Genomic DNA, 138,674 nt, shown 5'->3' on the forward strand with positions numbered 1-138,674 from the left:
TTTTCTGTAAGGTCCCTCAGTTGAGCAGTGAATTTCAAACACCAATTCAACCACAAAGACCAGGGAGGTTTTCCAATGCCTTGCGAAGGACAGCTATTGGTATACATTTTTTTTTAAATACATTGAATATCCCTTTGAGCATGGTGAACCTGAGCATGGTGAACCTGAGCATGGTGAACCTGAGCATGGTAAAATTCTAATTACACTTTAATTACACGAGGCCAATGGTGACTTTAAAACAGTTACAGAGTTGAATGTCTGATAGGAGAACACTGAGCATGAATCAACAACAGTAGTTACTTCACAATACTAACCTAAATGACAGTGTGAGAAGTAAGAAGTCTGTACATCACTGAGTACCATTCTTCATATTTTCAAGCATGGTGGTGGCTGCATCATGTTATGGGTATGCTTGTCATTGGCAATAACTAAACACAATGGAGCTATGCACAGGCAAAATCCTAGAGGAAAAACAGGTTCAGTCTGCTTTCCAACAGACACTAGGAGACAAATTCACCTTTCAGCAGGACAATAACCTGAAACAAGGATCGCTCACATAAGAAGACAAAACTGAAAAAATGTCAGATGAAACTGCAGTTCCTCACAATAAAATGACAAATCTTAATAAATATTGTTATAATTTAAAACTATACGACATTAAAACAAATCATTTTGGGCAGTGGTAGGAACTCCAGGTCCAATTCATTAAGCCGTTAAAGTCCCGAGTTGTGGATCTGCCCTTGTGACAGATTGTACGGCCCAGTACGTCACTGGGGCCAAGCTTCCTGACATCCAGGACCTAATATACTAGGCAGTGTCAGAGGAAGGCCCAAAAAATGGTCTGACTCCAGTCATCCAAGTCACAGACGGTTCTCTCTGCTACCGCACGGCAAGCGGTACCGGAGCGCCAAGTCTAGGACTAAAAGGCTTCTTAACAGCTTCTACCCCCAAGCCATAAGGCTGCTGAACAACTAATCAAATGGTCACCTGGGCTATTTACATTGACCCCTCCCCCCCTATTTACACTGTTGCTACTCACTGTTTATCTATGCATAGTCACTTTACAAATTACCTCTACTAACCTGTACCCCCTGCACATTGACTCGGAACCCCCTGTATATAGTTTCGTTATTGTTATGTACTTTTCTTGTTAAGTTTTGATTTGTTTTACTTTAGTTAGTAAATATCTTATTAACTCTCTATTTCTTGAACTACATTGTTGGTTAAGAGCTTGTAAGTAAGCATTTCACGCTATACCTGCTGTATTCGGCGCAAGTGACAAATAATATTTGATTTGATTGCAACAATGAAGCCCTACCTCCATTAGAGGGCCATATTAACAAATGGATTGTGTCTAATAAGCCAATTGTATGCTAACAATGTAAAGTCAAATTTGTTGTCTATTCAATCAATTGCCATTGCACATGATTTTATGGCTAAGAATAAAGTGCATTTTTAGCTCACCCACAACCAGAGACTCATGAACCCCTTGAATTATTCTCTCTCCTCAGAGATGCTCCAGTTCGTCAGCAATCAGGTGGGGGACTTCCCCGACCTCTTTGAGGACCAGATGTCCTCTGCAGGCTCCCTACAGAACGGTGCTGGGGCCACCCCACGCCCACCCCCTCAAGCCCCACAGACACCCCAGACCACTACCACAGTTTACCAGCACAGCAACGTGACCCTCACCCCCACCCAAACACTGGCCCAACAGTCCCTGCCCCTCACCCCACCACAGACCCCAGTCCAGACGTTCTCTTCAGGGCAGCATCAGATCCGCGCCCCTCCCCTGCTCCAGCCCCGGCCCCAGATGCAGGCCATCCAGCCCCAGCCCCAGATGCAGGCCATCCAGCCCCAGATGCAGGCCATCCAGCCCCAGATGCAGGCCATCCAGCCCCAGATGCAGGCCATCCAGCCCCAGATGCAGGCCATCCAGCCCCAGATGCAGGCCATCCAGCCCCAGATGCAGGCCATCCAGCCCCAGATGCAGGCCATCCAGCCCCAAATGCAGGCCATCCAACCCCAGATGCAGGCCATCCAGCCCCAGCAGCAACCCACCATCCAGGTCCACAGCCAGAGCATCCCCATGCAGACGCATAGCTTCCCTGTGCACACCCTGGTCCAGACCCACAACCAGGCTCTGCCCATCCAGTCCCAGGCCCAGACAGTGATGATCACATCTAGCGGTGGCCAGTCCCGCTTCATCCAGAACCCTGTCATCTGCCACCAGAGTCCCACTACAAGCTTCCAAGGTTAGAGCAATTGTTTTTTTTTTTATTATTGTTTTTTTTTACACTGAAAATATTTGTTCACTGGGAATCGGTGGTTATTCATTAGAAATGCACTTAAAGATGGTTATCATGTGAAATTATTCAGAGTCCTACATGCTTTTCTCTATGAATGGTGCCCTTTGACAATGTATCCATACTACGTACCTCTCTTTTTTTCCCACAGTCCTCCAACCGCAGATGCAGAGCATAATGACATCACCACAGGTTCAACCCATGACCATCCAGCACCAGAGACTACTGCAGACTGGCCAGACCATCCAGACTCTCTCCACCGCGCCTACAGTCCACACCATGCAACAGCAGGTTCAACAGCTACCCGTGAGTGTCAAGCTTCATACTTTACAATGTTTGAGTCCCTAATCAAAACTAGCTGCGTCCAATCTTTATAAAGTCTCTCTAAATACGTGCAGATCCTAGCATGGTGTAACGATAGACCTTGTTGTGTATGGCATCACTGGTTGTAACTGTTCCAGTGTCCCTGGTCTCTCTCAGCTTCTGGTCCACCAGCCTCAGATTCTGAAGACAGAGAATCTGGTTCTGACCACCCTGAAGCCTGATGGGACACAGGTTCTGTCCACCATGCAGAACCCTGGGATCACCACCTTGACCCATCCTATCCAGACACAGACTCTACAGGTACCGGTAGGTCTCTATACTATCTGTCTGCTTCACCCTCTCCCGTTCTTTTCTCTCTGTTCAGGGTCTAATGGGGATGGTCACATAGACCCAGATTAAACCAGAACTTGGACTGAAAAGGACTTTAGATAAAGATGACAAGAGAATTCAATTGAATATGCTTCTCTGCTCTGTCCCCCTTGGTATCTTATCTGTGTCATATGTCACCACTGACTTTTACCTTAACTCGTCCCTCAGACTCTGATGGGCAGTAACATCCTGACCACTGTGCCTGTCATGATGGGGGGCGGAGACAAGCTGCCAATCAAACAGCTGTCGTCAGGCACCTCCCACTGTGTAGGTGGGAACAGGCAGGTGATGGACCACGGGATGGGAATGGTGATGGGTCCAGGGGGGGTGATGAAGGAGGGAGAGAGGAGAACCACCCACAACATCATCGAGAAGAGGTACCGCTCCTCCATCAATGACAAGATCCTGGAGCTGAGGGACCTGGTCATGGGCGGCGACGCCAAGGTCAGGAAAACCAAGTGATACAATAATCCAATATTGACTATCTTTGACCTTACAGGAACAGTGGGTTTAGTTTTATTTTGTGGTCCAAGTCCGATAGAAACTTAGAGGAGCATGCTAGAATAATTTGAATGTTTCACAGGTGTCAAACTTAATTAGGCTATAAAACCACAGATTCTTGGTATTTCCTAGAGTACATGGAAGTCAGAGGAATGGAGTTGTACGTATAGGGCACTCTCACCAAATGTACACTGACACATTGCTAATGTGTTTGTACGCAGATGCACAAGTCAGGAGTGCTGAGGAAAGCCATCGACTACATCAAATACCTGCAGCAGGTCAACCACAAACTACGGCAGGAGAACCTGGCCCACAAGATGAACAGTAAGTCCCCCATTTATTACTAGTTAATCCATCACAACTTCAGTTCATGAACGGGCCATAATGCATTGGGCTCTCTCCCACTTCCGCTCTGTCAGAGTCGGTGGTGCTGTCTGACGATGTGGAGATGAAACCAGAGATGCTGATGATGTCACCTCCAGCCTCAGAGTCTGGTTCAGGATCTCCTCGTGAGTTCTCTCCATACTGCATCGACTCAGAGCCTGGCAGTCCCTTACTGGACCATGAGCAGGTACTGTGATGATGATAGCCAAGGAACTGTGATGTTTTTGTTGTTGTGTGGAAATGGTTTGAATTGAATGTTGCAAAGGTTGAACACTTACATAGTAGTTGAACTATTCTCTCTCTCTCCCCTTCACTCAGGTGAAGAGTGAGCCTGGCTCACCCTCTTCCGTGGGTGTGATGGATCGCTCTCGTCTCCTCCTCTGTGCCCTCACCTTCTTCTGCCTCTCCCTCAACCCCCTGCCCTCTCTCCTGGGATCTGAGGCCCAGAGCAGCTCTGGCTTGACCTCTGCACACAGAGCCTCCAGGACACTGTTCTCATTACCCAGCCAGACCCACAACTTTGGTCAGCCCCTTAGTTGACCCTTACACTGACCATACAAGTCCTATTGCATTCACGTTAGGTTATTATAGTCAAAGTCATTATTATTCTTAACAGTAAGAGTTCCCGGTTGGGAGTTGTTTTGAGGATGTATTGGACTTTATGTATCTTACACTGACTCCCTCTCTTTCCCACAGCGACCTGGCTTTGGTGCCTGTTGCCATGGTTGACGGTGTGGATGTTGAGCGGTGTTGGGGCAGTGTGGGGCTGTGTTAGGGTCCTCTACCTCTGGGAGCCTGTCACCCCCCTCCACTCGCCCAAATCTGTCTCCTTCTGGAGGCAGCGTAAACAAGCAGACCTACATCTCAACAGAGTGAGTTCACATCCCTTTATGTCTGAAGGATTTTCCCCTACTTATTGTTTTTCTCTGTACCTGTGTTTGAGTATCTCCTTTTAAATGGTGCCCTGATTGGGTAAAACCATCTTTCTGTGTCTATAGGTACATGAATGCCAAGTTCCATAAGTATTCTTATAGATTTTCCCACCTCTCCACTCCTACAGGGTGACTATACAGCAGCTATGGCCAGTTTGAAAACCTGCCTGTCAGTCTTGACCAGAGCCCTGCCCACCACCAGTTGGGACCTCCTCTTCTCACTCTCCTGGAACCTGATTCGCTACTGTCTGCATCACCCCACCCCTCTGGGCTGGCTGGTTCGCCAGGTTGGTGGGAAGCAAAAGGGGGAGGAGTCCAAGACCAGCTCCCGGGACGCAGCTCTGGTCTACCATAGGCTGAGCCAGCTGCAGCTCACAGGTGACTACACTGAATTGTCTAGAACGTTGAGCCTAGGTCCGTATCATTAGTCATTGTAAACACGATAACATAACACAGTAGTACCCCATCCTCTGTCTGGAACTTCTCTCTTTCTCTCTCTGTGTGTAGGGAAGCTTCCCCAGCGCAGTGGCCTGTGGGCTCTGTCTCTGTCTATGAGTGCCGTCAACCTCAGTGAGAGCGCCCAAAGCAAGATGGCCCCTGCCCAGCAGGCCCAGATCTATGTCACCGCGGCAACAGCTCTGCGCACTGTACTGGGCCACCACCTCTCCTGCCTGCCTGTGAGTGTCTCAGGGCATCCCTCCATCCTCCATTACTAACCCGCCACATCCCTCCATTACTGCTATGGTAATGATAACTCTGATACTATGCACTCACTGTCATCTTTCCCCACATGTCTGTGTCCCAGGGTTACCTGTTGAGCTGTGCTGAGGGTGTGGCCAGCCAATCAGACTCCAAGCCCATCCCTGACTGTCTGCACTGGCTCTTCACCCCATTGGGCAGGCAGTTCTTCCTTAGCTGTGATTGGTCTGTGAAGTCTGAGAGCAGAGAGGGTGTGTACACTTCCCAGAGAGACCCAGGTATGAACAATAAAGTCGATGGAAGAGCTAATAGTGTATACAGAAATGCCCTCATGCAACAATTAGGCCTTTTAATTATCTTTCTTTCTCTCTTTTCCTTTAGCTGACCCCATCGCCCAGCTGCATCGTTGTTTCTGTGAGAAGCTGCTGGAGAGAGCTGTGCACTCCCTCATCCAGCCCCACACTGACAGGGAGGCAGGCAAGCCCAAGAACGACTCGGGGTAAGGCCAGGATCCTCGGTGCCCAGTCACTTTCCTGTTTACCTATGCAAATTGTTTACTTTACTTAGTTTACTTTTCTTCACTCTCACTCTCTGTCTCTTAGGGAGTTCTCCAGTGCCTTGGAGTTTCTCCACCTATTGAACAGCTGCACAGAGGAGTCCTCTTCTCCTCCCTTCCCAGCCCCACCTAATCACACCACCATGCCAGGTACTGGAATGCACACGTTAGTGTGAACCACACCATGTTCTGTGTGGGACAGATTTCTTTACAGATTTCTCCCATCTTTGTTTCCTACGAGATGATCTGATGCTGTGAATGTGTATAGAATTTTATTCTTCTCATATGTATCTTGAACACTGAAGATAGACTCTTTATGATTAACATAATTGACTTATTCAATATAACATGTGAACCATTTTTGCTAGACCCCTTGATGCCACAGTTGAAGTCTAATGTTGTCATGTAATCTCTTCTCTGCTTAGTGGCAGACCCAGTGAGTCGCTGGTGGGCATTGGTCCTAAAGGCTGCTGCCCATTGGCTGCAAGGAGATGATGTCGCTGTGAGGTCACTGCTGGCAGAGGCAGAGCGCATGCCCAGAGCTCTCCATACCCTCGAGTCAGTATACTCTTGTTTATGTTGTGTGTTTTTTTTATTAGTCGTATGTACAGGATATACCTGGTATACACAGTCCAAAGAAATTGTTACCTGCAGGTTCCTTCTGGACAATACAACAATTACAAATAAGAAAATATAAGAACAGGAACATAAAGTAAATGGCTCAGTAGAATAGAATAAACATTTTAGTATAATACAGGAAGGTACAATTTCGTCCAATATTTATACATGTTTCGGGGAAGGGAGGATTGGGGGGCAAGTGTTTAGTTTGTGGAGTATTTAGTAATCTTAGTAAGAGTCTGGTAACATCGGTTGTGTGCTAAGGTGTGGAGTAGAGCTCGTGGCTGGAGTATGTGGGGTCCTTGATGATGTTGCGGGTCTTCTTCATGCACCGTTTTCAGTAGATGTCTTGGAAGTGTGGGAGCAGGGTCCCAGTGATGTGTATGTAAAGGACATTAGAAGCATTGCCATAATCCTATGTTTACCCTGTCATCCTGCAGTCATCCGTTGCCCAAGGCTGTGCTGCTGCTGTGTAAGGCGGTGCAGATGAGCCTTTCTCCTCTGAAGGGAGAGGGGGCGGTGGCCTGTCTGTCTCACTGCGACAGGGCCAGCAGCTACCTGCGCACCAGCATCTCTGTTCCCCTGTCCGCCCAGTCTGGAAATGGCCTCAACAAGGTACTCTCCCTAAATGCGGGTGTTTAGGATGCAAGTGAATATATATACACTCTCTGTGATTTTCTAGTTGAACCAACTCTAACCTTTGTGTATATACATGCAGTAAAGGTTGTAATGGAGCTTGGTTGATTCACAGTGTCCATTGGTCATATTACACACACACACCATGAACAAACATATACTGCACACGTTGCATGGGTGCTCGTTTGACTCACAAATGCATCGGTACAAGCTGACTCTAGCTAGGTATAGTAGTAGTGCGTGGGTGGTAGGGGGTGGCTGTGGTGCATTGTAGTTGCATTGCATGATCCTGCAGCCCAGTGCAATGTGTCTGCAGTGCAGTACAGGGGCCTCCCAAATCTGCAGGTACCTGCAACACACCATATCCAGGTCGAGACGATGCTTACAGTGCATGTACTGTCCCACATGACTCTCTTAGTTTCCATAACTCATTGTGTAGTCATTTATTACGTACTTCAACACTCCCCCCACCTTCCTCTGCCTTCCTGTTGTCTTTCCTACACCAAGGGGGTGGAGCTCCTGGTCTGTGACCTCTTGCTGACCCTCAGGACCAGCCTATGGCAAAGAGGAAGCAGCAGCAATGGGGAGCCAGGCCCCGCCCCTGGCTCCCAATTGGCTGGATTCCAGCGGGACCTGAGTTCATTGCGAAGACTGGGCCAATGCTACAGACAGGCACAACACAAGGTAACTAGGGCTTCAGACCTGCTAAATTATTCATGAGTAATTCATGGCTATCTGTGGTGTAATTACGTATGTTCCCTCTCTTGTCCTCCCCCAGGTCTTCCTGCATGAGACCACAGTGAGGCTGATTGCTGGAGCCAGTCCCACCCGCACACACCAGCTACTGGAGCACAGCCTCCGACGCAGGACCAACAACCCTGGGTACACCACGGGTAAGGACACACACACTTCAATTATTATCATGAATAATACCATTTGAAGTTGATATCAAATGTGTTTTTGATGTCAAATTAACACAAATGTAGTGCTTTCCTCACAAATGTACTGACCTTTCTTTACTTTTTTCTCCTCCCCTCTTCTCCTCCGCCCTGCAGCAGAGGGTGACTGTGTTCTGGGTGAGCGTGAAAGGGCTCATGCCATCCTGCTGGCGTGCCGCCACCTACCCTTACCCCTGCTGACCCCACCAGGGCACCGCGCCCGCCTACTGGCCGAGGCCAAGCGCACCCTTGAGCGTGTGGGTGACCGCCGCTCCCTACAGGACTGCCAGCAGATCCTGCTCCGCCTCAGTGGGGGCACCACCATCGCGGCCTCCTGATGATTCCCCCTGTAGACAGATCTCAGATCAGTTAGACCCACACACGTTAACGCTGACTTGTGATCTACTCACTCAGAGTACTGATCAGTGATAAGTTATTCTCCACCACATATTAGAAATTAGCCCACTTATACAGATCCCAGAACAGTCACATAGCCCTACAGACATATCACTGATAAATTACTAGTCAGTCATTTCCACACAGCATCTAATTGTCACGCAAACAGTCGTATCTCATGGACATATCACAGTACAGGAGAGACACCAAAAGGGACCTTCAATCTTCACACTGCCAGCCTGAACATTGACTACTGTTAACGTTCTGGCAGTGTCATATTTACTCTCACACACGCCTAACGCACCCCCATATCCTCACAGAAGGAGATTGTATATAATGCAGTCCATACACTGGACATGGTTTCTCACATGCTCACTGGTATAATGCTAACACTGTAACGTTGCTAACACTGCTTAGCGTAGAGAGAATCTGCTTATAGGCCCCAAAGGGAAAAAGGACCAAAATGGCTGCCATTGGGTCTCATCCACATACAATTCAGTCTCTCTCTTTGCTTGGCTAATTAGCCAACAGTTATTTTGAGTTGTGCCCTGCGATGAATGGACCTTCATCTACAAGAGGTTGTGCTCGTCGTGTCTGAAGCTTTATGACAAGAGCTGTAATGTCACAGGTAGATGACGGGCTGCACATGCACTGGCATTCCACAAGTTCTACATGCTAAAATGTCATGTGCGTTCAAGCTTCGCAATGATACATTTAAAATGTATGTATTTTTGACAGCCCAATACAATAGCTCAACGCAAGGAGACCGACTGTGGCTTCGGTGCATTCTAGCTTTGATAGTCACCCTCTAGCCTCTACTGTACAATGCAAAATAACTTGCTTCTCACAGTACAGTGCAGAGTAGTATCTATTTATATCTACCTCATTGACTGTACAATGCCAGTGTACTCAAGCGCAATATACTGTAGTACCACACCAGTTGGCATGGTGACAGTTGACAGTAGTCGTACCGTACACAGAGCAGCTTTATTTAGACTCAGCAGTGCAGTGCAATATTAATGGGCCAGCACTGTGAAAGTGCCATTCGTTTTACAATAAGAAAACAGCTTCATGGATTGGAGAGTCAACGTAAATGGAAAATCAAAGCCCAATTCTTTATACAAGTTTTATATATACATGCATACACAGTATCACAGTCATGATTGTATATAGATTGTACATTCTGTAGCCATGTAGAGACAGCAGTCTTAAATAGAATGAAGCAGGATGTTCTTATGTATGTGAGAGGGGAGAATAATGGGTAGAAAGAAGGAATCATCAACTCTGTAGGAAGGTTTGTGTGTTGGCCACCAGCCAGGGGCCGGAGTGAGTTGACTATGTTATTGACCAAACAGTTCGGTCACTGTCACGAAGGTTGATTCTGACCAATCTGATTGGGAAGCTCTCAAGCATAATGGCCTTGATTTAGTTAACAATTATTTTATGTTTTCAGTGTCAGAGCTATCCTTGTGGAATCTGTCCAATTGCTTGTAATTTTGTCTGTTGGCTAGACTTTGACAAAAGTGACATTCTCATCTTTTGTGTTCTGATTTTCTTATTTAATGGCTGTAATATTATACATGCTCAGTTTTTTTTGAGCAATCTTGTTTTATATTGTCAAGGCAACCTAGGGATATAAACTGTTGGAGTGTGAAGGAATGACTTTTTTTTATTTTTAAATTAGGATAATGGAGTTATCCTAATATTTTATGCAGGAAGTACTGTTGTCTAAGACATTAATTAGTATGGCAGTTTTTATAGGGCATCATTATTTGGCACATTGTAGTGTTTTTGACATGAACTCCAATGCACAGAAATGTGTTAATACACTTTACCCTAATATGAGAAAGACCGACTGTATGTCTTCCAGTTCAACCCAGCTATATTCACCGCTGTATGGTGTCAATTTACCCAACCATGTCCCTTGTATCTGCACCGTTATTTCAGATTGAATTCATCAGACTGGTTAGTGTGGTCTAGTAAGTGCTGCACAACCAACCATCTGCAGTGAATGGACATACTACGATTTATAATGTTACAAAATATCTCAAATGTTTTCCCTTCTATGTATTGTTTTTTGGATTTGTTTTAATAAAAGATGAATGTGGACAGCATGTGTGTTTGTCTTATTTTTAAGTTGCTATAAATGTGAAGCAGTAGGGATGCTATAGTAAAAATGTTTCCACAAGATTATTTTTTAGACAGAACACTCTTAAAGCAATGTTAGTGGTCTGCATTACGCTCCCACACTCATCTTGATCCTTATTAGGTGTTTCACTGGAGCTAGTGACTGGGCTGGTCAACAAAACTACACTGGTACTGTTTATCCACCTGAAGGCGGGGGAAGAAGACCACCCACACTTTACTATACTAGTCTCTATTCCTGCTTTCTTGGCTAGTTGCTGGTTCTTTCTCTCTGCCCCTCGGCTCTCTTCCTCAGTCCCTGGCCTTATTATTGAACTCAATGTACAGTGGGGCAAAAAAGTATTTAGTCAGCCACCAATTGTGCAAGTTCTCCCACTTAAGATGAGAGGCCTGTAATTTTCATCATAGGTACACGTCAACTATGACAGACAAAATGAGAGAAAAAAAATCCAGAAAATGACGTAGGATTTTTAATGAATTTATTTGCAAATTATGGTGGAAAATAAGTATTTGGTCAATAACAAAAGTTTCTCAATACTTTGTTATATACCCTTTGTTGGCAATGACAGAGGTCAAACGTTTTCTGTAAGTCTTCACAAGGTTTTCACACACTGTTGCTGGTATTTTGGCCCATTCCTCCATGCAGATCTCCTCTAGAGCAGTGATGTTTTGGGGCTGTTGCTGAGCAACACGGACTTTCAACTCCCTCCAAAGATTTTCTATGGGGTTGAGATCTGGAGACTGGCTAGGCCACTCCAGGACCTTGAAATGGTTCTTACGAAGCCACTCCTTCGTTGCCCAGGCGGTGTGTTTGGGATCATTGTCATGCTGAAAGACCCAGCCACGTTTCATCTTCAATGCCCTTGCTGATGGAAGGAGGTTTTCTCTCAAAATCTCACGATACCTGGCCCTTTGCAGAAAAACAGCCCCAAAGCATGATGTTTCCACCCCCATGCTTCACAGTAGGTATGGTGTTCTTTGGATGCAACTGAGCATTCTTTGTCCTCGAGTTGAGTTTTTACCAAAAAGTTATATTTTGGTTTCATCTGACCATATGACATTCTCCCAATCTTCTTCTGGATCATCCAAATGCTCTCTAGCAAATTTCAGATGGGCCTGAACATGTACTGGCTTAAGCAGGGGGACACGTCTGGCACTGCACGATTTGAGTCTCTGGCGGCGTGGTGTGTTACTGATGGTAGGCTTTGTTACTTTGGTCCCAGCAGCTCATTCACTCGGTCCCCCCGTGTGGTTCTGGGATTTTTGCTCACTGTTCGTGTGATCATTTTGACCCCACGGGGTGAGATCTTGCGTGGAGCCCCAGATCGAGGGAGATTATCAGTGGTCTTGTATGTCTTCTCTTTCCTAATAATTGCTCCCACAGTTGATTTCTTCAAACCAAGCTGCTTCCCTATTGCAGATTCAGTCTTCCCAGCCTGGTGCAGGTCTACAATTTTGTTTCTGGTGTCCTTTGACAGCTCTTTGGTCTTGGCCATAGTGGAGTTTGGAGTGTGACTGTTTGAGGTTGTGGACAGGTGTCTTTTATACTGATACAAGTTCAAACAGGTGCCATTAATACAGGTAACGAGTGGAGGACAGAGGAGCCTCTTAAAGAAGAAGTTACAGGTCTGTGAGAGCCAGAAATCTTGCTTGTTTGTAGGTGACCAAATACTTATTTTCCACCATAATTTGCAAAGAAATTAATAAAAAATCCTACAATGTGATTTTCTGGATTTTTTTCTCATTTTGTCTGTCATAGTTGAAGTGTACGTATGATGAAAATTACAGCCCTCTCATCTTTTTAAGTGGGAGAACATGCACAATTGGTGGCTGACTAAATACTTTTTTCCGCACTGTATGTCCCTCCTTTTCTGTCTCCATCTCCCTTTGCTGAAATCTTTTATTTGACTTGGGATGAATAGTGGTGTCTTACAGCCACTCCCCACAGTAGAAATAACTATTGTCTCTCCAGACTCGCTCTCTTTATTAATCCGTAGGAATGTCCTAGCAGACTGTGGCTCCCAGTATTTGACTACCCAGTGTCATGTTCAGAGTGGAATGTGGTCTCTATTTGAAACTCGCACAGCTAATACATTATCAAATTTGGCTTGGTCACACTGCTCTGGGGTAGGCAGTGTCCACCAAACATTATTCCATCCTCGTAGGCTTTGGTTTCAATAGAGCGACATTTTTGATAATGGCCAATTGCTTTGTGCATTTTCAACAGATTGTTCATAAATGTGTTGGTAATATTAAAGTCGTACACTTATCAATGTTTAATGTAGGCATGGTAATGTTATTTTACTTGCATCAGAATTCTGAATAACATTTAATTTCAATGTACTTTTTAAAATTACTCTTCTAGAACTGGACATTGGAGAGAATGGCCACAATTTCAAAGAACCAAAGTGCTTGGGAGGTTGTCCCAGTCGGACCACATTGTATGATGCACACAAATAAGGGACTTTTGAAGCAAATCGCCAGCTGAAAAACAAGCTCACGTGTTATCAAAATGAAAAACATGAAGAACTGGAACAAAAAGGAAAAGGGGAAGCATGAGAAATTTAAGAAAAGAGAGAAATGTGTGGTCATGTTCAACGATAACGAGCGACAGTGAGTTTGGCACATTATAAACAGCACAGGAGTCCCTCAACGCATAGCAAGCTAACGTTAGCTAACTATAGAGCTCTCATTAATCCTATCAGAAGTTAAGTATTGGTGAATGCAATAAATTGACCACAAGTGACTTGTACTCATCTGTTTGACTTATCGTATCTCCTGCAGGGATTATCTGACAGGATTCCACAAGAGAAAGGTGGAGAGGAGGAAAGCAGCAGTGGTGGAAATCCAGACCAAGATAAAGGAGGAGCAGAAGAGAGTCAGAGAAGAGGTAAACACCGGCTAAGAGAAAAAGCACAAGATTAAAACCCAAGTGTTAATTAAATAGACATGGTGTGTAAAACTTGTCACTTTAGTAGAGTTTTTGATGAAGGGAATACTAACAATGTGGACAGAAGGGGGCACAAATCATATTTACTCTTTAATTCCAGAGACACAAGGAGTATTTGAAGTTGCTGCAGGAAAGAAAAGAGGCTCTCGGTGAGTTTGAGCGAAATAATTAAATATGTCAGCTAGGCTTGACAGAATATTGTTGGCTGCCTTCACTTGCCCTTATCTGTGTTTTCAGGTTTACCCAGAAGTTAACATGTAGGTGTGAATCCATTTCACTTACTCTTATTGTTATGGTTAACTCTCCACAGATGAGGATGTTGATGATGAAGAAGATGAATTGGAGGATGTAATAACGGGCACAACCGAGTCTGTACAGTATGATCACCCCAACCATACTGTTACCGTAACAACCATCAGTGACCTTGACCTCACGGGGGCCAGCCTCTTTGCGCCAGAAACCAATCAGGTAAAGCATTTGTTGCTGATTTCCACGTCCCATGTTCTTATGTTTTGAAATTGTTTTTCTGAAAGGTATTCAAACTGTACATTATCTTTTGAAGGTTACTGAGGAGGAGGAGGTGGAGGAGCAGGAGAAAATGAGTGCTATGCCAAAGAAATCTGGGAATCCGATCCTCAATAAAAAGTAAGTTGTGTTTATCCTCACTCACATTTAATGAAAATCACTTGTATTCTTTCCTTGTGTTATTGATAATGGTCAAATTCACTGGAGGATTTAAAAAATGGGTAATAATTTATGCAAATTTCATTATTCCTCAACAACTGTGTTATACACCCTGGTAAGGAATAGTAATGAGCCCCCAATTCCTGTTCTATTGTCATTCTGTATTCAGTTCTGACAGCTAATTTAGTCTAATATGATGCCTATATAACAATATGAGCAGTGTGGTGGCAAGTTATTCTCACACGTTATTATCCCCCCTCCTCCCTCTCTGCAGAATCTGCTCACTGAACGCCTCGCTCCACGCTCACCAGACGCAGCGGAAGGGAAGCAGGAAGGGGAAACAGGAAGGCAAAGGACGAGGCCGGCCAACAGACAAGAAGCCAGGTGCCACAGACAAGAAGGGCAGAATTGAAAAGAACAGAGTTGGGAGGACCAGCAAGAAGCAAAGACGCAGACTGACTGGGAAGAGGGTACATCACAAGGACTGAGAGTTATGAAAAAATAGATTTGCAGTGTAAGGGTCTGTCTGGCCTCTTTGTTTGATCAGGATCATAAGCAGCCATGATAGACATTTAGAGTTTCTATGGTACCAGTTGGGAAAGTCTACAGAGCAAACAAATACACAAACTGCACATATTCATTCTCATTGAAAGCCAATGTCTGCTCGATCCAGAATGGCCGTTTCAAACACTGTTTTGTTTTAACCAATTGGACACGACCTGTCTGTTTCCTTTGTTAGGCTCTCTCCTTTCTACATGTTTGTTTATATGCTAACTGCTTTGGTATGTTGTATTCATCCAATGTGTATATGCTCAAAGTTTGATTAAAAGAAAAGGATATATACGAATCACTTGGAAACCTGACTCCTCAGTCAACATCCTTTTCCGAGCATCAGAGAAGAGATCTTTACGTGTGTATTTCTAGACATTATAGTACCCCATGCCCTCATTTGTTTAGATTTCAAGAAATGTGGTCTAGTCAATGATCTTAGTGTATGCTAATCTCATACCTTAGCAGTGTTTATTTATTTACACTAACCTGAGCTAACGCGTGCCATCTGTCACAAGCAGTTCATTTTGCTTTCTAAAGCTCATGATATCTAATACAACCTTCAATAGAGTAACTGTCATGCAATTGACTCCATATTGGTTCTAGATCTGGCAGACTGATAGGTTCTCGGTAATGTTAAGCAGAGCCAACATGGCAGTCAGAAGTGCATCAGTTTCATCCATTGTCGGAACAGCCAATCGGATCCATGTAAGAGTAAGAGCCTCAGGGGGATTGTCAGCAGGGGAAGAGGCTTGTGCCGGGGGTCTGATGGACAGTATATTACCTTTCTCTAAATGGCATATTCTCAGTTTAACTGACGGCTGAGAACTCTTCTGTCAGGTATCGTTGAAAACCTCTTCCTCTCAAATTTAAAAGAGAAAAATTAAATGAAAAATAATACACATTAAGAAATCTAGAAATTAATTATTCAATACTTTGACTTGTATTTAGATTTTTATTGCTGAAATGTTTTTAAATTGGGATGTTACCAAGTGCTCTCGGTGACGTTTAGTAATGATATTAATGATATGCTGGAAATAGTTCTATCATCTTCCTTTCTGTATTGTGTTTCACTATATCCTCTTGTGTAATTAGTTTTCACTTAGCTTAACTGTTCCGTTTTATCGCACTAACCATGAAATAATGACCCTTGTGGATTAAATATGCTACAGCATTGCTTCCAGCTCTGCTACATCGTCCTATAACAACTACGCTGTAATAATATCCCATCAATGTCTTACACTGTGTACATATAAATGTTGAAAGGATTTTAGCTGTTTTTTTCTCCTCATGGACTACTGTATATTTTTTTGAAATCCACAATTTTCCCTGAAGTACTACTGGTACTACTGTTTTACCACAACCACTTTTTCTACTTTGTGGTGTTTTAGGCTCATTAAATACTGTATTTGGTTTTATCTGCCTTTACAGCCTGTGTTGTTCCTCAGTATTCTCCGAGGTGTGCGATGAGTGAGCGCCTGCCACCTCTGGACTCGCCATGCCCCTCTCTGGCGATGACCTTATCTGTCCCAAGTTCCAGCCCAACATCTTCGACTCCTCCCGCTGCCACGACTGCCTGCGCCAGAAACACTTGCACTCGGGCACGAGTACAGGCACGGGTACAGCCGAAACACCACAGCTGAGCCTCACAGTGGAGAAGGAGCCAGGGCAAGCCACTGTACCTCTACCAGCACCACAGCTGAGCCTCACAGTGGAGAAGGAGCCAGGGCAAGCCACTGTACCTCCACCAGCACCACAGGCAGTGGAGAGGGATACCAGTGCCAAGTCAGAGGGAGAGGGGATTAGAAGAGTGGTGAGTGATTATCTGGGCCTATACAGACAGGTGGAAAGTAAGATATGGGGTCAGGGAAAGGGTCAGATAGACATTGAGGTCAGACAGTCAAGGATCAATACACAAGAGGAAGTAAGGGAGATGGCTGAGTGGTAATGTTGACTTTGAGTCTACTTAAACTTTGGCAAGCAGACTTTTTCGTTTCGGAAGGGGAAGCTACTCCATTTAACCAGTAACACCCAGTGCTGAATTCACTACAAAGTGCTCAGTAACAGACGTTGGTGAGGTATGACCCTGTGTTGTGTGTAGTGAATAAGGAGGAACGTATGAGGGAAAAGATAGGGCGGTGAAGAGAATGCTCCCATTACAAATTAATGACGGGAGATCATTTACTGCCCTTTTGGGAATCACTGGTAACATTATACATGAAGGCAGGTTACAGAAAGCACCGGTCGGCCCACATCTACACATAGTATGTCATTGCAAAGGCACATTCATTTATGAGGACACAACTGTTTATTGGTAGCATAGCACTCTCCTTGTTTTGCCTTTGATTGCCACAAAATAGGCAAATATACATTTTGTGGAAGTCAGATCTTATCTCATTGTTTTTCATTTCTGTATTACATTGCAATACCTTTTGTATACCTACCTAGGACTATGATATTATAAAGTTGTTGTTTATATTGCCATTAATTCAAGTCAAACTGAAGATGAGAATATGTATTTTAAGACAACCCAGAGGAGGGTTGTATATGTCAAGAAAAAAACTGCTATGAAATAATAATGAGGAGAACTACAATCTAGGTAAAGTTACAACAGTGTAACTAATGGAGCGACAGACAGAACGTGTGAGTATGAGAGGAACGTCTTGAGGAACAGAGGAGTGAGACAGAGGGGAGACACTATTCATGAACTTCCCAATTTGGGCATGGAGCTATAAAGAGAGACTTGGAAGTGTTGCGTTCGATAACGATGACTGTGTTAAACCTGTGTTCATTGTTAATATGTATCTGTAAATGAATGAGGCTTTGTAGGCCAAGTGAGATAAATTGTGCTAGTTCCAACAAAACGTTTAGTTTCTATGGCTGCTCACTGTCTTATCTTGTCATTGTTTGCTTTTCTCTCATAGTACAAACAGTATTTGTCAGTGTCTGCTATTTGTTTTTTTGTGAAAATGGACATTGAATTTCATTTCGTTTAACCAGAAATATTGACAATTGCAGAAAGTGCTAGTTAACATGGTATTACACTTCAATACATTAAGTCATCTGTAGCCCCATTGGCTGATGTTCTGTTTTTGTTTGCCGTATGTTGTGATTGGTCTGTGTGTTCTTGATGACCTATCAGGAGAACTCTTATGGCCTGTCAGTGGTGAGCAGCGTCTGTGATGTCAGCAGAGATCAGCTGGGTTACGAGGAGAGCTCCTTGTGCATCCTGAGCCCTGACTGTGACCTCTACATCTGTGACAGAGACGACGACAGCACTGACAGGTTCTCTTCAGAATCTATTGGCTCTAGTGTGAGTCTGAGATAGAAGCTCCACTAAGGAGAAATGTTTAATACAAAATAATGTTTGTTTACTCTATGCACTTGTGTTGAGATATCTTTGGAGACTTGGCATTTCATTGGGCTTTATATTTAGGTATTTTGCAGGGGGGGGGGGGTTCATTTACGAACTAGGTAGGCTTGCAAGCCTCCCCTTTTTTCCTCCAAACATAACAATGGTCATTATGGCCAAACAGTTCTATTTTTGTTTCATCAGACCAGAGGACATTTCTCCAAAACTACGATCTTTGTCCCCATGTGCAGTTACAAACTATCGTCTGACTTTTTTTTATGGCGGTTTTGAAGCAGTGTTTTCTTCCTTGCTGAGTGGCCTTTCAGGTTATGTCGATATTTTAAACTCATTTTTACTGTGGATATAGATACTTTTGTACCCATTTCCTCCAGCATCTTCACAAGGTCCTTTGCTGTTGTTCTGGGATTGATTTGCATTTTTCGCACCAAAGTACATTCATCTCTAGGAGACAGAACGCGTGTCACGGATGTCGTTGGAAGTACAGTTCCCGCTCAGCCCAGTCAAAACTGTTCGCTGCTCTGGCCCCCCAATGGTGGAACAAACTCCCTCACGACGCCAGGACAGCGGAGTCAATCACCACCTTCCGGAGACACCTGAAACCCCACCTCTTTAAGGAATACCTAGGATAGGATAAGTAATCCTTCTCACCCCCCTAAAAGATTTAGATGCACTATTGTAAAGTGGCTGTTCCACTGGATGTCATAAGGTGAATGCACCAATTTGTAAGTCGCTCTGGATAAGAGCGTCTGCTAAATGACTTAAATGTAAATGTAAATGTAAGTAGACCAAAGCGCAGCGTGTGGAGCGTACATTTTTCCTTTATTTAAAATGATGCCAACAAAACAATAAACCATACAAAACAACCGTGAAGCTTAAGGGCTATAGTGCCACAAACAAAGACAACTTCCCACACAGAAAGGAGGGAAAAGGGCTACCTAAGTATGGTTCCCAATCAGAGACAACGATAGACAGCTGTCCCTGATTGAGAACCATACCCGGCCAAAACAAAGAAATACAAAAACATAGAAAATAGAACACAGAATACCCACCCAAATCACACCCTGACAAAACCCCAAATAGAGACATAAAAAGCTCTCAAGGTCAGGGCGTGACAGTACCCCCAAGGTGCGGACTCTGGCCGCAAAACCTGAACCTATAGGGGAGGGTCTGGGTGGGCATCTATCCGCGGTGGCGGCTCTGGTGCGGGACGTAGACCCCGCTCCACCTCTGGCTCACCCCACTTTGGTGGCGCCTCTGGTGCGGGGACCCCCTTAGCCGACCCCGGACTAGGGACCCTCGTAGCGGGCCCCGGACTGGGCACCCTCGTTGCGGGCCCCGGACTGGGCACCCTCGTTGCGGGCCCCGGACTGGGCACCCTCGTTGCGGGTCCCAGACTGGGGACCGTCGCTGGAGGCTCCGAACTGGAGAACGTCGCTGGAGGCTCCGGACTGGAGACCGTCGCTGGAGGCTCCGGACTGGAGACCCTCACTGATGCGAGGAGACGTATAGACAGCCTGGTGCGTGGGGCTGCCACAGAGCCCACCAGGCTGGGGAGACATACAGGAGACCTGGTCCTTAGAGGAGGCACAGGATGAACCGGGCTGTGGGGGGGCACTGGAGATCTGGTGCGTTGCCTTGGCACCACTCCTCCAGTCTGAATGCCCACTTTAGCCCGGCACCTCCCGAGCGCAGGCACAGGTCGAACTGGGCTGTGTGGGAGCACTGGAGATCTGGTGCTTACCACGTGCACCTCTCCTTTTGGCTGCATGCTCCCACCTTAGCCCGGCGGGAAGCTGGAACAGGCCGCACTGGGTTCTAGTGGCGAACTGGGGATACCGTGCGTAGAGCTGTCGCAGGATAACCCTGACCGAAGAGACACACCGGAGACCAAGAGCGCTGTGCCTGCACAATCCCTCCTGGCTGAATGCCAACTCTAGCACGGCAACTGCGGGGAGCTTGCAGAGAGCGCACCGGGCTATGAGAGCGCACTGGAGACACACGCCGCAGAACCGCATAACCTGGTGCCTGACTAGACACTCTCTCCCCACGGTAAGCATGGGGAGTTGGCTCAGGTCTATAACCTGACTCCGCCAATCCCCCCGTGTGCACCCCCCCCAAAAAAATTTTGGGGGGGCTGCCTCTCGTGCCTGCTTCCCTGACTTGCCTCCTCATATCACTTCCACTCTGCTTTAGCTGCCTCCAGTTCCTCCCTTGGACAGCGATACTCCCCAGCCTGCCTCCAGGGTCCTTTACCGTCCAGGATCTCCTCCCATGTCCAGGAGTCCCTTTCACCATGCTGCTTGGTCCTTTGGTGGTGGGAGGTTCTGTCACGGATATCGTTGGAAGTAGACCAAAGCGCACCGTGGTGAGCATACATTTTTCCTTTATTTAAACCATGCCCAAAGGAGAGGTGACCTCCCTAATTAACCCTGACCCTAATGGTTGACTATCTAAGGCGTGAACAGGGAAGGGTACATCCACAGGAACAATGGGGGTCCCTAAACTCTGAGCTAACGCTCTATCAATGAAATTCCCAGCCACGCCTGAATCTATGAGCGCCTTACGGATCCCACTACTGGGTTCATGCGGGAAAGGGGCGCTCAGGATAGACTCTGGTTGTGCTGGTGGAGGCACTGGAAGAACTCCCTGTCTCTCCCAGCGGTCCATTGTCTGGACAACGCGATCCATGGTGGCGCCCAGATGGTAAAGCATTACCGCATGCTCCTGGACGTGCTCCTCCACCTTCATGGCCGGGGTACCTTCTGCTGACTCCATAGATGGTCGGAGATTCTGTAAGGGGTGCGTGTTGGTGGCAGGGAAGTCAGGCACAGGAGAACGAACTTGGTATTAACGGAGTTGTTTAATAAATTCTGACCAAACTCCAAAACAACCTAAATGTACAAAATAACAATGTGGGTACAAAACCCGTCGCACACCAACACTAAAATGCACATCACATACAAACAAAACAATCTCCGACAAGGACATGAGGGGAAACAGAGGGTTAAATACACAACATGTAATTGATGGGATTGGAACCAGGTGTGAAGGAAGACAAGACAAAACCAACGGAAAATGGAACATTTTATCAGTGATGGCTAGAAGGTCGGTGATGTCGACCGCTGAACACCGCCCGAACAAGGAGAGGGACCGACTTCGGCGGAAGTTGTGACAGTCGTGCACAAAGTAGATGTCCTAAACTGACTTGCCAAAACTATAGTTTGTTAACAAGACATTTGTGGAGTGGTTGAAAAATGAGTTTTAATGACTCCAACCTAAGTGCATGTAAACTTCCGACTTCAACTGTATACTTTCTCACTCCCTCATTCTCTCCCTCTCTCCACCATTATTTCACCATCTCCTCTTCCAGCTGTCGGGACCAGAGTGTCTACGCTGATCTCAGTGGCTCCATCAGTGCAGAGGACGACTACCTGCCTCTCCGGCACCGCTCAACCCACCTCACCATGACCCACCTGGACCCACCACCCCACCGAACCAACCCCAAAGCATGGATGGAGGAGGACAACAGCAGGGGCAGGATTGGCAGACACTCAGGTGAGGACTGCACTTAACCACATGTATACTATTACAGCCATAGGTGTTATTTACATGATGATGTTGTCAGGTACCTGTGTTCAGGTTGAGGTGGGACTTATAGATAGTAGTGTGGAAGTATCTTGTAGAACTGTGTTGTCGACGTCCTTAGAACTCCTTGGAATGTAACAATAATTACAGCGTTAGGTATACCATGTGATGGAGTGTTTTTCTTTTTTAGGGTTAAAAGAAGAAAGGAATCGTGAAAGTGGCTACTTCTCTCTGGGGAGGGCGGGAGGAGCCCGTTCTCTCAGGGATCAGAGCCCCCCTCCCGTTTACCGCCATTCAGAGAGGGGACACCCCCTCTACAGCAACCGAAGCCCTGAACCCAAAGTTACCATCCCCTTCAGGAACCCTAACCTGGGGCTGGCCTCGGAGAGGTTAAATCCAGAGATACTAAACCCAGACCTGCCCCTGGAAATCCCTGAACCTCCTGACGCATTTGATCTCACCATCGAAGTTGAGGCTCAGGTGGGCCCTCGCTCCCCAAGCCCAACCCCTTTTAAGATAGCAGAATCCCTGGCCTCCACTAACCGGAGGGGTTTCAACAGCTCATACAGTAGCAGAAACTCCCCTTCCTATCAGGAGTCTGGGAAGTTCAATTCATCGAGACAAAGCTCCTCTCTGTCCCGCTCCTCTTCACCCTTACCAAACACCTTCCCATTCAAACGAAGTGAATGTACCATCTCCCTCAACAGGCGGGGCTTAGACTCTGAGGGCTTGTCTCAGGGGTGGGACCAGACTTCTAGAGGTCCCCCCCAGAGGTCTTATGGACCAGGTGTTGATATTAGAGGCTTGAATAAAAACGTAATATCGATGGCCAGTTCAGTTGGTTCCATATCACAGGTGAATTCTGTTGCATATTTTAAAAGTGCATTGCGCAAGAATGAGACAGACAGCTCCTTAAATGGTCGTGGACGTGACACTCAAAGCTCCGGCCCTTCAAGGAGGGGTTACGAAAGCCCCAGACAATCTCGGGTGCGCAAATCTGAAACAAGTAACTCCTTAAATGGCCGTGACAGCAGAAGCTCATCTCCTTCGAGGAGGGCTAATGACACCTCCAACCAAACCCTGCTTCGCAAATCTGATGGGAACAACTTGATAAATGGTCATGGTCATGAAAGTCACAATTCTTCTCCTTCGAGGAGGAGTTATGATGCCACCAGCCAGTCCCTCCTTTGCAAATCTGAAACAAACAGTTCTCTCAATAGTCATAGTCCACACGGCGGCCGGTGTGGCTCTCCCATTAGGGAGGGTTATGATGCCGAAAGACAATCTCTGCGGAAATCAGCTTCTAGGAATGACTTAAATGTTCATGCATATGAAAGTGGTAGCTCTTCCCCTTCTAGACATGGCTTTGACACTCCTTGTCAATTCCTGCTATGCAAAAGTGAGACAAGTGGCTATGGAAATGGTCGAGGTCGTGACAGTGGAAGCTCCTCTCCCTCTAGGAAAGGCTTTGATGCCCCGAGCCAGTCACCTCTGCGCAAAAATGAATCCAACAGCTACCTGAATGGTCAAAGTCGAGACAGTCGAAGCTCCTCCCCTTCGAGAAAGGGATATGAACCCCCTAGCCAATCACTGCTTCGTAAATCTGAGACGAACAGCTCTGTCAGAAGTCAAAGTCGTGATCGTCCTACCTCCTCTCCCTCTAGGAGAGGCTATGATACACCGAGCCAGTCATCACTGCGCAAAAGTGAATCCAAAAACTACCTGAATAATCAAAGTCGAGACATTCGGAGCTCCTCCCCTTCGAGAAAGGACTATGATGCCCCTGGCCAATCATTGCTTTGTAAATCAGAGACGAACAGCTCTGTCAGATGTCAAAGTTGTGGTAGTCGTAGCTCCTCCCCTTCAAGGAGGGGCCATGACACCCCCGGCCAATCACTACTGCACAAATCTGAGAAGAGTGGGGCCCTCAATGGTCGGAGCCATGACAGTCGCAACTCCACTCCATCCAAAAGAGGCAATGACCCACCAGGTCAGTCACTCCTCAGGAAAACCACCAGTGGGGGTGACTCCAGCCTCTCTTACCAGAGAAAAAACACTTACGGTGATGCTCGGCCGGACTCTAACCCCTCCCCTGGCACCTGGCGAGGCTCCACCCACTTACAACATAGCACCTCCCCATCCAGAGAAGGCAGAGAGAACAAAACATCTGCCCCCTCTCAGAGGGCCTCTGCTGTCACCTGGGAAACCACTAGGAGTAACAGTAGTAAGCAGGGTCTGGAGACTCGTAGCTCCTCCCCAAACACAAAAGGTTTGACCAACCGCAACCTAAGTCCCTCCCCTCAGATGCAAAGGCACACCTCGTCCCAGAGTTCCATGGAGTCCTCCGAGTCTGGCCAGTTGTCAGGGGAGTCAACAGAGAGGAATAGGGAAGAGTACGCCATGATGGCCGATCTACCAAAGGTCAAGCCTGTCCTCCAAAGGGAGCGGCTTCGTCATGTGGGACAGACTCCAAATCTACCCTCAGGGAGACAGGAGCTCTTCAAACCAGCAAGGTTAGGGTTTTCCATTGTTGACCGCAAGGTAATGCTGTAAGAGGGAGTTAAGTGGTTTCTCCCTCTGTATTTCAGATGTGACATCAGCATTGTGTCACTGACAGTTTTTTAAGTATTAATATGTTGTATCTAAAGTCACGTGTGTGATGTTTCAGCCACTCCCTCTCCAGGCATCCCTCCAGAGAGTGGCTAGATGACTCAGGAGACCTAGAGAGAAACCACATAGAATGGCATAATGGCAGCAGTGGTAGACTGTCTCGAACACACTCGTCCACCTCTTTGCACATGCAGGTGAGTCGTTCCGCCAATTCAGTGCCTTTTGAGAAGTGTACGTTTTATTTAACCTAATTTTAACCTTCTGTCATAAAGCGCACATGTTCAACTTCATGAAAAACTAGTTTTCCCATCTCAAGAAGTTAAATAAACTATAGTAAGTGCCAAATAAAGTAGCAGGGTTGACGATATCATCTTAAATCAGCCATAAATCCCCTTGTGACAGGGGGAATGGAAGCTTGTTGTGTGCAACACGGAGTGACAATTGAATGCAAACTTCACAAAAATGACAAATGTTAAAAATGTGTAGCCTGTCTCTCTATGGGTAACAGGGTTGATGTGTTATGCTCAACACACTCAGTTTTACATCACAAAACTTTTACACTAATAATTACAATCTCCTCCTTCACAGAGGCCCCACAGCCCCACTATAGAGGAGGAGGCCAGTCCATGGAGGGCACAACATAGCTCTTCCTTGGAACAAATGCAGGTACAGGTCTACTTGTGTGTGCTTTCTGTAGCCTATATCAAATTGTACATTGTTTTATGGAGGTTGTCTCATTTAATGCAGAAGGTGTCCCATGTACACAGGTCATCAGACTAATTTTCCTTCAGTTTACATAAACTAAGCTTCCTCTACTAAGGGGAATGGCATTTATATGCCTTTTCTCATTTGGGTAAAAGTCTGTCCTCCATCCTCTCTCCTCCGTGATCTGTAAACCGTTGTGATTGAGGAGATGTCAATTCCTTAGTAGGCGAACGGAAGAGTGTCCTTCTCGATAGCCACCTTTCATCGAGGATAGTCATGTGTATCCTACCAGAGTCTTTTGCAGAGATGATTAGAAATCTGCCACATCCCCTTTGAACCAGCTTTCGTTTTGTCAGAGGAGAAAAGCATGCACATGCTTAAAAACTATATACTACATATTGTTTTATCTATACATTCTACACGTTCCCTCTCTACACTGCCTCTCCTCGATGACCTTTTGCCTTTTTCAAAAGGAGGTGAGAGGATGGAGGAGAGAGGATGCAGAAGTTAAGCAAATCCAATTTAGAAAAGGCCAGAGTGCACATTCACCTGCCCACATCCAAACTTCCTTCTCCGATCCTATTATAGAAGGGCTTTTTGGCTTTAATATTTATTGCCCCGTTGCTGCTTTGAATAATGGCCAACATTTAGTATTTATTTACTCACACGCTTATTAGTGTACAGTATATCTAATCTGAATGTTTCGTTTTACAATGTTTTCCTCCTGCATGCAGTCTATTTTATTTACAATGTTACAAACACATATCGGTCTATTTATTCAGGTTCTGAATTCAAGAAGTTGTGATAAACTGGTATATCCCTGCTCTATCAATTCAAATGCAGTGTGACTTCAATGCTTTCTTTTAACATTCCTAAATTTAATTCAGACTTTGAAGAATGCTGGTGGGTTGTAGGTCTGTTTCTTTCACCTGAACCCTACTGGGATTTCATAGAATGAGCTTTGTCTACAGTGGCTGCTGGGGCATGTGTTTCAAATTCTTGGCCTGGGGTGTAATCGTTAGTCCAAACCGTTGGGAACGTTTTGCAACTTAAACGATAGTTTATATTGGACAAATGCAGGTAAGTCCCTCCCGTGTGATACCTTTTGCTACCGTTTAATAAACGTTTTGCATGAGAATCGGCGTAAAATAACCTCCCAAGATTTGACCTAGTCAGCATAAAGAATCTAGCTACTCAACTAAGGAATGTCATAAATGCTTTGATGTGTATTTTAGTAGAAGCTATGTGGTCTGGAAGTAGGTGTCATTGGTTGCTTTTTTGGCAGTGTACAGTCTATATTTCAATATTCAAGTATTCTGAGAAGCCTACTGATCACTTGATTGGTTAGCTTGTTTGCTCAAACGATTCTTACAGATCTGCCCAGGAAGTGGTAAACAGGGCGAGAGTGTAGAACGAAAAACATCGTAACAAACGGCAGGAAAGTTGTGAAATTGTGTCTTTCAAGAGTTGTATGTGTCAACGACGTCTATGATCTTCAGTTTCTGTTGAAATAGTCCATGGGAAATACATTTGATCGATAAGATACGTTTCACCGACCAAGATGGGTAGAAATGGCGGGGTTTGTTTTATTTTTTAGCCTTCCTGCTAGGCAGACAAGTTTTTAAGCGAACGGGTCAGCAGGTAGAAAACTGAAGAAATAACTAACTATTCAACCCCGATCACATTGGTACAAAATAAAGTTGTTGGACGAGTAGGCTATTGCAACAATATTTTTTATTTAAGTGTTTACTTGTTTTTCTCTCAACTGCCTCCTGGGTTCTACGAACATGACGGTACGTTTGCACTTGTGCCTTGATGCCACGACTTGAATTACATTTCCATTTTTGAGCCTATAACTGAACCGTGTTCCAAGACATTGTTGCAAGAATGTTTAATTGTTCGCGGCAACATGGAACATTGGGGTTAAAATGGTTACATTTTTAATTCGGGGAGTGGGTGTGTCTGTATTCTTGTGTTTCGTGGCCTTTAATTCTTCGTTTTAAAGTTTGTTTTCTATACATCACGTTGTGGCTGTAATTTATGCCATTGCCAAGGGCTGCCAGGGCTAATCAAAAATGTATTTATGTCAGCGCATTAGGGTTATCCAATTGTTTACAGTTCTTAAGTGTCAATTGAATTGGAGCAACATTGAGCTCCATATGTTGACTGTTTGCATGTGCAAACGAACACCTCACCCCAATCGTTTGTTTTGTTAGATCCCTTATAATTTAGAATCTTTTTAATTGGCCTTTGAAGAATCTATAAATGCATGATTATTCAAACAACATATAGTTTATCCCTTCAAATTAATAAGCAAGTGTTTTTAAGGGTATACTTATGTGTGCAGGTGGGTCATCCTCATCCTGGCACTTCGAAAAACGTCTATTTGCTGAAATAACGTTAACAGCTTGTCAACAATGTTTCCTGTTGTTGCCAACTATTAGTTTATTGCATCTCATTTCAAAACTATATCAAAGCATTTGTAGGGTAAATGTTTTGAGACACACATACACACACCAGTATGCTCATAGTTACCACGATGACACATTTTATTATCATTAGTCAACTCATGGGAAGGTCGTTCTAAGTCTACCTCATGCTGTAACCATACATCTGCCTGTTAATGCTCCTCAGACCTTGTCATGGTTTTGCTGGAACAAAGCACAGTGGTGGTTACAACGTGACAACTTATGAGTTACAGTGAGAACAGGCAGTGATGGAGGGTTGAAGGAGATCAAGACCCACACTGAGGAATGTAGATGGAATAAGTTTCCTAATCTTGATCTAGGATCACCTCTGTAAACTACCTCACAGGTTTTCCCCTGCTCCCCCCACCCTCAAACTGAAAGGATTCCTAGAAATAGTTGAGGCTGCAGTGGTTAAATATCAGTAACACATGAGTCTGATTTTTAAATCTATAATCCATGTCTGAACCCTAGAAGCTGTTACACTATTAGTGATGTAGATGGTGAAACCTCTGGTCTCATTCTGACTGTAGATTTAATGACCTTGCAAATCTCTCTACATGGTGTTCTGCTCTAGTTCCCCATGTCTACGTTGATTATATTACTGTTACCGTAGCAATCTTTTTTTTCTGTCTTCTCTCATCACCCAAAGGTGTGCTTTGTTGTTGCTGTTGCCTTTAACACTTCTAAAAACCCTCAACTTCCATGTCCTCACACATTTGAATGTACACGTTTGCCTTGGTGCATTAACTGCATGAGACGCCTGTTGGTCTTTGTATTGTGAACATCCTACACTGGCATCCTTTGTTCTACTTTTGTGTTTGTCTCACTTCTTCAAAACGGTTCCGTTAACCTGACACTTTGTCTTCTTTCCTTGTAGCCTGACCTCCTTAACTTCAAGAAGGGATGGATGTCAAAACTGGATGAGAATGGAGAGGTGAAGTCAAATTTTTCTTCATTTCTTATCACTTTCTTATCTAGTCAGGAGTCATGTATCACTTGTTTATCTGTTTTCTTCTTTCTTTCTAGCTCTCTTCCCTTCTGCTTTCTTGTAGGATTCCTCTCCTCCTTTCTCTCGCCCTCTTTCCCTCTCTCCTAATGAGAAAGCTTGTGTGTAAGGCGATAGCTGCAGACTATCCATGTGTTATCCCAGTAATAGCTTGGTGTGCCCAGGCAGGCACAACCGGTATGCTCTAGCAGGATAAGACTGAGTATGAAACGTCCTCATATGAGCTTGTGGCTCATTGTACCATCTGTGTGCTAGGTTTGTATGTTATGTGTTTGAACTCTTTAAGCACTCTTATTATACTTGTCATAATGTCTTAAACACTGTGTACTCCATAGGTTTCATTGGTCCATGTGAACTTGATTTGAATGATGTCTTGCTGTGAACTGTCACTGAGCTGCTTGTGTGCATTAATGTGTCGGATTGGTCGAATAGTGCTGGTTTAACTGGTGGCTTGTCTGTCTGCAGTGGAAGAAGCACTGGTTTGTGTTGACCGATGCTGGTCTGAGGTACTACAGAGACTCTGGGGCGGAGGAGGTATGTTTTCAATGGCTTCAAAGTTATTTTGACTATTGCAATAATTGTCTTAGGGGATACATTGTGAGTTATTGATATGTGTCTGTAGTCTTACTTGTTTGTTTCTAACTGTGTCTTACAGAAGGATGATCTGGACGGGGAGGTTGACCTGAAGTCTTGTGTAAAAGTGTCTGAGTTTGATGTAGAGAAGAACTATGGATTTCAAATACAGGTGAGTGTGTTTTTCACTGTTCCAATTACACTGCTCAAAAAAATAAAGGGAACACTAAAATAACACATCCTAGATCTGAATAAATGACATATTCTTATTAAATACTTTTTTCTTCACATAGTTGAATGTGCTGACAACAAAATCACACAAAAATGATCAATGGAAATCAAATGTATCAACCCATGGAGGTCTGGATTTGGAGTCACACTCAAAATTAAAGTGGAAAACCACACTACAGGCTGATCCAACTTTGATGTAATGTCCTTAAAACAAGTCAAAATGAGGCTCAGTAGTGTTTGTGGCCTCAACGTGCCTGTATGACGTCCCTACAACGCCTGGGCATGCTCCTGATGACGTGGCGGATGGTCTCCTGAGGGATCTCCTCCCAGACCTGGACTAAAGTATCCGCCAACTCCTGGACAGTCTGTGGTGCAACGTGGCGTTGGTGGATGGAGCGAGACATGATGTCCCAGATGTGCTCAATTGGATTCAGGTCTGGGGAACAGGCGGGCCAGTCCATAGCATCAATGCCTTCCTCTTTCAGGAACTGCTGACACACTCCAGCCACATGAGGTCTAGCATTGTCTTTCATTAGGAGGAACCCAGGGCCAACCGCACCAGCATATGGTCTCACAAGGGGTCTGAGGATCTCATCTCGGTACCTAATGGCAGTCAGGCTACCTCTGGCGAGCACATGGAGGGCTGTGCGGCCCCCCCAAAGAAATGCCACCCCACACCATGACTGACCCACCACCAAACCGGTCATACTGGAGGATGTTGCTGTAGAGAACGTTCTGCTGCCTGCGTCTCCAGACTGTCACGTCTGTCACATGTGCTCAGTGTGAACCTGCTTTCATCTGTGAAGAGCACAGGGCGCCAGTGGCGAATTTGCCAATCTTGGTGTTCTCTGGCAATTGCCAAACGTCCTGCACGGTGTTGGGCTGTAAGCACAACCCCCACCTGTGGACGTCGGGCCCTCATACCACCTTCCTGGAGTCTGTTTCTGACCATTTGAGCAGACACATGCACATTTGTGGCCTGCTGGAGGTCATTTTGCAGGGCTCTGGCAGTGCCCCTCCTGCTCTTCCTTGCACAAAGGCGGAGGTAGCGGTCCTGCTGCTGGTTTGTTGCCCTCCTACGGCCTCCTCCACGTCTCCTGATGTACTGGCCTGTCTCCTGGTAGCGCCTCCATGCTCTGGACACTACGCTGACAGACACAGCAAACCTTCTTGCCACAGCTCGCATTGATGTTCCATCCTGGATGAGCTGCACTACCTGAGCCACTTGTGTGGGTTGTAGACTCCGCCTCATGCTACCACCAGTGAAAGCACCGCCAGCATTCAAAAGTGACCAAAACATCAGCCAGGAAGCATAGGAACTGAGAAGTGGTCTGTGGTCCCCATCTGCAGAACCACTCCTTTATTGGGGGTGTCTTGCTAATTGCCTATAATTTCCACCTGTTGTCTATTCCATTTGCACAACAGCATGTGAAATTTATTGTCAATCAGTGTTGCTTCCTAAGTGGACAGTTTGATTTCATAGAAGTGTGATTGACTTGGAGTTACATTGTGTTGTTTAAGTGTTCACTTTATTTTTTTGAGCAGTGTATTTTCTATGTTCTGTGAGGATGAGTGACAGGTATTTGAATGATCTCTTTCTCCTTCTCTTCCCCTCACCACACCCTTTCCATTTCTTAAACTACTCTTCTCTCCTCCCTGTCGGTCAGACAAGGGAGGCAGTTGTCACACTGTCAGCTATGACTGCAGGGATCAGGAGGAACTGGATTGAGGTTCTGAGGAAGAGTGTTCGGCCCAGCAGCTCTCCAGACCTTACACAGTGAGTTCCTCCTCCCTCTGTGTCCCAGCTGGCAAATACACAAGTCACATAAAGAGGCCTATTGTTTTCTTATACTGGTGTACAGGTGGGCTACTAAGTCCTTGGGCAGTTGTGGATTACTTTGTCTCATGAATCATTTGTAATGTTAAGTTGCTTACATAGTGAATCACCAGGGATTTCTTTTATGTAGTGATATTGTGTGATAGGGCTGTTGCGGTGACCATATTACCGCCACACCGGCAGTCATTAGTCATGACCGCAGAAAAATTACACATGACAGTTGAGTCATGGTAATCTCCTCTTATGTACTTGGGACGTGCTTTGGTAGTACCCAAGTTGCTAACAACCTTCAGGTCCTAATGACCTGGTACTCGGGGCTCTATTGTCCCTCTAACCACTCTGACAGCAATGCAAACGCAATCAAAAATGACATCAAACACTAATCATCAAAACAGTCTCATGCTTTTAAAATTCACCTTACTGTGATGATGAATTTGAAGAAAGAAGTTCAACAGCAGGTTGAAACTGAGAGTAAAACATGGTTGTTGTGGATGTTGGTTCAAAGCCTAAGACAAGGAAATGGACAGCGCTTTCTAAGATTCATTCACAACACCCATACTCATATTTGAGCTTATGCGTAGGCCTATATGAGCCCAAGCCGGAACAAAAACCCTGAAATAAAATTGATTGAGCTGTTATACAATACATAGCCTACTGTATGTTACACATGGCAGAAAAACATTTAAAAACTGATTTAAGATGTATTTGATACCTAATTGGTCTAGCCTATAGAATACTCACTTGATGAAACAATGGTTGTGCAGCCTGAGGCAAGGAGCAGACTGCAAACCTTTTTTATGGCTACTTTCTCAAATCCTCAATAGCCTGTAGTCACATCATGCAGCCCATATACGTTTTGATTTCTAATGTGTGTATCATTCACAACTAAATTTGCCAATTAACTATAAATCTAGTGTATAGGACCTGTTTCAAATGATCGCTTTTAAGCTCATATGCGCACTTGTTCCGAGTGGGGAAAAATATACTTTCTATTTTATTCAGCTAAGTTAGAAGAATATAATTTAAGTATAAAATCATATAATATAAAATGATGGCACAGGACTTATAAGCATATCTTGTCAGCCTAATGAACAAGTCTATGGCATGGAGCATAGCCAGGCATAACATGCAGTAGGCCAACTCCTATTCTGTTCTCCTGAAATACATGTTGTTATCTTGTTTCTTTAGACCGGACTAAAATAAATAATGGATTATTGTGATGGTGTATGTTGATTTATTACATAATTTTTATCTAGATTTTCCAAAGGTCTGCATCAGTGGCTTGTATGTGTGGAGGCCTGGAGATGCTAAATGTGTTTGTTAATTAACTGTCAATTACCGTGAGACAGGCAGTCTTTTGCATGACAATAACTGGCTGACAAAATGTAATGACGGCCACAGCCCTATTATACTGTCACTTTATCAATCTGCGCGCTGTCTCTGTCTGACTTGGTCTCTCCCTGTCCTTCCTCTCCTCCAGACTGCCCGAGGGCAGTAGTGACAAGGAGAACTCTCGCTCCCTGGCCTCCACTCATCGACCACCTTCTCGCCACGGTGATGCTGGATCAGAAATCACCGCCTCCTCTGTACGCCGATTTGACTGTGTTGAGCTGTCACCAGTGCCCGTCCCCTCCAGCCCTCTGCCAGCCACTCAGAGAGAGGCAGGAGAGGGGCAGGGCAGGGAGCACGCCCAATGGCAGGAGGAGAGGAGCAGAGATGTGACCAGTAGCACATGGGAGCAGGTGCTGTCGAGGAAAGGGCCGGGTGTAGGCTCAGACCCCAGGATAAGAGCAGAGGAGGAAATTGAGAAAAAGTGGGCAGAGTTTGAGCGGCTGCCACTAAAGGAGATGAGGTCACTACTGCCAATGGGCTCACGGTCCAGCCATCCAGCCAATGAGGCGCTGCAGAGGGAGGTAGTGCGTGGAAATGTTTTTCAATTTGCAAACACAATAAATAAATGCAAATTTACTCTTCATCTAGATGATTCACCTACAGATGAAGTTTAACTCTTTAACACTAGGCTTGTTCTATTATGCATGCGGGATGGTAATCAGGCCCTCTGCAGTAACACTGACTCTGTCAGCCTTCAAAATACCAAGGAGGAGGGTGTAATAGGGGCTTAGTTAGTAATACCGGTTTGCCCGGAAAAATAAAGTAAGACATTTCTCTGGTTCTAGAACTGTGAGTTTATCAGATGTCGATAGTGGAAACACTGCTGGAGGCTCATTCCATCTTTGAGTGATGTGTCATGTGATAACATTGTATAGTGTGCTGTTGACTACTGTGTCTTCACAGGGGTAGTTTTAGGACTCGTGCAGATCATACAATCATATCATGGGGTTGCTGGAATCAGATCCAGATGAATGTACTCCTTGCACTGTCCCTTTGTCTATGATCCATACAGTCCCTAACATTCCCTTTGAGACACATGACCTGATGTGTGGGATATATGACTGCATGGAATATGGCATTCGCATCCCCCTTCACTACTCGCATGTCAATTCGGTTCAACCCCAAAATTACATACCACCCCGCCGCCTCTCTCTTTCTTTCAGTGAGCTTTACCGCCTCTCTACCTTTGTGACACTCAGGTGGCGTCTCTGAGGCAGCAGCTAGAGCGTTTGCAGGGAGGAGGGTGTGGTGGTGGGGGGAGGGTGGGCGGAGGTAGCTGTGGTCGGGAGGCAACGTGCGGCCGCAGCCTTCAGGCCATGGAGCGGGCCCACAAACAGGTCCTGGAGGAGCTGCAGAAGCAGCATACCCGCGAGACCCGAGAGCTGGAGAGGGACAGGGACCGGGTGCTGAGGGAGGAGACCCAGGACACAGCACAAGGTCAGGTGTCACAGGATCATGGGGTCAAGCGTCTCAAATGTACATCGATGTCATTAGCACCCCAATTCAAGGACTTTTGTTTGAGGCGTGTGACGTCAGAATGGAACAGTCAACACCACAGCATTTCATCACATCCTCCCCTTTCTCTCTGTGGTTTAGTTATGGAGACACTGAAGAAGGCCCACAAGGAGGAGCTGGAGAGAGAGGTGGAGAAGGCAAAGAGGCTTGGTGGAGGGAGTGCCAACACACAGACCCTACGCACACAGCAGCAGTGAGTGCTCAAAACACAACCCATTCCTTACACACACCTTCACATACATAGTACACCCTTTGTACCATCATTTAGTCACAATCACTTTCTTTCCATTCACTTTGCAATCTGCATGGTCAGATGGATGCAAGAAAATGTTGGTGACGATGTTGCTTTCCCCCCCAAAAAAGGTATTTGCATAATCGCTCAAGGAACTACACTGGACCTTGCGCAAACTGGAAAACGCATATCCCAAGTCCGCATGTATTATAGCTGGGACTTTAATAAAGAAAATCTGAGGAAAATGCCACGAAGTTCTATCAACACACCTGCAGTACTCGCACTTTAAAAACTTGACCGTTGTTTCTCTCCCTTTCGGTAGGGGCTACAAGCCCTCCCCCGACCTCCCTTTGGTAAATTGGATCACGACTCCATTTTGCTACTCCCTATAGGCAGAAACTCAAACAGGAAGTACCCGTGCTAAGGTCTATTCACTGCTGATCTGACCAATCGGAATCCTTGGTTAAAGACTATGACCACACGATCTGGGACATGTTGCCATTGACAAGAACATTGACAAAAGGCACCTAGAGGACTCAGTCCATGAGAAACAAGATTCTCTGGTCAGATCAAACCAAGATTCAACTGTTTCCACTGAAGGCCAAGCGTCACGTCTGGAGGAAACCTGGAACCATCCCAAAAATATCTAAAAACCTGTTTTTGCTTTGTCGTTATGGGCTAATGTGTGTAGTTTGAGGGATTTTTTTAATTTTTAAAATCCATTTTAGAATAAGGTAATGTAACAAAATGTGATGAAAGTAAAGGTGTCTGAATACTTTCCGAATGCACGGTATACACTCCGGACTTCAACATCGCTCATCCTAATATTTCTTACTTTTTAGATTTGTGTGTATTGTTAGATATTACTGCACTGTTGGAAATACGAACACAAACATTTTACAGGTTACTGAATTTAGCTCTGCCTTAAGTATCCCCTCCTGTGCATTTTACCACTAAGCCTATGGTCCGGGATGGGCAAAATACAATTACAAAATGCCATGACGGTCAATATATTTATTTTTTAAATGTATGTCATTAAAATAGATGTATTTTAAAATACAAAAATGTATTTGCAGTTAGCCGACCCGAACAGCAACAACGTTCTCAGTAAGGGTTACAAAAACATTTCACTTGCCATGACTATGATATGCTAGTTGAGCAAGTCACTCTGGATAATAGTGTCTGCTAAATGACCAAAATGTATAAGTGAAAATGAACATACCAAAATAAACTGCAAAGCACACTGGGTATTATTATTGGCCTTGTTTTGGGGTGGAGCTCAATAGAATAATACTCAGCATGCTTTGCAATTGTTAATTTGTATATACATTTCTATTTAGTTCATTTAGCAGATGCTCTGATCATGCTGTAGTCAAATAACATTTTGTCACTTGCGCTGAATACAACCTGTGTAGACCTTACTGTGAAGTCCTTAACCAACAATGCAGTTCAATGCAGAACATATTTACTAAATAAATTGAAGTAAATAATAAAATAAAAGGTAACACAATAAAATAAGTATAGCAAGGCTATATACATGGGGTACCGGTACCTTGTCAAGGTGCGTGGGTACAGGTTAGTCGAGGTAATTTGTACATGTACAGTGCCTTTTTCCACATTTTGTTACGTTGGCTGGGGGCAGTATTGAGTAGCTTGGATGAATAAGGTTCCCAGAGTAAACTGCCTGTTACTCAGGCCCAGTTGCTAATATATGCATATTAATATTACTATTGGATCGAAAACACTCTGAAGTTTCTAAAACTGTTTGAATGATGTCTGTGAGTATAACAGAACTCATATGGCAGGCAGAAACCTGAGAAAAATCCAACCAGGAAGTGGGAAATCTGAGGTTTGTAGTTTAACTCTTTGCCTATAGAATATACAGTGTCTATGGGGTCAAATTGCACTTCCTAAGGCTTCTACTAGATGTCAAGTCTTTAGAACCTTGTTTGATGCTTCTACTGTGAAGGAGGGGGGAATGGGAGCTAAATGGGTCAGTGGTCTGGCAGAGTGGCATGAGCTGGTCACTCGGGTTCATGTGAGAGTTAGCTTGAGTTCCATTGCATTTCTGAAGACAAAGGAATTGTCCGGTTGGAACATTATTTAAGATTTATGATAAACATCCTAAAGATTGATTCTATACTTTGTTTGACATGTTTCTACGGACTGTAATGTGACCTTTTGACTTCGTTTGCTCGCGCGTCATGAATTTGGATTACTGGGTTAAACGCGCAAACAAAAAGGAGTTATTTCGACATAAATGATGGACTTTATTGAACAAATAAAACATTTATTGTGGAACTGGGATTCCTGGGAGTGCATTCTGATGATCATCATCAAAGGTAAGCAAATATTTGTTATTTCTGACTTCTGTTGACTCCAACATGGCGGATATCTGTATGGCTTGATTTGTTGTCTGAGCGCTGTACTCAGATTATTGCATGGTGTGCTTTTTCAGTAAAGCTTTTTTGAAATCTGACACAGCGTTTGCATTAAGGAGAAGTGTATCTATAATTTCATGCATAATGGTTTTATCTTTTATCAATGTTTATTATGAGTATTTCTGTAAATTGATGTGGCTCTCTGCAAAATCACCGGATGTTTTGGAACTACTAAACACAACGCGCCAATGTAAACTCAGATTTTTGTATATAAATATGAACTTTATCGAACAATACATGCATGAAGTCCTATGAGTGTCATCTGATGAAGATCATCAAAGGTTAGTGATTCATTTTATCTCTATTTCTGCTTTTTGTGACTTCTCTATGGCTGGAAAAATGGCTGTGTTTTTCTGTGACTAGGTGCAGACCTAACATAATCGTTTGTGCTTTCGTCGTAAAGACTTTTTGAAATCGGACACTGTGGTGGGATTAACAAGTTTATCTTTAAAATGGTATAAAATACTTCTGTTTGAGGAATTTTAATTATGAGATTTCTGTTTTGAATTTGGCGCCCTGCACTTTCACTGGCTGTTGTCATATCGATCCCGTTAGCAGGGTTCAAGCCATAAGTTTTAAAGCCTTCTAAAATGGAAGGGGAAAAAAATGTTTCTCAGCACTCTTCACAAACTACCCCATAGTGACTAAGCGAAAACCGGTTTTAAGACATTTTTGCATTTTTTAAACAAAAATATTCAGACCCTTTGCTATGAGACTTGAAATTAAGCTCTGGTGCGTCCTGTTTCCATTGATCACCCTTGAGATGTACAGGCTTCCTTTTCATTCTGTCATTTAGGTTAGTATTGTGGAGTAACTACAATGTTGATTCATCCTCAGTTTTCTCCCATCACAGCCATTAAACTCTGTTTTAAAGTCACCATTGGTCTCATGGTGAAATTCCTGAGAGGTGTCCTTCCTCTCCGGCAACTGAGTTAGGAAGGATGCCTGTATCGTTTGTAGTGACTGGGTGTATTGATACACCATCCAAATTGTAATTAATAACTTCACCATGCTCAAAGGGATATTCAATGTTTTTTATTTTACCCATCTACCGATAGGTGCTCTTTACAAGGCATTGGAAAACCTCCCTGGTCTTTGTTGTTGAATCTGTTTGAAATTCACTGCTCGACTGAAGGACCTTACAGATAATAGAATTTGATGAGGTAGTCATTCAAAAACCATATTAAACACTGAGTCCATGCAACTTATTATGTGACTTGTTAAGCCCATTTTTACACCTGAATGTATTTAGGCATGCCAATACAAATGGGTTGAATACTTACTGACTTAAGACATTTCAGCTTTTCATATTTGATTTATTTGTTAAATTCTAAAAACATAATTCTACTTTGACATTGTGGTATTGTGTGTAAGCCAGTGACAGAATTTAATCTATTTCAAATTCCGGCTGTAACGATGTGCAAAAAGTCAAGGGATCTGTTGCGCATACAATGTTAATGAACATGACATTACGTGTGTGTGTGTCAATTATGATTTTGTTTTTGCATTTGTGGTTAATAGGTGTGGGCAGAGGTTTCCATCTAAACCACTGTTGTACCAAAATGTTTGTACCAAACCACTGTTGTACCAAAATTAAAACAGAATTACTCAGAACAAAGCACACCCACCCTCACCACCATTTTCACGGTTAGATTTTTTGAAAGACTGTTATTCATGTAATGGTCTGCCATGTAAACGCAACATGGCTGCTACTGTTTTGACTGTGTCAAGTTTTCTACAGAATACCAATATTGTCTCCAGTTTTGCTTTTAATCTCTGGCATAATATAGTATTTACTGTAATATACAGTTTATATAAATGAAATGTTTTTATCCTCTCTCATCCCCTCAGGTTAGAGACCCAGGCCCTGCAGAGGGAGCTGTCTGGCCTGTCTGAGAGGTACTCCCAGAAGTGTCTGGAGCTGAACAGGGCTGAGCAGAGCAACGGGGAGAGGGAGAAAGACATTACTCACAAGGAGAGCGAGCTGGAGCAGCTGAGGAAAGAGAACCAGGTGAGCCAGGAGTCTGGAGGTCAGCTGGTCCTGTGCATTTAGCCTAGTCTACCCTAACACTTTTCTGTTATAGACAAGCAATGCCTATACATATGACACATTCAGCGGTTTGTCAGTATGCTCAAATACTGTTAATGTTTTCACCTTTCAGGACCTACAGGCCCATTTGACAGAGGAGATCAGCCGCATGCGCTCCATCGTCACGGGCCAGGGGTCGGAGGGTGTTTCCCATAACAACCAGGACAGGCCGTCCTGTGAGCTGGAGGTGGGTCAGGAAGAGGGGAGGAGATAAGATGTAGAGAGCCCCTCAACCATAAGCCTCTCTACCCACAACAGTGACATAGGGGCCACTTCTCATGTTTGAATAGAAAGGGAAGGGATTATGAAAGGCAGCTGGTTACTATGTAGGGCAATGCTTTGAACGTGTGTGGTGTGAATTTTTACATAAATGCATCATTGACTGTAAACAAACACACTGCCCCCTGTTGGACGCTGTGCCCCATGGAGACACCAAAGGGGTTTGTAACACACACGTTAATTGGTTAAAGGGTGACTGCACTTCCTGATTTGGCCTAGTTTTTAGATTTGGTTCATTTAAGAAATGCTAGTGGCCTTGACTAAATTCAACCGAGAGTTGTTTTGGGTTGTGGTTTGATGTGTGTGTGTGTGTTCGCAGGTGGGAAGAGTGAGTTATTTTGCCACTTAGCTTCAGTCGGCTATTGTGCGCCCGTGGCAAAATTGGTTTGACTTTGGATAGCCTACCTCTGGGGCTAGTTGAATTAATACAATTTATATTTGGAGGGTTAAGTCACTGAAATTTGGAGCTATTGGACTTTTAACATATTTTTCCATGTACATTGTGTAATTTACCGATGGTCCCCAACTAGTGAACCCAAAGTTGCCACAGGCATTACGATCGGGTTGCGTGCTTCTGTACTCCGAATTGGTGATTACCAGATGTGGGCAGGATTGAAACAAACCCAACCTTCATTTACGCTGAGTTGCGGTTACGACGACAAGTCTCACAAAACTCTATTTTGGAAGAGACTGACTTTATGACCAAAATCATCCTATTTACACTTTGTAGTCAATTTTGACAGAGTAAATGTTTCTTCTAAATAGTGTTTTTATGGACAGTTACTATTTGTTTGCTCAGTGTCTTAGATGTTGGGTTTATCACTCTTGTTAGCTTGTAATAATATGATGTTTTGTCACAGGTTCTTCTCAGGGTGAAGGAGAATGAGGTGCAGTACTTGCACAAGGAGATCACCTGTCTGAGGAATGAACTTCAGTTCCTGACCACGGTACTGATTCACTGTGTATTTGTGTGCAGGCATAAAGGTCTAATGTTTTAATCTGTAGACGGGTTGGCTGACAACGTCACAAATGATGCGTGTGTATCGATGTGGCCGGAAGACATGCATTATAATTCTGACCGGTCAGATGACTCGGGGCAGGTCCATGTAAAAGGAACATTAAGCACCAAGGTGAAGTTCATAGGCACATGTCAAATGAAAGATAAGAATCTATATTTTTGGGAAATTAATGCATAAACCAGATTTCCAGCCAATGTGAGTAAAAAATATTTTGAAAACATTCACGACAGGCCTGATGGAAAACAACATTTTTTGGTAAACTTTCCGAATGTCGACACAACAAAATACACTAGACAAGGTGGCATCTTTTTGTGTCGGTAAAATGACGCAAGAAACGTCAGTGGAAAAGCTTTTATGCGCGAATATTGCTATGATATGTAAGTAAACCTGGAGTCGGGATGACGTTGTGTGATCTTCCTACTACGACTCATCGGGAAAGCATGCTGGTTATTAGGAAAGCATGCTGTTTATTAGGAAAGCATGCTGTTTATTAGGAAAGCATGCTGTTTATTAGGAAAGCATGCTGTTTATTAGGAAAGCATGCTGTTTATTAGGAAAGCATGCTGTTTATTAGGAAAGCATGCTGTTTATTAGGAAAGCATGCTGTTTATTAGGAAAGCATGCTGTTTATTAGGAAAGCATGCTGGTTATTAGGAAAGCATGCTGGTTATTAGGAAAGCATGCTGGTTATTAGGAAAGCATGCTGGTTATTAGGAAAGCATGCTGGTTATTAGGAAAGCATGCTGGTTATTAGGAAAGCATGCTGGTTATTAGGAAAGCATGCTGGTTAGTAGGAAAGCGTGCTGGTTAGTAGGAAAGCGTGCTGGTTAGTAGGAAAGCGTGCTGTTTAGTAGGAAAGCGTGCTGTTTAGTAGGAAAGCGTGCTGTTTAGTAGGAAAGCGTGCTGTTTAGTAGGAAAGCGTGCTGTTTAGTAGGAAAGCGTGCTGTTTAGTAGGAAAGCGTGCTGTTTAGTAGGAAAGCGTGCTGTTTAGTAGGAAAGCGTGCTGTTTAGTAGGAAAGCGTGCTGTTTAGTAGGAAAGCGTGCTGTTTAGTAGGAAAGCATGCTGTTTAGTAGGAAAGCATGCTGTTTAGTAGGAAAACATGCTGTTTAGTAGGAAAACATGCTGTTTAGTAGGAAAGCATGCTGTTTAGTAGGAAAGCATGCTGTTTAGTAGATTACAGATTAAATAAATGATGTACTTCAAAGGGTGGTGAAAATGCAAGGTGTTGAGCTTTATGCTTGTTTCCAATATTGAGGGTCTTGTTCTGGTGACATGATCGATACTTGGCTGTTTGACAAGTAGAAATTCTCACTTTTTTATCCATAATAATCTCATCATTTAGGGTCATCTGCGAGCTATTGGCTTGAGTGCATTTGTCAATACCAGAGTGGGTACACTCGCTATATAACGCAAAAACTTTTAGTGAGAACCATCAGAGTTGAAAATGTGGTGGAAACTTGTATTTTTTATTTGGTACCACAAAATATATGTTTATGTGCATTACATCATCACACACACACGGCCTTTTATCCACAAGTCAATTTGATGGAAACACCTCTGATGGGAAAATGTGCATACTCTTGTTTTTATGCATATTTTTTAATATTCACATGACAATCCATCGCCAATTTGATGGAAACCTAGCTATTGATACATTTTCAACCATTTTCCAATTAAAAAATGTGGCATAAGTGAAGGCTTTGATTTGTGGATAAACAGATGGAAAATGAGTCTTAGAAAACATCTACCAGAAAAAGTATTAAAAGGTATTAGAAATGCATCAAAACACAGAATGTTGAAGTAAAGACCCCTGCCAACTAATATCAGCACTTTGTTTCATTTTGGAGAAATTGTTTACCTTTTGTTAATCTAGGAAATATTGCTTTGTAGTTCCATCTTTTAATTATATGAGCTTCACCATAACCCTGTTTGACTCTCAGATCAATTCAGTGTCTATAAATGAATTCTCTGAGAGTGCTTACAAAACAATTATTAGTATAATTTATAGCCAAGACACACCCATCTCAACTCGCATGACAAAACACAGATCTTAGGAACATTACAAAGGAAGACTTTACTTGAGAGAGGAGTATCCCATAGCCAGACAGCATTAGCTAAAAATTATCGTTTAGTTTGGTCTCCTAAACGAAGTTCTTATCTCGTTCTTGGTACAACATATTACCAAACCATTACCTCATCCAATGGCATATATCAATTGTCAATTGTAAATACTCCCATCTCAAATACACCCCCCCCTGGACAAGATCAGAAAAAACAGTGAGCCTCTTAGGTCATATACCAAATCAAGATAAGGGCAACCTCAGAGGGGACATACAGTAGTTACAGACACATTCCCCATAAGAAGACAAGACTCCATTCTGTCCTCCTCCCCTTCTGATATTCTTCATAGCATCACATGGTTTAACAGATACATTAACATATGGGTAGCTGCAGGAACAGGGTTGGGGAGCCCATGGCATACAGAGTACTGGGTAGCTGCAGGAACAGGGTTGGGGAGCCCATGGCATACAGAGTACTGGGTAGCTGCAGGAACAGGGTTGGGGAGCCCATGGCATACAGAGTACTGGGTAGCTGCAGGAACAGGGTTGGGGAGCCCATGGCATACAGAGTACTGGGTAGCTGCAGGAAGAGGGTTGGGGAGCCCATGGCATACAGTTTGGGCAGAATATCACCTGTTGCTCAGCGAGAGCATGCCCCTCAAACCGTGTGAAGCATGGAGTGAAATAAGTGTTGTGATATTTATTTCTCAGCTGTTCATATTAAGCACATGCTCTGCTATAAAACCGAAGTAGCCTATCCGTCATCACTGGTGGGAAAGCGCGCAGCCTCCATTCACTATTCAAGTGCATACAGATGACTTGTCTTTTCCCCCTGTTCTTTCCCATTTGATAATGTGCCGTTCTAAATTAAACTAATTATGCATATTAGTAAAGACGAGCTTCAATTTAGAATACTCTGTAGGGTGAAAATATGATCACTTGAGAGAACAGCTGTGCAGACTGAGGCAAGCAACAGAGCACAAGCTTTTATTGCTACTTTCTCAAATCCTCAATAGCCTATAGTCACAACATGCAGCCCATATGTTTTGATTTCTAAGACATTCTAAGGTTTGTATCATTCACAACTAACATTGCCAAATAAGTCTAAATCTAGTGTAATAGCCAGATAACATGCAGTAGATCAACTCGTATTCTGTTCTTCTGAAATACATTTTCTTCACATCATGTTTCTTTCAACCTGACTAAAATAAATAATGGATTTATTGTGATAGTGTATAATCAATGTATTTATTAGATGTAGATTTTGCAAAGGTGTGCATCAGGTGTAGGCAGCTTGGAGGCCTGGGGATACTAAGTGTGCGTGACAATAACCTGCTGACAAACTGTCAGACTGCCACAGCTCTAGTCACAAACAAGTTGGGTCACCTGCTACTGTTTCCCTTCCACTGGAATTCTGTTATGTTCAGCTCATAACTGTTTTACTTTGTCTTGTGGTCAAACCAAGCGTGTTAAAAATGTCTGTCTGGACAAGCCCTCTCACGTGCGCTCTCTCTCGTTAATGTCACCTCTCCCAGCTCTTACTTAAACCTACCCATGAGCCCCCTCTCTTTCCATTAACTGTAACTAGCATCCTCACCCACTGAGCACCGACCGACAAGGGATGTCGAAATTTGGTCAGTCCACCCTAGCCTTGATGTTAATGTCCGCTGATAGGTTCAGATTTGGTCAGTCCACCCTAGCCTTGATGTCCGCTGATAGGTTCAGATTTGGTCAGTCCACCCTAGCCTTGATGTCCGCAGATGGGTTCAGATTTGGTCAGTCCACCCTAGCCTTGATGTTAATGTCCGCAGATGGGTTCAGATTTGGTCAGTCCACCCTAGCCTTGATGTCCGCTGATAGGTTCAGATTTGGTCAGTCCACCCTAGCCTTGATGTCCGCAGATGGGTTCAAATTTGGTCAGTCCACCCTAGCCTTGATGTTAATGTCCGCAGATGGGTTCAGATTTGGTCAGTCCACCCTAGCCTTGATGTCCGCTGATAGGTTCAGATTTGGTCAGTCCACCCTAGCCTGGATGTCCGCAGATGGGTTCAGATTTGGTCAGTCCACCCTAGCCCGGATGTCCTCAGATAGGTTCAGATTTGGTCAGTCCACCCTAGCCTTGATGTCCGCAGATGGGTTCAGATTTGGTCAGTCCACCCTAGCCCGGATGTCCGCAGATAGGTTCAGATTTGGTCAGTCCACCCTAGCCTTGATGTCCGCAGATGGGTTCAGATTTGGTCAGTCCACCCTAGCCTGGATGTCCTCAGATGGGTTCAGATTTGGTCAGTCCACCCTAGCCTGGATGTCCGCAGATGGGTTCAGATTTGGTCAGTCCACCCTAGCCCGGATGTCCTCAGATAGGTTCAGATTTGGTCAGTCCACCCTAGCCTTGATGTCCGCAGATGGGTTCAGATTTGGTCAGTCCACCCTAGCCTTGATGTCCGCAAATGGGTTCAGATTTGGTCAGTCCACCCTAGCCTTGATGTTAATGTCCGCAGATAGGTTCAGATTTGGTCAGTCCACCCTAGCCTTGATGTTAATGTCCGCAGATGGGTTCAGATTTGGTCAGTCCACCCTAGCCTTGATGTTAATGTCCGCAGATAGGTTCAGATTTGGTCCGGCCACCCTAGCCTTGATGTCCGCTGATAGGTTCAGATTTGGTCAGTCCACCCTAGCCTTGATGTTAATGTCCGCAGATAGGTTCAGATTTGGTCCGGCCACCCTAGCCTTGATGTCCGCTGATAGGTTCAGATTTGGTCAGTCCACCCTAGCCTTGATGTTAATGTCCGCAGATGGGTTCAGATTTGGTCCGGCCACCCTAGCCTTGATGTCCGCTGATAGGTTCAGATTTGGTCAGTCCACCCTAGCCTTGATGTTATTGTCCGCAGATGGGTTCAGATTTGGTCCGGCCCATCATAGACGTATTTCACAAGTTTGGATAGTACAGTGAGTAGAACACAGCGTACAGTCAAATACAATACATTTATTTACATTTTTTTATTTAACTAGGCAAGTCAGTTAAGAACAAATTCTTATTTACAATGACGGCCAACACCGGCCAAACCTGGACAACGCTGGGCCAGGGACCATGATGTAATTTCGTTATCGTAATTCAGTTACCAGGTGTAAATCCACTTCACTTACTGTACTTCAATAATCGAAATAAACTCACGGTGCCCTGTCATAGCTGACACCGCATTCTTTCTGCAGACATGTTTTGAATCTTAATTCGGAGAAGATATTTAAGAGTTTTGAAAGAGTGAAAAAAAAAACGGAATAATTCCATTACCGTGTAATTAGCCACAACAAGCTGCCATGTGGGGAATCACAGGTGGCTCGTTATATCTTATTGATACCATGTTTTGTTTTGACTGATGTCATGTTTATGCTAATATGGCTAGAATTCGAATTTAGAATTTTTCCCCATAGCTACACACGTGTCGGTTTTGTTTTTAAACAATGTGTAGCTGGAGACTACTTTAAATCTACACACAAACTGGAATGTTAATCTACAAGTTAGCAAAGCTATCTTGTGTGGTTGCTGGCTCCAAGTTAATCACAAGAGCAAAGAAACAAGTCCTCAGGCTCTTCTGTCCATCCCAACATTGTATGTCTGCCCAGAGTGGAAGAGGTATACATACTTTGTCCATCTGGTAAACCTCTGTCTGTGTGCCCTTACCCCTATAGGACAAGCAGTCGGCCTGTGAGCGGTATAAAGAGGTGCACGGGGAGCTGAGTGGTATGAAGCGCAGGAGCGAGCGGGAGATCCAGAGCCTTAGGGAGCACCTGAGATTGGCCATGGTTGCCCTGCAGGAGGGCCAGAAACTAGGCAACAGCCTGGAACACTGAGACACCGCCTCAAGGGCTCTGCTCAGAGACACAGAGAGGTATAGACGTAGCTCATTATTAAGAGATACATAGTCATGCTCACACAATTTTGAAATAGTTGATTACATTGATCTTCTATGATGAAACTGTAATTGCCTAATATATATATATTTTTTTCTAGTTGTGTGGGCACAATGGTGACTGAAATAGGAGAGGAGCAGAAGTCTTCGCACCAGAAGATGCCGGCACGGGGGACCACGAAAGTGCCTTAGCTTTCGATCGTTCAGCCGATGAGCGGCATAGACTAGTATCAGCTGATCGGTCATATTACACTGGGTTGAACAAATTTTTAATCTGCACTTTTTAAACTTTTTTCTGTTGTTGATGTGCGAGAGTGAGTGAATGAAAATATTGGTCTGAGAAACTGGATTATTTGTGTAAAGACTGTTGCTGTGATGTATTTGTGACCTGAAACAGCACTGGATTACCCTTCTCTGCATACCTACCTACATGTAGACCTACTATTTACATGTTGACAGTAGCCAACATATGAACAGTTGGTCTACATGTTGGCTACTGTCAAAAGCTGAATAAGGAAGCAGGAAATAATTCTCGCCAAAATCAAAACTATTTTCATTTGAGCGTGGATTTGTACAGACTGAGTCATTCCATGCCATTTCAGCAAGCCATGAAACTCACCATCTCAAGATTGTTCCAAAATAGTTTCTGTAGTTGGCAACGGGAAAGATTGACATTCCTGAAACATTATTTTGTTGAAACTTAATTTGATCTCTGAGAAAGGTAAGTGATTGCACCCAAATTGGCATTTTTTTATTTATTTTTTATAGGATTCAAAGATTCACATAATATTCAATAAATATAGTTCCCATCATCCGATTTGGACCAAACTTCTTCCTACTAATGAGTAAGACATGAGGAATCTAATAACATTGTCAAAAGCCACCCACAAACTCACCACACAACACATCACATGCCAATCCAACCCCAACAACCAGTAGACAGTATCAGTTCTCTATGTTTTAACAAGTAGTATGAAGTTGCTGCTTGGAGTACTGCTTCTCCATACTATGTAATGTATTCCCTATGAATCTGGTGATGTTTTTTTATTTTCTTATCCCCCCCCTGTTCAGAGAAATTAGTAATTGAAGTTACTTGCATTATTTACCATAAAGTAGTGTGAAAGTACTAGGTTTTGACCACTAGATGCCGTGGTCCTGCTATACTGAGGCACTCATCAATTTTTCTGGTCTCTTGTGTTTATTGAATAGATCACAACATTTCCTTTGTAAACACAACCAATAGATTTGGCTCATTATGAAAATACATTGTGTGATCATCCTCGATTTCAAGCCAGTCCTCTATGAAAGCAATTGAGTTTGTCATTTTATGCTTAATATGTGTCCAGGAAACTGCCCCCTTGTGTGAGGTTTATTCCCTTCAAAAAAGGTCTGGATTAGTTCCTGTTAGACCATTCCTTGTGAACAAGAACCATTTAAGCTATAGCAGTTCTAATGGTTTCAATAGTATGGTCTTCAATGGTATAAGTCTCAAACATACAGTGTACAGTGTTTTGTAATGGTATTGGGTTGGATTTAATGCTAAATTTCACTAATCGCAATGCTGTTTCCTAATAATTTTATTGAAAAACATGACTGCAATGTATTTTTTTTAGGGTTGTCACATTTTAGTCCCTAGCCCATTTCTCCATCAAAGTTTTGGACTTGTGGAAAAAGTATTCATATGAGAATTGCACCATAGGGATAGCTCTCTCAGAAAGCTGCCACTTATTGGAATATTCAAGGAACTTGTTGAACATAACTGAAACTATACTAGATGTTGGAATGGTATTGGCATTTTTTGGGGCCTTACTCATTGGTAGGAAGAAGTTTAGTCCAATTTGGGCACAATCAATTAGTTTAATTTATGAGATCAAATTATATATAAACAAAATCATGTTTCAGGAATGCTAATCGTATCTCTTACAAATAACTACATAAACAATTTTAGGGCCGTTTGAGACGGTGGGTTTCAAGCCTTTTTCTTGTGCTTTTTGAGGTGGAACGACCTTAATGTTGTATATCTACAATGGTTGCTCGGTGATTGTCATTGTACACATTTTACTTCGCAAACCTATTTGTATCTTTATTCAGTGTAATATATAATCTTACAATGTGGGTCTCCATTGATTGTGAAGTTAAACTTTATAACAATTTACCATTGGGATTTATACATAGAAAGTGGTTTGGTACTGTAAATTCCTGGGAAGCCAACTTGGAAATCACTCATTCCTCTGTGTAGATACAAGTCATTTGAATGTGTGCTTTCTGTTTCATATAGTGCCTTCTGTGACTGGAGAATTGCATGTAGAAGTTCGATGAAATGTCGTCTTGCAAAGATTTTTGATGAGGCTAAGAAGATGCATGTTGCGATCCTTTCCCAACCTCCGAACATTGTGTAGGCATGATTGTTTGTGCCACAAAATGTCTAGTGTTGCGTCAATGAGCCAATGTTTTTTTTGTTGTATCGTGTATTTTGTGAGGAGATGATAAAGTAGACAATTGTCTTTTGACAAGTGTTTTTAATATTTAATGTAGGGTATGTGATATCTTTGTAAAGTACCCTCATTTTACAAGCAATAAATGCATGTTTATACAGCCGTGTGAATCCTCCGTATTCAGCTGATTTACACTAGTCTCAGAACTCTGTACTAGGCCTAACTCGTAATGGTTTATAGGCTAGTCTAATGGCATGAGTGAGGTCGGGCACTGATGTTGGGTTATTAGTCCTGGTGTAACGGATGTGAAACGGCTAGCTTAGTTAGCGGTGGTACGCGCATAATAGCGTTTCGATCGGTGACGTCACTTGCTCTGAGATCTTGAAGTAGTGGTTCCCCTTATACGCTAGGTGGCACTAATACGTTTCAAATCCGATTTATTAACTCATGTTAACCAGAGAAGAAGATAAAAGAAACAAACATGGCGTCCAGTGCGGCGACCCGGACAGCCGCTGGTGCTGCTAAAGTTGTCAAACCGATTTTCAGCAGGGATCTGGATGAAGCCAAGCGCCGAGTTCGGGAACTGTATCGTGCCTGGTACAGAGAGGTTCCAAACACAGGTAAAACCAGCTCTCCCTTTGTATTAGATCCACACGAGCTAGATCCCAGCGTCAAGGTCGTGCAAATACAGCTAGCTAACGTTAACTATCTGTAAGGAACTCTTAACTACATATTTATTTAGCTCATTGGCTACATATCTTGTCGCTAACATACTTTCAATCTAGGGCCAGACTTAGCTCACGCGATGCAACCACACCGAACAAAAATATAAATTGTAACATGTAAAGTGTTGGTCCCATGTTTCATAAACAGAAATAAAATATCCCAGAAATGTTCTACAAATTTGTTCACATCCCTGTTAGTGAGCATTTCTCCTTTGCCAAGATAATCTATCCACCCGACAGGTCAAGAAGGTGATTAAACAGCATAATCATTACACAGGTTCACCTTGTGCTGGGGACAGTAAAAGGCCACTCCTAAATGTGCAGTTTTGTCACGGTACACAATGCCACAGATGTCTCAAATTTTGAGGGAGTGTACAATTGGCATGCTAACTACAGAGCTGTTGTCAGAGAGTTTGTTTGTTTCTCTACCATAAGCCGCCTCCAATATTCTTTTAGAGAATTTGGCTGTACGTTCAACTGGCCGCACAAATGCAGTCCACGTGTAACCGTACCAGCCCAGCACCTCCACATCCGGCTTCTTCAACTGCAGGATCTGAGACTAGCCACCTGGACAGCTGAGGAAACTGGGTTTGCACAACCAAAATTTGTGCCGAAATTCTACCAGAAACCGTCCCGGGGAAGCTCATCTGTGTGCTTGTCGTCCTCACCAGGGTCTTGAGTTCGGTGTTGTAACTGACTTCAGTGGGTAAATGCTTACCATTGATGGGCCACTGGCACGTTGGAGAAGTGTGCTCTTCACAGATGAATCCCAGTTTCAACTGTACTGGGCATATGGCAGACAGCGTGTGTGTATGGTGTTGTGTGGGAGAGCAGTTTGCTGATGTCACCAATGTGAACAAGAGTGCATCTTGGTGTGGGCAGGCATAAGCTTCGGACACTGAACACAAATGAATTTTATCAATGGCAATTTGAATGGACCGTGATGAGATCCTGTGGCCCACTGTCGTGCCATTCATCCACTGCCATCAACTCATGTTTCCGCATGATAAGGAACTGTACAAAATTCCTGGACGCTGAATATGTCCCATTTCTTCCATGGTCTACATGCTCACCAGTCATATCACCCATTGAGCATGTTTGGGATGCGCTGGTGCACGACAGCGTGTTCCAGTTCTCACCAATATCCAGCAACTTCGCAAAGCCATTGAAGAGGAGTGGGACAACATTCCAAAAGCCACAATCAACAACCTGCTCAACTCTGTGAAGATGGCATGCTGAATGAGGCAAATGGTAGTCACTCCAGATACTCACTGGTTTTCTGATCCACGTCCCAACTTAATTTTTTTATTTTAAAGGTGTCTGTGACCAACAGATGCATGTCTGTATTCCCAGTCATGTGAAATCCATAGATTACAGCCTAATTAATTTATAACAATTGACTGATTTCCTTTTTATATGATTTTTTTTATTTTTACTGTGGCATGTTGCAGTTTATACTTTTGTTCAGCGTACTAGCTAAAGCTACATAGTCGATGAGCTAGCTAGCTAGTTTATCGTCATTAACCACTTTTTTTTAAATTAATGGACAGTACAATACACTTCCTACATTTGCAGATAGGCCACATGATTAGCAATTTGATATGTAGGGAGTGTGATAAGTAAATGTATTAATATGTGTATTTCTTTGAGCTTGTTGTGGGACGTTTTATAGGACGACATCTTGTCTTATGTTTTGTCCCACAGTGACTACCTTCCAGCTGGACATCACAGCTCGCCAGGGAACAGACAAAGTGAGGGAGATGTTTGACAGGAACAAGCACGTCAATGACCCCCGTGTGATTGACATGCTTGTCATTAAGGTTAGTCTACTCTGCTCCCCAATCAGTCAATGTTCTCTCATGCAGTTCACCTAGTTTGTTAGTGGCACGGTGGGTTAGTGTTATACTGCTAGACCGAGATAAGTCATTCTCTACATCATTTTACATGTGACGCATCCAAATCGTTCAAAGAAAACAACTTTGACGGGAATATTTACAAAGCTCAATGGTCACGTATCAAGTGTAGTGAGTGTTTTCTTTGCATACTTTTGGTTACAATAGGGTAAGATGGAGCTGCAGGAGACCATCAATGTCTGGAAGCAGAAGACCCACATTATGCGCTATTTCCATGAGACGGAGGTACCACGCCCTGCAGACTTTCTGTCCAGATTTTATGTTGGACATGACAATTGAACTGCTCCCTGTACTTTCCACCCTGTTTTGTCCAGTGTAACAGAGGCTTCCCCTTATTGAACTGTAAATATACACATGATACCCAATCTTGTCAAGTCCTCATTGTATAAATGTTTTGATTTTGTGAAAACAGTCATGGGACAGTTACTCCCCACTTGAAGTCGGAAGGCTCTCCTTGTGCACTGCATAGCTATTCCTCTGCATTGCCACAGTAGAGATGCTTTAATGTGATACAGAAGTGTTTGTGCAAACTAGCCCTTATGATCACTAAGTTCAGAAGATGGATGCTGAGACCAAGGAATATCAGTATGGTACCCTGTGTTTACCCTGTACCCACTCCAATGCAATAAGCCAGTTATTAGTTGATAAGCCTCTGAATAGTTTGAATTGTCGTGAATGACATGCCACTGACGGACATTACAAAAAGGTCGACTTTATTAGATCAGTTCATCAAAAACAAATGTAACTGGTTGGAATAAAAAGCACCAAGTGTTCTTGATAACCTATATCAGAAACCAAATAAATAGAGACACCTATGCAGGCCTGTCACCTGATTAAGGCCTTCCCAAATAATTCAATATACCCAGAATGATTGAAAACAGAACAAATATTTCCAGAAATGTAGTAGATATCACTGGCTAAATCAAAAGCAACTTCAACTGATCCAAGGGTTTCCTCTTGCACATCGATTTATTTTATTTAGTAAGACTTATCTGTACATGTAAACGTTATCACTAGGGAGCAATTAGTCCTATCACTTCTCTAAAACAGCTCTGTATCCAGGCAGGTACACATCACAATGGATGGGGAGAGAAGCACCAGAAAGGCTTTGTTGAGTTTGAGATCCTCAAGTCTTTTCAGCTGTCACAAAGTCTTCCCATTGTCTGAGAGGCAACACATTACGCTCTGTTGAAGGGAGAACACAGTAATAGGCCTCACCTTCCCTGAAGTCAAATGTCATCTTTATTGCTTATGTTAAGAGATCCATTTTCTAAAGTTGATTTTATTGATCATTCTACATACATACCCAGGTCATATATGTTGGAGAATACAGACCATTCAGTCATCATCGTCATCATCCTCAGGGACGAAGATGTCATGCTCTTCCAGCAGCGCAGCAAAGTTCTTGCTGATCAGAGTTCCCACGTACAGGAATGGGATCACAACCACAGCAATCCGGAAAAGGCCAAATGAGGTCTGGATAATTGTCAACAATTCCATCACAAAAACATATGTTAGCCTGCAATGCTGTGTGATTTTATACACAATGACAGTCTAAAATAAAAAATGAATGTCATAAATAATTTACATGATGCATGCTTTACACATTTAAACATGCATGTATTTATAACACTTCCAGTGAAATGGAGAGGTATAGGCTTACAGAGATCCTACCTGAGATTGAACATTCCTATATAAATTAAGTTATAAGGTATAATTACAAATCTTGCCTGGCCATTTTTTCATACACAAATACCTTCCAGGCACCTTCACAAAATCACCCCATTTCATAAATTACCTGCGCATATTTTGACAAGAGAGCGCTCACCTTCTTGGGTTTTGGCAAAATACCACCTGATGCTGAGTACACAACTGTTCGGTACTGAGATAGTGCCTCTCCGAAGCCATTAGCATAAAACCCAGAAAATGTTGGTACACTGTTTTTCAACACCGAGAGTCCGGCCTGACGAACCAAGAACGACGCCATCTTCCAAGCCTTTGACGCTCGTAGCAATGCGGAGAGATCATTTTGGATGCACCCAAGCACCGCCCCTGAGCCTGCGCCCTCCTTTTACTCGAATATTTCTCATGATTAATTAACAAACAGTGTTTTTATGATAATTTATTGCGAACGGAGCTGAATCCGTAGTACAGTTGTATTACAAAACACTACATTTGTAGCAGCAAGAAATGCAGCAGTACATTTATATATTCATGTGATCTGTAAATGTTTTCTAGTATTTCAGCAATATTAATATTTACAAGTACCAATAGCAATAAGATGCACAGTTACCACACATGGCACTCGGTAATAATGTATCATCACTACAATAGTTATTGATTAAAGAAATGTAAACCTTTCAGTAAGTAGCTTATCAATGAATACTGTAGGGGAGAGTGGGGTATATTGAGCCACAAAGTTAGATTATCCACCCCTTGTTTCTAAGAAACCATACAACAACATTAATCATGTGACCAAGTAGCAGAGGCACACAAGGTCTTATCTGATGTCAGTCTGAGCTTGCAAAACATATCAAGAATCTCGCAGACCAGTTTCGTGGGCTTAGTACACAATTATTTATATATTTTTTGCATTTATGGGCTATGTAGCCTCATGCAGAGAACTTGCCTATGAATTGGCACATCGAAACGACATCCCTGTCCCTGACAACTGGTCATGAAATGGAAGTGTTAATGATATTGAATAGACTGATCTATATCTGAATGTAGACATACACAAAATACCACACCCCCATTCCATGAATGAAACTTTGACCTACCAGCACCAGCACCCACTTACCAAGGCAGCTCAACCTACCCTGTCCCTATGCATACCCAGGGTAAATTGTGCCAAGAAGCCATTTTATTCTTTATGAGCTGTTTTCAAAACTTAAATGTTTACATGAATTCTGATTATTTTCAGGGATACACAACATCCTGAAATATATGTAGATATCAATGTTGGAACGAATACAGTATTTCTCTTGATGTAGTGATGCTGAATGTAAAACAATGGCTCAACATACCCCACAGCCAAAATATGTACAGGCCCCCTTTACATAACTGGGTAATTCTGCTTGAACACAGACCTCAATTACCTAATTCAAAAAAGTGCATATGAGAGGGGAATGAATGTATTTGGAGGAATGAACTGGGTAATTGCCTCTCATTCTGTAGATTAAAAATATACTAAATGAGTGAGGTGCCAATGGACACCTTACACCTACACCCCTACCTTTCAAATCATTGTGCTTGATCTCCACAAGTTTCTTCTATGTACTTACTTACATATTTTGATTTCCATTCACCCCAAACAAGGTAAATAGTCAATGATATATTAAATTCAATATTAAATCAAAAGGACTGGTCATAAATAAATAAGTCAACTCATAATATATACACATATAATACAAATACAGCAAAATAAATATTTGTCAGCCAAGTGAGATGAGTAATAATAGAAATTAAAATCGTACTTTGGACAAAAGTGGAAATGTAAACAGCTTGAGATAAATCTCCTTCACTTGGTGTTTCCACAGGTTTGGTCCCGCCAGTGGTTTCCCTCGGATCATGTAGAACCAGCAAATGATAACTCCTCTCTACACAGGAAAACAAAATGGTGTGTTTCGTCATCCGAAACTACACAGACACCACAAACATCATGTCATATAAAGCATATTCTGGCCATACTTACTGTTCCCTCAACTTTTTACCTAATGGTTTTTGAAGGTGAGACGCCTGAAGAACTTGTTTATCTCAAATACTCCAGGTCTGACTGGTACCCCTGCGGTGCTGCTCTCTCCCAGCCTCACAATCTGTCCAGCAGTGATTGCTGCCCTGAGGCTCGTGCTCTTCACCACCCGAGACCCAGGCCCCAGGCCAGAGGTAGGCCGGGAGGACACAGTAATGTAGGAGGCATCCTTCTGCGGCTCCTGGTAACTTACTAAGACAGAGAAAAGGGGAGAAACAGTTGATCAGCAGTGCTATTAACAGCCATAATCATATGCACAATTATAAAATAATAAATACAGCACAGCACGTATTACCTGCAGCAGTAAGAATGGTGTCTGTGGTGCTGGCGAGCTCCAGGAGGATTGTGGGATATGCAGGATGTAACATGTAGAGCTTGCGGATGACTGGCATGGCTTGAACCGCCCCTGGTGCCACCTGTTAACAGAGCAAGACTTAAAATAGATTTCAACTACTGATCTCCATAGTACAATAGGTAAAGGATTACATATTTGTGCCTGTCGGGTTGGGGTTAATTCCACAAATTACAGGAGAGACACCAAAAGGGACTTTCTATCTTCCAACTGCCAACCTGAACATTGGCTATTGTTAACATTCTGGCAGCAGGGTTTTGGTCAATTCCACTAATTCAATTCTAATTCAATTCTCTCTTCCTGTAAATTCAATTTAATTTAATAAAAATTCAATGTTAGTCAATTATCCAAAGCGTCTGCTAAATGACTACAGTCAGTCTTTGAATTCAGAAATAATTCAATTCCTCTCAATTCCAATGCTAGGTAAATTCCAAGAATTTAATTCCCAATTTAATATTATCCCAAACAATTCCACAAATTAAATTTAGAAATTAAATTCCCTCAGGCTTTCAGGCTCATCACATCCATGTTCACACAGCCTAGTTATACTGGAAATATAGAAATACAAGTTTAAATTATTTTAAACAAATCCTGCAGTACATTTTTCAATAATAACTGCATTAATTCCATTAACTGGAAAATGTACAAATATTAAATTCCCAAAATGTTTTACAATTCCAATTCAAACAGTTCAAGCAGTCTAATTCCAATTCAAACAGTTCAAACAGTCTAATTCCAATTCAAACAGTTCAAACAGTCTAATTCCAATTCAAACAGTCTAATTCCAATTCAAACAGTTCAAACAGTCTAATTCCAATTCAAACAGTCTAATTCCAATTCAAACAGTTCAAACAGTCTAATTCCAATTCAAACAGTTCAAACAGTCTAATTCCAATTCAAACAGTTCAAACATTCTAATTCCAATTCAAACAGTCTAATTCCAATTCAAACAGTTCAAACATTCTAATTCCAATTCAAACAGTTCAAACAGTCTAATTCCAATTCAAACAGTTCAAACAGTCTAATTCCTATTCAAACATTCTAATTCCAATTCAAACAGTTCAAACAGTCTAATTCCAATTCAAACAGTTCAAACAGTCTAATTCCAATTCAAACAGTTCAAACAGTCTAATTCCAATTCAAACAGTTCAAACAGTCTAATTCCAATTCAAACAGTTCAAACAGTCTAATTCCAATTCAAACAGTCTAATTCCAATTCAAACAGTTCAAACATTCTAATTCCAATTCAAACAGTCTAATTCCAATTCAAACAGTCTAATTCCAATTCAAACAGTTCAAACAGTCTAATTCCAATTCAAACAGTTCAAACAGTCTAATTCCATAACTTGATGATTGTTGAAATTAGAATTGAATTCAACATAAATTATCCACTTCACGAGTGAATTCAAATATTTCATTGGAATTTCAAATGAAATTGGAATTGACCCCAGCCCTTGTGCCTATACCTATGAAGGATGAACCAACATAACACGTTCTCCAATAGAAAATGTATTCCTGCTCCTTATAAGTATTTAACAAGGGACTCACAGTTGTCTTGGTGAGGTTCTTTGGTGGTCTGACAGGGTCACCGGCCCAGAAAAGGAAAGCTGATTGACCAGATGTCATGATTGAGGTACCTTCCAGGTCAAGGCGTGGACAAATAAACTCTGTCTCCCACAAACTAAGCCCACTGGCTCCATCAACCACCTGAACCTGAGATTACAGAGAGATGGATGGTCATCTTTGTAAATATGTACAACTGTCTGAGAAGTATAATAGCTATAGGTGTAAGTGTTTGTAGAAGAGATTATACTTTTCTCATTCTAGGGGCGCCAGACTTCTGTATGAGGAGATCTGGGATTCCATCATCGTTGAATTGGCCTGGTGCTGGACGACTGAGACAATGATAAATGATTCAGGTTATTTTAGTTCTATAACTTTATAGGGCAGAGGTTTTCAAACCTCTCCTTTGGGGATCCCCAGTCGTTCCATATATTTGAACTAATCTAGAGCTAGCACACCCCATTCAACTTGTCAGCTAATTACCAAGCCCTTGAGTAGTTGAGCTAGTTCAGGTTTGAAAACCACTGTTATAGGGTATTACTTTATAGTTTTATATATTGATTTCTGTATTTTTGGGGAAAGTGTTGCAAGAAAGGCACTGCACTTGTGCACGTGACAATAAAACTTGAAGCTATCCCTTTTAATGCTTAGTCATATACACCCTAATGATAAACTTCTCCATATATCATGGTGACCATATTTCCTACCTGTGTATGGCTGAGGAGGTAAGAGTCCACTCGGTGTGTGCGTCCTTCTCTCTCAGCACAGAGAGCTTGCTGGAGAGCTTGCCACACACCAGCACCCAGCCACTGCGGCTAGAGTTGAGGTTGGAGATAGGGTCCAGGCTGTTGTGGTTGTTACACAAGCCAGCCACTAGGGGGACCAAGAACTCCACCTGCTCAGTTCCACTGGACAGAGAAAGTCAAACAGTCGTTCAAACACGCACTCTATTGTAATTGTCTAACCGAGCACTTTTTTAGCCTTACCTGGAGATGTGTATGAGGGAGGAGTTGGTTTTCCTAAGCTTCTCCCAGCCGGGGTCCTTCAGTCTCAGACCAGGGGATATGGGTGTTTTTCCAGTTGCCCGAGTGTAAATATCTCCCAGGGATACAGCCTCTACAGTGCCTGAGTTAGCATAGCAGCTACATTATCAGACATTTAGTCATTTCAGATGAGAAACAGATTGTTCAAAGTCACTGTGCTTGATATAAAGTGTATCCCTTACCTAGTCCAAATATAATGTAATATGCCCCCAGCTGTGTCTCATGAAACAGGGGACCAATCAGCTTTCCAGAGACATTAAAGGTTGTGAGGTTAAAGGTCACGGGATGTCCAAGCAGAGCTCCAGTCAGCCCAGACAGCAGGAGCAGTGAGAGGTCAGACACCTGAAAATAAGTTTGAGACAGTTTGGTGGGAGTATTCTAGACTGACTGGAAAATGGGTGTTGTTAACACAGTGACTCTGAAGATTTGGGATTATGGTCTATATTGTAATAATAATAATATGATTTATATAGTAACAATTGTCTTATTACAGCAATAAATATGTATAGGTGCCAAGCCAGAGATTGTCATACCTGGTCAGCAGGTAAAGTGGCAATCAGTAAGTCAGGAACAGAGTCACCTTGGAGATCTGGCAGAGAAACTGCCTGGGACTGGATCTCCCCTGGGGCTACCGACCACAGCTTCTTCCCTGAGGAGGAAAATACAATAGGTTACTCCTTACTGAACATTATTAACTTCAACACATTATTAATACATCTACACAACTTCTAAAATGTTCATGCTTGTAGCTGTGAAACTGAACCATTAAAAGCCATGCATTTCTGTGGTTGTTGTCTGACCTGTGGTGCCGTTGACAGCAGTGAGGTGTGCAGACTCGATGAGCAGACACACGGGACCGCTAGCTCTGTCTCTCTGGGCAGATAGGGGAATGGCGCTGTTGGGGAGGGCTCTGAGGGCAGCGCCCCCTGCTGGCAGTGGTGATGGGTGGGCTTCGTACTGCAGCCCACACTGGATGGACTCCACAGGATCCCTGAGGACCCTCCTCCAAAGCACCTCACCACTGAATGCAGATAGGGCCACCACACTGTACTCTGGGAGAGACAGAGAGGGAGAAAGAGAAGGGGGTAAAGGTGGGTGGGGTTTATTACGTGTGGCAAATTGTGTGTTCTCAGCAGTTTACTGGGGCGAGCAGGATTAGATATAGAGATTAATATTACATAATCACTGGTAGATTTTTACGGTGTACAGTGAGGAGATGGGCTTGAGAGAGAATAACGCCTGAAAATTAGGGTTGAAAATATCCTCTTCGTTACTACGACAATGTCCCTTGCTGTTTCCATAGATACCTTTGTTGTTCCCCACAGAACGGGAGAGATGGGTATTGTTGCTCTTTTGAGTAACTCCTATTAGCACATCCTCAACTGAGTCATTGTCAACATCCCACAGTGCAAGAGGAGGTGGGGTAACACCTGAAGAAGAAGAAAACCACTGTTACAGACAGGAACGGTTTGTAACTACTATTTACTAAACTAGACCTGCGGTTGCTTTGCTAACATGCTATTATAATAATCATGGTAATGTGTAATCATAGTAATCCAGACTGTGTAATATCCACCCCCTGACAAAGACAGTCAGCTAAATCTGAGTTTTGTGTTCTCAACTGCTTTCTCATACAGTTGACTTTATTGTAATGTTGACTGTGTGCTTATCTTAATCTAAAGCACTAGTGTACTCAGAGTCTGACCAGTCGGACCTGACCTGTATTTTTCTCTTTCTCTCCTGTGAGAGAGAGGTGTATTGGTATCAGCAACCAGCAACATACGGGTAAACTGTAGTCTGTTTCATGTGTATTGTTTATACATTAGACTCCTCACTCACCTCCCACATGATCACCCAGCTCTTTCTCCCACTGTGGCTGTTTGTCCAGTTCCCCATGCTGACAAGGCACCAGAAAGGCACACAGCAGCACCACCAGCATGGCACAGACCAGAGGCACCAGGAAAAACGCTGCCCGGATGGCTCCCCTCACCTTAGCCTTCTTCCCGTCCGGGTCAGCACTGGCACTGACACCCAATCCAGGGCCACTAGAGGCCCCAAGCCCCCCTCCATCCTCTACTCCCTCATTCCTGTTTGTCTCCCTCTGGCTCCAGTACTGCATGCCCTTCTCCTCTCTCTCCTGCCTCTTTTTTCCAGGGAGCCGTTCTCTCCACTCATCGTCATCCTCCTCTTCCTCCTCTGCCTCCTCTTCATCCCCTACGAGCCTCCCTGTTCTGCTCCCTCTCAGCTCTGAGGTACCTGTACCCATGCAGTTGCCCCTCCCCAGGCCATTGCGGGGATAGTTGAGGACCAGGTCGTCCTCCTCGCTCTCGTCCTCACTGTCGGCCTGAGTGAGGGGGTCATACTCTCCAAGCTCCGAGCCCTTCTTCCCTGTGAGGGACATACACACAAAGACACACACGGTTAACCTTTTACTGCAGTGGGCTAAATCAGGGTCACACAGAGTGTTTCTTGGTAGTCTTAACTTGTTAGGAACTAGCTCCCGCTGTGGGGATCAAATCAGCGGAAATGTCAAGTGCGCCACGTATAGTTTTTGATAAAACTCAAACTTTCATTAAAATACACATACAAGGTACTGAATTAAAGCTACACTCGTTGTGAATCTAGCTACCGAGTCAGATTTGTAAAATGCTTTTCGGCGAAAGCATGAGAAGCTATTATCTGATAGCATGCACCCCAAAGTATGGAGAAGGGCAAACATTAACGGCGCCGACAGAGATGGCCGCCTCGCTTCGCATTCCTAGGAAACTATGCAGTTTTTTGTTTTTTTACGTGTTATTTCTTACATTAGTACCCCAGGTCATCTTAGGTTTCATTACATACAGTCGAGAAGAACTACTGAATATAAGATCAGCGTCAACTCACCATCAGTACGACCAAGAATATGTTTTTCGCGACGCGGATCCTGTGTTCTGCCTTTCAAACAGGACAGCGGAATGGATTCCATGCTGCGACCCCAAAAAACGACTCCGAAAAAGAGGGAAACGAGGCGGTCTCCTGGTCAGACTCCGGAGACGGGCACACCGTGCACCACTCCCTAGCATTCTTCTTGCCAATGTCCAGTCTCTTGACAAAAAGGTTGATGAAATCCGAGCAAGGGTAGCATTCCAGAGGGACATCAGAGACTGTAACGTTCTTTACTTCACGGAAACATGGCTCACTGGAGAGACGCTATCCGATGCGGTGCAGCCAACGGGTTTCTCCGCGCATCGCGCCGACAGAAACAGACATCTTTCTGGTAAGAAGAGGGGCGGGGGCATATGCCTTATGGCTAACGAGACATGGTGTGATGTAAGAAACATACAGGAACTCAAATCCTTCTGTTCACCTGATTTAGAATTCCTCACAATCAAATGTAGACCGCATTACCTACCAAGAGAATTCTCTTCGATTATAATCACAGCCGTATATATCCCCCCCCAAGCAGACACATCGATAGCTCTGAACGAACTTTATTTAACTCTTTGCAAACTGTAAACCATTTATCCGGAGGCTGCATTCATTGTTGCTGGGGATTTTAACAAGGCTAATCTGAAAACAAGACTCCCTAAATTGTATCAGCATATCGATTGCGCAACCAGGGGTGGAAAAACCTTGGATCATTGTTACTCTAACTTCCGCGACGCATATATAACTTCCGCGACGCCCTGCCCCGCCCCCCTTTTGGAAAAGCTGACCACGACTCCATTTTGTTGATCCCTGCCTACAGACGAAACTAAAACAAGAGGCTCCCACGCTGAGGTCTGTCCAACGCTGGTCCGACCAAGCTGACTCCACACTCCAAGACTGCTTCCATCACGTGGACCGGGATATGTTTCGTATTGCGTCAGTTAACAATATTGACGAATACGCTGATTCGGTGTGCGAGTTCATTATAACGTGCGTTGAAGAGGTCGTTCCCAAAGCAACGATTAAAACATTCCCTAACCAGAAACCGTGGATTGATGGCAGCATTCGTGTGAAACTGAAAGCGCGAACCACTGCTTTTAATCAGGACAAGGTGTCTGGTAACATGACCGAATACAAACAGTGCAGCTATTCCTTCCGCAAGGCTTTTCAAACAAGCTAAGCGTCAGTACAGAGACAAAGTAGAATCTCAATTCAACGGCTCAGACACAAGAGGCATGTGGCATGGTCTACAGTCAATCACGGACTACAGGAAGAAATCCAGCCCCGTCACGGACCAGGATTTCTTGCTCCCAGGCAGACGAAATAACTTTTTTGCCCGCTTCGAGGACAATACAGTGCTACTGACACGGCCTGCAACGGAAACGTGCGGTCTCTCCTTCACTGCTGCCGAGGTGAGTAAGACATTTAAACGCGTTAACCCTCGCAAGGCTGCAGGCCCAGACGGCATCCCCAGCCGCGCCCTCAGAGCATGCGCAGACCAGCTGGCCGGTGTGTTTACGGACATATTCAATCAATCCCTATACCAGTCTGCTGTTCCCACATGCTTCAAGAGGGCCACCATTGTTCCTGTTCCCAAGAAAGCTAAGGTAACTGAGCTAAACGACTACCGCCCCGTAGCACTCACTTCCGTCATCATGAAGTGCTTTGAGAGACTAGTCAAGGACCATATCACCTCCACCCTACCTGACACCCTAGACAAACTCCAATTTGCTTACCGCCCAAATAGGTCCACAGACGATGCAATCTCAACCACACTGCACACTGCCCTAACCCATCTGGACAAGAGGAATACCTATGTGAGAATGCTGTTCATCGACTACAGCTCGGCATTCAACACCATAGTACCCTCCAAGCTCGTCATCAAGCTCGAGACCCTGGGTCTCGACCCCGCCCTGTGTAACTGGGTACTGGACTTCCTGACGGGCCGCCCCCAGGTGGTGAGGGTAGGCAACAACATCTCCTCCCCGCTGATCCTCAACACTGGGGCCCCACAAGGGTGCGTTCTGAGCCCTCTCCTGTACTCCCTGTTCAACCACGACTGCGTGGCCACGCACGCCTCCAACTCAATCATCAAGTTTGCGGACGACACAACAGTGGTAGGCTTGATTACCAACAACGACGAGACGGCCTACAGGGAGGAGGTGAGGGCCCTCGGAGTGTGGTGTCAGGAAAATAACCTCACACTCAATGTCAACAAAACTAAGGAGATGATTGTGGACTTCAGGAAACAGCAGAGGGAACACCTCCCTATCCACATCGATGGAACAGTAGTGGAGGGGGTAGCAAGTTTTAAGTTCCTCGGCATACACATCACAGACAAACTGAATTGGTCCACTCAAACAGACAGCATCGTGAAGAAGGCGCAGCAGCGCCTCTTCAACCTCAGGAGGCTGAAGAAATTCGGCTTGTCACCAAAAGCACTCACAAACTTCTACAGATGTACAATCGAGAGCATCCTGGCGGGCTGTATCACCGCCTGGTACGGCAACTGCTCCACCCTCGACCGTAAGGCTCTCCAGAGGGTAGTGAGGTCTGCACAACGCATCACCGGGGGCAAACTACCTGCCCTCCAGGACACCTACACCACCCGATGTTACAGGAAGGCCATAAAGATCATCAAGGACAACAACCACCCGAGCCACTGCCTGTTCACCCCGCTATCATCCAGAAGGCGAGGTCAGTACAGGTGCATCAAAGCTGGGACCGAGAGACTGAAAAACAGCTTCTATCTCAAGGCCATCAGACTGTTAAACAGCCACCACTAACATTGAGTGGCTGCTGCCAACACACTGACACTGACTCAACTCCAGCCATTTTAATAATGGGAATTGATGGGAAATGATGTAAATATATCACTAGCCACTTTAAACAATGCTACCTTATATAATGTTACTTACCCTACATTCATCTCATATGCATACGTATATACTGTACTCTATATCATCGACTGCATCCTTATGTAATACATGTATCACTAGCCACTTTAACTATGCCACTTTGTTTACATACCCATCTCATATGTATATACTGTACTCGACACCATCTACTGTATCTTGCCTATGCTGCTGTGTACCATCACTCATTCATATATCCTTATGTACATATTCTTTATCCTCTTACACTGTGTATAAGACAGTAGTTTTGGAATTGTTAGTTAGATTACTTGTTGGTTATTACTGCATTGTCGGAACTAGAAGCACAAGCATTTCGCTACACTCGCATTAAACGTGAACCACATTAAATGGGGCCGAGGTTGCAATTACCTACAGCTTCCACACGATGTCAACAGTCTTGTCATTTGTCTCGGATTTGTTTCTTGGTCAAACCGACACAAGGCAGGGCTTTTCTTCCGGTCTCAGACCGGATGTTTTGGTTGAGGAATATTTGGACACGATATCAGGACATGGAGCTATTGAATATACATCGCCCCGTGATCATTTTGATAGATTATTAACGTTTACTAATACCTAAAGTTGCATTACAAAAGTATTTCGAAGTGTTTTGTGAAAGTTTATCGTCAACTTTTTTAATTTTAAAAAATGACGTTGCGTTATCAAACTCAGTTTTTTCCTTGATTACACAGTCTTCATAGATCGATATCTAGGCTATATATGGACCTCACATGGTTATGGGCTTAAAAATAAATGTCAGATATAGAGTTGAAATGTATTACATTTCGAGTTTGCATCCCCATATTACACTTAATATATATCACAGCAGACTGAAACATAACAAAAACTTGTGACATAGAAACACCGGATAATGTTTATTAATTATGACATTCTGAAAAATATTAATAACATTCCACCCTTGAGGCCACTAGCGCTCGATTTGGTCATTTGACTGCAGGTCAGAGGTCTACGGATCTGTTCAGGAAACAAGGCCCAGGTGAAAACTAGAATGATCAGATAGAGCATGGTGGTGCCTGATAGAACGACAAGCATCCCAAAAGGACAGGGAAGTTACTCAAACATTGTTTATTTTAACACCAAATTAATTATGTTCTACCCTGGTCCCAGATCTGTTTGTACTCTTGCCGACTCTATTGTTCATTGTTTGGCATGACAATGATTGCCAAGTTAAATGAATGACCCCCATAACATGGCCGTATTTGTAGTTATTTGTTGAACACGAGATTTAAGCAAGTAGCTAAATTCGTTATAACATTATTATGACAGTGAGCACTGAGCAATCAAGCGACTTCGATGATGCACCTTACTGTACTGTACAGTAGCTAGCTACTGCGCCACATAGGATTGTGAATGATGCAATGTTTTTCTATTAAAGCTTGAAAACGAACGAAATATCAAACATTGAAAATAAGTATCGTATTTCATGTCTCAATTCTGGACTGTCATTAAACAAATAAAAACATTATTTTGTGTTATTGCAATCAACATTACTGTAACGTTAGCCACAGCTGGCTGTTCTAACTAGCTCACATGAGCTAACAGAATGACACCAAAACAACATTGAAACACGACTGGTACAAAGACTACACAACATCCTTTTCACCCAATCAACCCTTATACCTATTTCGCAAATAATTGCAACGCGTCTCTTACCAGGCAATTTGAGAGCACGGGACAAAGCTGCAGCCATTGCAAATTGTAACGGCGCTGTGCTGCAGAATTGATCCTCTCATCCGACCGAGGCGCTGAAGAACTGCTATGTGTGTGTGTGGACGTTTCGGGACTGTAGCGAGTGCATTCTGGGAGACGTGTTTTCTTACCAAACATAGTCGCAGAGAGGAAGAGGCTAAGTCAGCAGATGCTATTTAGCAGTGGGGTGTATTCATGAATGCCAAGGGAAGCCAGAAAATCCCCCAAAAATGTACCAATAACAAATGTATTTTTCGTCTCTGCGTTTTCAGAATTTCTTTCAATGCGCAAGAGGTTGAATGTATCTCACCAGAGAAAGTATCCAAGAGAGCAAAACAGCGCCCCTCTTTCTCTGTATGCGTAGGCCATCTATATCTCATGCGGTCTGGTCATAAAGGGTATGACATTTCTGCCGCCCGTAGTATTGAATGCAAGGAGGTATGCAAGGGAAGCCAGCGAGCGAGCATTTGGTCCCCCTTCATATAAAAAAAAGATAAATAAAATAGCCAATCAGCGCTGAGATAAACTCCAAAAAAGTGTCAAGGGAAGCCAGTTTGTATTTGGTTTCACCCCTGTCACAGAGAAATATGTCATTGATCATAGCAACTTGAATTGTTGCATCTCATTGTGTTGTACTCCAGTGTCTAGCTTGCTAAAATTGTCCCTTTCCTAAATTACCCATGGATGGGGATAGAGATTTGGACTTGTGGTTTTACTTAATTTTCCGTACTCGCCAATGACGGCGATTCTGATCCAATCATAAAATACATTGTGCCCCTGGACTAAGAGGATGGAAGGGCAATATGTAGGTTGTAACTAGATATAGAAGGCTAATGTTAACTAGCTAACATTGCCCATGAAAGGAAGTTAGGCTAGCGAGCAAGCATTTTAGCCAGGTAGCTTAGGGCAACAAAAAATACAAGTGTCAACAGGAAAGAGAGCAGGATGACATTGCCGTTTCTCTACAAGTAGGGTGCGTCAACATGTTTTTTCTACTTACATGAACGCACATACAGACACAAATCATAACCATTGACAGCCACATCCTATTTATCTTACATTGGACTAAATTGTTTTTGGTATATTTTAGTTGTCCCTGTATTTGACTAAGCATGGGAGATTTGATGGTGTTGAAATGTCGAAGATGAAATGGTGCTGAAATAGTGGAGGCAGCTCCTGTTTTCATTGCGACTTGCAGTAACTCTCAATGTTTCTAAATCAATAGTTGTTTAGTAGTCCGTAAAATGTCGGAAACATCAACTTTCTTCACCATGCTGTAGGTCATGAAATGGTTTGTTACTGTAAAGGCTTCTAGGAGTAGTGGGTGGAGGAGTCAGGCGCAGAGAGCAGGGTAGTTCAAAACGTGGATCTTTATTCCAAGAACAGAGTAACGGTCAAGCCACACATAAGGGCACATAAATACCCAGTCCAACAAACAGGACGAAACTGTCCGGAAAAAATGGAATCCACAATAATCCACACACCATGAACAGAAAAACAAGCCCACACAAAATCCAGCGGGCCTACCGGGTTTAAATAGCCCAAAACCCAAACAAGAAACAGGTGAAACTAATCAGACAACTAACTGAAACAGACAAGGGGATCGGTGGCAGCTAGTAGGCCGGCGACGACGACCGCAGAGCGCCGTCCGAACAGGAAGAGGCACCATCTTCGGTGGGATTCGTGACTGTATCCCCCACCGGTACCCAGCACCTCTCCTCCGGACCGTACCCCTCCCAGTCCATGAGGTACTGCAGGCCCCTCACCCGGCGTCTCGAGTCCAGAATAGCTCGTACCGTGTACGCCGGGGACCCCTCGATGTCCAGAGGGGGCGAAGGGACCTCCGGCACCTCACCTTCTTGTAGGGGACCAGCTACCACCGGCCTGAGGAGAGACACATGAAACGATGGGTTAATGCGATAGTAAGAGGGGAGTTGTAATCTATAACACAACTTGTTTATCCTCCTCAGGACTTTAAATGGCCCCACACACTGCGGCCCCAGCTTCAGGCAGGGCAGGCGGAGGGGCAGGTTTCGGGTCGAGAGCCAGACCCTGTCCCATGGTGCGAACACAGGGGCCTCACTGCGGTGGCGGTCAGCGCTCTTCTTCTGCCGTCCACCGGCCTGCTTGAGAGCGTCCTGGACTGCCCTCCAGGTCTCCCTAGAGCGCTGCACTCACTCCTCCACCACAGGAGCTTCGATCTGACACTGATGCCATGGAGCCAGGACCGGCTGGTAGCCCAGCACGCATTGGAATGGCGACATGTTCATGGAGGAGTGACGGAGTGAGTTCTGGGCCAACTCCGCCCATGGGACGTACCTCGCCCATTCTCCTGGCTGGTCCTGGCAATATGACCTCAGAAACCTACCCACTTCCTGGTTCACCCTCTCCACCTGCCCATTACGCTCGGGGTGATAACCAGAGGTCAGGCTGACCGAGACCCCCAGACGTTCCATAAATGCCCTCCAAACTCGGAACGTAAACTGGGGACCTCGATCAGATACGATGTCCTCCGGCACCCCGTAGTGCCGGAAGATGTGGGTAAACAGAGCCTCCGCAGTCTGTAGAGCCGTAGGAAGACCAGACAATGGGAGGAGACGGCAGGACTTAGAGAACCGACCAGAATGGTAGTGTTCCCCAGAGACGGGGGAAGATCAGTAAGAAAGTCCACCGACAGATGAGACCAGGGCCATTGTGGAACCGGGAGGGGCTGTAGTTTCCTTCTAGGCAGGATGCGCCCAGAGCCTTACTCTGGGCACACACTGAACAGGAGGAGACATGGAGCCTCATGTCCTTGGCTAAGGTGGGCCACCAGTATTTCCCCCTAAGACCCCGCACACCGAATCAATTGATCACAGACGGGGCGGCAGGGTAGCCTACTGGTTAGAGCGTTGGACTAGTAACCGAAAGGTTGCAAGTTCATATCCCAGAGCTGACAAGGTACAAATCTGTTGTTCTGCCCCTGAGACCGGTAGGACACTGTGAAGGCGCAACCGTAACGCCCGCTCGATGTCCGCGTCCACCTCCCATACCACCGGAGCCACCAGCCTAGAAGATGGGAGTAGGATCGATGGACCAGTCCTCAGTGTCATAGAGACGGGACAGCGCGTCCCGTTAGTGTTGAGGGAACCTGGTCTATAAGAGATTGTGAATCTGAATCGGGTAAAGAACATGGCCCACCTAGCTTGATGAGGATTCAGTCTCCTCGCCGCCCGGATATACTCCAGATTGCGGTGGTCAGTCCAGATGAGGAAAGGGTGCTTAGCCCCCTCAAGCCCCTCCGTGTCTCCACACCTTCAGGGCTTTAACCATAGCTAACAATTCCCGGTCCCCCACATCATAGTTCTGCTCCGCCAGACCTAGCTTCTTTGAAAAGAAAGCGCAGGGGCGGAGCTTCGGTGGTGTGCCCGAGCACTGTAATAGCACGGCTCCAACCCCAACCTCGGACGCATCCACCTCCACTATGAACGCTAATGAGCACGTCAGTAAACAGCGCCTCAGCCGACCCCCTTCAGCAGTGAGGTAATAGGAGCTGCCACTTGGCCACTTGGCCATAAACCTCCAGTAGTAATTGGCAAACCCTAAAAACCTCTGCACCTCCTTTACCGTGGTCGGAGTCGAGACAGCGTTAACGCGGTCACACTCCATCACCACCCCCCGAGGTGGAAATGCCATAACCCAGGAAGGAAATTGCTCATTTGGAGAACACACATTTCTCAGCCTTGACATATAGGTCATGCTCCAGCAGTCGCCCAAGTACCTTGCGCACCAGGGAGACATGCGCGGCGCGTGAGGCGGAATAGATCAAGATGACACCACCACACCCTGCCCGTGCAGGTCCCTGAGAATCTCATCTACAAAGGATTGAAAGATGGCTGGAGCATTCTTTAACCCATACGGCATGACGAGGTACTTATAGTGGCCTGATGTGGTACTAAACGCGTCTCCATCCCGAATACGCGGATAACTAAACCCCACTGTGATGGAATTGAGACCTCGATAATCAATGCACGGATGCAGTCCTCCCTCCTTTTCTTTCACAAATAAAGAAACTCGAGGAGCGCCACTATTAGCAAAGGGGGGACCAACTCCATATTAATGCCCATGATTTTGGAATGATATGTTCGACGAGCAGGTGTCCACATACTTTTTGTCATTGGTGTAAGTTGACGTTTTTTCTGGCATGGCTTTCCCAGTGATTTTACCCACGCACCGCTACTGCTCTTTAGTGGTTATTACTAACAGAGATGGTGGTTAGAATCTATATCGCCTCTGGTTATTACCCCTCCACGAAATGACTGAGAAACATAATTAACAGTTTTTTACTGACTTTTATGGTGAATTAATGGAACCTTGTTTCATTACGGACTGGAAAGGAGGCTACAAAATAAAAAACATTTGTGGTTGAAATTTCACCACATGAGAGACCTTTCACATTGATTCATCTGATTTTTCCTGTGTCCAGCTCTGCATGGGAAGGTGTTTTACCACTTGGCTGTGGTAGGTCTGGTAATGACAGTAGGATGGATGAGGGAGGCATGCATTGAGAAAATACAGATATGGGACACTAATACAAGGCATCATACTTAGTCATGCTCACACATGGTCAGGAAGGAAATGATATGTCAAACAATGATCAGTTAAAAATCATCTACTATATCATGCCCTTAACACACGCACGCACGCACGCACGCACGCACACACACACACACACACACACACACACACACACACACACACACACACACACACACACACACACACACACACACACACACACAACCTGATTCATTTGGTTCTATATGCTTCTATAACTTTATAGTGACATTTTCTTTGCTTTATCTTGGCCAGGTCGCAATTGTAAAATAAAGGTGAAATAAATACTTGCCTACCTGGTTTCACAGTGTTCCTACCTTTTTGTTTGGCCTATCATGTTTGTAAATATATATACAATACTGCCACCTTCTGGCACAAAGTTAAATGCACTCGGGTTTTGGTGGAAATTCCGGAAACAATTTATGGTTAATAACTAGGTTTCCATCGACAACAGATTTTCATGTGAATATTTAAAAATCCGTAAAAAGAAAATATGCGCATTTTCTCACCAGTGGTGTTTCCAGGAAACGGACTTGTTGCGGATAAAAATCTGTGCGTGATGACGTGTTTGAATATTTATTGGAAAGAAGCATCAACATCACCGTGCACTTTCACCACCCTGTGAAATGAATCATAAATGATTTAATCTGTAGCCTAATAAACTGCATGGTTTTCCGAGTCGTAGTGGGAGGATCAGCCACCATGTTGACTTTGTGTGACTCCCAAGTTTAGTTTGATATGATGGTTATTAGATCAATATTTGCGCATAAAGGCGTTTCCACCGACATTTCACCCATACTTAATAATACCATGTAGAAAGGAACAAATTACCTGTCTGCAATTATACAAATTGGAACGAAACTTCCTGTTTCCATCACAGCTTTCGGATTTTTTTCATAGGGTATGACTTTACTCATAAAAACTGTGGATGGAAACGTAGTTATTATCTAGGTATTGGCAACAGATGTATATATTCCCTAATCAGCATAAGTGGGTATGTTTCCACCAAACTGACTTGTTGAACATTAAAATCAGAGCGTGATGACGTAGTGCACACAACATTAACTTTTGATGTACCAAATAAAAATCTAAAGTATAATGTGTTTTCATCGCATATTCAACTACAACTAATTTTGTCACAACAACTGTTTGTTAAATAGCTAATGTGCCTACTCTGTCTTCATTTTTTTTATATACAGTATGACATTACCCGCATAAAAACTGCTGATGGAACGTGGTTAGAGAAATAGAAGGCAGAGATGTTCTTTATGTTGAAAAAGGTTTTGTGTAACCTTGTGTCAGTAATCCGAAAGAGGGTTATATTATACATGAGAGGTCGGGGCAGATCCATGTCCCGCAAGGCATCTCACAAAGTAGGTGAGTCACCTAAACAGGCGGACCTGTACCCGTTCAAAAATTGATCTCGCAAATCTAGGCGAGGACACGGGCGTCACCCCGCGTCGTTATTTTCCTTACTCATCAGTTTAAGGCATAACCAATCGATGGTCGAGGGCATTACTTACCTCTGTATGCAGACTATTACACTCGTGGTGTTTAACATTGGCGTTCACTTCAAAAAGTATAAACCTACAGTTGCATTTTATTTTCTGAGCTCATTATGTGATACATAATTGTACGTTTTCATTCCTCAATTTAATCAGGTAAAATATAGCTTTTCTAACGGGATTTTACTCATTTACACTGGTTTCAAGCTATTTGGAGCGCAAAGGTTGATGGGAAAGTTAAAACGTTTATTTTACCCCCGGCATTTTTTTTTTACTTCGTGAAGAGCAATCGATACCAGAGGTCTCTGAGGCCTATGCAATTTATTTACATTTGTTTATGTTTTATGTTAAAATTATCATGTTTTGTTAATTGATAATGACCAATGAATGGCATTGATGTGATCATTGACACTTCACATAACCTAATAGGCCTTTAAAACCGTATAAAATATGAATTTCTCTTAAAATAATACACTCTGGTATTTAGATATTGCTAAACAAATGTAAGCGTAAAATAGATCTGTATTGGTATTTCAAACAACATAGATATATTTAATTTGTATACGTAATTCTATTATGGTGTCAACAATGTAGTTTTTCAAGGAGCTATTATTTTATGAGTTCGCCATTTTTGATCCAACTTGCCTTCCATAGTCTCTTCTCGTTTTTCTCTGTCCAGTTACGATCACTCATGCGTTTGAGTCAAAGAAGATGGAAGATATTTCTTTGGACGAAGTGATACGTCGACGCGGTTTCAACAACAAAGAAACAATTAAAAGGTATTAATTTAGCAATTTATGAGTTTGAATGCAATTTATGAACGTTATGCATTGAGTTGTATCATTCAACGTAATGAAGAAATTCATTTTCCAGAAAGCCTCGGCTATTTCAGTTCCTCAGCGGTCCTTTTTCAAGGCCTGTACTCGCCGTTGGATTTGCTACAATCATGTAGCTAACGTTACTATCTATCGCTACACCTGATATCAATGAGCAAAATACGCGCAGCTAGCTATTTATCAGTGCTCCGTTTAATTTGTTAGCTAACTAGGTAAAACTGATGTTTTATCAACCACTGATGACGGTAAGTTAGCTATCGACCAAAATGACCGAATAAGGTAAACAGTTCGCTGGATTGTACGTTCGGTAGTTAGCTATAAACTAACAATGGTTACAAACGCAGAAACGTTTAGCGTAACTATTTAGTATACCTATAGATATGGTACAGAGCGCCTGGCAGTCTTGTAGATTCTCTACCTATATGTAGTCAACTAGTTGTAGCCTAGTCCTCCATTATCTAATATTCACATTTTGGAAAACACAAGGAGCGCATATCAGAACATTTAACGTTACACTATTTGATTTTGTATATCGCTTTGAGTATACCTAGAGAGCCATACTGAATGTAGGACACAATGAAATACTATAGCTGGTGTTAAACGAGCTCCATGTGTGTTTTGCTAAATGTGGATATTAGATCATGGAGGATTGGGCTACCACTAGTTGACACCAATGTCGACCACTTCCTCTTGTCTTTCAGGCCTATGTTCGGCAGGGGTGCTGGAGGGGTCGGGAGGACCTTTGATGCCCGACAGAAAATTGGGATGACAGATGTCAGACAGAGACTTGGTGGAGGAGGAGGAACTGGTAACCAAAAACAAGACCTGGCCTGCAGGGCAAATAGCCTTTCAATAGTATCAAATATTCAACAGAATGACTTTGTTGGAACTCAAACAATTATTTAATTCTGAACAGCTTTTAGAGCAATGCTCAGGGTAATGGGTAAAATAATACATGCCCCAGCCTTTGCCAGAGTTAAAGCAGGTATTTTGTGTGAGGCCCTGCCTATTGCCCTATTGAGAAGTAGAGGGATGTATTCCATTTGACGGATTGATTGTGTCAAGTGGACATGAAAAATGCTTATTGAGACTTCAAGAGATCTGATCTGGATGTCTCTCTTACCTTAGCCCCATTTACAAAATAATATTTTGTTTCAAACTACACATTTTACTGTTGGACTACATTACGTTCTGTTATGCATTCTTACAAGTCAGATCAGGCATTGGAATGGTTTCTTGCCTTCTGCTCACTCTTGTCCTGCTTTCGCTTCCTCCAGCTTTTCAAGTGAAGGATGCAAGAGAGAAACTTGGCCAGAAAGATGCCCGCTTCCGAATCCGTGGCGGAGGAGGAGCAGGTGGGGTCCAGGATGCCCGACAGATGATCAACTCACGGAAAGGAGGTCCGAATACATTTAATGTTACCCCACAGAGTTTACAGCAGATACCAGCAGCACAGCTACAGACACATGTGCAGCAGATACAGATACACACTTCCAACGAAATTGCCAGTGCAAATGCCAGGCAGTTTACCCCCAACCTACAAGGAATGAACATTAGAGCTGGGGTTACGCCACAGCTGGGGGGTGCACCTAAGAGGATGATGGACGCTCGTGATAGGCTGAGCCTCAAGAGGACCATTGGAGCTCCACCAAGCCAAGGAATGGTGGCACCCATGAAGATCACCAAAACCATCCAGGTAAGTGATCAGGCTGACAGTTGGCTCCAAAGTGACAGTAACCACAGGTCCAGGATCTGCTCTAATATTATCCATGCTTAGCTACTAGACAGAATTTACCCACTTGTCGCTCAAGATGTGCACAGATAAGAGAGAATGCAAATTATTGCATTGTTTATAGTGGTAAAGCATAGCTTCACTCCAAACATAGTTGCTAGCTGAAGTTAATTGGAAATTAGTTGAAAGTTCAACTAGGCTTATTTGCTATTTAGTTATTTGTAGCATGCTTTTAGAGTCAAGTATATTAATTCACCTTCTTCTGAATAATGATATTATTTCACTTTATTTTAGCAGCAAAGGCCGGTAGGGATGTCAAGTGGGATCCGTATGAAAATGCCAAGCAGGGGTTCCCAGGTAAGGGACATTTTTTGAAAAGATAAGAATCAGAAGTTAGATGGCAGAATTGATTAAAATGATCTTAGATAATAAAGTTTTCTTTAGAGTATATCAACTGAATTTGGTTGATTTCTGCTGGTCATGCGTCACTGCAATGCATATGTGAGTAACGTACCATCTCTCACTCAGTCTTTCTCAGGTGATGATGATATCCCTAGCAAACAGATGAAGACCACCACTGGCAACCATATGCTGCAGTCACGGGTGTGAAGACTATGCTATGTTTTCTTAACTTTTCTCTCTTTCTGTTGCTTTTTCCTAAATGATCTGTATCTGTAATTATTTATTATTCAATATAACTCAAATATCCCTTTAATACTGCCACACTGGCTGCATTGGTGTCTCACGCTCAACGTTCCATTCATTCACTGAAAAGTTTCAATGCTTCCTCTCTTTCTCCAACAGCCTGGCACCCTGGGCTGCCCTTTCAGTATGTCAGCCCCCATCACTAAAGTAGTCAAAAACGATGCGTACACCGCTCCTCGTCCCCCAGTGCCTGTGACACCCACAAGACCCAACCCTAGTGTAGGGGCCTCCCGCTCTTCTGCTCTCGCCTTACAGCCCATCTCCAGGACCCTCCGGCAGGCAGGGCCCACAGCGGAGCCCAACTCCCAGCCTCCTCCACCCCCACAGGTCAGTCTTCACATGTCCCTTCACTCAGCTACTGGAGCACTGGATTACATAAGGTCATCTCTATAGGAATGTGTTGGTAGGGATGCTAGCAGATACCTATAGACTTCCAGTCATTGTGCTAATGCTAGTTATCATTGGCTTGCAAAACTACTTCTAAATTAATACTGGACAGAGACATACAAATGGTATCCACAAGTTTATCTGACTCTGGGGAAGTAGATAAATGGCCTCCTTGTCAAATCTCAAAGTATATATATCTCTAACCCAGCGGTGGGCAATTCCAGTCCTCGGGGTCCTGATTGGTGTCACAGTTTTGCCCCAGCCCCAGCTAACACGTCTGACTCCAATAACCACCTAATCATGATCTTCAGTTTAGAATGCAGTTTGATTAACCAGCTGTGTTTGCTAGGGATGGAGAAAAAGTGTGACACCAATGCCCACCCCTGCTCTAACCAGTTAACAAGCGGTTAAATTAGTTCTAAACAGTAAAATTATGTGACCAACAGAAGATGCTTTGCATGCGTAAAAGGAACTGACATTTTTTCATATGAAGGAAAGCGTCCAGGTTTCAAACAATTAAGTATTAAGTGTTCAACATATAACTGCCACCAGGAAAGTCACATTTTGGACTGCACTGGGCCTTTAACATCACTAGTTGGCAGCATAGCAAGCCTTGGGGTCCGTAATCAACCTACTTCTCTCTCGTTGACGATAGATAAACATAAAGCATAGCATTGGCTTATTGTGTTGGTGTGACTTGTATTTGATTGTAAAGTGTTTTGGTGCACCCCTTCAGCCTACCTTCAGTCCTCTGGAGGGGACTAAAATAACAGTGAATAATCTGCACCCCCGTGTCACTGAAGAGGACATAGTGGTAAGTGCCTCACAATGTTCAGTTCTCTGCTGTTTTAGATTCTCTCTAGCTGTTTGTGTAAGTTTCAGACCTGCTTACGATGCAGCCATGACTCATTTAGCACATTCAACTGACCTTTTTCCTGTGTTCTTGTGACTGTCCACAGGAGCTGTTCTGTGTGTGCGGTGCCTTGAAGCGAGCGAGGCTGGTGAAGGTGGGGATTGCTGAAGTGGTGTTTGTGAGGAAGGAGGATGCTGTGAGCGCCTACAGGAAATACAACAACCGCTGTCTGGATGGTAAGGGCCTTCAGCAAGGGCAACATTTATTTTAAGGTTGATTGAGTTTTTGGGGAACCAGCCTTGGGTAATGATGCAGGTGATGATGAATAGTTATCTGAGAAGGCATTGGTTTTACTTTCTTAAATCTTTATTCATTCTCTTCCCAAGGCCAGCCCATGAAGTGCAATCTTCACATACAGGGGAATGTCATCACTTCAGACCAGCCCATTCTTTTGTAAGTCTCTGTCTCTGTTATATTCATATTTCTCACTGCCCCCTTGGTCGCGTTGCATGCAAATCAAAGTATTAAATTGTAGTCCACAATGTGCATGATTTCTTCCTTTCCAATTGCAATGCACATTGTCTTTCAGCATCACATAAAATCCCCCATTTCTCTCTCACAGGAGGCTCAGTGACACTCCAGGCACTGGAAGGAAAGAGGGTCTGCCCCTCTCTTTGTCTCGCCCCGGGGGTCGTCCAGCCTCCTCTCAACCCACACCTGAGGTGGATCCCCAGACCATCCTCAAGGCCCTGTTCAAATCTACTGTCCAGACCCCCTCTACCACAGAGTCTCCCGGTTCACAGTGCACAGCCTTCCGCATTAAGATATAACTTTCTAGTACATCCACACACATACGTGTCACACAACACATAATACATCCACCCTCCTGTTTGACGGAGACATCTACTGAGATGATCAAATAGCATGATACTGTATTTGTATAAATTGTGACCGATCATTGATTGGCAGGTTGTAACATCTAAAATTAACACTGGTGTCGTCGTCCAGATTTTTAGAAAAGAAAACCATTTGTAATCGTGGCGAACTACATAGATGCATGTCTCATAACCGACCAATGTGAGGCAGTCTGATTTGTTCATTTATTGTTTTAATCAAATTTGGTGGGGGGATATCACATGGTTCACTTTTACAACTGTTCAAATAGTTCACATTGAACACCCCTCTTGGAATCATGAGATGTTTTGTGCTGGTTGGAGTCTTTCCCCCCCCCCCCAACCAATGGTCTCACTATGACCTGATGCACAAACCCATGAAGATAATTGTACTGTGAACTACAGGCAACAGTGGTTCTTGTACTGGACATAATATAAAGTTTGATTTCAGAATGACTTGTACACATGCTTGTATTCCGTTGTGGTATTTGGTTTGCCATTCTCCTTTTTGTGGCATTCAGGTTGTTCTATGCTTATGTGACTGTTATTTTACTCTATTGCTTTTTGAGCAGCTCAGAGAAGTTATGCTAATTTGCTCAATTTATGTTCAACTGTCTGTAAATTGCTTTTTACAGCTGCCTTTTATGTCAGTCATGAAGATATGGTAGTGAGGTCAGATCTATGTACAAGTTAATTACTGCCAATAAATATGTTGCTTTATAAAGACGTGTCCATATTGATGTGTGTGTATATAAATCATTGGTTCATATCCTTATTTCTCAATAGAATTTAGATCATTTTGCATTAGTGTCTTTGTTTGTCTGCTAGACCGGGCTTCACAAAACCTTTTGGGGCCGGAGATCCCTTTTGTGATAGCAAATTCATCAGGGACCCCCTCATAAACAGATTACAACGCGAGTGCAATTTAAAAAGGGTTTTCAGGGGTTTTTACATGGTTTGCACAGCAGACAAAGTCCCAGACCCTGGGAAGGAGCATTTAAAATACCCTGCTCTTGGCATTTGAGAGAAAATGTAGCTGTTTTAATTTTGTCATGGGCAGACATGTTTTGTTGTTCCAGCTTTAAAGCTATTCTGTAATTCTACACGTTTTGCCATGAGGCAGAGAGCAAGCTGCTGTTTTAAAGCTTCCATTTGGGAATAGTATTGAGTTTAAAAATGTATAAATGGTGGCGTACTGTGAATACCAATATCCCTGAGCCTCCCTTGGCCCATGTTGCCCAGGGCTAAGGACATACATTGTAAATAAATACTATTACATAGTGCTCTATTACATACTTTACATTTATTCCACGGATCCTTTGACAAAAAGTCGTATAATCTGTTAGTAATATTACTTTAAAAAAATGTAATGTTAAATATATATGTTGATCTGGCAACGGAACCCTGCAGTACACCTGGACCCCATTTTGAGAACCCCTGTGATACACAGCTAGAGCCTCCAAAAAGTAGGATCGACATTTTTGGTGGGGGGATTTGTATTAAGCATATTTAGACTACAACCAATCCATTTCTACTTCCTGTGTGAAAGGTCGCAAAGAAGATGGCGCCGTCCAAGAAGAAACATGCCAACCAGGCTTGTGTTATTCCAGGAGGTTTTACAGGTAACCATTGTTAAAAAATAACACACGTAAACGGAGAATGTGATTTAAAAAATATAATTTTGGGTTTGTTAGTTCGATCATGATCTCATTCTGTTCCAACCACACTGGCTTGCTTCGAGCTAGCTAACTCCACAACGTATGTCGAACACTCAATTTAAGCTTGCTTCAAGACCAAACTTTGTAAGCACATGAGTCTTGAGGTTGTTTGTGTTTAACGATTAAAATCGCTCAACTTGATGTCTGTATATTATTTGGACTACATCATGTAGTTTAAGCAAATATTGTCTACTATGTTTTACTCTCAGGCTGAAGCCATTAGTAACTTGTGCGTCTCCCTGGAGTTGGAGACAATGTATTAGGGCCTGCCTAGACAGATGTTTCTGTTTTGACTGTATTCTGACTGAACTACTCTTCTCAGTGCTTTCTCTACAGTTCAGTACTGACAGTGTTGCCCAGCACAAAATATGTGTAAAAGAGCACCGGGTGCGAGCAGAGAAAACCACACAAAGACCCCTCGACAGAACACTGTTTGTCCTTAACATTCCCCCATATTGCTCTGAGGTACGTTTATGTTGTAAAGACTGTCAATTACCAATCAGTGTGCATGTGATTGTTGTACTATTAGCAAGTCAACAGAAAAATGAAATGTTTGTGCTACAGCTGTCTGTGGCTTAAATAAGGTATAAATGTACTAATCTCTTTCTGCTGTCTTTCAGGGTGTGATAAAGGAGCTCTTCTCTCAGTTTGGTCCTGTTCAGTCTGTGGAGCTGAGAGAGAAGCCAGGGTCCTTTGAGCACTCAGGACCCAAGCTGGCCAAGTATTTCACACCAGCACAAAAACAGGTATGCCCTGAATCCGGACAACGAAGCTCAGTGTTTAGATCAGATTGATTATTGAAGTGCCTATGGACACCTTTTCAGTATTGAGCCTTTTCTGTTTCCATTCCCTAAAGGGGTTCAGAGTGGGTTACATCGTGTTTCAGAAGGCCATCAGTATTACAGCAGTGAAGTCCCATCCCCATGATGTCCCATTGGTTGTTTCCACAGAGCAGCGACCTGTGTGGACAGGTCTACAGAGTAAGTGAGCTTTAAAGTGTTCTTCTAGATGCTTGGTCTTTTCTAAATATCGGCAGAATGTATAAAATTGGAAAGATATTTCACCCAGATTTAATACAGTATTTAACATGCCTTTCACTTCTGTCTTGCTTTTATTTCTTTGCCTTTAGAATGGATTCATCAGTACAAGCAGTCATTTGCTCAGCCAGACAAACTACAGGAGGCAGTTGACACCTTCATGCAGGATTATGATAAGAGAAAAGAAGAGGTCAAATTCTCCCCCTGTATCTCAATCTCAACTCATTTTGGTATTTCTGTTAACATTTTTTTTCTTACCCAGGAGGCAGAGCGACAAAAGGAGGAGGCTGAGGAGCAGCTGGAGGATGAGGAGGGCTGGGTAAAAGTTACCAGGGTTAAAAGTGGGACCAAGACCCGCCCCCACAGTGAGGTATCCAATCAGAAAGCTCTGCAGAAGGAGAGCAGAAAAAGGAAGCGGAAGGAGCTCATGAACTTCTACACCTGGCAGCACAGAAACACACAGAAAGAACGTAAGTTATGGTTCTAGTCATTTGATCACAACAGAAGCACAATGTGTGGTGAAATCCTTTTATTCTTTAGTGCAAAACTTTTGTTCAGTCATTCTGTCTTCACTGCTAACTCTGTCCCTATTACTCAGTCACTCTGCATTTTGAAAAGGGTTATTCTCTCTTTCAGACATCGCTGAACTGAGGAAAAAGTTTGAAGAGGACAAACAGCGAATTGCTTTGCTAAGAGCACAGAGGAAGTTCCGACCTTACTGAATCAAGTTTCTTCTGAGATTCTCCCCACCTTCCTGTTTTTTAAACCACCTAACCACACCATTGATGTCAATAAATATCAATTTATTCTGTTTGTATAGTTCTTGTTTGTCACTGATACAGTAATGTATGGAGTCTAAGTTTGTTTGGTATTTGATTCAAAAGTTGTGAATCATTACCTTAAGATCACTTCATGTTTTCCAACAGACACCCTTGTATTCTGCTATTTCTGGGGCTGTAGGATAGGAGGCGTTAATATTTATTTTCAGGTGTAGCGCTATGTATTCAGTTTACGTGACCTTTAACAAAGTGTCAAAGGCAAACTGGCAGCATAATACATGTGATGTACATTTGGAATGCACATGGCAGGTGAAGGTATTTAATGGTAGTTGAAATAAAATACCAATTATAAATAAGTGTTCATAGAGGTGCTTTATTGGGCTTGTTCAACCTGTAGGCCAGTCTCATCGTTTCTCGTTTCCAGTTCCACATCATTTTCTTCCACTTAACTCATCGACCATGAAGAGAACAGGAGGAAAAACAGGATGGAGGTGACAGAGTACATTTACACCTGAAATGCTGAGGGCCGCCAGCAAGAGAAAACGTTAGTCAGTTTTATTCCACTCACACAGCAGCTGTGGGGTAAGTTGAGACATTTTGGGTATGAAGATGTAATTTCATGGAGTCTGAAGAAAGAAACCACATGGAAAAAAGACGTAAGCAAGTTATGACGCTTGGATCTAAACTAAAATAGATCATTAAAGATTGTTCTATACATCAGTTGGAGTCTATAAGCTCAAATACGTGGTCCTAAGCCTGGCATGAAAGTGCATCGTTGTTGTGTGGGTTAATATAGTAAAAATGTTTGCCTTGGAGTAAGTTGAGCCAAAGGCAAGTGAGAAAATGTAAGAGTTCTTCCCAGGCATAATGCAAGGCATTATCGCTGGTATATGTTAAAAGTGTAAAAAAGTACGTTAGGTGTTAAGCCTGTGTTGAAATATGCTTAAATTGATTAAAAGACTAAAAGAGCGATTGTGTTTGTGAAAAATATACAGGATTTTAAAAAGATGGTAATATTTAATCCAGTACAGAAATGTGTAGGTGGCTCAACTACTCGGGGTCAAGCTATGTTTTAAACTCACGCTTAAATTAATTCAGATTATTTCCAGGGATACACATCCTGAAATAAGTAGATATCTTTGTTAGAAAGAATACTACATTTCCCATGACAGAGTGATGTTGAATCTAAAAAAAAAAATGGCTCAACTTACCCCACTCTCCCCTATTTAGAATGTGCTTACCTATATTCAGATCACTAGGATTCCCTTACTGTTCTGACCCAACAAAACAGGACCAAATGAGACTAACTGGGTGACTCGATCTGACCCAGACTCCCTCCTCGCCCTCTCACCATCAGGTGCTGGATGGAAGAGGATGAGACAGCATGACTATTGGATGAAATAACCCAATTCACAGTGTTAGGGTGAATGTAGAACATAGAGACCTGAAACACTCACAGGTGATGGAGCAATGTTGTCTACACTCTTCCTCCTCTGTGCAGATTTCCACCCAGCAGTAAAAGTACACCTGAGAGACAAGATTCAGTAATCAGTGTTTTTCCCTAACCCTGGTCCTCCAGTACCCCAACAGTACACATTTCCATTGTAGTCCTGGACAAAACACCTCATTCAACTCATTGAGGGCTTGATGATTAGTTGAATCAGGTGTGCTTGTCAGGGCTACAATGAAAATGTGTACTGTTGGGTCATCGATGATCAGGGTTGGGAAACACTGTAGCAGATGGAGGACCAAGAGATCTTTGTTTTGACAATATATACCAAACAAAAATAATAACATGCAATAATTTCAACAATTTTACAGTTCATAAGGAAATGAGTCAATTGAAATAAATAAATTAGGCCCTAATCTATGGATTTCATATGATTGGGCAGGGGCGCAGCCATGGGTGGGCCTGGGAGGACATAGGCCCAAACACTTGGGAACCAGGCCCAGCCAATCAGAATTCGTTTTTCCCCACAGAAGAGCTTTATTACAGACAGAAATACTCCTCAATTTCATCAGCTGTCCGGGTGGCTGGACAATCCCGCAGGTGAAGAAGCCGGATGTGGAGGTCCTGGGCTGATGTGGTTACACGTGGTCTGTGGTTGTGTGACTGGTTGGACATACTGCCAAATTCTCTAAAACGACGGGGGCAGCTTATGGTGGAGAAATAAACAAATTCTCTGGCAACAACTCTGGTGGATCTTCCTGCAGTCAGAATGTCAATTGCACGCTCTCTCAAAACCTGAGACATTGTGTTGTGTGACAAAACTGCACATTTTAGAGTGGCCTTTTCTTATCCCCAGAACAAGGTGCACCTCTGTAATGATCATGCCGTTTAATCGGTTTCTTGATATGCCACACCTTTCAGGTGGATGGATTATCTTGGCAAATGAGAAATGCTCACTAACGGGGGATGGAAACAAATTTGTGCACAACATTTGAGAGAAATATGCTTTGTGTGTGTGTATGGAAGAGTTCTGGGATATTTTATTTCAGCTCATGAAACATGGGACCAACACTTTACATGTTGCGTTTATATTTTTGTTCAGTATATTAACAAAATGTTCAGATTCTTCAGATAAATAGGATAGACCTTACCTCTTCCACACTGGGATTGCCCGTCTCAGGGTCCACGAAGGAAAAGGTCTTGACATCAAACCTCCTGACCTGGGAGTGAGAGGTTGTCTTCCCCTGACTGTCCACTGGGACAGAACCCCTCATGTTGTCCAGAGGGTTAGGACAGCTGTCAGGGAGAAGGATGGGAGTGAGACTACTAAACCAATGTATACAGTCTTCATATTCACAGTGATTAATCTTGAGTCAGTATAGGAAAACTTTTGTCTCCCTCCCTCTCACCCATCATAGAGTAGTGTCCATACGGAGTGTCTGGAGGCAGGGTAGGCGAAGCAGTCACGCACACGCAGGGAGAGACTGGGGTCAGGGGAGGGTGGAGAGATTGACACCTCCACATACACAGGCTTATGCAGATAGAGGGTCAGGGGCAGCTGGTCCTCAGGGAGGAAAGAGTTAAAGGACTCATCTGGAAAAAAGAAAAGGGCCAGGGTGATGGAGGTCTACCAGTGTAACAGTGTGTTGAAGTGACAACTCTTGATGCCATATACTTGCAGTGATTGGATTTGGCATCCCTTGCTTTGTCTGTGGAAACCAGATTGTTTTACTACAGTACCTGTGGCTATTCTCATCTGCACTCGGACAGTCCCCATTGCAGTCACAGGTGGAGGGTTAGTTGGGTTTAAGGACCACAGATCAGTGTGGAGGAGAGCTGACCCCTCGTATTGACACCGGACCTGCAGACTACAAACCAAGTCTCATTCAAAACATATACTCCAGTTTCAAGCAATTAGGTTCTGGCTAAAGCCACTATATGGTAAAGTAGTCCAAATTGTAGTGCACTGTCCACATGCAGGAAGAGAAATAAGCAGCTACCTGAAGGGAGAATGTTTGCCTGTAATCTTTGGATGCAGTTCCTCAACCTCTACCTCATAGCTTACAACATCCCCATTCACCTGTAAATATAAGAGGGGGAACAAGTTGTTTTAGCATACCTAAGAGTATTCAACACTGCAAGAAAAAGCAGCATTATACTACTACCAAAGGCATTCTGGACAGAAGTATACTACTGTAGATTAGGGCAGAAGGTAAACTAGGCCAACTGACTCACCATCATCTTTGTGCCACACTCCCTCACCCCGATTTTAAAGACAGCTGTATCTGCAGAGGTAGCTACAGGAGAGCACTGTGGCTGACCCTTGACGGCAAGGTTGTTGGGGTTGATTGGGGGATCAGTGTCTGTTGCCTTCACAGAGAACACAAAATGGCCATCCAGAGAACAGGCTGAGCGCAAGAGGAGACAGAAACAAGGAGTTATTCTTGACATTTAATCTCTGATATCAGTATGCGCCAATCTCACCACAACAGTTACTATTCCTCTGCTGATACTTTCTTTCAGAAGCATGTTCTCAATTGTACAAAATACACACAAAACTAATTCCATTACTGTTCATTCTGTAATAGCAAGTTGAGTCATGGTCATCATAGCAGCATCCCAGTTTGAGACAGCCATCATTGGAGACATCCTGGGGACCACAGTCCACACGCAAAGCTCTATGGATGCTGCATTTTCCTGATCGTGCTGAAGGAAAGTAAATTGGAAGAATGACTTTTACAGAGGTGGTACTAAATGGCACTGCAATCACTATGTGGGATAAATAATCTAAATTCACTCCCTATGATATTATATGAACTCACAGGTGCGACCAATGATGGGTTTCTGGGCCATCTTCTTGAGTAGGGGGCAGCTAATACTGACCCTGTACCATTGATCCCCTGCGTCCAGCTGGACTCTCAAAGACACAACCACTGTGTCACCCTAAAGATAGACCAAAGTGGTTTGATATGGCAATCAGAAGGTTCACACACAGACCAAGACCTCTCAATGCAATGAACATCAAAAAAATACATTACCATACCTCAACCTGTGTGTAGCAACTGTCATATCGACTCTGGAAAGAAAGGGTACCATTCTTCTCTCCCCTTCTCACTCCACAATGTTCTTTGGCTTTTGGCACAGGCACACTGACTCCAGACCTGTCTGGGGAAAATGAGATCACCCAGCATACCATACATTCTAATTAAACAAACAAAATCTGCAGATATAGAGGGCTAAAATATAATGGCTATTTACCTTTTACGTGCAGGTTATGAAGAACCGCTTGACCAAACACTGCGCGTATTCGTCGGGCGGTGCAGGTGACTCGAGGCAGGGCAACTTGTGCTCTAGTTTGAGCGGTTTTCTGCTGCACGAGAGTTGAAAGGCATCGGTAATATGGCGCAAAGAATGCAAACATTACACAAATCATAAGTAGCATTGTTAGGCTACAGGTTATGCTATGTTTTAATTAGTTAAATGATTCACAATTGAACAATATAAAATATTGTGACAAAAGTAATATTTTGCGCGGTATTTGTGTGGTTTCTTTGTGTAGTGAAGAAACGTGTCTTGCAAGACCAGTAATTGGAGTGATAAGGCAGGACATTGCGTCAGGCTTTGTTAGCCTACAGGTGATTAAATCAATTATCACAGTCTGACTGTATGGTGGCCTGCTGTATGTAATACATCCGTGACTGAATGATAACATTTCATTTTATGAATACATTTGATTTATTATTAAGCGATCCTTCCAACGTTTACCCCATTGTTTTCTTTACTGTGGGGAAAGGTTCTGCTATATTGTGGACTTTCATTATAATTCTATGTTGAATCCGATGGAAAATAAGGACATATCACCCTTGATTAAAAGGTCAAAGTAAAGTGATGGTAGTGTATGGCACATTTGCACTCTGCCTACAATACTAGGCAATTAATGTTCACCTCAGGGTCAGTAAATGCAAATATTACATAACAACCTCAATCCCCATCTCTTCTCTCAGTTGTCATGCTCATTTCTCAGCCCCTATGCTATGAGGCTTTTTAACATGAGCACTTATATTCATTGATGATGTGCTGCTATTAATGTCAGTGTGTCCTTTGTTGTGTTTTATTGTGTATTTATTGGTGGTGTTATGTATTGGCTGGTTCAATCAAATGTGCCCTTTTGGGGATTAATAAAGAACTATCTTATTTTATTACATAGCCAGGCCCATCTTCTTGCTACATATTGGAAGCCACAAAATTAAATAGAATGTTGTATCTTCATACTATAAACACTGTGTTCAGTAGGCCTACTGTCACTGTGCCCATGCATGGCATTGTCCCCCATGTAATGCAGACACAGAACATGATGCAAATATCTATATAGGACAACGCTTGGAAGTCTACTTTTTGCATGTAGCAATGTGAGGAAGATCGTAGAGCAAGATTACTTGTAAATTCATGTGATCCACATAATTGCTGCTAAATTAAAAGTTGTTCCACTGAGACGAGACATGCCTCATGTCAGTTAAAAGTGGAATGGACATGATATACACATAGTTAAACTAAGTGATGAGAAAATGTTCACATGTATTTTTCTTTTCTGTATTCCATCCTTTTTTTGGACCATACATAAGTCATGACTCATGAGTCATAAACTGATTACACAATTGGCCTACTAGCTTTTCCATTACATGTGTTGGATGTACAAGCAGCATTATATAACCCAATTTGGAATATATAGCCACCCATTAGATGTTCTAGTATTGGACTATGACTGAGAGGCAAACTCGAAGCACATTCTATAAAAACATAAAATAATGGATGATATTTAAGCAATAATTAATCATATATGAAAAGCATTTACACTCCTTAGGCCTGCTCAGCTCTCTTCACAACCACAATGCTGTATTATTTCATCCAAACCAATCTCAAACATCCTACCTAACCTCAACACACTAGATTTATATGACAATCTCAATTCAAAGGCTTGTTGACAATATGGGAAACAATGTTGGCAAACAGAACATTGCAGTCACAGAACATGAAACAGCTGATCCTGTGACGTAACACTTTGAGGTTTTTGGGGCATTCCTCTTATTTCCAGTGTGTAGCTGTACCTGACGAAGAGTACATTAGACTATCTGAACATGGCTTTAAATCGAAATCATTCTCAAAACGGAGGAGTTTTGATAAACAACGGCGAGAGGTTAGTGAATCATTAATCGCCACGAAGCTCACTTTCTAAAGGTAGCTTAGTTAGCTGTTATGGTAATGTTAGCTAGCAAGATTGCTTCCGTACATAGTGTTAATTCAATCTAGCCAATGTCAGTTAGCTACTTGGGTTGCTTTTTTCATTCAGCAAGCGCTATTTTATAGTCCTAACGTCGTTAGCTAGCTGGTTTAATTATTTTTAGCGAGCTAACTGTTAGCTAACTCTCAGTCAGCGTTGTCGTTGGCCTTGCTGGCAGGAAAAGCTACCTAAGTACCAAGTCAGTCAGTCATCATTACGCCTTATGAACTTATTAAAGCTAACGTTAGCTAGATATATTTTCTTACTTTAGTAAAACTAGATGTACAAGTAAGCTAGCTAAATAAGTTTGTTTTCCAGGGAGGTAGACACAGCAAAGTCAACAAAGAGAGTGAGCCCGCCCGCCTCTACTACCACCTGAGTCTAAAGTAAACGGTGTGACAGTTTTAGGAAGTTGATAAAGTAACAGGAACTTAGGAAATATACGAATAAAGAACTTTTCATAATAGTTCGATTTGGCACATTCTGGAAGTATTAGATTTAACCAGTATGTGAAATGCCAATAGTAGGCCTATGTGAAATGATGTAGACCATACAGAATCCCACTATGTTCCTTGACGCTCGATTCTGCGACAGTATTTGACCTATGGAGGACCTATCATACATACTATACCTATTTGTCTGTAAATTCACTACACATGCCTAAACTGAACATGTATCATCCACTAGTGTGTTGAGGGAATGCAAGAATGTGGAGCTGTCCTTCAGTGATGTCACCAGCAAGACAGACCTGCTGAGGGGGACCAAGAAAGGGACTGTTTACCTCACTCCATACAGGGTATGTTTATTATCTGACCATGCTGGTCCTGTGTGCCTGTTGGAAGACAATCATTTTTCTTTAATAGCGGTTGGCATCCAATAAATGTTGCATTACCGTCACCTACTAGACTGGAATATATAATTTTTGCTTAAAGAAATCTATACAAAACAATCTACAAATACCCTACCATCTAACCCTGCACTCAATAAAAACCCACCACCCTGCTCCACTATTTAAATCTATTTAGTCCTACCTCAGTTCAACAGCCTGAAAAGATGGGAAACCACCACTGAACACATCCTGTAACTCTTCTGACGTCAAGTCTCACACACCCAAATTACATCTCTGCAGCTGCCACCACAACCTCAATTTTCTGCAACTTACGTTCCATACCTGCAGTACTGTTGATAACCATTGCTATAAATGCTAAAAATCCAATCTTACTGAAACATATAACTTTTTAGCCTATCCCTCTGTACTGGTACTGTTCTACTACTCACACCACTCCTCTCAGGATCCCTCCCCCTTGACCCATCTTCCTCTACTTTCTTCAGTACCTTAGCATACGACAACTTCTGCACTACTCTAACCCTGGAAACCTCAACCTGCCTCTCGCACCGAACATTTCTGATCTCCAGCCCCCCTACAGTTAACACATACCACTACTTTCCCCAATGCTACACATTCCTTTGTCTCATGCCCTTCTGCACACTTCTCACATCTAGGAACCTCCCTCCTTCACACTGCTGCCACATGCCCATAAGCTTGACACCTGTAACAACGTAATGTATTCGGCACAAAAGCTTTAATGGGCTAACTTATATATCCTAACATCATTTTGTTGGGAAAAGACTCAACATCAAAACTCAAAAGTGGCGTGGCGGTCTAAGGCACTGCATCGCAGTGCTAGAGGCGTCACTACAGACCCGGGTTCAATCCCAGGCTGTGACGCAGCTGACCTCGACCCGTAGACCCATGAGGCGGCGCTCAATTGGCCTAGCGTCGTCCGGGTTAGGGAGGGTTTGGCCTGCCGGAATGCCCTTGTCCCATCGCGCTCCAGTGACTCCTTGTGGCGGGCCGGTCGCCTGCTGGATGGTGTTTCCTCAAACACATTGGTTCGGCTGGGTTAGGTGAGCAGAGTGGCTTGGCAGGGTCGTGTTTCAGAGGACGCATGGCTCTCGACCATCCTGAGTCCGTAGGGTAGTTGCAGCTACAAGACTAGTTGTAGCTACAATTGGATATTGAGAAAAAGGGGTAAAAGGTTTTTTTTTAAATACAAATAAAAACTCTTCTGTTTCACCACTCACACCATCCTGTCTGCGTCACATCAAACGATGAGTATCACAAACTGGAGGACTACCATTGCTCTACGTCCCATCTCATTGCCCTCTTTCTCTCTGTTTGTCCTCGTTTCAGTTGGTGTTTGTGTCAAGTAATGCCAAGGACAGCCTGGGGTCTGTGATGTTCCCGTACTACCTGATGAAGGGCTGCAGCATTGAGCAGCCAGTCTTCGCCGCCAATTACATCAGGGGCACAGTGTCTGCTGAAGCTGGGGGTAGGCAGCAGTTTGTAGTCCTCCCATAGCATTCAACACCATCATGAGGAAATAACTGTAGAGCATGCAAAGTGTTCATGGCCTGATGTGTCCTAGGAATACATGCAGAAGTGAATCAATGACGCAAGGGTGATTTGCCAAGGCCAGATATTTTCCGAGGCTGACATCAGTCTGTAAACCACAATCTCATTTTACTTTACAATGTCTATGTGTCAGAGTTTATACCAGCAGCAATAGTAGTGTTTAGCAGCAGTCAAAGAAATTGAAGTGTGACATCTCCTCCAAAGCACTGATTATAATTCAATATCAGACGTGTAATTTAATGCAAAGACACAGTCCTCATCAATGTTTTGACACTCATTTCTTTGGTTTCAGGAGGCTGGGAAGGCCAAGCTAGCTTCAAGATGTCTTTTTCCAGTGGGGGAGCCATCGAGTTAGGTCAGCACCTCTTCAAACTGGCAACAAATGGTAAGTCATTTCATCACTGCCATGTTTGTCAGTACAGAGCCTATTTGTCATTTAACATACAGTATCTGCTGTACTCAAGTTTATATCGTACATGTTTCATTAATTAAAATGCAGTCAAAGTTTGTTATATTTGTTAGGCTACATATTTGTTATACATGTTACTCTTTTAGTCCAGTCTGTATTTTAGGATTAACCCTCAACTTTGTTTTAGCATCTCGTGCCCCTCCTGCTCAAAACGGAGGTGCCTCCTTTGGCTATCCCTCTCCTGGAGTGATGAATGGCTACGGCCTACCACCTGTTCCTCAGAACTACCCGTATGAACCCCCACCCCAGCAGAATGGTTTCTACCAGGCTCCCCCAGGCAACATGGGCTATCCCTACCCTATGGCAGCTGCAGGTTTGTTATTAAATAACTTTATCATCACTATAAAACTGTTTGTATGTTATGCAGGTTTGGGTCATAATAATTGAGAATCAAATGCTGTGATGCTAGGAGATTTAAGTTTACATTAGACATTGCATAACACTTAAATACGGAAACATTTTCAATAACGCCTCCATTGTTATGAATTTTATTGATTGGTGTCAATATTTATAACTATTCAAGTAAAGATGTGTCCCCAAGGCTGTTATGAGTATTTTGGGTATTCTCTCGTGTGTTGCAGGAATGTACCCATCTGCCCCTGCCTACATGGCCCCACCTCCCCCCTATCCTGGGCCCCCCCAAAACTGGGCTGCTCCCCCTGCAGGTTTGTCTCCCTGTCTCTCTCTGTATGTCTGCATCGCTGCATCTGTCTGATCCCATCAGTCTGCCTCAATATGAAGCACATGACGCATGGCACTGAGAAAGGAGTGCTGATGTCGTAAACGGTATACATCATATTAAAAAGGAGAAACAAACAAAATACCTCTCACCCCTAGTCTCCCTTACCCCATGAAACAACCCAGTTGTTCTAAACTCAGTACGCCTCTTTTACATGTCAGTTGTGTGTCTATTTGTGGGTTTTGGAGAATTGAAATAGAGTTGGACGTGTGCATCATTCTGTCCGGAAGAGGTCTTGTCACGAGTGTCCTGCTGCAATATACTGTGCTAAGTGTGCTCCATTGTCTCTCCTACTCTACAGTTACTCTACAGAAGCATGTGCTTCTGTATCAGTTACTGTACATTATTCTCCCCTCATTTCTCTCCCTGATCCTCAGGTAATGCCAAGGCAGCAGAGGCAGCAGGCAGCGCCTATTTCAACCCCAACAACCCCCACAATGTCTACATGCCCATGGTAAGGGACCTGTTATTCTCTCCATGTCCAGTCAGTGCATGCACTTTATGCTGTGTTGATGTTTTTAGTTCAGCGTTTTGAAGATATTCTATCCCTGTTTATTCCAACATAGGAACAGCCTCCTCCCTATGCACCTTCTGCCCCTCCTGCTCCTTACCCAGGCTATCCAGAGAAGAAGAACAACTAAAGCTCAATAACCATCATCCCCTAATAAATGTAACAGCAAATTATTAAGGGGATGATAATTATTAGACTGGAAAGGAAAGTATGAAGTACTACATTGACAAAAAGGCAAGATTATTTTTCTGGCAATTCACACAAATAATTTTGAGGCACAACAATGTTGGGACATTTTCAAATGATGAATGTTTCCTTTTAATCATGAGTAAAGCTTTATTTCACCCCCTCCCACTCAGTTTATTTTATTTTGTCAATTGCCAAGTAAATGGTTATTCACTTAACAGATAAGTATTCAATCTTTTCAGTTATCATGGTGGTCTCTCTCTCCCTCAGTCTGTTAGAATGTGGAAGTGTCCTGTACTTAGGGAAGGGTTTCTAACTGCCCTGTTGAGGAACATGTGATGGGCAGTATGGGGAATGTATAGGCATTAAATATTTACAGCATTTTTTAAATCTAGAGGTTTATTACCAAAATACATTTTATAACCATTTTCAATTAAAATGTTGATGCTTATTAACAAAACGACAATTTCTATTCCTACTAGTATTGTAAAGTATTTTTACATTCACGTTCACAGTAAGTGTTTCCATTGTGTTGGTGCGTGGTTTAAGTTTGTTCCAGAGAGCCTTGAATGAAAGCTGAAGTTCCCAGTGCTCTCATTGCACACCATACCTTTCTAGATTATTTCTGGCTTTTTATTGAAGGAAGGAAGGAAGTGCATGTTGTTTGAATATGGCAATTGGATGGAGCACTGACATGTACCGCTACATATGTGAGATTATTGGTAATGTGCAATGTTCCTAGATCTCACAAATAACTTGTGTTGAGCCTAGAGATGATAACTGGTCACATGAATAACCCATGTCCTAGTCGAACCTTGTATATTGTATTGATGAATGCAAAGCCCGGCTGAAACCAAAACCCTACTCTGTGCAATTACACAAGTGTTGGGTTACTAGGCCATGTATTTATTTAGCCGCTAGCCCGCTACACAGTGCTTTCTTGCAGTTGTGATGAATTAACCTGTGAAAACCACTAATTTATTCCTGATTAAACTGAGTTGTAGTGACTAACAGACCATATAATTGCTATTTTCTCAGAGTGCATAGAGAGGACATTTTTGTACTAGTTTTAGGTTAGAGGTTTGGTTGGTTTTAATTATCTGCTTAAATTAATCAAATGTCTGAAATATTTTGTTTGTAAACCATACTCCTTATTTTGAGTTCTTTATATTGATTCAAAATCTAATAATAAATAAATGTTTATGTAAATCGATTATCCAAAACAGTGGTGTGCCAGTATTTTAAGCATTCTTTTTTTTGTATAGAACAAAAAAAAAAAGGAAATGTCAGTATTGCACAAAAAAATCGTATTAGTAATATCTTGAATAACATATTATGATATAAAACGCTATCAAATCCTGACGATATCGTCACTCCATATTTTCACAGAAAATCACACCATACAGAGGTATTTCAAAATACAGTTTCAAGAATCATAATAATTAACATTACAATTCAAAGACTCCAAATACAAGCACGCCAAAACATTCACTACACACAACTGCTGTCTTAAAGTTTTCATGTCATCATCACAGAAGGATTGGACATCTCAAATGATAACACTTAAGGAATGACTAACACATTTCCCCTTCATACCCTCCCCACCAACTAATTCATACTCAGGAAAACATTTGACTATCACTACTCTATGGCTCAATTCCTAGTTTATTTCCAATCCCCTCCCTTGGGAAAAGGAATTGTGCTTTTTAAAACTTAATTTACTTATTGAATACTTAACTGTCATTTTGTTTTTATGGTGTGTGTGAAGTGAAGCATCATTTAATTAGACTGCTGAATAGTGATATGTGTACAGTGATTTAATGTGCTTTTCTTCCCAGCACTATGAAGCATGTTTTAAGGGGAGTGTCAAACCCTGGGTGTACAAAATAAGAACTTAATGATGTACCACCTATAACACACAGCGGTACATTGTGGTTAGTGGCTCCTACCCAAGGCCACTTAATATCCAGTTACTGATAATGGTACCGTACTATTGCACTACTTTGGACCAGTAACTATGTAGCCTGCTGCCCATCCCTCCCCTTTATGACCTTTCAATAGTCTAATACACTTCTTTGCATCACCTCTCCTTCATTTGCACTGATTTGAAAACAAATCCCCTGTTGTTGCCATATTGTGTTCACATATCCTATTTTTTTGGGGATAAAGATCCAGATGTGGAGTGAACAGTGAAGACGAAGGAGAGGAAGTGACTATAGGTTATTAAGAGTCGGTCTTAATGCTTCCCTTATGGCTCCTCCTGTAGGAACCACACCTCGTTGCGTCGGCCGTAGGGTTTCATTGGTGGGTCGTAGGTGCAGCAGAAGTACTGTTTCCGCTGAAATGGGGCAGTCTCACCAAGAGTTTTGGTTAGGCGAGAGGCCTCTGCTCGGTACTCAGTCTCCCCTGCGAAGCCTCCAAACTGCCTGTGAAAAGAAAGGGTAGGTGGATAGGAGAGATAAAGAGGATATGTGATCAAATCATTGAATATGAATATTAAATAAAACAATTATCGTAAAGAATTCAAGAACAAAGTGAGGTGAAGACTGCATGGAGACCCCACAGTGAGTAGACAGTCATGCCGGGTCGATCCTCGATTCTGATGGCACTGTCGATGGGCACAGGGGGACTGACTTGGTAGTTGGTAGGAATCCTGAGGCTAACCACCAAACGGCGTGACATCACACCGTCGTCCCTGGGATATACTGTGATGATAACCGGTGCTGTCGTCCCCATTGCCTCCCCTTGGAAAACAAAGATACAGAGGACAGATAGAGGGGATAGCAGACAACTTATTGCAACAGTGTTATGTGTGCATCGAGTTCATTGCATCCTCTTAGGCCCAGTTTCAAACTGACCTCTAGCATCAAACAGAGTAGACACTTCTTCAGTCACCCTTGAAGATCTGAAAGTAGTGAATAGGTGCCAGTAACATGGTAATAACACTATCAAATCCTCTAGTAGACGAGGAAGAATTTTCACCATATTACTCGCTTACATCAATTCAATACTTTCAGATATGCACATTACATTGGTGGCTCAATTCAATCCGTAGTGCTTAAGACCTGCGCTACAGAGGTTAGTTCGAAATTTAAAGGCAATGTTTTCCCGCATTCATGGTAAACGCTGCATATGTCGGCTCAATCAGGAAATGTCCTTCAAATTTCAATTGCGCTATAGCGATGAACTTCAGTGATATGGATTGAGTCGAGCCCCTAGATCTTTATGAGCTTAGGGCTCATTAAAGATGTGTCCACATATGAAGTCCACTCACTGACAGGACAGGCCCTGCTCTCTGATTGGCTCACCTTGGTCGTTGCTTCCCCCAATGTACACGAGAAGCTTCCTCACTAGCTCCCCCGTCACCTGGTCAAAGGTCCGCCCCTCTGAGCTCACTGAGGCATACTTTACACCATCGTACCTCCGCACCTCGTAGCTGACCCCCTCCTGGGGAAGAGAGCGGGAGGCAAAACGTGATTCACCAATGACACACGTTGACAAACTGTTCAGAGGGAAGGATGCCACACACTACTTGGGGGTTAGAGGGGTTGGGGCTGGGGGTGCAGTGATTGGCGATATGCTATGGGCAGAATCTGTGCTCACTGATGCCGGTGAAACACTTGGAGTGGAAATGAACAGAGGACAGCCAAATGCCCCTAGAAAAGGATCTAGATCAAAAATATTACGCTGATTTGATTCCAGTTCTTTCCTGCTCTGCTCTCAAGGCCCCGCAGTGTTTAATGAAGCCTAAAGAGAATAATGGGACAAAGACGCCTGTTCTTACATAAGACCAAACCATAGGCGCTGCGCGCGCACACACACATGACACAGTGGGGTTAATGCGGTGTGTACACACACTCACTGACTTGCTGCCTGTTCGTATACATGTTATGATGTACTTGTCCTAAGAGGAAGGCTTATGCTGAGAAATATCAACCATTAAATAACAGAGGAATGTTACGTTTCACAATAATCACTCCTTCCATAACCAGTCTTGAGTAAATCAGTTTTGCGAAGGCCGCATTTTTGAAAGCACCAATTGTTTTGTTCAGATCCATTCCTCTAAGTTATCCCTTGTTTTAAATCACTCACGCTGAATGTGAATGCCTGCTACATGACTAGACATATAATGCAATGTAAATACTACATTATGCACTGAAAACACTATTTAAAAGTAGGACTGGATGACAACATAATAATGTTTGTTTCCAATATTAGAGTTGTTTTCCTAAAGAAATGAAATCTGCTTTGTGTTTTGTTTCCTTGCCACGACACTACAGCTGGTCTAATTGGGATGTCGAGAACTCGTTCATAGTGCTTCTGACTAGTGTTTGGTGTTCATATTGATGAAGGCGTTGTGGTTGCAACCCATCCTTGAGACTGTGGAATAAATGTAAATGTAAAGCTCATAAGACATAACTACAGTCAAGATGGGATGACAGTAATGCCATATCTTTAACATGTTTTCTTACTATGATGTGTCACTGGTGTCAACTGGCCCACTGCATAGTCATTCCCATTGTGTTGTTCCACAATTTTGGTTATTTTGGCTCTGTACTCCAGCACTTTGGATTTGAAATGATACACTGACTATTAGGTTAAAGTGCAGATAGTCCTCTTGAGGGTATTTTCATCCATGTTGTGTGAACCATTTAGATACAGCACTTCTTTTGGGGGTCCAAAATAATTGGGACATATTCACTTATATGTGCATTAAAGTATTACAAAGTTAAGTATTTGGAAACATTATATTCTTATTTAGATTAAAATTATCCAAAAGTACAAGAGTACAGAGCCAAAACAACAACAAAATTCACTGTCCCAATACTTTGGAGCCCACGGTATATGTCACTGTGACCAACATTAACAATACATGTAGGTGACATGTTCCAACAGCAATAATTGAACACTTTGTTCCTGAGTTCAGTCTAAAGGTGCAATTAGTGTGTGTGCTTAGCTGGAATCCTGCAACCTTCGTATTTAATAATTACTCTGTGTCTCAGCTGGGTATACATGGGCCATAATTATTGTGGATGTGCTAATATTAGAAATTCATTTCATATTCAACCCGCTCTCTTTCTTTTTCTAACTTTTAAACAAAAGGTTTTAATTGGTTTGAATGTCACCACACAATCTCATGGGAAGTTTGTGAACCTCTCACACAGAGAAGTTGACATTTCAATCTTACATGACAACTATGGCCTCTATAACCATTCAGTTGTCTTGGAGTATGAGCCTGTCTTGTGTATCAAGAAATAGACAATGTGCTGTCATTATATAATAAGCATATTGTGCTGTCAACTCGTCCATCTAATCAAATGTCTTGTCATTACTAAACAATTCATGGTGCCAAGTAAGATCATTTCAGAGGAATTAAAACAGTGCGTAATATCAATACTGGGAAGAAGACAAAAACATGAAAATAAAAAGAATATAGCACCCGCCTCTGTTTTGAAACCGCTCTTAAATGCACAGACAGAGAAAGGACACAAGGACTGACCATCCATGATACCAAAATTATAGTTTTAACCATGTTTTGAGGCTATACAGTGTTTTTTTACATTTACGTTGTTTACCAACATTGGGGTGATGGGGTATGACAGTTGAACCAAGCTCATGGGGCATTTATTTTATATTCTTCAAGAATCAATGTGTAGATATCATTAATTTATAAGTCCAAAAAATGGATGTAACTACTAAGGATTCTAGCTTTAAAGCCATCTCCTTCCATTTCTAAGCCGTTTGTAATATGAGGGCCCACCAAACTCTGTGTGTGTGTGTGTGTGTGTGTGTGTGTGTGTGTGTGTGTGTGTGTGTGTTTGTCTGTCTGAGCATGTGTAGACAATTCATCTGTAGTCAGTTTTAATTACGAGTGTATGATGTCAGACTCCTCTCAGATTTCCTCTGATCGTGTGTCTGTGTGAGATTTCAGTGTGATCATTAGTCTCGAGTGAAGTTAACAGATTTAGCACTAACTGACTTCAAAACTGCTAATAGCCTATCGCCTATTTAATGGCCACTCATGTGTCTATTGATAGTGTCTTTTTCCTATTCCTCAGTCTTTTTGGTCATCTGGTTGCATGTTATAGATTGACGTAGTTCCAGGTTCATGATCAGTCTTTTTGTCAGGCCAATGTCTGTAGATGTGTCTGTCAGCTGTAGGGTCAGTGTAGCAGTATACACAGTGGTGCCACTAATGAGGTCATAGGGAACACAGAGATCTGCCCCCACCCTCTACTGTGAGCTCACAGGTGTCAGGAGGTAAGGTGTAATTAATAATGGTTGGTTTCAAAAGGTCAAACACTTTAAAGGTATTGGCATTACATAACCCATAAAATGCATAATACACAGGCCTACTGATAATCAAAATACATTTTTCTTGAGATCATGGTAGGCTCGGGCCAATAGGCTAGTTTCACTGCAACCAAAGTGAGTAACAAACTAAAACTGTCTTAGAATTTATTTTGAAATTGCGAGATACTGAAGAGATCTGTCTGTAATGACCAGTTGTTTTATGCACCAAACAAGACGGAGGTGTACAGTGGCGCGCGCGACCAAGTGATGCAATGCTTGACTGACAGACACACACACTCTAAAGTTGAAACTGACAGGTCAAGGTGTATCCTACCTTGGTCTCGCTGCTGAGCAATTTGTAGTCCGTTTCTTCCGTGTTCCCGAAAATGGAATTCTTTATCATTCCAAACATCGCGCTCTGGCCAGGTCACCACTCTGCTGCGCGCGTTGTGTCTTTATACTAGGATATGCTTTCCGCCTGTTTCCTGTGTGAAACAACTTGTTCTTATTTCATAATCTAACCTACCTTCTTATTTTTGTCCAACTTTTAAAATCACATAAGGAGATTCACTTAAAATATGTTGTACACTCCTTTCCTTGATCCTCGGCCTTATTGGATTCAAATCAGAACCTATATCTATTCGCTTATTTATATAATATTGTTACCTAGTAGTGCAACTAGGTTGAAATAGCGAATCTTGCTTCTAGCTCACTAGAAGAGTTGACGAGTTACAGACACACGAATATAAACCACTGTCTCCGCCCTCCCTACCCCGCCTCCACTCTTTTTTATTTATTTTAAAATTTCCACTTAATATCTAGCCTACTTTTCATTCACTTAACATTAATGATTCCCACCGATTACCATGCACATTATTGCAGGCGGTAACATGGTCTAGTGTCTAGTTTATTTCATTTGTATTTAGATCTCCACTGCGTAATGTTATACTCGCATGAAACATTCATATACTGAATACTTAATGCAGCGGTGTAGACTACTGTATTTAGTAATACAGAATCGTGATTGAAATGAGAATCTGTCATTCGCTTTTCACATACCACCTCAAAACATACACATAGCAGTGACACGCTTGTGCAACATTATGTTCTCTCTCGCCAGCTGTGTCAAAGTAATTCCATGTCTTGGTATGAATGGAGGAGTGGGGTGTAGAGACGCGTGTTATTTTGCGACTTTATAACGATATAATTTGACGCTATCTGTTGGTATGCCACTATGCATTACATTCCCACTGCATGCATGTGGACGGTGGGTGCTGCCGCGCATGTGCAAGCATATTTCTTGTCCCGATGTGTCACAGTGTGCTGCGTAGCTCTAGGGTCAATCTATTTAAACCCACACAGAAGAATCTTAGTCACCGTGTAACAAATGGAATGGGGAGAGTTACGCAGATACACAGATTTAACTAAGAAAATGGGATGAATAGAAGAGAATGGAGTCCAATAGGGGCACAGTTAACGACGAGGCTTTCTTTTTTAACAATAATCCAGGATGAAAACATAGCAGCAAAGGGCAAAGAACGAAAAAAAAAAAAGTTCCCAGAAGCTAATACATGTTACTCGCATAAAAAAATGGCAAAAGACTGCAGAGAAAAATGTGGAGTTGGTAGAAATGCCAGTTGCCATGGACACAATGAAACAAATGAATCTGCCAGTACAAAGCAATACAACTTCTGCCGTTTTCCATTGTGCTGGTAATACTCTAATAAAACGCCCACACGAGACAAAAATAATGCATATTGTTATACTTCTCTTATGCATGTTGCATGCCCTAGCATTATCTAAGACCTTTCCTTTATTTCACTGTTGGCTGGTCTTCACACTGTTTAAACCACTGGCCAAAGGGTAGTGAAGAACAACACATTTAAAATATCAAAGGCCACGCAATGATCCACCCATCTGATTTATCATACCCTCTTTGTAATGCTTAATATTTTAATTAACCAGGAATTTTAATTGCCTGATGTCCTTTAAAATATACATATGACCTAGTTCGTTATCATCGGTTTTATCTGCCGAGTATTAGTGCTCTACCTGAACATCATACGTTGCTCCAAGTAAACCTTACTGAATTGAGGTTAAAAGGGATATCATTATTTAATTGGTTATGTTTTATTAGCAGATAATTAAGCAGCATACACATACACATTGCAAGAAAAGTGCGATGTCATGGTGACCCGATAAAAGTGATTAATACTTTAATTGGCAGAATTTGTCCCATTGTATTTACAAAGATTTTAAATTACAGCCATTGTCTCAAGACAGACAAAGTGATGGGGAAAGCTGGGAATCACATATTTCAAAGCTATTAGATCCTCCCTTGTATAATCACAATTCACAGTCCTTGTTCGTTGCAGCCTTCATCTCTTCCTCTGTTTTGTAAAAGAGCAAAATAGCATTAGGTCCAGCGTGATGATTACAACCCTCTGATGTTGTACGAGAGTCTTCTCCCATCCCTTCTCTCACTTCTCCCAGCCCTTCCCTCCAGGCTGGGTGGGCAGCCTGAGCCCCACAATTCCTGCCATCTCCTCTGTGTCACGCTGCCCTTTCCCATGGTACATGTCGTAGAGAGCAATGTGTTGCCGGGTGGAGGTGAGCAGACAGAGGTAGCTGTGCGAAGCATGGAGGGCCTCCTCCTGAGCACGACAATATCTCTCCCCAGTGATCTAAAAAAAAAAATATGGTCAGAATTAAGATAAAAAGCATGTATAAACCATGCGTAACAATGACACTAACATAGGACTAACGTCGCCATCTTGAAGGTGAATTTATGCAGCAATTACACTTGCAAATAGATATGATATATTTACTAAAGAAATATAAAGTGCCGAGTGAATGTAAACACCCCCCTTGTATTCACATTTTGCTGCCTTAATCTAAAAGGGATTTTTTTTTTTTATCCCTTTTACAATACTGTACAATTTCAAAGTGAAAGAAATGTATCGAACATTTTCCAAATTATAAACAAATACAAGATACCTTGGTTGTGTGTCTTCACACCCCAGAGTTAACCTCTGCGAGTAAGGCTAGTTTCCTGAATTTCCACCTGTCTGACGTGCCCAAAGTAAACTGCATGTTACTCAGGCTCAGAAGCTAGGCTATGCAAATAACTGGTAGAATTGGATAGAAAACTAATAATGTCTGTGAGTATAACAGAACTGATATAGCAGGCGAAAACCCGAGGAAAATCGATCCGGAAAATATGTTTTTGGAGCTCTGAATGACTTCCAATTCTTTCTTTGTCATTGAACATGGTAATCTCCGTCTGAAATATTGTTTATTTAGATATTAGACAACCTGAGGATTAATAAAAACATCGTTTGGACGAACTTTGTATGTATGTTGAAGGACTGGATTATTGAATTGAATGGTGCCAACTAAACTGTGTTTTTGGGACAAAGAACTTTATCGAACAAAATGACCATTCATTGTGTAGCTGGGACCCTTGGGATTGCAAACAGAGGAAGATCTTCAAAAGTGATTTATTTTAAATCGCTATTTGCTGTGCTGGTTTGGAAAATATGCTAACGTGAGGCTGGGTCCTCAGACAATCGAATGCAATACTTTCACCGTAAAGCCTCCTTGAAATCTGACAACAGTTCAATTACCAAGATTTTAAGCTAAAGAATCAAGTATGACACTTGTATTTTCATGAATGTCTAATATTACGATTTTGTATTTGGCGCACTCGGATTTCACAGGATGTTGTCGAATTTGATCCCGCTAGCGGGATCTCTGCACTAAGAGGTTTAATATTGGTGGAATCATCTTTGGCAACCATTACAGCTGTGAATAACTTTAATTAAGATTCTACCAACTTTGCACAACTCTTAAGGTAAAAATACTGCATAGCCATAGTTTTTAAATCAACATTTCTCAAGCTCAGTAAATTTGGTCATCATTGATGGACAGCAATATTTAAAATCTTAAATCTGCTTAATTTTCAAAAATATCAATTAAAAAAATCTGAGACAAGTCAGGACTGAAACTGGACCATTCAGGAACATCAACCACTTTTGAAAGCCATTCTGGTGTGTCTTTTGCATTAAAATTTGTCCCACTGAAAAATAAAACTACTCCAGGGTTAGGTTTTCAGAAGACGGAGGTGGGTTTTTGTTGCTTTTTGCCTGGGCTGTGCGGTTCTTCTTTCATATGTCTTTTGATCCTAAAACTTCTCAGTCCCTGCCGGTGACAAGCATACCCATAACATGACGTTGCCACCACAATACTTGAAAATAGAGATGGTTACACTCGTGACGCAACAGGAACCGGGATTAGTCGAACCAGGCAATGTTTTACCACTCCTCAATTGTCCAGTGTTGGTGATCACGTGCCCACTGGAGCCGCTTCTTGTTGTTTTAAACTGATAGGAGTGGAACCCGGTGTGGTCATCTGCTGCAATAGCCCATCTGTGAAAATGAGGAGTATGTTGTGTAGATCTGTTGCGAGTTCTGAAAGGCCGTTCTGCACACCACTGTTGTACTGTGCCGTTATTTCCCTGTTTGTGGCCCACATGTTAGCTTGCACGATTCTTGCCATTTTCCTTCAACCTCTCATCAAGCCGTTTTCGCCCACAGGACTGCCGCAGACTGGATGTTTGTCGCTCCATTCTCGGTAAACCCTAGACACCGTCATGCGTGAAAAGACCAGGAGGCCGGTCGCTTCTGAAATACTGGAACCGGTGTGCTTGGCACCGACGATTATAGCATGCTCAAAGTAGCTTAGGTCACTCGTTTTGACAATTCTAACATTCAATCAAACATTAAAATGAATGCCTTGATGCCTGCTTTATATAGCAACCCATGGCCACGTGACTCAATGTCTCTAGGAGCTAACCATTTTCTTGAACAGGGTGGTGTACCCTAATAAACTAGCAACTGAGTGCATGTAACCCAAAGAGTTGGAAAAGGTTGGTAGAATCTTATTCCAAATGATTCACAGCTGCCCAAGGTGATTCCACCAAGTATTAACTCAGGGGGTTGGACACTCAGGGGGTTGGAGACTTGTCCAACCCCCTGTTTTTTTTCATTCTTTCAATTGTACAATGAGGAGTAGGTTGTTAGATCTGTAGAATTCTTTTTTTTAATCCATTGAATTTTAAGGCAGTAAAATGTGAAAAAAGTTGGAGGTGTAGACTTTCTAAAGGAAAGGGGGTCAGTTGCACAAATGTACGCATTAAACTGAAATGTGTCTCCCGCATTTAACCCAACTACTGAATCAGAGAGGGGAGGCAGCCTTAATTGATGTCAGCGGCGCCCGGGGAGCAGATGTTGGACACTATATATGTTTGAGTACTTCAAAAATATAAATATGATAACAGAGTCTGGAATCAACAGGATCCTGAACAGCTTCTACCGCCAAGCCATAAGATTACTGTTAGGTTCTAATTCTCAGAGTAAAAACACAACGGACACTATGAAAGCTCAAACCAAGTTTATTCTTCCCAGAGGATCAATACAGCTGCATTAGACAAATACAATGTATACACAAGCACTGATATTTAACCCTTTCTCTTTTAAAAAATGTTACCTTTATTTAACGAGGCAAGTCAGTTAAGAACAAATTCTTATTTTCAATGACAGCTTAGGAACAGTGGGTTAACTGCCTGTGCAGGGGCAGAACGACAGATTTGTACCTTGTCAGCTCGGGGATTCGAACTTGCAACTTTTCGGTTACTAGTCCAACGCTCTAACCACTAGGCTACCCTGCCACCCTCTTAAGCTGAGTCTCCTCCTACACACCTGAACAAACATTGCGTCTATATTGCTAGGCAGGAAACTAAGTGATACGGGCCAGAAACTTTTCTTTCTCCCGTAATGCGACCTGACCTCATCCCCCTTAATCACTAATCCATGGCTCTCGCCCCTTATCAATGCCTACCTACACTCAGTACATTCCAAGCTTAATTGCACCCACTATATACTTTCTTCCTACAGAACCATAAACCTCTGGTGTAGTCCCTCGGCTATGGCACCCCTCCGGTCTTTACTACAACTAATGATTAATAACATTTAAAGTTCAGAAATCCAAACATATCACTGCGAAATAGCTAATCAAATGGCAAGCCGGACTACCTGCATTGACCCTCCTTTGCACCAACTCTCACACTGACGATGCACACACTGGACTCTACCCACACACACTTACATCAACACACACCGACACCAGAGCCAGACTTTCATACTCTCCATATAGCTGATGCTACTGTCTATTACCCATCGTATTGATGAAATCTCGCGTCTTGTGACGGCCGGCCGCCCAACAACCTGCCCGCTTGACCCTATCCCCTCCTCTCTTCTCCAGACCATTTCCGGAGACCTTCTCCCTTACCTTACCTCGCTCATCAACTCATCCCTGACCGCTGGCTACGTCCCTTCCGTCTTCAAGAGAGCGAGAGTTGCACCCCTTCTGAAAAAACCTACACTCGATCCCTCCGATGTCAACAACTACAGACCAGTATCCCTTCTTTCTTTTCTCTCCAAAACTCTTGAACGTGCCGTCCTTGGCCAGCTCTCCCGCTCTCTCTCTCAGAATGACCTTCTTGATCCAAATCAGTCAGGTTTCAAGACTAGTCATTCAACTGAGACTCCTCTTCTCTGTATCACGGAGGCGCTCCGCACCGCTAAAGCTAACTCTCTCTCCTCTGCTCTCATCCTTCTAGACCTATCGGCTGCCTTCGATACTGTGAACCATCAGATCCTCCTCTCCACCCTCTCCGAGTTGGGCATCTCCGGCGCGGCCCACGCTTGATTGCGTCCTACCTGACAGGTCGCTCCTACCAGGTGGCGTGGCGAGAATCTGTCTCCTCACCACGCGCTCTCACCACTGGTGTCCCCCAGGGCTCTGTTCTAGGCCCTCTCCTATTCTCGCTATACACCAAGTCACTTGGCTCTGTCATAACCTCACATGGTCTCTCCTATCATTGCTATGCAGACGACACACAATTAATCTTCTCCTTTCCTCCTTCTGATGACCAGGTGGTGAATCGCATCTCTGCATGTCTGGCAGACATATCAGTGTGGATGACGGATCACCACCTCAAGCTGAACCTCGGCAAGACGGAGCTGCTCTTCCTCCCGGGGAAGGACTGCCCGTTCCATGATCTCGCCATCACGGTTGACAACTCCATTGTGTCCTCCTCCCAGAGTGCTAAGAACCTTGGCGTGATCCTGGACAACACCCTGTCGTTCTCAACTAACATCAAGGCGGTGGCCCGTTCCTGTAGGTTCATGCTCTACAACATCCGCAGAGTACGACCCTGCCTCACACAGGAAGCGGCGCAGGTCCTAATCCAGGCACTTGTCATCTCCCGTCTGGATTACTGCAACTCGCTGTTGGCTGGGCTCCCTGCCTGTGCCATTAAACCCCTACAACTCATCCAGAACGCCGCAGCCCGTCTGGTGTTCAACCTTCCCAAGTTCTCTCACGTCACCCCGCTCCTCCGCTCTCTCCACTGGCTTCCAGTTGAAGCTCGCATCCGCTACAAGACCATGGTGCTTGCCTACGGAGCTGTGAGGGGAACGGCACCTCAGTACCTCCAGGCTCTGATCAGGCCCTACACCCAAACAAGGGCACTGCGTTCATCCACCTCTGGCCTGCTCGCCTCCCTACCACTGAGGAAGTACAGTTCCCGCTCAGCCCAGTCAAAACTGTTCGCTGCTCTGGCTCCCCAATGGTGGAACACACTCCCTCACGACGCCAGGACAGCGGAGTCAATCACCACCTTCCGGAGACACCTGAAACCCCACCTCTTTAAGGAATACCTAGGATAGGATAAAGTAATCCTTCTCACCCCCCTTAAAATATTTAGATGCACTATTGTAAAGTGGATGTTCCACTGGATGTCATAAGGTGAATGCACCAATTTGTAAGTCGCTCTGGATAAGAGCGTCTGCTAAATGACTTAAATGTAATGTAAATGTAATGTATTGCTTAGTCACTTTACCCCTACCTATATGCAAGCTACCTCAATTACCTCTTACTCCTGCACATCAACTCGCTGGTACTACTTCCTGTATATAGCCATGTTATCATTTTTATTCACAGTGTATTTATTCCTCGTGTCAAAATGTCATTTACATTTTTTTTTAAATCATCTTTCTCTCTACATTGTTGGAAAATGACCTGTTGTTCACAAAGCATGAGAAATTACATTTATTGGGAAAAATGGCTAACTTTACGTTGTATACTACATTACATCTACTAACTAAAGAGGATGTATTCGTTGGGGTCAGGGTGAATATATAGTCTACTGCATGAAGAGAGGATCGTGTCCCATCTCATGGTTGGGCTATGGCCTTACCATTTTGCTGAGTATTCTTGGCAAATGTTTGAATGAAGCCTACTTTTGTTAAGTTTATGAGTTTGAATGGTTGGTAACACATTTGCCAAGAGGAAAGGAATGCTATGATTGGCTTGTTATATCAATCTAAAAATTTTTTCCCTGGCCCACGGTCACAAAATAAAAAATCCACCAACAGACCATATTCAATGACACTCACAATATGTCAATGCCTGTCAAACAGATATTCAATTAGGGATGCATATCGGAATCAGACGATATTAACTAAAAATAAATCGACCGATATCTAGTTTAACTTATGGCTGGGAGGCGCTGTTTCCACGTTCGGATGAAAAGCATGCCCAGAGTAAACTGCCTGCTACTCAGGCCCAGAAGCTAAGATAAGCATATTATTAGTAGACTTGGATAGAAAACATTGAAGTTTCTAAAACTGTTTGAATGATGCCTGTGAGTATAAAATAACTCATATGGCAGGTGAAAACCTGAGAAAAATCTAACCAAGAAGTGGGAAATCTGAGGTTTGTAGTTTTTCAAGTGATTGCCTATCCAATATACAGTGTAAATTTGGTCCGATTGCACTTCCTACGGCTTCCACTAGATGTCAACAGTCTTTAGAACCTTGTTTCAGGCTTCTACTGTGAAGGGGGAGCGAATAAGAGCTGGTTGAAAGCCTTTCGTTTAGTCACGCACAAGCTCTGTTCCTTTTCATTTCTAAAGACAAAAGAAATTGTACGGTTGAAACATTATTGAAGATTCATGATAAAAACATCCTAAAGATTGATTCTATACATCGTTTGACATGTTTCTACGAACTGTAATAGAACTTTGACTTTCCGTCTGGACTTGGTGCTCGCGCCTTGTGCATTTGAATTACTGGACTAAACGCAAACACAAAGGAGGTATTTGGACATAAATGGACTTTATCGCATGGTGTGCTTTTGCCGTAAATCTTTTTTGAAATCTGACACAGCGGTTGCATTAACCTTTTACGACTAGGGGGCGATATTTAAATTTTTGGATGAAAAACGTTCCCGTTTTAAACAAGAGCATCTTTTCGTGACAAAATATCGACTATGCATATAATTGACAGCTTTGGATAGAACACGCTGACGTTTCCAAAACAGCAAAGATATTGTCTGTGAGTGCAACAGAACTGATGTTACAGGCGAAACCCAGATAAAAATCCAATCATGAAGTGCCGTATTTTTTGAAACCGCCTCATGCTAATGACTCCTTATATGGCTGTGAATGAGCTACGAATGAGCTTACGTTTTCTACAGTATTGTGACGTCTTTTTGTGCATTTCTGTTGAAGAATAGCCGTAAGGGACCACATTTAGCAAGTGGTCACCTGATGTCTCCCGCAGAAAATCTTGCGTAAAATACTGAGGTAGCCCTATTTTCCAATCGCTTCTTATGAGACACCAATTGCCTCGACGGATATATTATCGAATATACATGTTAAAAACACATTGAGGATTGATTCTAAACAACGTTTGCCATGTTTCTGTCGATATTAAGGAGCTAATTTGGAAAAACGTTTGGCGTTGTAGTGATAGCATTTTCCAGTTGATTTCTCAGCCAAGCATGATGAACAAACGGGAGCTAATTTCGCCTACAAAAATAATATTTTTGGAAAAAAGGAACATTTGCTATCTAACTGAGAGTCTCCCGAGTGAAAACATCCAAAGTTCTTCGAAGGTAAATTATTTAATTTGATTGCTTTTCTTATTTGTGAAAATGTTGCCTGCTGCCAGCAAAGCATTATGCCATGATAAACTTACACAAATGCTTGTCTAGCGTTGGCTGTAACGCATATTTTGAAAATCTGAGATGACAGTGTGATTAACAAAAGACTAAGCTGTGTCTCAATATATTTCATTTGTGATTTTCATGAATAGGAACATTTTCTAGGGGTATTTATGTCCGCTTCGTTATGTTAATTCGTTTGAGGCTATGATTACGCTCCCGGATCCGGGATTGCTAGTCACAAGAAGTTTTAACGTGATTTCAGCCTTAAGAAGTAGAGGTCGACCGATTATGATTTTTCAATGCTGATACCGATTATTAGAGGACCAAAAAAGCCGATACCGATATACCGGCCAATTTTTTTTTAAATTGTGAAAATGTATTTGTAATAATGACAATTACAACAATAGTGAATTAACACTTATTTTAACTTAATATAATAGATACATAAAATAAATTTAGCCTCAAGTAGATAATGAAACATGTTCAATTTTGTTTAAATAATGCAAAAACAAAGTGTTGGAGAAGAACGTAAAAGTGCAATATGTGCTATGTATGAAAGCTAACGTTTCAGTTCCTTGCATAGAACATGAGAACATTTGAAAGCTGGTGGTTCCTTTTAACAATATTCCCAGGTTACAAGTTTTAGGTTGTAGTTATTATAGGACTATTTCCCTCTATACCATTTGTATTTCATTAACCTTGGACTATTGGATGTTCTTATAGGCACTTTAGTATTGCCATGTTTGTGGACATTATGGATATTATTTGGAATTTGTCTGCGTTGTCGTGGCCGCTCTTTCCTGTGGATTTCTGAACATAACGCGACAAACGCGACAAACAAACAGAGGTATTTTGGATACAAAAATAATCTTTATGGAACAAAAGGAACATTTGTTGTGTAACTGGGAGTCTCGTGAGTGAAAACATCCGAAGATCAAAAGGTAAACGATTAATTTGATTGCTTTTCTGATTTTCGTTACCAAGCTACCGGATGCTAAGTGTACTTAATGTTTTGTCATGCGATCGATAAACTTACAAACGCTTGGATTGCTTTCGCTGTAAAGCATCATTTCAAAATCTGAGACGACAGGTGGATTAACAAAAGGCTAAACTGTGTTTTGCAATATTGCACTTGTGATTTCATGAATATTTTTTTGTAATATTATTTGACTGTGGCGTTATGCTATTCAGCGGTTGCTGATGACAATTATCCCGCTTAAGGGATGGGTAGCGTCAAGAAGTTAACCCTGTTGCCCAAGGCTAACGTTATAAGCAGCCAGCTAGCTTCATCTGGCTAGTGAGTCTCAACCGCTGGGTTGTGTTGTGAAGCTAGCCACAATAAGGATTAGGCACAATAGTGGAATTACCGGTTTGCCTTCAAAATTAAAGTATGGCATAATTATACCATTTGCATTCATTTACATCATTGTCAATGACATACTTTTATTTTGAAGGCTAACCGCAAAGTCCACTATTGTGGCTCAATCCTTATCGTGGCTAGCTTCACATAGATGGGTTCAACCACCATTAATCAAATAAGAACTGTCTTATAAATTCTGGTTATTTTAGATGAAACTATAGCTACTGAAACAGATGTCGTTTTGCTATGTTTTTGGGGAAGAACATTGTTTGCATCCATGAGCTAGCTAGCTTTTTTTTTTTTTTAAATGACCAGCACTGTAGGTGTGCGAGACAACTTTACCAGCATCATAGCATATGCATCGATGAGTCGTTGTGACATATGAAATACGAGTGATAGTGTAATCAGTGTAATAACTACGTTTAAAAAAATGAATGAATATGTTCAATTATTATGTGACGTGCAGACAAATTCAGGTCCTGATTGGTCAAATGGTGCTATTTGACGTGTATAATTTTTTGACATGCGTTCCATAGAAATCCTGGTTGAGAATGAAACGACTGAACAAATGAACAAAACAGCACAGCAAGTAAAAGAAATAGGTTTTGATTATGTTTTACTGGTAATGGGGACACACGTAAATGCCAACAAAATAACTTTTTGGTGAGTGTGTGTGTGTGTGTGTAACCTTTATTTAACTAGGCAAGTCAGTTTTAAGAACAAATTCTTATTTACAATGACGGCCTATCCTGGACGACGCTGGGCCAATTGTGTGCCGCCCTATGGGACTCCCAATCACGTCCGGATGTGATACAGCCTGGATTCAAACCAGGGACTGTAGTGACACCTCTTGCACTGAGATGCAGTGCCTTAGACCACCGCGTCCATGTGTGTGTTTTAACTATTTAACTGTACTGGAATGCTTAAAAGGGCGCAAACATTTTAAATATCAGTTCTGTATCGTTTTCTTTTGGCAAGGAAAATATCGGATATCGGCCAAAAATGTCATATCGGTGCATCACTAAATTAAATGTGAAATATTTTGGCCTGCTGTTTTTCAATTTGTTACCTAGTTGTTACCCTGCCTTTTCAGGTACCCCAAAGCTCTCTGAAGCGTCTGCTGTTGAGAATCACTGTACATTTCTGCACTGCTGCAGCAACTAAACATTGGCCATGGTTATTTATGAATTTCATGCCGGTAGTCCTGCAATATCTAGGCCTAATAATAGTGCATAGGAGGAAAAGTAGCACTAATGTTAACGTTAAGACACAGGCTCGTGACGGTCACCTTGGCTTGGTTAGCCAGCCAAGTTACTAGTAACGTTAGGACCAATGATTACTAACCTGGTGCTGCCATTGGATAACGTTAGTTTATCGCTGTAATTCAGCAAATTAGTCCCATAACAAAGTCACCAATGCAGCTTATTCTTGAAGATAACCAGTTCCAGGATGGCTAAATTGTGGTTGGGGTCGCGAACACATTTCTTAACCACGGCAATCTAGCTAAGTTAGCTACATTAGCTTACGTTACCATAGTGGATAGATGTCGTGGTTTCATTAAAGTTGTAGCTAGCTAACCTAATTTACTCATCAACATGACTTACCTGGTTTTTACGGAATTGATCTAAAACATAATTGTATGCCAAAGATTGTTTGTATTCCGGTCCTTTAATCGCTCGTATCTCCCTCAGGATACCCCGGCAAATGCGTAGAGGTGAAGACAACGACGCCATGTTGGACTGGCTTGTTTGGATGCGCACCAATTATACATAAATCATTCGTGCTCACCTACTACCAGGAGCACAAATAATGACATCACTTTCGTATAGTAATAATTAAAACCTTCAAAATAAAAGCCCACGTTTCAAACCATTGCAATGTCGATAACTCATTCAAAAGATATTACAATCAGTGGACAGTTTATTAGTTACACCCATCTAGTACCGGGTCGGACCCTCTTTTGCCTTGAGAACATCCGGAATTCTTTGTGGGCATGGATTTAAGGTGTCAAATCAAATGTATTTGTCAAATGCGCCGAATACAACAGATGTTGACCATACCGTGAAATGCTTACTTGCAAGCCCTTTACCAACAATGCAGAGTTTCAAAAAAGTAAATAGGAAAATGTGTTAAATAAACTAAAGGAAAAATAGTAACAGAATACAATTAAAATAACGATGCTTTATATGAGAGGTACCAAGTCAATGTGCAGGGGTACGGGTTAGTTGAGGTATTTTAGATCATATGTACATGTAGGTAGAGTTAAAGTTACTATGCATAGATAATAAACAGAGAGTAGCAGCAGAGTACAGTATGTGAAGGAATGTGAATGTGTGTGCATGCGGCGTCAATATACATGAGTGTGTGTGTTTTGTGTGTGTGTTGGATTGTCAGTGTAGTATGTGTGAATGTGTGATTAGAGTCCTGTGAGTGTACATCAAGCCTGTGCAAGAGAGTCAGTGCAAAAAAATATGAATAAATAATAAAATAATGGGTTCATTGCAAATAGTCCAGGTAGCCATTTGATTAACTGTTCTGCAGTCTTATGGATTGGGGGTAGAAGATGTTAAGAAGCCTTTTGGTCCCAGACTTGGCGCTCTGGTACCACTTGCAGTGCGTTAGCAGAGAGAACAGTCTATGACTTGGGTGGCTGGAGTCTTTGACAGCTTTTAGGGCCTTCCTCTGACACTGCCTAGTATAGAAGCAGTTGCCATATCAAGCGGTGATGCAACCAGTCTTTCGATGGAGCAGCTGTAGAACTTTTTGAGGATCGGAGGACCCATGCCAAATATTTTCAGCCATCTGAGAGGGAATAGGTATTGTTGTGCCCTCTTCACAACTGTTTTGGTGTGTTTGGACCATGATAGGTCTTTAGTGATATGGACACCAAGGAACTTGAAACTCTCGACCCGCTCCACTACAGCCCCGTCGATGTGAAAGGGGGCATGCTCGGCCCAACTTTTCCTGTAGTCTATGATCAGCTCCTTTGTCTTGCTCACATTGAGGGAGAGGTGGTTGTTCTGGCACCACACTGCCAGGTCTCTGACCTCCTCCTATTAGCTGTCTCATCATTTTTGGTGATCAGTCCTACCACAGTTGTGCCTGGTCATGCAGTCGTGGGCGAACAGGGGCCCCCGTGTTGAGGGTAAGCATGGCGGATGTGTAGTTGCCTACCCTCACCTCCTGGGGTCGGCCCATCAGGAAGTCCAGGATCCAGTTGCAGAGGGAGGTGTTCAGTCCCAGGGTCCTTAGCTTAGTGATGAGCTTTAAGGGCAATGGTGTTGAACAGCATTCTCACGTAGGTGTTCCTTTTGTCCAGGTGAGAAAGGGCAGTGTGGAGTGCAATAGAGGATCTATTGCGGATCTGTTGGGCTTGTATGAGGAATTGGAGTGGGTTTAGGGTTTCTGGGATGATGGTGTTGATGTGAGCCATGCCCACCTTTTCAAAGCATTTCATGGCTACAGATGTGAGTGCCACGGGGCGGTAGTCACTTAGGCAGGTTACCTCGGCTTTCTTTGGCACAGGGTGGTCTGCTTAAAACATATAGGTATGACAGACTGGGTCAGGGAGAGGTTGAAAATGCCAGTGAAGACACTTGCCAGCTGGTCAGTGCATGTTCTGAGTACACGTCCTGGTAATCCATCTGGCCATGTGACCTTGTGAATGTTAACCTGTTTTAAAGGTCTTACTCACATTGGCTATGGAGAGCGTGATCACACAGTAATCCAGAACAGCTGGTGCTGTCATGGATGATTCAGTGTTGCTTTCATCAAAATGAGCATAGAAGCATTTAGCTCACTTCACTGGGCAGCTCCCGGCTGGGTTTCCCTTTGTAATCTGTGATAGTTTGCAAGCCCTGCCACATCCAATGAGTGTCAGAGCCTGTGTCGTAGGACTCGATCTTTGTCCTGTACTGCAGCTTTGCCTGTTTGATGGTTCATCAGAGGGTGTAGGGGGGTTTCTTATAAATGCCCAGATTAGTGCCCCGCTCCTTGAAAGCGGCAGCTCTAGCCTTTAGCTCTGTGCAGATGTTGACTGTAATCCATATCGATGCACTTATTAATGAAGCCGATGACTAATGTGGTTTACTCCTCAATGCCATCGGATGAATTCTGGAACATACTCCAGCCTGTGCTAGTGAAACAGTCCTGTAGCTTAGCATCCCGCTTCATCAGACCACTTCAGTTTTGAGCGCATCACTTTCTTGAGTTTTTGCTTGTAAGCAGAGTTATGGTCAGATTTGCCAAATGGAGGGCGAGGGAGAGCTTTGTAGTGTAAAGGTGATCTAGATTTTATTTTTTCCTCTAGATGCACGTCACATGCTGGTAAAAATTTATTGAAACGGATTTCCGTTTTCCTGCATTAAATCACCGGCCACTAGGAGTCCTCTGGATGAGCATTTTCTTGTTTGCTTATGGCCTTATACAGCTCGTTGAGTGTGGTCTTAGTGCCAGCATCGGGTTGTGATGGTAAATAGACAGTTACTAAGTATATACAGTTTCCATACACCTTAGCCAAATACATATAAACTCAGTTTTTGACAATTCCTGACATTTAATCCAAGTAAAAATTCCCTGTTTTAGGTCAGTTAGGATCACCACCTTATATTAAGAATGTGAAATGTCAGAATAATAGTAGAGAGAATGATTTATTTCAGCTTTAATGTCTTTCATCACATTCCCAGTGGGTCAGAGGTTTACATACACTCAATTAGTATTTGGTAGCATTGCCTTTAAATTGTTTAACTTGGGTCAAATGTTTCGGGTAGCCTTCCACAAGCTTCCCACAATAAGTTGGGTGAATTTTGGCCCATTCCTCCTGACAGAGCCGGTGTAACGGAGTCAGGTTTGTAGGCCTCCTTGCTCGCACAAGCTTTTTCAGTTCTGCCCACACATTTTATATTGGATTGAGGTCAGGGCTTTGTGAGGTCCACTCCAATGCCTTGACTTTGTTGTCCTTAAGCCATTTTGCCACAACTTTGGAAGCATGCCAGGGTTCATTTTCCATTTGGAAGACCCATTTGCGACCAAGCTTTAACTTCCTGACAGTTGTCTTGAGATGTTGCTTCAATATATCCTCATAATTTTCTTTCCTCATGATGCCATTTATTTTGTGAAGTGCACCAGTCCCTCCAGCAGCAAAGCACCCCCACAACATAATGCTGCCACCCCGTGCTTCACGGTTGGGATGGTGTTCTTCGACTTGCAAACCTTCCCCTTTTTCCTCCAAACATGACGATGGTCATTATGGCCAAACAGTTCTATTTTTGTTTCATCAGACCAGAGGACATTTCTCCAAAAAGTACAATCTTTGTCCCCATGTACAGTTGCAAACTGTAGTCTGGCTTTTTTAATGGCCTTTTTGGAGCAGTGGCCTCTTCCTTGCTGAGCGGCCTTTCAGGTTATGACGATGTAGGACTCGTTTTACTGTGGATATAGATACTTTTGTACCTGTTTCCTCCAGCATCTTCACAAGGTCCTTTGCTGTTGTTCTGGGATTGATTTGCACTACGTTCATTTCTAGGAGAGAGAACGCGTCTCCTTCCTGAGCGGTATGATGGCTGTGTGGTCCCATGGTGTTTATCCTTGCATACTATTGTTTGTACAGATGAACGTGGTACTTTCAGGCATTTGGAAATTGCTCCCAAGGATGAACCAGACTTGTGGAGGTCTGCAATGTTTTTCTGAGGTCTTGGCTGATTTCTTTTGATTTTCCCATGATGTCAAGCAAAGAGTTACTGCGTTTGAAGGTAAGGCCTTGAAATACATCCACAGGTACACCTCCAATTGACTCAAATAATGTCAATTAGCCTATTAGAAGCTTCTAAAGCCATTACATCATTTTCTGGAATTTTCCAAGCATTTTAAAGGCACAGTCAACTTACTGTATGTTAACTTCTGACCCACTGGAATTGTGATACAGTGAATTAATTATAAGTGAAATAATCTGTCTGTAAACAATTGTTGGAAGAATTACTTGTGTCATGCACAAAGTAGATGTCCTAATCGACTTGCCAAAACTATAGTTTGTTAACAAGAAATGTATGGAGTGGTGAAAAACAAGTTTTAATGACTCCAACCAAAGTGTATGTAAACTTCCAACTTCAATTGTACATGAAAACCTTCATTGGTAATTATTGTGATCTACAGTTTATCATGAGGTACTCTAACTCAGTCGAGCATAACCTTGAGACATTAATATTAGAGATTGTGCACCAGCTGTTGTTGACAGACACACACACCACCACTGATCTTACCAGCGCACCCTCGCCAGGCATCCGGTTCTACGACCTCTGGAACGGCGTCTCCTCTTAATACGAATGGCAGGGATTTGGGCTTGGTCCGGGAGGAGCAGTATATCCTTCGCCTCCGACTCATTAATAAAATAATCCTCACCCAGTTCAATGTGAGTAATTGCGGTTTTCATGTCCAGAAGCTCTTTTTGGTCATAAGAAACGATGGAGGAAACATTATGTAAAAAAAGTTTAAAACCCCCACAAAACAGCCCATTTGGTCAGGAGCCCGTAAAACTGAGGCCATCCCCTCGGGAAGCCATGCTCTTTTCTCTGTGAAGGACCGGGTGCCCTGGAATGGGTTCAAACGTTGCTCAATTGGTATCAAGGTACCTAACTTGTGCCAGGAAAACATTTCCCACACCGATTCACCACCGCCACTAGCATAACCGAGGGAAGTAGTTTGGGAGTCTATATCGGTCTGCTAATTCAGGACTAGTAAAGGCCCACTTTTGTGATTAAAAAATAAAACTACATGTATTTGTATTTGAATGTTTACCAGCATTTTTAACTTGAGTATGACAAATATCTGTACAAACAGTTAATCTGGTAATACTTGTAGAATATAAAAAAACGTGTTTTCCAATTTCTTGAAACACTTTGTAAATGCAACTTATGTCTATGTGCCTCCAGAAATGGTCTATTCATTCATTTTACTAGACTCTCTTATCCAGAGCAACTTACAGTAGTGAGTGCATACTTATCCATACTTTTTCATATGGGTCCCCCATGGGAATCAGACCCACAACCCTGGCGTTGCAAGTGCCATGCTCTACCAACTGAGCCACATCATCACATCATCACAAACCACTTGATGTCTCAATGTACTTAATTACTGTATTGTACGTTGTTTTTCTTCATGGTGATGGAAAGTCTACAGGTACAAACCTAGATGACCAGCCAATGTACAATCCAGTAATGTCCATTTCCATTAAGTGGTTTGTAAGTATGGTAAATTAATACTGCACAAAAAGTGGTTGTTTTCCCATGTGATTTTATGAAGAAAAATATGACATTTGATGTGGATGTTTTCTGTCTTTGCCCATAACTTCTGATGTACATGTTTGAGGACAGGGTTGTATTTCTGCCTCATGCACCAATTAATGTTGTTACTCTATAACCAGAGAAAGTGAAATATTCCTCGATATTAGAAAAACACAAGTCGCAAATAATAACGCAAGCTTGTTAGAACACTTTGCTATACTCATTTGTAGGCCTATAGGTGCACTTGATATGCTCTCTGAGTGGGGGTGAAGGGCGCAGCCGGAGTCTCTCGCCTGTCCGGCGCTGCCGGAAACTCCCGTCAATTCGGGACCCATTTCTAGGGTCCCCAGTCCGAGGTCGGCGGCGAGGGTCGCTGCTCGTAAGAGGCCACGGATGCGGACAATGAGGCGGAGAAAAACTGTGGTGAAGTGGGGTCCACGTCACCCGCCAGAGCCGCCCCCACGGACAGATGCCCACCCAGACCCTCCCCTATAGGTTCAGGTTTTGCTGCCGGAGTCCGCAGGACAGACGGGAGGCTCTGGCGGCTCAGGACAGACGGGAGGCTCTGGCGGCTCAGGACAGACGGGAGGCTCTGGCGGCTCAGGACAGACGGGAGGCTCTGGCGGCTCAGGACAGACGGGAGGCTCTGGCGGCTCAGGACAGACGGGAGACTCTGGCGGCTCAGGACAGACGGGAGACTCTGGCGGCTCAGGACAGACGGGAGGCTCTGGCGGTTCAGGACAGACGGGAGACTGACAGCGCTGGAGAGGAGGAAGGCTCTAGCAGCACTGGACAGGCGGGAGCACCTGTAGGCAGAAGATGGAGAGACAGCCTGGTGCGGGGGGCCGCCACCAGAGGGCTGGTGCATGGAGGTGCCACTGGGTATACCCGATTGTGCAGGCACACTGGAGTTCTTGAGCACCGAGCCTGCCCAACCATACCTGGTTGAATGTCCCCGTAGCCAGGTCAGTGCGGTGAGGTGGAATAGCCCGCACTGGGCTGTGCTGGCGAACCGGGGACACCATGCGTAAGGCTGTCAGCAGGACCAATTTATTGGAGGAAACACTGTTTGTCTGACAACCGGATTCAGCCTGCAGGCACCCAGCCCTGCCACAAGAGCATGATCAGCCAAGGAAAGCCCCACCAGTCAAACCTTCCCCTACCCCGGATGGGCTGGATCGACTCCCAGGTTGTAGTGGTGCCTCAGCACTGCAGTATAGTGCTTTTGACCGCTTGGCCACCCAGGACCTTATTTCACCCATTCCATTGGCCATAATGCAAATCACTGTATGTTAATTACATATTGTCTTATAGATTCCCATCTAACGTACCATATGAATAACGTCCCCTTCACTTCCCTGGGACAATGGGATCTCCTTAGACTAGAGGGAGTGCCCCCCACTGCACCTTCAACACCACTTTCAGCAGGATCAGGACCTGTAACCACAAAGTGTCTCAGAGTAGGAGTGCTGATCTAGGATCTGTCTATACAAAATTGTATTTATACTGAACAAAATTTAAACGCAAACACGCAACAATTTCAACAATTCTACTGAGTTACAGTTCATAGGAAATCAGTCAATTGAAATACATTCATTAGGCCCTAATCTATGGATTTCACATGACTGGGCAAGGGTGCAGCCATGGTTGGGCCTGGGAGGACATAGGCTCACCCAATTGAGAGCCAGGCCCAGCCAATCAGGATGAGTTTTATTATAGGCTTTATTATAGACAGAAATACTCCTCAGTTTCATCAGCTGTTCTGGTGGCTGGTCTCAGATGATCCCGCAGGTGAAGAAGCCGGATGTGGAGGTCCTGGGCTGGCGTGCTTACACGTGGTCTGCAGTTTTGAGGCCGGTTGGACATACTGCCAAATTCTCAAAACAATGTTGGAGGTGGCTTATGGTAGAGAAATTAACATTAAATTCTCTGGCAACAGCATGCCAATTGCACACTCCCTCAGAACTTAAGACATTTGTGGCATTGTATTGTGTGACAAAATTGCACATTTTAATGTGGCCTTTAATTATCCTCAGTACAAGGTGCACCTGTGTAATGAACATGCTGTTTAATCATCTTATCATCATCTGTCAGGTGGATGGATTATCTTGGCAAAGGAGAAATGTTCATTAACATGCTGTAAACAAATTTGTACACACAATTTGAAAAAAAAGCATTTTGTGCATATGGAGAAATTCTGGGATCTTTTATTTCAGTTCATGAAACATGAACCCAACACTTTACATGTTGTGTTTATATTTTTGTTCAGTATATTATGATCTAAAATTCAAGACTTATGCTAGATCAGCACTGCTACTCTGAGATGCTTTGTGGATACAGGCCCTGGTCTCATCCAGGGGCCGACCAAGACCAACCCTGCTTACCTTCAGAGGCAAGTGTTGGGGTTCGTTCCTTTTTAATCAATTGCTCATTGGGGAAATTAGCATTCAGACAATATCTTTAACAAAATCATTCATTTATTTAATGCAATTGCAAACAGAAGTTGACAACAAGAACATAGCATGCATGGTTCTGACTAAGTTCTGCAAAATAGAAAAGGTGCCTAGTTGCTTTTATAATGCTTGTAGTCCACCCCCTGTGATGTAACTGCCTACGTCATTACCTTCTACGTCATTACCTTCTACTCATGAGACCAAACCCATGCCTACATAGCTATATAAACAAGAGTTATCTAAAAGCTTAGCACTAAATGTCCAAGTATATTTATAGTTGAATGTCTGACTAGTCTCTTACACTCCCCTGTAGTTCTGTCTTCAGTCACACATTTCTCAGACAGTTTCTTTATAATATGCAGAGATGAGAAAATACTGTGGAACAACATTAAACCTCTATAATGAATATAAATATTGTTAATCTGTAGTCTAGGACCCTATAAATGTAAGGAGGGAGCGGTCTTATAACCCATCCCCTTCTATTAATTCAACATAAGCATAATCAATTATTATAATACATCAAACATTTGGTCAAATCAAATCAAATCAAATTTTATTTGTCACATACACATGGTTAGCAGATGTTAATGCGAGTGTAGCGAAATGCTTGTGCTTCTAGTTCCGACAATGCAGTGATAACCAACAAGTAATCTAACTAACAATTCCAAAACTACTGTCTTATACACAGTGTAAGGGGATAAGGAATATGTACATAAGGATATATGAATGAGTGATGGTACAGAGCAGCATACAGTAGATGGTATCGAGTACAGTATATACATATGAGATGAGTGTGTAGACAAAGTAAACAAAGTGGCATAGTTAAAGTGGCTAGTGATACATGTATTACATAGGGATGCAGTCGATGATGTAGAGTACAGTATATACATATGCATATGAGATGAATAATGTAGGGTAAGTAACATTATATAAGGTAGCATTGTTTAAAGTGGCTAGTGATATATTTACATCATTTCCCATTATTAAAATGGCTGGAGTTGGGTCAGTGTCAATGACAGTGTGTTGGCAGCAGCCACTCAATGTTAGTGGTGGCTGTTTAACAGTCTGATGGCCTTGAGATAGAAGCTGTTTTTCAGTCTCTCGGTCCCAGCTTTGATGCACCTGTACTGACCTCGCTTTCTGGATGATAGCGGGGTGAACAGGCAGTGGTTCGGGTGGTTGATGTCCTTGATGATCTTTATGGCCTTCCTGTAACAACGGGTGGTGTAGGTGTCCTGGAGGGAAGGTAGTTTGCCCCCGGTGATGCGTTGTGCAGTCCTCACTACCCTCTGGAGAGCCTTACGGTTGAGGGCGGAGCAGTTGCCGTACCAGGCGGTGATACAGCCCGCCAGGATGCTCTCGATTGTGCATCTGTAGAAGTTTGTGAGTGCTTTTGGTGACAAGCCGAATTTCTTCAGCCTCCTGAGGTTGAATAGGCGCTGCTGCGCCTTCTTCACGACGCTGTCAGTGTGAGTGGACCAATTCAGTTTGTGGGACACAATCATGAAGTGGAACGACATTTATTGGATATTTGAAACTTTTTTAACACACAAAAACAAAAAAATTGGGCAATGTCAAATTTTACTATGTCAGAGAAAGCCACAGCATCCTGTATACCTAGACCCATGGCATTTTGGAGCTCCCTAGCCTTTTGTAAAGCCTCTAGATCAATACATCCAGGGTTGAGTAAATGTGCTAGGCCTATTGCAAAGTATAATTGATTACCAGGATTGTGAAAGTTAATGAGATATGCCCTTTTATTGTTTTTTGATTTCTGATTGCATGAGACTATCAAGTTTCCTTATCTGACCACCTCCGCATAGGGGTTGACGTACATTGTGTACAACGAGCTCTAGGGTCCTATCAGCTATGATGAATAAAATAGATTGAACAAGTCTTTCCAGCAGGGCTATAAATTGTTAAAGATTTGCTTCGCCATTGGGTAAAACAAGAGATAGTATGCAAAACACTATCTCCACAAATTTCAAGCTGTAAGACATCACGAGGTTCGGAAAAATCTGTTGCCCTTTCTAAAAGTTTGCTCAGCGTATCCAAGATCATCACATAAAAAAAACTGCATAATCAAGGTTGATTCATCCATGTGAATTTTTGTTTTTTAATTGTCAAATCTCTGTATTGCTGAATTTATTTCTGTACACAACACAAACACTTCTGTCAATACTGTCGCCACTGATTTATTACACAATTTTCAAATTCCTCAAAAACATTGTGTCAGTCTCCTCGTACATGGGAGTTAAAGGAGGTGTGTGGGGGATGGTGTTGAAGATGTTGTGCTCTCATTCACTTGGTTAATTAAGGATATGAGTTCTGCTGGGATCTGTGATAACAGGTTTTGATCTGTCTGAATTATTGGAGATGTTCGCCCTGTCTCATTTATTTGGTTAATTAAGGATATGACGTCCTCTGGTATTCTAGACGGATCCATGTTACATACAGGTTTTAGTGCTTGTTTTTGCGTTTAAAAAAAATCAGATTGTTGTTGAACAAACGGGGCATTGTTCTATGCCAGAAGGATAGATGTTGACTGTATTGACGCTTTAGTAAAGCAACCATACTTTTGTGTAGCTGAACATTTCTGGATTTTAGAGCCCTGTAAAAGGCTGAGAGAAACCGATCCTGATCTATTTCAGTATCTGTTGTTTCTACCTCAGAATTGGCTGTATCAAGGTGTTTGGCCGCCTCATACATCAACAAATCGTCTACCTCAGAATTGTCATTTAAGGCATTGAAATGATCTGGTTTCAATTATTTACTATGTATGTCTTGGGCGCCAAATTCCTCCTCGAACACGTCCTCTCGCCATATTGGGCCTTCTGTGTCGGTATACGCCTGGGAGGAGTCAAAGAATATATGTGTATAGGCTTGCAGAAAGGCAGGAAAATACTTTTCAGATGAGCAGCTGTGTCCTAACGGAGACGATGTATGGAATGAATTTACAGACCTGGGGGATTGTTTTGTTGTTTGACGTTTTTGTGTGCAAATGACCCTATAGTGTTGATATTGTTTCGGAAAACAAACATTGTTTTTAAACCTCAGAGGGTGTCTAGCTATATTCTATGCTGGTTGGTGGGATTGACTGTTGCTCCCTACAGCCCAGGAAATAACACCTGCTGTTTTTGGTGACAACCTGTGTGCAAGTGACCCCTAATATTGAATTGTTTCAAGCACAATTGTCAAGACACATGCACAGACACCACCCCCCCCGAAAACCCCTTTGTTTTGAAACACACATCCGTCTTTCATGAAAGCCTTTCTCAGAGACACACACAGATTCCTTTGTTAAAAGGTGAGATACATTTTCAAAACCCTTTATTCAATTCTAAATATTTAGTACAGACCTTTAAAACATGTTCTAATTAGTTAAAACAATTTTACAGCGCAATATTTAACCATGCCAGAATGTTTTTATACGCAATAATATATATCAAAAAAATAAAGGAAACACTTAAACAACACAATGTAACTCCAAGTCAATCACACTTCTGTGAAATCAAACTGTCCACTTAGGAAGCAACACTGATTGACAATAAATTTCACATGCTGTTGTGCAAATGGAATAGACAATAGGTGGAAATTATAGGCAATTAGCAAGACACCCCCAATAAAGGAGTGGTTCTGCAGGTGGTGACCACAGACCACTTCTCAGTTCCTATGCTTCCTGGCTGATGTTTTGGTCACTTTTGAATGCTGGCGGTGCTTTCACTCTAGTGGTAGCATGAGACGGGGTCTACAACCCACACAAGTGGCTCAGGTAGTGCAGCTCTTCCAGGATGGCACATCAATGCGAGCTGTGGCAAGGTTTGCTGTGTCTGTCAGCGTAGTGTCCAGAGCATGGAGGTGCTACCAGGAGACAGGCCAGTACATCAGGAGACGTGGAGGAGGCCGTAGGAGGGCAACAACCCAGCAGTAGGACCGCTTCCTCCGCCTTTGTGCAAGGAGGAGCAGGAGGAGCACTGCCAGAGCCCTGCAAAATGACCTCCAGCAGGCCACAAATGTGCATGTGTCTGCTTAAACGGTCAGAAACAGACTCCATGAGGGTGGTATGAGGTCCCGACGTCCACAGATGGGGGTTGTGCTTATAGCCCATTTGCCAGAGAACAGCAAGATTGGCAAATTCGCCACTGGCGCGCTGTGCTCTTCACAGATGAAAGCAGGTTCACACCGAGCACGTGACAGAGTCTGGAGACGCCGTGGAGAATGTTCTGCTGCCTGCAACATCCTCCAGCATGACCGGTTTGGCCGTGGGTCAGTCATGGTGTGGGGTGGCATTTCTTTGTGGGGCCGCACAGCCCTCCATGTGCTCGCCAGAGGTAGCCTACTGCCATTAGCTACCGAGATGAGATCCTCAGACCCCTTGTGAGACCATTTGCTGGTGCGGTTGGCCCTGGGTTCCTCCTAATGCAAGACAATGCTAGACCTCATGTGGCTGGAGTGTGTCAGCAGTTCCTGCAAGAGAAGGCATTGATGCTACGGGACTGGCCCGCCCGGTCCCCAGACCTGAATCCAATTGAGCACATCTGGGACATCATGTCTCACTCCATCCACCACAGACTGTTCAGGAGTTGGCGGATGCTTTAGTCCAGGTCTGGGAGGAGATCCCTCAGGAGACCATCCGCCACCTCATCAGGAGCATGCCCAGGCGTTGTAGGGAGGTCATACAGGCACATGTAGGCCACACACACTACTGAGCCTCATTTTGACTTGTTTTAAGGACATTACATCAAAGTTGGATCAGCCTGTAGTGTGGATTTCCACTTTAATTTTGAGTGTGACTCCAAATCCAGACCTCCATGGGTTGATACATTTGATTTCCATTGATAATTTGTGTGTGATTTTGTTGTCAGCACATTCAACTATGTAAAGAAAAAAGTATTTAATAAGAATATTTCATTCATTCAGATCTAGGATGTGTTATTTTATTGTTCCCTTTATTTTTTTGAGCAGTGTATATACATACACACACACACACACACACACACACACACACACACACACACACACACACACACACACACACACACACACACACACACACAATATATAATTACAGCACAGTACTAAACTTTAATACCCTTTAAATGCTTATATTTATAACTGTCTGTTGTAGGAAAGACTGTATTCATACAAAAATAAGAAACATTGTTTTAAAACAACTGCAGAGACACCACCTCAAGCCCATTGTTTTGAAACGCACACACGTCTTTCCTAAAGCATTTTCTCCGAGAGACAGAGAGAGAGAGACTGATATTCCGTTCGTTAAAGGCGAGATATAATTAAATAAAGGGTTTTCAAATTGTAAATATTTAGTACAGACATTTTGAACATGCTATAATTAGTTAAACAATTTGACTATTCCTTTCTTACAGATAATGGGGCGGCTATTTTATTTTATTTTTATTTTATTTCACCTTTATTTAACCAGGTAGGCTAGTTGAGAACAAGTTCTCATTTGCAACTGCAACCTGGCCAAGATAAAGCATAGCAGTGTGAACAGACAACACAGAGTTACACATGTTGTAAACAATTAACAAGTCAATAACACAGTAGAAAAAAAGGGGAGTCTATATACAATGTGTGCAAAAGGCATGAGGAGGTAGGCGAATAATTACAATATTGCAGATTAACACTGGAGTGATCAATGATCAGATGATCATGTACAGGTAAATAAATAAAAACTGTGGGGATGAGGTAGGTGAAAATGGGTGGGCTATTTACCAATAGATTATGTACAGCTGCAGCGATCGGTTAGCTGCTCAGATACCTGATGTTTGAAGTTGGTGAGGGAGATAAAAGTCTCCAACTTCAGCGATTTTTGCAATTCGTTCCAGTCACAGGCAGCAGAGTACTGGAACGAAAGGCGGCCGAATGAGGTGTTGGCTTTAGGGATGATCAGTGAGATACACCTGCTGGAGCGCGTGCTACGGATGGGTGTTGCCATCGTGACCAGAGAACTAAGATAAGGCGGAGCTTTACCTAGCATGGCCTTGTAGATGACCTGGAGCCAGTGGGTCTGGCGACGAATATGTAGCGAGGGCTAGCCGACTAGAGCATACAAGTCGCAGTGGTGGGTAGTATAAGGTGCTTTAGTGACAAAACGGATGGCACTGTGATAAACTGCATCCAGTTTGCTGAGTAGAGTGTTGGAAGCGATGTTGTAGATGACATCGCCAAAGTCGAGGATCGGTAGGATAGTCCGTTTTACTAGGGTAAGCTTGGCAGCGTGAGTGAAGGAGGCTTTGTTGCGGAATAGAAAGCCAACTCTTGATTTGATTTTCGATTGGAGATGTTTGATATGGGTCTGGAAGGAGAGTTTGCAGTCGAGCCAGACACCTAGGTACTTATAGGTGTCCACATATTCAAGGTCGGAACCATCCAGTGTGGTGATGCTAGTCGGGCATGCGGGTGCAGGCAGCGATCGGTTGAAAAGCATGCATTTGGTTTTACTAGCGTTTAAGAGCAGTTGGAGGCCACGGAAGGAGTGTTGTATGGCATTGAAGCTCGTTTGGAGGTTAGATAGCAAAGTGTCCAATGACGGGCCGAAAGTATATAGAATGGTGTCGTCTGCGTAGAGGTGGATCAGGGAATCGCCCGCAGCAAGACCAACATCATTGATATATACAGAGAAAAGAGTCGGCCCGAGAATTGAACCCTGTGGCACCCCCATAGAGACTGCCAGAGGACCGGACAGCATGCCCTCCGATTTGACACACTGAACTCTGTCTGCAAAGTAATTGGTGAACCAGGCAAGGCAGTCATCCGAAAAACCGAGGCTACTGAGTCTGCCGATAAGAATCTGGTGATTGACAGAGTCGAAAGCCTTGGCAAGGTCGATGAAGACGGCTGCACAGTACTGTCTTTTATCGATGGCGGTTATGATGTCGTTTAGTACCTTGAGTGTGGCTGAGGTGCACCCGTGACCGGCTCGGAAACCAGATTGCATAGCGGAGAAGGTACGGTGGGATTCGAGATGGTCAGTGACCTGTTTGTTGACTTGGCTTTCGAAGAGCTTAGATAGGCAGGGCAGAATGGATATAGGTCTGTAACAGTTTGGGTCCAGGGTGTCTCCCCCTTTGAAGAGGGGGATGACTGCAGCAGCTGTCCAATCCTTGGGGATCTCAGACGATATGAAAGAGAGGTTGAACAGGCTGGTAATAGGGGTTGCGACAATGGCGGCGGATAGTTTCAGAAATAGAGGGTCCAGATTGTCAAGCCCAGCTGATTTATACGGGTCCAGGTTTTGCAGCTCTTTCAGAACATCTGTTATCTGGATTTGGGTAAAGGAGAACCTGGAGAGGCTTGGGCGAGGAGCTTCGGGGGGCCGGAGCTGTTGGCCGAGGTAGGAGTAGCCAGGCGGAAGGCATGGCCAGCCGTTGAGAAATGCTTGTTGAAGTTTTCGATAATCATGGATTTGTCGGTGGTGACCGTGTTCCCTAGCCTCAGTGCAGTGGGCAGCTGGGAGGAGGTGCTCTTGTTCTCCATGGACTTCACAGTGTCCCAGAACGTTTTGGAGTTGGAGCTACAGGATGCAAACTTCTGCCTGAAGAAGCTGGCCTTAGCTTTCCTGACTGACTGCGTGTATTGGTTCCTGACTTCCCTGAACAGTTGCATATCGCGGGGACTGTTCGATGCTATTGCAGTCCGCCACAGGATGTTTTTGTGCTGGTCGAGGGCAGTCAGGTCTGGAGTGAACCAAGGGCTGTATCTGTTCTTAGTTCTGCATTTTTTGAACGGAGCATGCTTATCTAAAATGGTGAGGAAGTTACTCTTAAAGAATGACCAGGCATCCTCAACTGACGGGATGAGGTCAATGTCCTTCCAGGATTCTCGGGCCAGGTCGATTAGAAAGGCCTGCTCACAGAAGTGTTTTAGGCAGGTTTCCGGAAGGTATAAACAAATTTTAAAAATCGGGAAGAGATAGAAAGTACATATGGGCCACTGCGATGCAGACGGTTAGCAGGCCTGTGCTAACAAGCTAACAGATTAGCAGGCCGGGGTAAACAAGGTAGTAGTTAGCGGACCTGGGCTAAACAAGCTAGCAGTTAGCATGCCAAATTAGCAAGCAAGGAGATAGCGAGGGCTAGAGAGTTAGCCTTTGGAGGACGTCGCGATGGGGTGAGTCTGTTTATTCCTCTACATGCAGTGACATCGATAGACCGGTCGTGGGTCCGGGTATAGAAGCCCAGGAGTATGCTAGGAACACAGGAGCTCTGGCCGGGCTAGCTTCAAGCTACGTGGGTGGAAACGCTAGCCAGGAGTAATCAACCAGGGTTGCGGTTTAGCTCGATAGCTAGTTGTGAAGATCCAGCTGAAAAAAAATGTTCCGTTTGCGGAGGGAATCCGGGGATAAAAAAATAAATAGGTCCGTTATGCTCTGGTTAGCGTTGCGTTGTTCGAACTGGCGAGAGCTTTCCGAGCTAAAGGTTAGCTGATGACCGGTTAGCTGAAGACCGCTAGCATAGCTGGTGGTTAGCTGGCTAGCTTCAGTTGAGGGGTTCCGGTTCCGAAGTAAATATAAATACTTTAGGAAAAGTAGCTACATTGGGTGAGGCGGATTGCAGGAGAGTATTTGGAAGCTTAGGTTTAGCAAAATGTTTTTAAAGATATGCGAAGAAAAATATCTAAAACGAAAAAGAGACGATATTTACAGATATTTACAGAGAGACGACTTACTGCTACGCCATCTTGGAGAGGTATATGGTTAACCCAGGCACCTGTCCGTTTCTAATTCCCCATCTTCCAGACAGGGTATCTTCCTCGCAAGATCTCCCACACACTCCACGTTCTGTAAGTTCTTTACCAGGATATGTCAAACCTCTTGCATTTAGAGCCCGGGTCTGTCTTAAGGATAGAAGCGCCAGCGATGTAATTGTTCACGGTGTTGAAAAAGATTGTCCAGCTGTTTCATCATGGCCAGGAATATGATAATCGCTCCACTTAAAGCTAAAGACGGGCACAAAATAGTTCACATCCATGCAGGCTTTGGAAAATACATACGAACTAACCGATTTTGTAGCATTTGAACTATTGAATTGGGCTCATGCTAAAAATTTCACTTTGAAGTCTGGACTATACGCCACTGAAGAGATTCTTATGGCTTTCAAATCATCTCGCCTGCACACTTCCTCTTCCAGGGCATACCTGGGCAGCATTGTCCCACTCAGGGAGTGTTCGATCTGGCATAACCCGAGCCGTATCTTAAGCCATTCTCTCATATGCAGCGCAGGAGAAAAACTCCGGGGTTTTGTTTGATAAAGGGGGCTGTGGCCGTCGTCTGTGAAAACTTCACAGTTGAATCCTCCGGTTGGTAAATGTAACCCATAAGTCCATCACTCATATCCAGCACTCCATTAAAACATTCAGGTGCATCACACAGAATGTCCTCGATGTTGTCGTTATTGTGTTCTTGACACGAGGCAGAAAGTACACCTATAATTGGCCTAGGAGACATGTTTATTTGTTATTTAATGTTCTGGGGTTATTTTAATTTCTTTAGTGGTTTATCGAGGTCGCTCTTATTTATAATGCGGCTTCCCCCAATAACCCCAGACATTCCTGTTTCATAGACAACAGCCCTAAGGTCTCTACAACAGGGGGGACCCGTACTCTTTGAAATAGTCAAACACATCCCCCCCAGTTCAACGAGGTCCCTACACATCAATCACGACAGCTTCAAAGGAACAGATGCACTATCTGGTTCAATTAACACCCTCCCCCTACCGTGAGAACTTTCCTGTCAGGATGTCCTGCAGGATGCCCATATATGGGCATACACACCTGACCCATAATGTAGGGTTATAAATCACTTGACGTGTGCCGTCTACTGTATTCTCTCTCCTTACTCCAAAATTGATTTAAATCGCTTACACCCCCCAATCTACACACAATACCCCATAATGACAATTAAAAACTGAAATATCACATTTACAGAAGTATTCAGACTCTTTACTCAGTACTTTGCTGAAGCACTTGGCAGCGATTACAGCCTCGAGTCTTAGGTATGACGCTACAAGCTTGGTACACCTGTATTTGGGGAATTTCTCCCACTCTTTTCTGCAGATCCTCTCCAGTTCTGTCAGATTGGATGGGGAGCGTCGCTGCACAGCTATTTTCAGGTCTCTCCAGAGATGTTCAGAGACCTGTCCCGAAGCCACTCCTGCGTCATCTTGGCTGTGTGCTTAGGGTCGTTGTCCTGTTGGAAGGCAAACCGTCACCCCAGTCGGAGGTCCTGAGTGCTCTGGAGCAGGTTTTCATCAAGGCTCTTTCTGTACTTTGCTCCATTAATCTTTCCCCTCAATCCTGACTAGTTTTCTAGTCTCTGCTGCTGAAAAACCTACCCACAGCATGACACCGCCACAATGCTTCACTGTAGGGATGGTGCCAGGTTTCCTCCAGACCTTACACTTGGCATTCAGGCCAAAGAGTTCAATCAGACCAGAGACTCTTTTCTCATGGTCTAAAAGTCCTTTAGGCACGGGCTGTCATGGGCCTTTTGCAAAGGAGTGGCTTCCATCTGGCTACTCCACCATGAAGGCCTGATTGGTGGAATGCTGCAGAGATGGTAAGAACCTTCCAGAAGGACAACCATCTCCACAGAAGAACTCTGGAGCTCTGTCAGAGTGACCATCAGGTTCTTGATCACCTCCCTGACCAAGGCCCTTCTCCCCTGATTGCCCAGTTTGGCCAGGTAGCCAGCTCTAGGAAGAGTCTTAGTGGTTCCAAATTTCTTCCATTTAAGAATGATGGAGGCCACTGTGTTCTTTGGGACCTTCAATTCTGACCCTTCCCCAGATCTGTGCCTCGACACAATCCTGTCTTAGAGCTCTACGGACAATTCCTTCAACCTCATGTCTTGATTTTTGCTCTGACACGCACTGTCAACTGTGGGACCTTACATAGACTGGTGTGGGCCTTTTCAAATCATGTCCAATCAATTGAATTTACCACAGGTGGACTCCAATCAAGTTGTAGGAAAATCTCAAGGATGATCAATTGTAACAGGAAGCACCTGAGCTCAATTTTGAGTCTCATAGCAAAAGGTCTGAAAACATATTTACATAAGGCATTTATTTTTTATTTTTCAAAAATGAGCAAACATTTCTAAAAACCTGTCCGTCCGGCCCTACCCAGCTGTCTGGCCAATAGCCTACTTTATTGGGATCTCAATTGCTCTATCCCTCATTCATAGCTTGATTACTTGTGTTGCCCATGTTTGAATGGGCAGCGAGCAGAAAATGTATGACAAATAAAAACAAATGATTCTCACTTGATGTCCAAGATAAGTAATTCCAATTGAGCCAAATGTTGTGGAGATTGTTGCTGTGTAAGATATTTGTTTTAGCCTATAGTCGTTCATTCATAATGACATGATACCTAGCTAGAACATTTAATTTAATCAATTAAAACTTCTGACAGCTGCCAAAATGGCTGACTGAAAAGCTTGACATGCATAATGAGGTTGCAGAACCTAGGCTATTGATGTACTGTAGGCTTATTTGTGTTAAACTATCGACTGAAAAGTATACATTATAGGATGCATACAAATATTCTAGCACTAATCAAACAGTAAGAAAAAGTAGTAGTAAACATGCAGAGGCAATATGAGATGGTTTTGAATCATGTTAGTTCATTTCCCTCTGGGTATAGTTCATTTCCCCCTGGGTATAGTTCATTTCCATCTGGGTATAGTTAGTAATGAGTTGGGACAATATTCAGGATAATAATAAAATATAATAATATTGCCTGAAGCACAATGCGGGATGGATTGAGATGGGACTGTTTTGTATCATGAGCATATGTAACAGTATAACTTTAGACCGTCCCCTCGCCCATACCCGGGCGTGAACCACGGACCCTCTGCACACATCAACAACAGTCACCCACGAAGCATCGTTACCCAAAAGCCGCGGGGCTTGCAGAGCAAGGGGAACCACCACTTCAAGGTCTCAGAGCAAGTGACATCACCAATTGAAACAATATTTAGCGCGCACCACCGCTAACTAAGCTAGCGTTTCACATCCGTTACACAGAGTATGAGAGTTGCTAAAAAATGTAGACGACTCCTTTTCATGAAGAATGGTGCAATTGAAAGTGCCTTGAAACACCTTTGTTTCCATTTCTGCAGTTTCCCCAAAAATGGTAGCCCCGCCTTCATCGGTCTGGATTTCCCTCCCCCATCACACTTCCTGCTTTGTTTGAGAGGGAGCGAATTGACTGACTGAATAGGCTAGGTGTGGAGTTTAGAACATACGAATGTGGGCAGGGAAGTTTAGCACATACTAAGAATGTGCTGGTTTTGAGTGGTTGTGATTCACTCCCAGTCAGTGACAACAGACAGGATAAGGAGACAGGTCAAGTTAGGTTGTTTAAATGACTGTGCAAGTTAGCATTTGCTTATTCAATTTAGCACTTAGCAAGTTCTGGTCACTACAGGATCCTGTTTTGAAACTGGATGTAAAGGGTGAGTTACCTCACGTGTTTAACATTGAGTTACTACTGATATAATTTAAATCTTAGTCTAAACTTCACTGAATGGATAATTTTATGTAAATGGCGAGGCCATTGAAGGCATCTACATAACTTACTGATGAAGCAATTGTAGGTCCGTTAACGCAGCATTTTGACGGGATTAAATGTACATAACTTACTTAGTCCTTCTACTGCTTGAGTGCCTTGCCACAGTCCGTGCCCTATCCCATGAGACCAATCTACTCCAGCACAGGTACCACTGTCCGTCAAAATGTGTCCAAGCCATCAGATCCTGCACATCTTGACTTCAAGGGCAATGTTCCTACGGCCAGTCTTCTTATACATGTGCTATTAGAGATCTTATTTTGTCAGTACAAAACAAATCATTGTGTGTAATATACCACTTCATAATTGAAATATCACAATATTCAACTTAATTGTTTGAGGCACAGGAGTGTGTCATGATTTCTGGACTGGAACAAAAGCCTGTGTACTCCATGGTCCTCTTAAGTAATGTCAGGATGGATGACTTAGCCAGCTAACTGAGAAAGATTGACTTGAAATGTAAATGGTACCCGACTCAATATTCTCAACAATCCATCATTTACTTTAGCTTTTTTAATAAACCAGAAAACAAACCACTATATCTGAAAGTTTGTTAGTTACCTAGCTAATATTGATTCTGCTTTGTGACAAACACTGTAAGACTAGTTTGGCCACGCCTTCCTTCACTTAGCCAACACCTGGTGCGACAAATCGACAGTGATCAATTAGTATGAAATTAAATTCAGGTGTGCAGTTTGATAGTCTCAATCTCGTACTTAGTCTAGCCATTGATACTTAGTCTGAGTGTCCACAGGTGCATTGAATTGCTTCCTTTCACAGGTGCATTGAATTGCCTCCTTTCACAAGGTAAGTTAACTGGGCTAAATAGAATTTCATCCAACTGCAAAGGGAATCCTCCATGAATGTGATCATAGGGGGATTACCCCATACCCTTGGGTTTGACAAGTCAATTCAGGCCCATACTGTCAGAGGGGGGCACATGGAGTGAATCTCTGAATCCCAGAACTAATCATAATAATAATTGTGTCAAATGCTCAGTTAGGTTATGGGGGGAATTTTCTGCAAAAAAATATTAAAGACAGTAAAGTCTCCACCCTCCTAAATGGAAACTTTACATGGAGCAAATGCATCGCATTACATTTTCAGCTGCAGGTAGTAATGGATTTATGATGGGGCAGTTTAAGGAATGACATTCCATGAGGGCAACATTACATTTTCAAGTTATCGTTGAAAAAGTGTACTGTCATTACAGATTCTTCCAACTCAATGGGGTTTATTTTATTGCTTTAAAAAACAATCTTACTGGCTCTAAGAGCTGTCCTAAATTTGTCAAGATGACATGGCTAAGATGGCATGACACTATGCAAGGTTATTTGATTGATTTTGTTTTCATTCCTATTTTCATTCCTATTTTGATGAGGCAGTGGTAATTATATGCAGAACTTACCACTTAGTTGGCTATAGCCTGGAAACCTGATGTTTTATTTAATGGAAATCTACGTTGGGCATAAATTAGTGTTTGGATCAGGAAAGTTTCCTCTCACGACCTCTACAAGCCAGAATGTTGAATAAAATTGTAGTTTAACTTTACTGGTTGTCCATGTGGTTGGTCTGTTTGCAGGTAGGAATGAGATAATATCTACAGGAAAGTATAGTTTAATCTACTTTTCAAAGTGCTGGCAGAATGTTCAGATTTGTCACCTGAAGCATGCACAGAACCATGTAAGCATGAGCCTGGCAAGTATGCATGCATACATGTATTTTCATCTTGTGTGTGTGCTTCAATGAAATTCAACGTCAGGTTTCCAGGCTGTTGGCTATTGCAAGTGAAGTGTAGGGTTCTTGTATCCTTCCTTCTCTCACCTGCAGGCTTGGAGAAACTAGCAGTCTCTGTGAATGCTGCAAGGTGACATGAAAGGTCAAAAGCGGCAAGGGAGGAGCACCCTTTTCAAATAGAACAGTAAACTGGGCTTCATGCTGACAACAGCACTCATGCTGAATGCTGCTAGGTGACATGAAAGGTCAAAAGCGGTGTGGGAGGAGCACCCTTCTCAAATGGAACAGAAGTCTGGGCTGCATGCTCATGCTGTCAACATAGTAGCATGGTGCATCGTTCAGAAACATCTTTTGCATGAAACGTCATAATTTTCAAAATAGCTTTCATTGGGAAGGCAGATAGTGTGTGTGTATATATTAGCATGTGAAAACAGAATCCTACTCATTACTTTACTTGCTTAACCCATTTTTTTGTTTGTTTTTGAGCCACCGTTGGGCAGAGCAGGGCACCTGGCTCACGCCCAGGAGGCAGCCCCGTTCCAAAACAAATGCAATCGCTTTTCACCTGGTGCAAACACCTCCCACCAGGCCCTAAAACCCGTCACTGAATCAATCACCTGCTTGAGTTGCCTGGCAGGCTTTGCACTCTACCAATCAGAGTTGACAGGGTGTAAAGAGGAGGAGGAGCAGCTGCATGATTGTGGGTGTGTCCTATCTTGGACTTCAACAATAGTGTGTACGGGAAAGTCAGTGCTCCCGCTTCTATTTGAATTTAATACACTTCATTAATGAAGAGATGAATGAAAATGTTTGTTTTTAATTTGCATGAATCAAAGGCAAATGCAAATAAGTAGAGTAAAACAAAAACAGAATTGTACATGATTGACATTCTTTTGCTCGTTCTTCACCACCATTCAGGTCAAGCATGGATGTTGCTGTCGCAGAGGAACCCCTGAGGAAAATTTTCAGAGCAAAAAAGACTATGAAAGTCAGCGATCGACAGCAACTGGAATCCCTTCACACCACTCTCTCCTCTCCATGTTCTTTGCCATCCCCACCACAGCCAGTAATGGTAAATGGGAAGCACTGTGAAGATGTGTCTATGGAAGTAGATAAAGAAATACATGGAACTACACATTCTACCACTCATGCCCCTTCCTCCCTGACGGCCACATCCCTAACCACTGAGACCTCTGAGGAACCAACAGCCTCTGAATTACTGGTTTCTTCATCACAGAACATACACTCTGATGTAAAAGATGTTCAGGAAGAAGGAGAGGGGGACATGGGGTCTACATTACCCAGCCTTGAGGTAGAAGACAAAATGAATGGACTGGGAAAGGTGGATAGAAATTCCAAGGAGGATGTTATTGTTTCCTCTCCTGTGAGTTCAGAGAAAGCAGTAGCAGTAAGAGAGCGTGAGGTTGATGATATGGAAGTAGACCTGGTACCAGGTACCACTCCGGACACAGTGCCCATATTGAACCCTGCCGCCTCCCTCCTCCTGTCCTCCAACACGGCTGTAGAGTCTGTCTCTTCCCCTTCGCTTTCTCCGTCTTACACGGCAGAGTCAGACCAGGAGGTCAGGCCAGGGTTCCTGGTGCTTAGTGAAGATGATGATGTCCAGGATGAGAGTGATGAAGAGGAGAAAGAGGAGGAACAGAGGGAAAGTGAAGGAAAGGTAGAAAAAGTTGAGGTTAACATGGAGAAGCCAGAACAATTTGAAAGTGGTGCTCCAGTTGACTGTCTGTCCCCTTCATCAACAACGCCCCTTCAGATTGATGAAGGTAATTCTATAGTCTTTTCCAATTCCAACTAAAGCACCAAAGTGATTGTCAAGTTTAGTTCATATGTTAGTTAGGTTGCAGGAATTGGTCATATTTCTGACTTCAACTGGCCTGTTGGCTAGCGGAGATTGTTTTTTTCAAGATGTTAGCTTCGATAATAGCAGTGTTTTGATATTATAATGTTTTGTGTTCTCTCTAAACAAGAAGAGGAGGGTGCTGCTCTACAGAAGAAACGATCCTTGTCTGGAGACTCGGAGGATGGTGGTCAAAAGCAGGGAGAAAGAGACTTGGAAGTGGTGGAAAGGCATCATAAGAGGCCCAGAGTAGACTGTGAGGAGGTGGAGGCTCATGTGGAGCTGAAGATCAGTGTGAGCGCAGAAAGGCAACACAAGCTAAAGAAGGTTTGTCCTCAGTTGAGATGTTTGATTTATTTATTTTATTTAAAGAAACCATGTCTCAGTTCCCAAGTTGTAGTCATGTATCCTGAGTTGCATGGCATATTTTTGACTATTTTATTTTATTGGTGCTACCTTCTCGTGTTATTTTAAAAATCTCCATTGGACTGGTTTTAAGGTTAAACAAATAAAATAACCTTCCATCTTTTTTCCTCACTTGCCCATTAAAATCCCTGTTCTCTGTAGGTGGTGCAGCAGCTTGTTGAGGAGCAGTTGTGTGTTCTGCAGCTTACACTATTTGACAAGAGTCTTCAGGGGCTCAGAGACAGACTGGACAAAATAGAAAAACACCCGAGTGCACTCAAGAGCCTGCAGGTGAGTTGTCAGAAGATGAGAAAGAAAACAAACAGGGTAATCTAGGATAAAGACATTGGAATGTATTGCCCATTAGACAAGCAAATCCATGCTCCCACGTGTGCCCTTTCAGGCAAAGATTGGCCGACTTTCTAAGAAAGTTGGAACTGCCATCCAGGCCATGGGGAATGCCAAGAAACCTCCAGAGGTGAGTGAAAATGGGAGGCAATTGATCTTTCAATGATGACTGTGATTTCAGAGAGATCTTTTTTGAAAGGTTGATGGTACCATTGGAACTCTATACAAAGTGCTCCTCCCTATATTCATCAGGTACTGTTGCCACCTACCTCTACTTCTGCCACAGCAACCACCCAAGCAGGATCAGGAATTCTCGGCCTGAGGTAAGTCAATGATTTGAAGTGTAGCAGCGTGTCCCAATTAATCAGAGGAAAAAATCATTTCACCAGAGGGTAACCCAAAGAAATAGGTGCATTGACAACGAAGATTCAATTTGTCATTGAGTTATTTGGGATAAAAGCAACTGATTGGATGCACAGTGACATCGTACTGTATCTCTCAGCATCCGCTTATGTTTGTGTTCACCATCATTCTCCACTGAACAGCCTTTTGATCAGCTTCCTGAATCCTTTGCCTGTAATCATTTCCCCTCCTTTTAAACAGAACAATGGGGAACAACATACCAGATCCAAAGCGTAATGATCAGAGCAGTCAAACCCCTACTCCTGTACGTACTGATCAGGGCTGTCAAACCCCTAGTCCTGTACCCACAGGTGAGCAGGAGGGAGTTTTCTCTTTATCTTAATATGTGTTTTATTTAACCAACTAATAATACCATTGTATACAGTCTCTTCCTTTAACATTTTTTTTCTTCTCAATTTCTTTCTCCTCCACAAGCCCCCTTGCTACCTTCCCCCTCTTCCACAGCCTCAGTCGGATCTCAACCCACATCCCAAACCTTGATGCTGAGCACCTGTGTTACCCCAACACCAGGCCCGTCCGCCTTCCCTCTCCAGTCATTCCTCATACAGCTGCCTGGTGGAGGGACAGCCATCCTTACCAACCCAACCAACTCCCAGCTAATCCCAGTGTGCGCACTTCCCGCCATGACGAGTTCCACTGTGACACCCACCACTGCCTTCCTCCTGCAGAGGACTACTCCCTACACCCCTGCTGCTCCCAAGCCCCCCTCGGCTTCTGCCCTCTTATCTAATTTTGTTGCCACACCCACAACCACGACTACACCCACTGACTCACCAGCTGCCACAACGTCCCACATAACCACACCCATAACCATGCCCAGGGCCACAACCACAGCCATAACCACACCCTGGGCCACAACCATAACCACACCTTGGGCCACAACCATAACCACACCCAGGGCCACAACCATAACCACACCCAGGGCCACAACCATAACCACACCCAGGGCCACAACCATAACCACACCCAGGGCCACAACCATAACCACACCCAGGGCCACAACCATAACCACACCCAGGGCCACAACCATAACCACACCCAGGGCCACAACCATAACCACACCCACACACAGGGCCACAACCATAACCACACTCTGTGCCACACCCAATATCTCCCACCCTGGAGCCACTGGGACAGTCGGCAGGCCCAGTTCCAGTGTGTCTGTCTCCGTCTGTGAGTCAATTCGGCTTGTGTCTGTGGCGAACTCCACTTCATCCTTACCAAGATTCTCAATGCCAGCCACCACAGGCACTCAACCCTCTGTGCGACCAGCTGCCTCTGTGCATCCAGCTGCCTCAGCACAACTAGCTGCCCCTGTACCACAGGTGTCTGTGAAAACAGGTTAGCTTACACCTCAGAAGTTTGGCTGCTTATCTTGGAAGAGCAAATGTAAGTAGTTTGTTTTGCTCAGATTCTCAGTGTCATTCTGAGAAGCTGTGTTTTCCTACATTCTCCTATGTAGGTAGTGAATCTACAAATACTCCTTCAGACTCCACGCAGGCATCTCACCCTGCCAAATCAGAAGCATTCATAGACCTGACAGAGGAGGAGGAGGAGGAGGATGATGATGATGTTCTAGGTAAGATTGATATTCCTTTCCCTCCCTCTTCCTTTTGGTGAACAGTATTTTATGATATTATAGAGGCCAGAAGTGCAGTGAGTTGTACATCTCCTGAAGTTGTCCCCATGTGTTGTGTGCAGTTACTGGAGTGCTGAAGGCTCCGATGGCTTTGAAGGCCTCGCCTTCAACAGCGGGTCAGCGAACAACAGCCACACAGCAAACAGCCACCTCCACTTCAGTCGGCACACAGGCCGGTATGTGGTGTCTTGTGCCAACACTGTCTGTGGTTATGTTGACAGAATACCCAGATTGTTTTTCTCTTTATTTGGTGTTTCAGTGAGGTCATCACTTGGTCAGACTTCAGCTGTTGGATCTCCGCATGCTGTTTATCATCGCCCCCTGCAGGTGAGACTACCAAATATTTGAAAGCAGAGCAACCGTCTTTCAATACATGGGCTGTGTTTTAAACTTATAAAAGACACACCCTCCTCCACTTACCCTTGCCTTATGCAATTGAGGGAATCCCCGCAGCCATCTTTGTTGTCGGTCCAAATGATTAGCCAAGCAACGGAAGCCCCTCAGCC

General features: G+C 43.3%; 14 protein-coding genes and 1 non-coding gene across 28 annotated transcripts in view; 9 read left to right on the plus strand and 6 right to left on the minus strand.

Moving 5' to 3' along the window:
* LOC118365802 (sterol regulatory element-binding protein 2-like) overlaps positions 1 to 10,765 on the plus strand; it is a 15,811-nt gene extending 5,046 nt beyond the window's left edge. Inside the window, exons 2-19 of one of the 2 annotated variants that reach the window (XM_052491107.1) lie at positions 1,512 to 2,252; positions 2,455 to 2,609; positions 2,784 to 2,927; positions 3,165 to 3,440; positions 3,719 to 3,821; positions 3,917 to 4,068; positions 4,200 to 4,404; positions 4,578 to 4,753; positions 4,942 to 5,191; positions 5,321 to 5,490; positions 5,619 to 5,790; positions 5,894 to 6,011; positions 6,115 to 6,218; positions 6,494 to 6,626; positions 7,127 to 7,301; positions 7,830 to 8,006; positions 8,101 to 8,215; positions 8,378 to 10,765. In XM_052491107.1, the coding sequence (XP_052347067.1) occupies positions 1,512 to 2,252; positions 2,455 to 2,609; positions 2,784 to 2,927; positions 3,165 to 3,440; positions 3,719 to 3,821; positions 3,917 to 4,068; positions 4,200 to 4,404; positions 4,578 to 4,753; positions 4,942 to 5,191; positions 5,321 to 5,490; positions 5,619 to 5,790; positions 5,894 to 6,011; positions 6,115 to 6,218; positions 6,494 to 6,626; positions 7,127 to 7,301; positions 7,830 to 8,006; positions 8,101 to 8,215; positions 8,378 to 8,598 (3,587 nt within the window). In that variant the 3' untranslated portion in view covers positions 8,599 to 10,765. Of the gene's footprint in view, positions 1 to 1,511; positions 2,253 to 2,454; positions 2,610 to 2,783; positions 2,934 to 3,164; positions 3,441 to 3,718; positions 3,822 to 3,916; positions 4,069 to 4,199; positions 4,405 to 4,577; positions 4,754 to 4,941; positions 5,192 to 5,320; positions 5,491 to 5,618; positions 5,791 to 5,893; positions 6,012 to 6,114; positions 6,219 to 6,493; positions 6,627 to 7,126; positions 7,302 to 7,829; positions 8,007 to 8,100; positions 8,216 to 8,377 lie in introns of both variants that reach the window. The other variant, XM_052491106.1, reaches the window with a different exon arrangement.
* A 2,460-nt stretch (positions 10,766 to 13,225) lies between these two features.
* LOC118365482 (nucleolar protein 12-like) lies at positions 13,226 to 15,282 on the plus strand. Its single transcript, XM_035747737.2, has 6 exons — positions 13,226 to 13,414; positions 13,586 to 13,691; positions 13,852 to 13,900; positions 14,062 to 14,219; positions 14,314 to 14,396; positions 14,710 to 15,282. Exons 1-6 carry the CDS (start codon positions 13,314 to 13,316, stop codon positions 14,921 to 14,923), a joined length of 711 nt encoding a protein of 236 aa, XP_035603630.1. The 5' UTR covers positions 13,226 to 13,313; the 3' UTR covers positions 14,924 to 15,282.
* Positions 15,283 to 21,715: 6,433 nt separating this feature from the next.
* LOC118365483 (TRIO and F-actin-binding protein-like) lies at positions 21,716 to 48,906 on the plus strand. Of its 3 annotated transcripts, none has more exons than XM_052491108.1 (16): positions 21,716 to 21,912; positions 22,133 to 24,455; positions 24,611 to 24,746; positions 25,141 to 25,218; positions 28,603 to 28,659; positions 29,197 to 29,265; positions 29,387 to 29,476; positions 31,203 to 31,312; positions 32,853 to 33,288; positions 33,964 to 34,201; positions 34,361 to 34,472; positions 38,804 to 38,963; positions 39,115 to 39,228; positions 40,181 to 40,267; positions 46,088 to 46,287; positions 46,410 to 48,906. In XM_052491108.1, the coding sequence occupies exons 1-15, from the start codon at positions 21,822 to 21,824 to the stop codon at positions 46,247 to 46,249; spliced, it is 4,263 nt and encodes a 1,420-aa protein (XP_052347068.1). In that variant the 5' UTR covers positions 21,716 to 21,821; the 3' UTR covers positions 46,250 to 46,287; positions 46,410 to 48,906. The 3 variants fall into 3 exon arrangements, with proteins under 3 accessions (XP_052347068.1, XP_035603631.2, XP_052347069.1); XM_035747738.2 differs by having other exon boundaries at positions 32,853 to 33,285; XM_052491109.1 differs by lacking the exons at positions 21,716 to 21,912; positions 22,133 to 24,455; positions 24,611 to 24,746; positions 25,141 to 25,218 and adding an exon at positions 26,461 to 27,050.
* LOC127914502 (FMRF-amide neuropeptides-like) lies at positions 42,486 to 46,069 on the plus strand. 3 transcript variants are annotated; one of them, XM_052491114.1, is made up of 3 exons: positions 42,486 to 44,851; positions 44,903 to 45,196; positions 45,242 to 46,069. In XM_052491114.1, the coding sequence occupies exons 1-3, from the start codon at positions 44,022 to 44,024 to the stop codon at positions 45,348 to 45,350; spliced, it is 1,233 nt and encodes a 410-aa protein (XP_052347074.1). In that variant the 5' UTR covers positions 42,486 to 44,021; the 3' UTR covers positions 45,351 to 46,069. The 3 variants fall into 3 exon arrangements, with proteins under 3 accessions (XP_052347074.1, XP_052347073.1, XP_052347072.1); XM_052491113.1 differs by having other exon boundaries at positions 42,486 to 44,536; positions 44,582 to 45,196; XM_052491112.1 differs by having other exon boundaries at positions 42,486 to 45,196.
* A 288-nt stretch (positions 48,907 to 49,194) lies between the features above and the next one.
* Positions 49,195 to 51,746, plus strand: LOC118365485 (NADH dehydrogenase [ubiquinone] 1 alpha subcomplex subunit 6-like). The gene is made up of 3 exons (XM_035747741.2): positions 49,195 to 49,363; positions 51,173 to 51,288; positions 51,529 to 51,746. The coding sequence occupies exons 1-3, from the start codon at positions 49,225 to 49,227 to the stop codon at positions 51,658 to 51,660; spliced, it is 387 nt and encodes a 128-aa protein (XP_035603634.1). The 5' UTR covers positions 49,195 to 49,224; the 3' UTR covers positions 51,661 to 51,746.
* A 579-nt stretch (positions 51,747 to 52,325) lies between these two features.
* On the minus strand, positions 52,326 to 53,368 carry LOC127914503 (essential MCU regulator, mitochondrial-like). The gene is made up of 2 exons (XM_052491115.1): positions 53,210 to 53,368; positions 52,326 to 52,857 (listed from the first exon to the last, which is right to left on the minus strand). The coding sequence occupies exons 1-2, from the start codon at positions 53,366 to 53,368 to the stop codon at positions 52,720 to 52,722; spliced, it is 297 nt and encodes a 98-aa protein (XP_052347075.1). The 3' UTR covers positions 52,326 to 52,719.
* Positions 53,369 to 53,488: 120 nt separating this feature from the next.
* Positions 53,489 to 65,818, minus strand: LOC118365486 (protein FAM234B-like). 2 transcript variants are annotated; one of them, XM_052491111.1, is made up of 13 exons: positions 65,584 to 65,818; positions 59,930 to 60,478; positions 59,398 to 59,520; positions 58,891 to 59,142; positions 58,624 to 58,739; positions 58,273 to 58,432; positions 58,034 to 58,172; positions 57,755 to 57,955; positions 57,298 to 57,379; positions 57,033 to 57,197; positions 55,428 to 55,548; positions 55,095 to 55,324; positions 53,489 to 54,980 (listed from the first exon to the last, which is right to left on the minus strand). In XM_052491111.1, exons 1-12 carry the CDS (start codon positions 65,618 to 65,620, stop codon positions 55,095 to 55,097), a joined length of 2,175 nt encoding a protein of 724 aa, XP_052347071.1. In that variant the 5' UTR covers positions 65,621 to 65,818; the 3' UTR covers positions 53,489 to 54,980. The 2 variants fall into 2 exon arrangements, with proteins under 2 accessions (XP_052347071.1, XP_052347070.1); XM_052491110.1 differs by having other exon boundaries at positions 55,076 to 55,324; positions 65,584 to 65,817.
* A 5,735-nt stretch (positions 65,819 to 71,553) lies between these two features.
* On the minus strand, positions 71,554 to 71,708 carry LOC118377006 (U12 minor spliceosomal RNA). The gene has a single exon (XR_004824143.1). It is a non-coding gene; the product is annotated as a U12 minor spliceosomal RNA (small nuclear RNA).
* A 649-nt stretch (positions 71,709 to 72,357) lies between these two features.
* LOC118365487 (polymerase delta-interacting protein 3-like) lies at positions 72,358 to 77,850 on the plus strand. Of its 2 annotated transcripts, none has more exons than XM_035747742.2 (10): positions 72,358 to 72,499; positions 73,258 to 73,364; positions 73,834 to 74,252; positions 74,583 to 74,645; positions 74,817 to 74,891; positions 75,093 to 75,320; positions 76,117 to 76,194; positions 76,340 to 76,469; positions 76,620 to 76,686; positions 76,856 to 77,850. In XM_035747742.2, exons 1-10 carry the CDS (start codon positions 72,432 to 72,434, stop codon positions 77,061 to 77,063), a joined length of 1,443 nt encoding a protein of 480 aa, XP_035603635.1. In that variant the 5' UTR covers positions 72,358 to 72,431; the 3' UTR covers positions 77,064 to 77,850. The 2 variants fall into 2 exon arrangements, with proteins under 2 accessions (XP_035603635.1, XP_035603636.1); XM_035747743.2 differs by having other exon boundaries at positions 74,586 to 74,645.
* Positions 77,851 to 78,592: 742 nt separating this feature from the next.
* Positions 78,593 to 80,694, plus strand: LOC118365489 (ribosomal RNA-processing protein 7 homolog A). Of its 2 annotated transcripts, none has more exons than XM_035747745.2 (7): positions 78,593 to 78,748; positions 79,167 to 79,309; positions 79,465 to 79,590; positions 79,701 to 79,824; positions 79,974 to 80,071; positions 80,144 to 80,351; positions 80,518 to 80,694. In XM_035747745.2, the coding sequence occupies exons 1-7, from the start codon at positions 78,688 to 78,690 to the stop codon at positions 80,601 to 80,603; spliced, it is 846 nt and encodes a 281-aa protein (XP_035603638.2). In that variant the 5' UTR covers positions 78,593 to 78,687; the 3' UTR covers positions 80,604 to 80,694. The 2 variants fall into 2 exon arrangements, with proteins under 2 accessions (XP_035603638.2, XP_035603639.1); XM_035747746.2 differs by having other exon boundaries at positions 79,731 to 79,824.
* A 158-nt stretch (positions 80,695 to 80,852) lies between these two features.
* Positions 80,853 to 85,730, minus strand: LOC118365488 (zona pellucida sperm-binding protein 4-like). The gene is made up of 12 exons (XM_035747744.2): positions 85,369 to 85,730; positions 85,154 to 85,275; positions 84,933 to 85,053; positions 84,682 to 84,816; positions 84,346 to 84,518; positions 84,111 to 84,190; positions 83,851 to 83,978; positions 83,520 to 83,703; positions 83,262 to 83,406; positions 82,118 to 82,187; positions 81,902 to 82,020; positions 80,853 to 81,179 (listed from the first exon to the last, which is right to left on the minus strand). Exons 1-11 carry the CDS (start codon positions 85,550 to 85,552, stop codon positions 81,908 to 81,910), a joined length of 1,455 nt encoding a protein of 484 aa, XP_035603637.1. The 5' UTR covers positions 85,553 to 85,730; the 3' UTR covers positions 80,853 to 81,179; positions 81,902 to 81,907.
* Positions 85,731 to 87,123: 1,393 nt separating this feature from the next.
* LOC118365491 (WW domain-binding protein 2-like) lies at positions 87,124 to 92,922 on the plus strand. Its single transcript, XM_035747747.2, has 8 exons — positions 87,124 to 87,304; positions 88,076 to 88,184; positions 89,583 to 89,721; positions 90,097 to 90,189; positions 90,401 to 90,586; positions 90,855 to 90,938; positions 91,390 to 91,466; positions 91,579 to 92,922. Exons 1-8 carry the CDS (start codon positions 87,246 to 87,248, stop codon positions 91,651 to 91,653), a joined length of 822 nt encoding a protein of 273 aa, XP_035603640.1. The 5' UTR covers positions 87,124 to 87,245; the 3' UTR covers positions 91,654 to 92,922.
* Positions 91,814 to 98,745, minus strand: LOC118365492 (heme-binding protein 1-like). Its single transcript, XM_035747748.2, has 4 exons — positions 98,338 to 98,745; positions 95,018 to 95,156; positions 94,273 to 94,453; positions 91,814 to 94,135 (listed from the first exon to the last, which is right to left on the minus strand). The coding sequence occupies exons 1-4, from the start codon at positions 98,413 to 98,415 to the stop codon at positions 93,958 to 93,960; spliced, it is 576 nt and encodes a 191-aa protein (XP_035603641.1). The 5' UTR covers positions 98,416 to 98,745; the 3' UTR covers positions 91,814 to 93,957.
* Positions 98,746 to 100,111: 1,366 nt separating this feature from the next.
* On the minus strand, positions 100,112 to 111,344 carry LOC118365493 (protein FMC1 homolog). Its single transcript, XM_035747749.2, has 2 exons — positions 111,039 to 111,344; positions 100,112 to 100,687 (listed from the first exon to the last, which is right to left on the minus strand). The coding sequence occupies exons 1-2, from the start codon at positions 111,165 to 111,167 to the stop codon at positions 100,484 to 100,486; spliced, it is 333 nt and encodes a 110-aa protein (XP_035603642.1). The 5' UTR covers positions 111,168 to 111,344; the 3' UTR covers positions 100,112 to 100,483.
* Positions 111,345 to 131,012: 19,668 nt separating this feature from the next.
* The window catches only part of LOC118365494 (activating transcription factor 7-interacting protein 1-like), a 14,987-nt gene continuing 7,325 nt past the window's right edge, over positions 131,013 to 138,674 (plus strand). The window contains exons 1-11 of one of the 6 annotated variants that reach the window (XM_052491116.1): positions 131,013 to 131,124; positions 134,411 to 135,279; positions 135,484 to 135,680; positions 135,921 to 136,049; positions 136,162 to 136,236; positions 136,359 to 136,429; positions 136,710 to 136,819; positions 136,944 to 137,870; positions 137,992 to 138,108; positions 138,231 to 138,344; positions 138,428 to 138,495. In XM_052491116.1, the coding sequence (XP_052347076.1) occupies positions 134,418 to 135,279; positions 135,484 to 135,680; positions 135,921 to 136,049; positions 136,162 to 136,236; positions 136,359 to 136,429; positions 136,710 to 136,819; positions 136,944 to 137,870; positions 137,992 to 138,108; positions 138,231 to 138,344; positions 138,428 to 138,495 (2,670 nt within the window). In that variant the 5' untranslated portion in view covers positions 131,013 to 131,124; positions 134,411 to 134,417. Of the gene's footprint in view, positions 131,125 to 131,351; positions 131,643 to 131,673; positions 132,563 to 132,897; positions 134,239 to 134,410; positions 135,280 to 135,483; positions 135,681 to 135,920; positions 136,050 to 136,161; positions 136,237 to 136,358; positions 136,430 to 136,709; positions 136,820 to 136,943; positions 137,871 to 137,991; positions 138,109 to 138,230; positions 138,345 to 138,427; positions 138,496 to 138,674 lie in introns of those variants that run through there. The other 5 variants (XM_035747752.2, XM_035747754.2, XM_035747753.2 and 2 more) reach the window with 5 other exon arrangements.

This window comes from Oncorhynchus keta, chromosome 32 (assembly GCF_023373465.1).
Source record: "Oncorhynchus keta strain PuntledgeMale-10-30-2019 chromosome 32, Oket_V2, whole genome shotgun sequence".
Taxonomy (NCBI): Eukaryota; Metazoa; Chordata; class Actinopteri; order Salmoniformes; family Salmonidae; genus Oncorhynchus; species Oncorhynchus keta.

Coding starts and splice junctions, on each gene's coding strand:
- LOC118365483 (XM_052491108.1), top strand. CDS start 21,822: ATGACCCACCTGGACCCACCACCCCACCGAACCAACCCCAAAGCATGG. Junction 28,660..29,196: donor AACTGGATGAGAATGGAGAG/GTGAAGTCAAAT, acceptor GTCTGTCTGCAG/TGGAAGAAGCACTGGTTTGT. Junction 40,268..46,087: donor AACTTCAGTTCCTGACCACG/GTACTGATTCAC, acceptor TTACCCCTATAG/GACAAGCAGTCGGCCTGTGA.
- LOC118365491 (XM_035747747.2), top strand. CDS start 87,246: ATGGCTTTAAATCGAAATCATTCTCAAAACGGAGGAGTTTTGATAAAC. Junction 89,722..90,096: donor AGTGTCTGCTGAAGCTGGGG/GTAGGCAGCAGT, acceptor CTTTGGTTTCAG/GAGGCTGGGAAGGCCAAGCT. Junction 91,467..91,578: donor ACAATGTCTACATGCCCATG/GTAAGGGACCTG, acceptor ATTCCAACATAG/GAACAGCCTCCTCCCTATGC.
- LOC118365492 (XM_035747748.2), bottom strand. CDS start 98,415: ATGTTTGGAATGATAAAGAATTCCATTTTCGGGAACACGGAAGAAACG. Junction 95,157..98,337: donor TGCTCAGCAGCGAGACCAAG/GTAGGATACACC, acceptor TCTCTTCCCCAG/GAGGGGGTCAGCTACGAGGT. Junction 94,454..95,017: donor TGGGGGAAGCAACGACCAAG/GTGAGCCAATCA, acceptor TTGTTTTCCAAG/GGGAGGCAATGGGGACGACA.
- LOC118365482 (XM_035747737.2), top strand. CDS start 13,314: ATGAAAAACATGAAGAACTGGAACAAAAAGGAAAAGGGGAAGCATGAG. Junction 13,692..13,851: donor AGAAGAGAGTCAGAGAAGAG/GTAAACACCGGC, acceptor CTTTAATTCCAG/AGACACAAGGAGTATTTGAA. Junction 14,397..14,709: donor AATCCGATCCTCAATAAAAA/GTAAGTTGTGTT, acceptor CCCTCTCTGCAG/AATCTGCTCACTGAACGCCT.
- LOC118365493 (XM_035747749.2), bottom strand. CDS start 111,167: ATGGCGTCGTTGTCTTCACCTCTACGCATTTGCCGGGGTATCCTGAGG. Junction 100,688..111,038: donor ATCAATTCCGTAAAAACCAG/GTAAGTCATGTT, acceptor TTTTTTTTTTAG/ATCACTGGGGAGAGATATTG.
- LOC118365488 (XM_035747744.2), bottom strand. CDS start 85,552: ATGCTACTTATGATTTGTGTAATGTTTGCATTCTTTGCGCCATATTAC. Junction 84,817..84,932: donor ACCCATCATTGGTCGCACCT/GTGAGTTCATAT, acceptor ACTTTCCTTCAG/CACGATCAGGAAAATGCAGC. Junction 83,979..84,110: donor GGCAAACATTCTCCCTTCAG/GTAGCTGCTTAT, acceptor CTTGGTTTGTAG/TCTGCAGGTCCGGTGTCAAT.
- LOC118365489 (XM_035747745.2), top strand. CDS start 78,688: ATGGCGCCGTCCAAGAAGAAACATGCCAACCAGGCTTGTGTTATTCCA. Junction 78,749..79,166: donor TATTCCAGGAGGTTTTACAG/GTAACCATTGTT, acceptor TACTCTTCTCAG/TGCTTTCTCTACAGTTCAGT. Junction 79,310..79,464: donor TTCCCCCATATTGCTCTGAG/GTACGTTTATGT, acceptor GCTGTCTTTCAG/GGTGTGATAAAGGAGCTCTT.
- LOC127914503 (XM_052491115.1), bottom strand. CDS start 53,368: ATGGCGTCGTTCTTGGTTCGTCAGGCCGGACTCTCGGTGTTGAAAAAC. Junction 52,858..53,209: donor TTTTGCCAAAACCCAAGAAG/GTGAGCGCTCTC, acceptor ACAATTATCCAG/ACCTCATTTGGCCTTTTCCG.
- LOC118365485 (XM_035747741.2), top strand. CDS start 49,225: ATGGCGTCCAGTGCGGCGACCCGGACAGCCGCTGGTGCTGCTAAAGTT. Junction 49,364..51,172: donor CAGAGAGGTTCCAAACACAG/GTAAAACCAGCT, acceptor TTTGTCCCACAG/TGACTACCTTCCAGCTGGAC. Junction 51,289..51,528: donor TTGACATGCTTGTCATTAAG/GTTAGTCTACTC, acceptor TGGTTACAATAG/GGTAAGATGGAGCTGCAGGA.
- LOC118365487 (XM_035747742.2), top strand. CDS start 72,432: ATGGAAGATATTTCTTTGGACGAAGTGATACGTCGACGCGGTTTCAAC. Junction 72,500..73,257: donor AACAAAGAAACAATTAAAAG/GTATTAATTTAG, acceptor CTTGTCTTTCAG/GCCTATGTTCGGCAGGGGTG. Junction 74,253..74,582: donor AGATCACCAAAACCATCCAG/GTAAGTGATCAG, acceptor ACTTTATTTTAG/CAGCAAAGGCCGGTAGGGAT.
- LOC118365486 (XM_052491111.1), bottom strand. CDS start 65,620: ATGGCTGCAGCTTTGTCCCGTGCTCTCAAATTGCCTG. Junction 59,143..59,397: donor TTCTGTGGGGAACAACAAAG/GTATCTATGGAA, acceptor TGTCTCTCCCAG/AGTACAGTGTGGTGGCCCTA. Junction 58,173..58,272: donor TTACATTATATTTGGACTAG/GTAAGGGATACA, acceptor ATGCTAACTCAG/GCACTGTAGAGGCTGTATCC.
- LOC127914502 (XM_052491112.1), top strand. CDS start 44,022: ATGTCGAAATTTGGTCAGTCCACCCTAGCCTTGATGTTAATGTCCGCT. Junction 45,197..45,241: donor ATGTTAATGTCCGCAGATGG/GTTCAGATTTGG, acceptor GTCCGCTGATAG/GTTCAGATTTGGTCAGTCCA.